The sequence below is a fragment of the Pinus tabuliformis genome, chromosome 8 (assembly GCF_031772625.1).
Source record: "Pinus tabuliformis cultivar Carrire ecotype Pingquan chromosome 8, CPIR1, whole genome shotgun sequence".
Taxonomy (NCBI): Eukaryota; Viridiplantae; Streptophyta; class Pinopsida; order Pinales; family Pinaceae; genus Pinus; species Pinus tabuliformis.
In genome coordinates, this window is record NC_142294.1 from 1,114,303,750 (window position 1) to 1,114,447,928 (window position 144,179).

The 144,179-nt window shown below is 38.3% G+C and overlaps 1 protein-coding gene across 1 annotated transcript; it reads left to right on the forward strand.

Moving 5' to 3' along the window:
- Positions 1–8,773: 8,773 nt before the first annotated feature.
- Positions 8,774–71,840, forward strand: LOC149239247 (uncharacterized). Its single transcript, XM_089369807.1, has 7 exons — positions 8,774–9,056; positions 67,522–68,828; positions 68,970–69,431; positions 69,669–70,423; positions 70,598–71,022; positions 71,125–71,408; positions 71,529–71,840. The coding sequence occupies exons 1-7, from the start codon at positions 8,774–8,776 to the stop codon at positions 71,838–71,840; spliced, it is 3,828 nt and encodes a 1,275-aa protein (XP_089225933.1).
- Positions 71,841–144,179: the final 72,339 nt, after the last annotated feature.

Genomic DNA, 144,179 nt, shown 5'->3' on the forward strand with positions numbered 1-144,179 from the left:
AGAAAATAACAAATTTAAATTTAAAAAATATTTACATAATTATAAAATGTATTTTATTTTTTTCCCTGAAGAAAAATTGTAATTTTCATTAATAGAGCTGAAAATTACATTTTTTTTAGATGCATCGAGATGTGTTCATAAGTTGTTCAAAAATAACTACCCATTAAAAAAACATAAGGATCAAGCATGTATAGCCTATTCATAGCACTATCTAGTTATATCAATACTAGACAAAATACATAAGTCTAAAAGGCATACTTCCATCGAGAAAGTTCTTAGGAGATAACCATTATCAAAAAATTAGATACATTAGCAAGATAAGATCAAGAAACCAATTGCAGGCCTTCTATAAAAATCTTGTAGTGGTATTCATAAAGTTTGTCTCCCATTTGTTCCATAATCTTCCATGTGCCCACATTCTTCTCCGCTCCTTCCTTGGAAAGGCTATCATTAATGGAGTTCCTTTCCCTGTATATATGACAACATGAAATATGGTAAAATCCTTGCTTTATGTCCATAATCTCATCTAAAATTGGAATCAATGTGTGCATGTGACATTTGGTAACCCCGTTAAACCAATTAATAACAACCATAGGATCCCCAAATATCTGAAGCTGCCTACATCCCTTTTTGGTAGCAAAAAGAAGTGAAATATTAACACTGTATAATTCATCATAATTATTTCAACTTGCCTGTTGAAAATGCATCAAGAAATTCCTAATTTAACTTTCCCTTGTTTAAATTAGGAGAAATTCGAATTTCAATTTCAACAGGATACTTGGAGGTAGTTAACTGAGGTGACATGGCTCTTGTCACTCAGTTAAATCAATAAATTCAAGTTGGAGATACTTGAGTTAAATTCTACATGATTGGTTTCTAATTTGTAGCAATCTATTTCAATTATTTTGAGTTATTGTCAGTGTAACTAGTTCTCACTATTAGTATAACTAGTAGAGGTCCAGTTAAGGGTGTGTAACTTTTTTCACACTGAGTGATCATCTAGTTAACTGATCAATCAACCCAAAATAATTGATGCATGCATAGAATTCGAGTTACCCAGTTAAGATTTGAGTTCAAGGGCAGTGTATCATTAGTTGTAAACTATTCCAAGTTGTAAAGGTCATGCATGCAGTCGGAGAAGGAGCTAGAGGAATTGCACATTCCTTATTTAGGATTTTCCTAAATAATATGGGGCTAATTCCTTCAGGAACAACACAAGGAAATAGGAACTTGGAGGCTTGGAAATTGGCTAAGTATTGGCCAAGGTCAGCCAGTCAGGTAGAGGATAGAAGATACAAGTGTAGGTTGAGCTCAAGCTTGAGCATAGCATATTGTATTCATCCAGATTCTTTGATTAATGCGATACAAATAATAAGGGGTTTTGAGCATTTTCTTTCCCCTAGATTAATCTCTATGTATGTGTGTTAAATATTAGTTCATGTTAATGATTTGTGTTCTCGATTGTGAATTTACATCCGCAAATCACTAGAGTAGCTTCTAGTCTTGTGATTTAGAAAATTTAATGAGCAGTTTAGAATCTACACATTAATTTCTACATTGAAAAGCCCACATTGAATTTTTAAGAAGTGATTTTAATTGATATAAATAAACACATCCCTTGTTGTTGCCCTTATCTAGGGAAGCCCCATAAAAAATTTCCCAGGGGCAAGCATGATCCACTTCTTCATGCATGATATTCCTCGACCTGTGTATTGATATCACATCAGAATTAAATTATAAAGGACTAACACTTGTGCTGCTACCATTTTAGGGATTGAATATTCTAATTGGAATATGGAATTACTTCAAGCAATCCAAATGCCCCAGTTTATAATAGGAGGAAGGTTTCTAAATTTTTTTGGTCCCACTCAGTCCCACCACAATTGTAAATCTTCGTTACAAGAGACAATAATTTTCACTACACTCTAACCATGGATTAACCCCTATTTTGAATTTTTCACCCAAACTGATCTTGCAAGCCAACCCTTTTTCTATCACACTAAACGAGTATAATACAAATTTCCATATCACATAAACGTTTTTCTTGAAATTTTTAGGGAGCCTAATCCATTCCTCAATAGAAATCGAAGATAAATACTTCCTACAAATTACCTCTATCAACAGGCTTTCAGTTGAAAACAAACCCCATCCAACTTTTGCTTCCAGGGCCTTAAAAATGAAAATAGGATTTTTAGGTCCCATCCTCCCCACTTCTTAGGCAGAGTAATGTTGTCCCATTTTATCTAAGGAAAAACTAGACCATCTTTTGATCCCATCCATAGAAATATGCAGCAAATCTTATGGACAAAATTCAAGATCCCTTTCGAAATCTAAGACAACGCAATCCAAAAAACTAGGATGGCTTCCAAAATAGACTTGATAAGCACCAACCTTCCTGCTGTTGAAATCCATATGAAAATCCATACCTTAGTCTCATTTCTATCTTTGCAATTAATGACAACCAATCGACCTTTTTGTAATCATCAGGATTCAGGTGAAAACCCAAGTATTTTAGCCCTTCATCAAAATTATCTGAAAGAAAATGAAATAAATTTAGAGTGTTTGTAGACTCGTCTTTGGATAATCCCACTTCATATAAAGTTAATTTTGTAGGTTTATCATCACTCATGTTGCCTTTTCAAATAGAGATATAGTCATTTTAATTGATGTCAGATCTCGTATGGACCCATCACAGAACAAAAGGATATCATCTACAAACAATAGATGTGTAATTTCTAGATCATTAGCCAATGTAGCACCCTTTAGATCGCCCCTCCTTTTTTATTCATATAGAAACCAAATCAACCCTTTAACCACCAAAAGGAAAAATAAAGGTGAGAGTGGACAACTGTTGGGGCCTTCATTTTGATTTTGAAGGATTTTGTAAGATTTTGAAGATAAAAGGAAGAGGAAATGGGTGGCTGCAGCAATGGTCAGGTTGCAAAAAAGACAAATGGGATGGAAGATAGAAACATGCAGTTTCAGGAGGGTTGTGGCAAGGTGTCAATAGAAAGTAGGGGTAGTCGGGAGGTAGCCAAGGAAAGAAACAACAGAGTGAGAACTGGCAGTGCAAGCGAAAGAAGGAATACAAAAGGAGAAAGCCGCAAGGAGAAAGGGGTTCGTTGAGGCTTGATGGATTAGTTGTAGTTCTCTAGTAATATATGAACAAAGAGGAGGGTACGAGCTCTCAGAGCATATGAATTGAAGACTGGAGCAGTAGTTGAGAAGCGGGTTAACTCTGTTGCAGGCAGTCGGGTCATGTAATCGGGTATTTGTGGCTGAGGCCAATGTATCATGTACTTCTATCCTATTGAATTAAGATGAATGAAGAACTAGACTGGTTTCTTGGTATGATGAGTGGATTTACATATGTTATATGGACCTACAAAAATTTTGAATGCACTGCAAGTCTATGAACATGGTAGATTCATTGTAATGATTAATATAATGTTAACCTGAGTATATGCATAAATCCGCTTACAAACTAATGGTTGATATATCCTTGACCCTATACTAAACCCTTCTTACTTCCAGTCACGACACGTCTCGAGTGAGACTCCTTATCCATTGGGTAAGGTGAAAATGTCGAAGTTGTCCTAATCTGCAATGAACCATTGTTGGCCCTCTGCGCCTAAACCCAGGGTATTTCCCTGATGTCACTTTTGTGCCAACAAATGGTTCCATTTCTGGGACTTGAAGTTACAAGAACCGGTTCGGAATATGGTGTCGAGGATATTCAGGAAAGAGATTAGATATTGGTGGAATAAAAGGGTAGATCAATTTATATCAAAACAAGCTATTCAAAAGGGTCAACCGATTTCCAAAGTGAGTAGAGAGACTTTGTACGCTGGGGTTGTGAGTGACCAATATGAGGTCTTCTAATGGAAGTTTCTAGAAGACTTGTATAATTGGTTAAGAAGGCTAAAAGTGCAGAGTTTATTAGAAGGAACAATGTCAACTCATCGCGACTGGACTCCTTCAGACCTTATATCCATTCAACATTTGGATAGCGATCTGACAAGGGCATTTGACTTTTGGGTACAGACTACAGTGGAGGGGTACATAGTCAAGTTTTCCGTGGAGAATTATCAATCCTTTTCAAGGGCCGAAGTGGTGTTTGAGTCAGGATTAAGAGGAAGGTTGGTGAGGGAAGTGTCGTTGTGGATTTAGATGTTCATGGTAGAAGAAAGGTTGCTACCCTCACCTACAACAACGATGGTAGCATAAAACCCCAGTTTTAGGGGAAGGACCTAAGGGGAGGATGCTACAATTTGGGGAATAGAGATGTTGTTGAAGGAATGGATGTAGAAGAATTGCGGAAAGCTAGAGACGTTAGGGCACAGAGGAGAGCATTGTTAACTGACAAGTGGTAGGTGAGAGTGGTTTAGAATTTGAAGAAGAGGAGAATGGGACCCCACCAAGTAGGAGCGGTGTCGAGGAGCTTAGAAGAGGGAGAGAGAATAAAAGAAGATGTAGGACAAGATAAGGATGGCGATTAAAAAGACAAAATCTAGGATAATAAAGAGGGTTCTTCCTTACAGGTTGCGGGAAAGATAGTGGAGGGACATATGTCGAGAAGTCATGAATAGGAAAGAGAAGAGGAAATGGGTAACGTCATGAGAAGGTTATTTACCGAAGGTGAAACATCCACAAGATGTCAACAACAATATCCCTAAGGTACAGGTAGTATTCCTCCCGACATTCCCCTGGTGCCTTACAATAATCTAGAAAAAAATTGTTGCTAAATTAGCTAAAGCGATACGAGTACACAACATATGTGAGAAATATAAGGCCAGTTTCAATATGGTAAACAACAGGGAATTAGTGATATTAGTAATCTGGGACTGCAAGGATCTTAACATCCTGAAACCAAAGGATTTGTATTGTTGGTGCATACTCAAATAAACATGGCAGAATCATACCCAGAGTTTGTGGGCAGAGGAAATGAAGACGTAGAACAACACGGGTATCTCTGTGAAGCTATATGGAGAGCACGTCAAACACCAAACAATTATAAATCAATTGAATTATAGACCATGTATAGGGAGAGAGCTCTGCATTGGTTTATAAAATGGGCAGAACAGAACGAGAATCCCACAGTAGATGAAATCAAGAGAGGTTTCATGCAAGAATTCAAAGTACCCTAGACTGACTAGCAAGGGTTATCGGAGCTATGGGAAATCAATAAGAAGGAATTCAAAACTGCTTGGGAACTATTGCAAAGATTTAAAGATGTTATTGCAAAGCTGAGTTACACCCTAGATACTAATCACCAAAGAGACTGGTTCATCAAGGTGCTCTTACCCCTTACAAGAACGTCGTTGACGCAACAAAAGATCGGGACTCTCTAGGATGCTTTAGAATAAGCGTCACATATAGAGGCCATGGTTGGATACCCGCATGAATATTGGTGGGGGGGGGGGGGGGGGTGGGGCGGGATTGCAGGATCCATCAATTATGGGCTTCCCAAATCAGATTGCCAACTTAATGGAGATACTGAAGGATCTATAACTAGTTCGACCAACTAGACCTAATGTATGGTTCACACACTGCATGGTGGAGGGACATGTTGCCATAGAATGTCCAAGGTTGCGAGGAATTAACTATTCAGGGGGGATTGCAGGACCATCAAGAACCTTGCCAATAGCAGGAGTTGCGGTAGTAGGGGCACAAGGAAATTCCCTGAGACGGAATAATCAAGAATACTGTGAAATCTGTAGGATGTACAGACATATACCAGGGATGTGCCCAATATTAGAAAAGTACTCCAATGTCCCTAATAACATCTATTGTAAGTTTTGTGCATATACAACACATCAAACTAACTAGTGTAAGGCATTGGATGCTTTAGTAGAACGACTGGACAGATCGACATTTAGAATCAATGAGTCCAACAGGGGAGGACGAGGAGGAAATGGGAGAGGAGGAAGAGTGGGAGGAAGAGGTCCTGTAAGGTGCTATAACTGTGACCAAGAGGTGCATGTCTCCAGGGAATGTCTGCTCCCTAGGAGACCATGGTGTTCGTAATGCAGAATCAATATGCACACCATGGAGGATTGCCCATAGCTCATCGCAAAGTGGGAGGAAAGGACTACACAGAGAGGGGATAACCTGATTAATGTTGAACCTCCTACAAACAATGATCTTCCTGTAACTAACATAAATATAGTTACAAGAGGAGGAAAGAAGACTGGGGAAGATCGGGGTATGGTGGACCCACCCTCGATCGTTAAGGCAGTATCCTCAAAGAAATCGTACAAGCCCATGCAACAAAAATATTATTGTCAACAGGTAGCTAAATTGTTTAAAGGGATGATTGAGATAAAGGAGAAAGAAAAACAGAAACAGAATAACCATGCACTCAACAATAGTCACCCGATAGAGGAATGGTTTAAATTATTTCTATAGATCGTTGAGGATGAGCACATGTTGAAGGAATTGTGCAAAAGTTTAAAAGAAACATTGCTAGAAGATGAAGAGGAAGGAGAACTACCATCTGCCAACTTACCAGAAAGGCATACAAGAAGAGTGCAGTGGAATAAAAAGAGAAGTAGAAAGGAATTCTGAATCAATGCTTAGGTTGCAAGATTCCAGATCAAAGACACGATGCTGGACCTGGGGTTGGATGTAAACATTCTGCCCAGGAAAACATGGGAGGTGATGGGGAAGCTGCAACTGAAGTATTCACCGATACAATTGAGGATGGAAAATCAGTACTGTATCCTACCTATTGGAAGGTTGGAAAACGTAGAGGTGGATGTGGTGAGAGTAAGGACATACACTGAATTTGAAGTAATTGACATAATGGGTGATAAGGACCCATATCCAGCACTCCTTGGGATCGACTAGGCCTATGAAAACTATGTTGGCATCGAACTGAACAAAGAACTAATGATATTTGAAGTAGAAGGAATGTGGGTGATACAACCCTTGGACCCATATCAAGGACCTGGGTTCGTGAAACCTGTAGATGACAGGGACGAGTCGGGAATGCTAGACCAACTATACACACTAACAATAGGTAAGAGAGAGGATTATATAAATCCTACAGTAGGAGGATCTGTTAGATGGAGGAGTATTCAGAGCTCAGAAGCTAGTTCAGAAGCCGCGTGGGATGCATGGCAGCAAGGGGGATATGAAATTGATACCAGACACTGTGCAAAGTTAGGCAGGATAAAATTGATAGGGACAGAGGTAATCAACGATCCAAAATTCCATGGTATTGAACCAATAGACATTTTCTTAAACAAATTAGACAAAGAAGTGAGAGAAGGTCATAAGGTTCCATTGCTAGATATTGCGTTACTCGCACATCAGCAAGGTGGTGGAGGATGCACTACAACATGTTGCGTGAATGGGGAACTATAAAGCGAGCCATGAGAGAGAGGTTCAGTCAAGAAGAAGATCACCAACAAAATAGAGTGAAATATAGAGGTAATTCAGATCCTAAGAAGCATTTAGAAGATTGCATAGAAAATTGGGAAAGAGAAAGGATTCTGAAAGAACTTTGGGTGCATGTATTTATACATACCCTAGGTACCATCCAGCAAGCTTGGTACATACAAGAGAATCTCTGTAAACAAACAATGGATTGGAATGCCATGGCTACTCAGTTCATCAACAACTTCTCATTCAAGGATGATGATCAACACATGAATGAGACATTATATGCTATTAAAAGAATCATGTTCACCTCGGGACAGTTATGGGAAGGTTTCATTGGTGAAAAGTTCTTATAGTATCTTTATGACATAAGTTCTCTAGAATATATGGCTTGCGACAAGGTAGATGCAGAACCACATGAAGATGGGTTAGAAGGATTGAGACATCTGACGTTTGAGGAAATAGAAGGGGAAAGGGATATACAAGAAAGTTCTGTAGGAGAAGGCGCACACCTACTACCGATGAGATTGAGAAAGAAAAATATTGGAACAGAAGATAAACCCAAAATGGCATCTGTTGGGGATTATTGGGATGAACAGATAACAAAAGAGATTTTTGACCTGTTGCAAGAATATCAATATTTTTTCCCAGCATCGATAGCTAAGCTAAAAGGGATAAAATGGGACATAGGGGAGATAAAGATTGTTTTGAAACTAGATGCCCATCCAGTGAAGCACATGGAATATAGGTTAAACCCCAGAGTGAAAGAAAAGGTTTTGAGGGAGATGGAAAAAATGCTAGAAGATGGGATTATATTTCTAGTAGACGAAGTGGAATGGATCAATATGATAGTAATACAAAACAAGAAAGACGTGACAAAGATGAGAGTCTATGTTGATTATCAAAACCTGATAAATGCATGTGTGCATGATCCCTTTCCAACACCCTTTAGCGATGAAGTCCTGGACAATGTAGTGGGAAATGAGGCATATTCATTCATGGATGGATTCTTGGGCTACCATCGGGTCTGAATAGTAGAAGAGGACAAGAGGAAGACAACGTTCACCACCGAATGGGGGTCATATGCTTACCATGTAATGCCATTTGGTTTGAAGAACACACCTACTGTCTTCTCAAGGATTGATATAGCTGCATTCCGAGACTATATTCACAAGTTCTTGGAAGCGTACATGGATGACTGGACAATATATAGTCTGCTGAAGAAACACACAAGCTTACTAAGGGTCATGTTTGAAAGAAGTCAACAGTTGCAAATTTCCTTCAACCTAAAGAAGTGCATCTTTGCGTTCCATTTGGAATGTTACTGGGCCACATTGTTTGCAAAGACGGAGTGTGTGTAGACCTCACAAAGGTTGTGTTAATCACTAACATGGAACCACCACACAATGTAAAGCAACTTCGGTCCACTCTGGGCCATACAGGGTATTACTGGCGGTTCATTAGGAATTATGCATCAATTACAGCCCCGGTGGAGAGGTTATTGAAGAGGACGGAAGTATTCACTTGGACGGAGGACTGTCAAGCAACATTGAATAAGTTGAAAGAGAAACTGGTAAGTGCTCCAATCCTTGTGTACCCAGATTGGAACAAGACATTTCATGTACATATTGATGCATCAGGGATTGCGCTAGGAGCAGTATTAGTGCAACCAGGTGAGAGAAATATGGATCACCCAGTGTACTATGCCAGTAGGAAATTGTCAACTGCAGAAAGGAACTATACGACAACAGAGAGGGAGGCACTGACCATGGTTTACTCTCTACAAAAATTCAGGTATTACTTGTCGGGAGCTCCATTTAATTTTTTCACAGATCATTCAACACTAAAGTATTTAGTGAACAAACCAGTGTTAGAAGGCAGAATATGCTGTTGGTTATTACTCTTCCAAGAATTCACTTTCGAGGTAGTCATCAAACCCGAAAGACTGAATGTAGGGCCAGATCATCTATCACGACTGGAGACTGGAGAGAAAGAAGGGTCATTAGATGATCAACTAACTGATGCTGACTTATTCATAATATAAGAAGTTTTGGATTACCTAGAAGAAATTGTTGGGCTATTAACAACAGGGCACTACTCGGAGGGGTATACACCAACGCAGAAGTGACATCTAATAGTAAGGGCAATAGACTATCAACTAATCGCAAGACATCTCTATAAAATGGGCCTGGATCAAGTCCTGAGACGCTGCATACTTCGACACGAAAGAGAAGATTTGCTTTGGAAATGTCACGCTGGGATTGTGGGAGGCCATGTAGGAGGAAAATCCACCTAAATAAAGATACTACATGCAGGATTATGGTGGCTAGCCCTCCACAAGCATTCTAAGGAATATGCTAAGAATTGTGATGTCTGTCATAGGGTTGGGAAGCCTTCACGACAGGATGAACTCCCCTTAAGTCGAGTTCATAAAGTGCAAATCTTCGAGAAGTGGGCAAAAGATTTCATCGGACCCATAACACCACCAATGTGACACTCACATGCAAGATACATATTAACAGATACAGAATATGTCACCAGATGGGCAGAAGCAACACCAGTCAAAGGCTATACAACTGACATTGCTGCAAGGTTCATTTTTGAAAATATAATTTCAAGATTTGGATGCCTAAAAAGCCTGACAAGCGATCAAGGAACACATTTAGTTAATTAAATTATTGAGTCTCTTCTCAAGAACTTTATGATTCAACATCATAAAAGTAGTCCATACCATACATAGGCCAATGAGACTATTGAGGCATTCAATAAATAATGGAGAAAGGTCTCACAAAAATTGTATAAGTTAATAGGGACGAATGGGACGAGTGTGTACCCGCAACTCTATGGGCATATAGAACAACAGTGAAAATACTTCATAAACAAATACCATTTCAGCTAGTATATGGGAAGGAAGCAGTAGTCCCAGTAGAGTTCATAGTGCCCAACATGCTTATTTCTCAAGCAACAAAGGTGACAAATGATGTAGCATTAAGAGAAAGACTGAATCAACTGATGGAACTTGATGAATCCCGATTCTTGGCTGAATTTCACTATTCAGTAGAGAAAAGAAGGCAAAAATATCGCATGACAGACATATCAGAAAGAATACATTCCAAGTTGGAGATCAAACATTATTATACGACAGCAAGTTCCAAAAATTCCCGGATAAGTTGCAGATGCACTGGTTGTGCCCATTTATAGTTGCAGAAATCAAAGATTCTAGAGCAGTAAGGTTGGCGCAACTGGATGGAGAAATGCTACATGAATGGGTAAACGACGCACACCTGAAAACCTTCCACATGCCAAAAACCACACTATCAAGTTAAGGGAGTCTTAGAAACGAGTCCGCAAGTAGGTAGTAGTTAATAAAAGTTAGCAAAGTCATTCCAATAATCATTTGAATTTTATGTATTATATCATCTTTTAGCAATAATAAGCAAAAGCATCAATAAGGTTGTGGAAAAAATGTCATGATACTGCAACCCATTTGTGGTTGGGGGGGTTAGGTAGACTTAAAAGTCACACGTAGGCAGACTCTTTTTTAGTCTTAATAGTCACACGCTTTGTCCGTCCTTTCCGCCGTACGAGTAGTCATTTCCATAATAACTAACTAATAATGAAATTTTCAAGTGGAAGCCATAAAATATTTTCCTGTTAGGAACAAATTTGGCTAATAAATACCCTCCATTATGACAAAGTTATTAAGCCATGTGACCCACTTTGTCCTTCCCCAGTCCACGTCAGAAATGTTAGGTCCAGGTCAGACTTCAGTTGATGGCAGCAAAGCATAGTTAGGATACATGGGGAAAGTTGCCATAGTAATTAGTTGCCAAAGTCCAGTCAGGAAATGACGTGTCATGTTTGGCTACTTAATTTGCATGACAATGCAAGAAGCTACATAATTTCAAGTGCAGGTAGTAGAGAAAATCCAATTCTGCTCTAAAGAACAACAACATCAGAAGTGTAGAAGTTCGAAGTATCAAGTGACCATTGTCTATAAAAGGCGCAGAGCAATAGCAAAGGGAATTATTTCAGTCCCAAGGGATAAACTAGATGAGAGAATTACACTATTGGAAAACCTGTATGGAAATTATAAAAAATATACCTTGGTTGACAATGACCTTACTAATTATTTACAGTTTCCAATGCTAAAAGGGATGTCTATACAGAATAAATTTAGAAGATGGCACAAGAGAAACAATTTGAGAAGTTTGATGCTGATCAATTTGAGAAGTTTGCTGGTCTTCGACACTCAACTGACTGTAATGCAGTGTACAAAATGACTAGCCAACAGAATGCATGGGGGATCCCTGTGGCTCGACAAGGAGTACCCAATTCACGTAGATGATATCCATCGTCTCATAGTGCTATCAGCAAGAGGAAATGCGACGAACGCAACATTCGAGGCAAGAACGAAAATAACAAAGAAGCAGGGAGAAGATGATTATTATGCAAAATATGGAACGAAGCACGACGGAAGGGGAGCCAAAATTGACATGATCAACAAAATTGTGATAAGGTTCTCCTACTACATCATAGTAGGAAAAAAATGAGACGCTTTGCAAGAAATTAGTTCACTCTAGATGCAATTTTGGTTGCGGAGCACTGCTGCAATGGAAAAGTGCTCAACGAGTTTGCTTTCATACTAAATGAGCTCTTCAATGCATGTGAAGATATCTACAAGCAGAGTACCAATTTCTTGTCTGGATGCATACTGATTTCTCTGGTGATGTGGAAATGGAGGTCACCAAGGGGGAGGGATATGATGCAAATTACTGAAGGACAACCATTAGTGCTCTGGTATGAACCATGGAGAGCTTCGGGGGACCCAAGAAGTAAAGAAGTTAATGAGGTATCTTTCACTGAATGGTATGAGTTGATGCCGATTACAATTAGGTCAACATAGAGAATACCCAAACCACTTCTGAATGAGTTGTCCAAAGAAATATGGTTTGGAGCCTCACATGGGCACACTTACCTTCGATCTCGGTGTGTCCATCTTGACACCTTCAATATGAGGCCACAAAAATTTGTTTTGAGTGAAGCAACACTCCATAGCAAGATTGGATCGTGGCCGAGGGTTGCATGTGAGATTACAGAGGGAAAGTACCGATATCTATTTGGTGGATTAAAGCCACAGTCGCAAGCAGGAGAAAGCAATAGAAAGAGGTCAGCTAAAGAAGATATACACATAATGGTGCTGCAAATGGAACAACAAATGTTTGCGATAAGGCAAATGATCGCAAGCTTTGATGAACAATCAGGTGAGTCTAACCAACCCATTCAATTTCAAGGTTCTACTATGTTTTCACCAATAATTACAACTCCGCTGGCTATGGCAATTCCCACCGGTGACACTAGAACCCCATCTCAGCCAACAATCCCGAAACTCAAAAAGAAAAGAATAGTTAGGACCCTGGCAGTTAAGAAGCCAAGAAATACCCCAAAAATTCACATTTTACACCTTACTAATGAGGTCGGATAATCAGTATTTGCATCCCCTATTGTTGAAGAAATTCCCACAAATCCCTCTACCATTCCACCTCAGTTGCGGGAATCTTCTCCCCACACGACCTCTACCTCCGCAACCCTGTTGGAAACCATCTTCTCCGGCACAAGACTAGCGACTGCAGATATGGAGCTCGATTCAACATAGCAATTTAGAGGGGCCACCTCTAGCAGTGGCACCCAATAGACCTCGCTAGTCTCTTTACTTTTTGGGTCAGACCCACTATAGGAGAAAGGACCAACCATAACCCTTCCGTAAGAAAGGGGGGTGAATCGTACCATCCATTATTCCCTATAAGTTTCCCGGTGGTCCCTAACCCTAATATCGTTCCTCCCACTCCCTAGTTCACCCCACAATCATAACCAGTTCATTCTCCCACCTCCCATTTTGAGAAATCCATTACCAGTGGCCTACCAATTTAGTAAAATTTTCCAGAATCAAGCACAATGCAGACCGACACCCTGCAACACTGGTCCTCGGCACAACTGTTTTCATTTATTCAACAAGCAACACAAATAATTGAAAGAATACATGATGATCTAGCCAAGGAGCATGAGAAGCAAAAACAAGAGCTACAAGAAGTAACACAGGAAAGAGATCAACTGTGACAAGCCAATACAGATTTGCATGCGCAGGTTGATTAGGTAATAGAGAAGTTTTGGTCACTTTGGCCAATGATGAAAGATGCCAACATGGAAGCTCCAAAGGAAATTAAAACCTACAGACTGGTGATTTTTTGCGATCGCATTCAAGTAGCATGTTCAAATCTGGTGGCAACCAACATTGATATGAAGAAGAAGCTAGAAACAAGAAGATAAACGTTGCAAGACCTAGTCGTAATATATGCTAGAACAATAGATGGAAATATCAGTGAAGTGGCAGCCAAGAAGAAAGCTCTCACTAAGGCACTAGAAGAAGGGTATGCTCTGATGGATAGAGTTCACGACTGGCCGAGAAGCCTTGCGTTGAAGAATCAGTTAGTGTACCCTATGAGAGAGCAACTACAAATACTATTTTCCAGTAGGAGAGAATGCATGGATTCCAACCAACTCTAGAATATTGATGAGCAGATCGTCGCCATTCAAGCACAGGTTGGTTAGATTGAAGAAGAATCAGCGAAAACCAAAAAGCTGATAAGATACCTACATCCACTGGTTCGATTACAGGTACTGGCTCTGAAATAAGTCTGCAACAACAGTGAAGAAAAGTGGGACTGTCTGCAGAGTAAAAATCCAACCGAATTAATGTCCAACACAGCTGAAGACTTCACTCAATAGGTTGACATGATCATTGTTGGATGGGAATATTCCCTCCATAAATATAATGAATTCAAGCAACAAACGACCACTGTTGTTCTTGAGTTGGGGCCTTCATTTGGAAAAGAAGGACATCACTTGGAAGAAGGCACAATGGGAGAAGAAACCACCTAGCAAATGACAACCGAGACAACGAGAGCATTAGCTCATTAGCTGGCAGAACCAGAGCAATCACTGACAGAAGTACCTACTGAGACACCAACAGGACCCGCAGAGCTCAAAATGAATTGACTCGAGGAGGAGTCAAAGAATTGTGGCCGAGGCTTTTTGGTGCCTTCGTTTTGATTTTGAAGATATAAAGAAGAGGAAACGGGTGGTGTCAGTAATGGTAGGTTACGGAAAAGACAGTTGGGGTGGAAGACAGGAATAGGCAGTTGCGGGAGGGTTGCTGCGAGGTATCAACAGAAAGTAGGGGCAGCCGAGTGGACAAGGCGGACGAGAGGCAACCAAGGAAAGAAATAGCCGAGTGAGAACTGGCAGTGCAAGTGGTAGAAGGAATAAAAAAGGAGAAAGCCACAATGAGAAAGGTGTTGGTTGAGGCTTTATGGATTGGTTGTAGTGTTCTAGTCATGGACGAACAACGAGGAGGGTGCGAGCTCTCAGAGCATCCGAACTGAAGACTGGAGAAGTAGTTGAGAAATAGGTTAAGTTTGTTGCAGGCAGTCGGGTCATGTAATTGGGTATTTCATATAGTTATTTGTGGCTGAGGCCAATGTATCATGTATTGCTATCCTATTGAATTAAGATGAATGAAGAACTAGACTGGTTTCTTGGTATGATGTGTGTATTTTCTTATGTTATATGGACCTACTAAAATTTTGAATGCACTGCAAGTCTATGCACATGGTAGATTCATTGTAATGATTAATATAATGTTAGCCTGAGTATATGCATAAAGCCACTTACATACTAATGGTTGATATATCCCTGACCCTATGCTGAACCCTTCTTACTTCCGATCGCGGCACGCCTCGGGTGAGACTCCTTATCCATTGGGTAAGGTGAAAATGCCAGTGTTGTCCTAGACTACAACGAACCATTGTTGGCCCTCTGCGCCTGAACCTAGGGTCTTTCCCTGATGTCACTTTTGTGCCAACAACGACCCTAATGAAGTCCACGTTCAACATGAAATAAGGTAGAGGGAGACCCATTTATGATCACTACAAAATATACATAAGTAATACAACACATGACCCAGTTAATGAAGCTTACCTCAAATCCAAGGTGAGTCATGAGTATTTTAAGGTAGATCCAACTGACCTTGTAATATTCCTTTGATAGGCATATTTTAAGCACCATACCTTTTAATTTCTTAGTCTTTAGACTGTGTTGACCTTCCTGAGCTACCCCAATAGCCTTATGATTTGGCCTTCGCTCCAAAAAAACAAACTGCTCCTTTGAGATATTCCATGACAGAACCGACTTTAGTTTGGAAGCAAGGATTTTTGCAATGATTTTGTAAATATTGTTACACAAAGAAATAGGTCTATATTTGTCAAAAGTATGTAGAGAATCATTCTTTGGGATGAGGTAGAATTGAACACATCATATATTCGCCTTGATAGTTTGCACTTTTCAACCATCCTTAGTAGGTATACCCCTAAAAATTCAAAAAACTCAAAGAAAAATTCTACTGGCTACTCATCAAGCTTCAAGGCGCTCTTGTCCCATTGGAAACTATGTAGAATCTTCTGAAGATATTCCTCAGAGACCATCTCCATAGTAGAATGATTGAATTCATCATTTGTGAACCTGGGAAAGTTCTATGCCAACACTATAACCTCAACCAAATAAGCTTTCTAAGGGGCCCTAAAAATATTTTTGAAATGAATATTCCATAGCCTAGCCAAGTCTTCAAATGTCATGGATTTTCCCCCATTTGGATCATACAAAACCCAAATTGTATTGATAGCTTGTCACCACTTTGCGAATTGCTAGAATTTTTTGTATTTTTATCCCCACTTTTTAGCCAAGTCGCTCTACTCTTTAACCTCCAAGTTTCCTCCATTTCTTCTAGTAATCTTTTCTTGGTGTCCTCAAGCTTAATGATCCTTTATTTAGACTCCTTAGATATATAAACCCCTCCTTCAAGATATTCAAACCACTCCATTTATTATTCAACATTTTTAAGGACCTCCTCATCCATTTTTTTTTGGAGATAGACCAATCCACAATGGTATTTTTTACTATTTTGATATTTTCAACAAACTAGACTGAAGTAGAGACACCATTGTTAGGATTGAAAGGGATCTAGTGTTCCACTATGATATTCTAGAAATATTCATCTTTAAGCTAAACCAAGTTGAATTTGAACGGGGCATTTGGCTTGTTGAAACCACCCTTCAACTCTAAAAAGATGGGGTGATGATCATAATATCCCCCCACACCCATCCATTGACAAAAAAGAGGGAGCCTTTCCAACAAATTTTCAACTAACAAAAATTTATCTATCCTTTTGGAAATCATTACATCACCAATTCTCTGATTCCTCCAAGTAGTTTTATACTTAACAAGGTCCACATCACATAATTTGTGAGAATCCAAGAGATGAATGAAGATCTAAGAGAGGGGAATGGGATGAGCATGAGGACCCCATATTTTTGAAGCTCCCATCGAGAAGTTCAAATCTCCCCCCCACAAATAATATTTTTTCTTTCATAAAATATCACGCCATAAGCCTTTCCCAGAAGGCCATTCTATCCTGGCATGGGCCATAAATATTAACAATATTCAACTCCATACCCAACCCTACAACATAAAGTTCGACTCCCAAAACCTCATCTACTCCCCAAGACCCAATAGGCTTTACAATTTTTTGATTCAAACCAACCACTAAATCCCTACCTTCCTTTAGTGTTAGTAGCTAAAAAAAACCACCCCGGAGCCAATGAATCCAACAATATTTCAATCACATCATTATTACCCAAAGTTTCTTAGAGTAGGAGGACATTAATGGGATATCTTTTGGAGGGACTAACCAAGTCTCGATAGTTGAAGGAAAGGAAAAGCATAGAAGAATAATGACAGGGGCCTGCACCACTCCTGCCACATCTTGATTGGCTTTAATATTATCTTGTGAAATAAAGGATTATCTTCCCCTAAGGTTTCTAATTGCCTTAGAGGGTGAAGAGGGACCCAAGCCCCCCTAGAGCCCCCAAAGGATCCTTATTTCTGATCTTTGATCTAATATTGTATCGAGATCATGAGTTAGAAGATGTTGACAAGGTCCTAATGGGGGAAGGAATGGGATTCAAGCATATAGTAGGGGAAATGGGGAGGGAAAACGAAATTGAACCCATACTCAACCTAAAAATAAAATTGCTAGACACAGGGACATATAGAGCAGGGATAGAAGAAACCATATCAAGAGAACCAAAAGAGTGAATAAGATTCGAAATGGGAAAGGAAAGTGGAATAATACCCATCATAGGAGTGCCAAAATAAATTTGGGTTGTCTCCCTATGAACCAACCCAGTAGATTGTTGCATGACAGGTTGCAACCTCATATCTTCATCCATCAATGTTTCCATTGACACTTTCTGCTAGTCCTATGGAGGAGACTAGTTCTAGCTTGAGTCTCCTTGGAATTCCTCCTTATTTCTCCCCTCTTTGTCCACTTTTTTATTCTTCCTCCCTATCCTCCTGGTCAAGGGAAGAGGAAAATTCTTAAAAACATGGCCAACCTTATGGAATTTGTAGAACCTAAAGGGGATGCCCGTGTAATCAAGGATTTAGTTTTACAAATTAAACTTTTTCAAAATTTATTATAAGTATGTTATCAATATCTTATATATATATATATATATATATATATATATATATATATATATATATATATATATATATATATATATATATATATATATATAATGATGATGATGATAATTAATTCCTACTAATATTGATGTGGTTTATTAGACTTAAGAAGGTAAGAGATTAGTGAGAATTATTTAGCATTTTATTTATATGCTAAAAAGTAGTGAGAGAAGTGTTCCAAGGTCACCATAGTTTTGTTGACTTAAAAAGTAAAGAAGGTTGGTGGTGTGACAAATATTTTGAAAATTAGATTGAATGTGAGTATAAGATGGAAAATTTAAGAGAAAGTGTTTTTCAACTTCAACCCTCTTAGTGTCACTAAAGTGACAAACTATTTCATCCCATGGTGTTTTTGGAATTGACCAATGCCTAATTTCACTATGAAGCTCATGACATTTTCGAATTTTAGCAATGCTCATTTTCTTCCTAAAATTAGTCAATATAGAGATATATTTTTAATTTTCGAGATTGGGGTTGGTCACATATTTATGATATCTTAGTCTCCTTTTCCCTTCTAACTCTTTATCACCCAAAAAATTATGCTTAAATTTTTATGTAATACTTTTTTTAATATTATCCTTATTTTTCGAAATGATCTCCTCCTTTATCCCCCAATGGTCTAGCCAATTCTAGACATCCTTATGCCATACCTGCTTGAGTTGAAGGTGGGGGTTTTGGGTAGTGTTAGAAACAATTTTAGGAATATTGTTGGCTTCAGTATTGTTTAAATTACTTTTATACATATGATACATAGTTAGAGAGATGCTTTCAATGGGGTAAAAGCTTGCATCAATTAGGAGGACAAGACAAGGAGTATTTCTTCTCATCTCGAGATTGTAGTCTATAAATTGCTTTTGGATCTGTTATATCTTCCTCCACAGCTCTGTAGAGATACTATAACTCCAAACCCCACCTTCATATAAAATAATAAGAGTAACTAGAGTCTCAAAGAGGAGTTTTTTAAATCTCATATCTAAATATTTGTTGACTTACAATTTTTTTCAAGCCTAGAGTAAGGTTTCCATCCTCCATGTATCCTTTTCTTGATGCTATAATTCTAATTGAGTTTGTGATGGATATTAATTCCAATATATTTGTATGAATCAACTTTCTCCAAGTAGTTATGGGCATATATGAAAGTATCATATGCGATATGTTTGGATTTAATTATCATGACTTTATTTTTGTTTAATATTAATAGTTATACCCATATATGAGTAAAAAAATATGGAGGATTATTAGTTTTTTTCCAAAATTGTAATTGGATCATTACCAAAATAATAATATCATGAGCATACATGCGAAGAGTTGTGACTATACTAGTGAGTGTAGAGTCAACACAACTTGCATCTTTCAAACACTCTTCTCTCTTAACAATGTATATTCCAAAAAGGGTAAGAGATAAGGGACATCCTCGCATAACTCTAATATTGCATTTAATTTATTTTAATCAACCTTTAGTAGTCCTAAAATTGACAATTACATTCTTGTATAGCCTTGTCACAACAAGCCTAAACTCGAGAGGAACCATTATCTTTTCTTGCCTCTTACACAATTTTGTCCTAGGAATGGTGTCAAAAGTTTTTCTGAAGTCAGAAAAACAATAGAAGATATTAGTTTTATGATTATGGCATTCCTCTACAATGATCCCGAGAGTAACAAGGTGGTCCACAATTGAATGATATCTCCTAACTCTAGCTTGGCCTTTAACTCTTTTACCATGGGTTTCTAGCCACAAACCAATCTTCATTTCCAAAATAGTTTTGTAATGCTTGGCTAAATGTGGCTAATAATAATGGTCCTATAAAATGAGGGAATGATTTTATACCCACTTTCAATGATATGAAAAACGAGGCTTTACGTCCAAAACTTAGGGGAGCCTTATTTCACTTCCAAATTGAAGAGATTGTATATATGAGAGATGAGGTTAGGTCTTCCCTTTATTTTTTTTTAATTTTTAATTTTTAATTTTTATTTTGGTATCCTTCAATATCGTTATCTTTCCCGTTATCAAGTCACCTAACCCCAAACTCATTGTCTTCCAAAGAAAAATATCATCCTCTATAGGGCATTCAAAATGGTATCCATGGCATTAAGGGAATATATATTTTTTAAGGAAGGAATTTTAGTTCTTCGATGGAATTAGATTATTTTCTTTAATTTTAAAACTTAAAAATGTCCTCCAAAGATTTCTATGATCAAATTTAGATAGGTGCAACAATTGCTCTTGCTTTATATTATATAATATATTTCCTGCCTTTAATAATATCTTTGTACATATTTATCTTATCAAGCTTTAAAGATTCATTAGGAGCATCCCTAATTATTTTTTAACAATTTTACAATCATTATCATAGCAAGGTTTGGTAGTTTAGTTATTCTTTTTATATGACACCTCAATATAGGGTTTGCTAATAGAAGCAGAGAGGGTGGTAGTACAATTATGATAGAGGCCTTCAATGCTATATTTATAAGATAAGAGGTGTAAATCCATATTTCAATCCTTTGAGAAGAGACCCATTTTACTTTTCTCGAAAAGTAGGTGCTTTTGATTCTCACAATTCTCTTGCATGTGGCTCTTTCGCATGGAAAAATTTAGAGTTAAGGTTAAAGGTCTATAATCAAGCTCAGGCTCATGATTATTTAGAAGGTCAAAATTTACAATTTTGTTGGACACAATGATATTGGATATTGCAATGTCCACGACACTACTCCCAATCCCAAGAATACAAGTCATTTGGATGGAATTTGACCACTTAATTACACCATTGCAAATTATAAGGTCTTGAGAACTACAAAGCTCGACCAACTCGATATCAAATAAATTCTCGATCACGTCTTCAAAGCTTATTTTGTATCTACTAGCTAAAACGAGGTCCTTATCTAGCCATAGAGGATTAGGGTTGGAATCATCACTTAGAAGAATAGATTGGCTAGTTGCAGTTCTAACGTTAAAGTATCCTACCAAGAGGATATTACCTTCGGTCCTTAGACTATGAATATCTTGTTTCAGAGTATTATAAAGGCAATTTTTATTTATATTGCTTTTCTTGTAAAAAGCAGATTTGATAGGTGCGAAATAAGAAATTGCGATATAGATCTTCTTACCATTAATGTCAGATATTTCGATTCAAATATACTAATTAAGAGGGTCTGTCTTATGAAGTCGAATGTGAGGAGAAACAGTAATTTTTATAAAGAAGCTATTCCTCCAATCCCTCTACAAAAGGATTTCTTGTTCCACACTAACCATAAAAATGAATCCATCTATGTAAGGGACCTTAGACTCATCATGCTCCCAATTTTTGACTAAAAAATAATATCAATTTCAATCAGGATCTAACTTAACATAAAACCTTCATATAGTCGAAATCCACAATAATTCCAAAAAAAAAAATCCAAAGTGTTTTAAAGTTATATTTATTACCCTCATTTTCATTTGTATTCATAATAAGAACTTTCTTATTTCTAATGATTTCCCATTCACCTTTTTTACACTTTCTTATTTCTAATGATTTCCCATTCACCTTTTTTTACTTATTTTTTTAATGATAAATGCTCATTCTCCTCAAAAAAATAATACTACTATCTTAAAAAAACTATCCATTTTAAAAGCTTTATACATTTCAAATTAATGCATATGAAATTTAAATGAATATTAATGATATTTGTAATTACTAAAATGAAATTAAATTTATTTAAAAAAATCGTATTGGAAAAATAATAATATGAAAGAAAGTGTTTTATCTTAAAAAAATTATCCATTTTAAAAGCTTTATACATTTCAAATTAATGCATATGAAATTTAAATGAATATTAATGATATTTGTAATTACTAAAATGAAATAAAATTTATTTAAAAAAATCGTATTGGAAAAATAATAATATGAAAGAAAGTGTTTTATCTTAAAAAAATTATCCATTTTAAAAGCTTTATACATTTCAAATTAATGCATATGAAATTTAAATGAATATTAATGATATTTGTAATTACTAAAATGAAATTAAATTTATTTAAAAAAATCGTATTGGAAAAATAATAATATGAAAGAAAGTGTTTTTGTATTTGGAAAAATGTTAATGGGAAGAAAGTGTTTATACGTATACGTGTGCATATCATGTTTCAAGAAACACTTATATCTTGTAAGTTGCTAAAGATTAGTAAATTAAATAGCTTATTGTTATTTATTATTAATTTATTTTTAAAGTAATTTATTAATAATTTTTATTAAATTGTTTATGTTTTCAAAAGATGATTATAAGTTTAATTTTTGGTATGGAAATTAAGATTTAGGGACATCTAAGTTATTAAAATTGTCTAGAGATAACATTTCTCCTATGCCACACTAACATGGTTAAATTTTTGCCTATAAAATTTCAAATCAATAACCTTCACATCACGAAGTAACTTAATAGTACACCCACCACTATTTATTCTATACCTGGTAAACAATTTATTAATAATTATTACCTTAACAAATTTTATATAATTAATATATAAATTTTACTTCTAAATTTTTCAATATTTTTATATTTTAATTTTATTTTAATAAATTTTAAAATACTTTATATTTATATATTTTATTGATTTTTTTTAATTGTTTCTCTTTTAACCATTTTATAATCTTAATTATAAATTTAGTTAAAATAAAAATCTTAAGTTAAAATAAAAATCTAAGAATTGTATAGTTACATTGAAAAGTTTTTTTAAAAATTCAACAAACTTTTTCCTTATTTATATCTATACAAAAACCCTTAGTACAACTTAAATGATACTATTTAATATTCTTTGCACATGAAGACATTGTAAGTTTGTGCATCCATGTTTAAAGTATAACATGTATATTCTTTGCACATGAAGACATTGTAAGTTTGTGCATCCATGTTTAAAGTATAACATGTATATATTCTTAAACGAGTTTTATCGAGAAAAACTAATTTGTGAGGAGACTATGCAATGAAATCACATTTTCTTTTGAAATCTTGCATTTCAATTACCATTTTCTATTTGCACTACACTCCGGAGAGGTTTTGGATATTTTTTTTAAGTGAAAAAAACAACATGCTTTTTATCAAAAAGATGTTTACATATATAAAATGAGTCTTAATATATCTCATTTTTTCATATTTCACTATTTATATCTTATTTTCCTAATAGAATAAAAACATACAAAAAGATGTTTACATATATAAAATAGTCTTAATATATCTCATTTTTTCATATTTCACTATTTATATCTTATTTTCATGATAGAATAAAAACATATATTGATGTATCTAAAATCCAAAAAATATTTGACTTTACATACTAGTTTTGGTATTGTCTCAACCACTTGATTATAATTTTAACTTCTATAGTACCTACTTTCACATGCAAACAAATTTGATTTTTTTTACCAATTTCGGCAAGAATTCCTCTATACAAGCAATTTCGATACAAAATGAATGTTCCCCTCTCTATGGAGAGTTTCATTATGAAAAATAATGTAACAGATAACTCCATATCATTTTTTGCATCCTTGTTTTGATATTGCATCTGCCACATTATTATGCTCCTTGTAAATATGTTCGAAAGACAAAACCTGAAAAACATCAATCAGTCTATCAATATGATTCATCCAAAGACAATTATTTGATCAATAGACAACCATTGTGCACATAAAAGGGCCCCCTACAGTGAAATGATGTCCACCTTCGTATTTGTACCCCCCCCACCATTCTATACAAAATGGAAAAATGAACCAGGTTTGATGACAGTCAAAAGCCCCACAACCACGTGTAATTTTATTCTGCCCATCAAAGAATCCAACAAGATATCTATGCCAAGTATCCGCGTATTCAATTTGTTTTGAAAACTCCATATTGGGGCCTATTTCCCTAAAACAAGTCGCACTCTTCAAACAAGTCTTATTGATGTTTGGAGATGTACCCTAAAAATCCAGTACATTTTGACACCTACATATACCCCAAAAAATGTAAAAAGGGTGTGCGCGAAAGACTTTGTAGAGCATGAACCACTATCTGAGGCATACTTCCACATAAGTGACATTCCAATATGCATTAAAATGAATAAAGTTTAGAACACCATACCAGATAGAAACAACAAAAGGACCCTTGAGGAAGAGATGAATGACACCCTCTTGCTCCATATTACACAAAGCACATCTCCCTAGTCCATTAAATCCTCTTACATAAATTGTCCCATGTAAAACTTTGAGCTTGAGAGGGAGATTCCAATTCCATATTTTCTGGAACCAACTTTGATTTTCCTTTGAAAATTTTGCCGAAATATGTAACTATATGCCTCCTTAACCATGAACTCTTCATATTTATAAAAGTCATTCCACACAAATATGTCCTCATGTTTTGTCAGAGAGATGCCTGAATGTGATATATTTATAATAAATTCATCCCATATATATGTTAGAATGCCAAATAAATAAATATCTTTAGCATTTAGCCATGAAGGAGACCCAGAAATGTTTTCAAGAGGGATATAGATCTGATTCAAATTTTAGATGCCCATATTGTGTATATGTCTGATAAGGGGTGTCTGAAAAGTGTTATCCCCTTGAAAACCTTTCATCGAGTCAAAACAAATCTCTAGCTTTGTGCCATTACAAAGTTTCCATCGCATATTCCTGATTAGAAATCATTTAATTTTCATCAAATTGTTCCATATATATGAAACAACATTTGGAACATATGCCCCATCTTTAATCAACTCTAAGTATGAAATATTTCTAAGATATTTTTCTTTGATTATACTTTTCCATAAAATTTTACCAAATAAAGCCTACCCTAGACTCTTTGTTTATAACACTTAGCCAAAACGCTATGCGTTTTTTATTCCCCATTTCCCATCTTCCTTCCGTGTAGAGAAAACTTCCAACCTCACTAAATGGATCTTTTTAGAATCCCTTGTACCAACCTAGATACATATAGAGATAAATATGTTGATCTGGCAAATAATTATCATTGGCATCAAACATAGATGCATCTAGTAAACAATGATGCTTTGAAAAATAGTTTGGACCATGACCAATCGACCTCCCATAGTAAGCCATTTATGAGACCAAATAGAAAAATGTTTCTTAAACTTATTAACAACCACTCTGACTGTTGTATGACATAATTGTTTGGTTTCAAATTAAAACCAAGGTACTTAGAACCCTCGTCCATAGAAGATGTCATGATATCAAATAGCTTTATACTCTCCTTAACTGAATCCTCATTCTGTGTTGCAACAATTAGTGATGCTTTGGTCTTGTTCATATATACACCAAAAGCATCACCAAAAGATGTAATAACCTTGTTAATAATTTTCCATTCAATGAAAAGCAATTCTCCCAAAATAAGAATGTCATCAACGAAAATAAGATGAGAGATAGAAATGTTCTTAGTGATCTTGCAACCAGGTACGAAGCCACACACTTTCACCTTTGATAACCTATGACTCATACCATCTATAACCAACAAGAATAAAAGTGGTGAGTTAGAACAACATTTCCTTAAGCCTATCAAATACTTAAAGAATGGTGATGGAAACCCATTGATTAAAACTACATAATTGGTATATGTGACGCAAGCCATGATCCAATCCACCATATGCACAGAAAGGCCAATCTGATGCAAGATCATCCTAAAAAACTCCTAATCAACACAATCATAGGCTTTCACCAAATATAACTTCATAAGACAAACATGTTTCTTTTTTACCTTAATGGAATGTAAACATTTTGTTGTAGTGACTACAACCACCCTCCAAAATTTTTCCTTAACCTGTTTTGGAGCCTCCCACCAATCTTCACAACAGCTTGCCTTGCTTCATCAAGTCCTCAAGCTGTAGTGTCTTTCTTACTCAAAGGCAGCCTATCGATCATAGTTTGATCTTTTCCTTTCACAGGTTGCTCATCCGGACTTGGTCCAGCTACAGGCTGAGCAACTTCCTAGTGAAATTTGCACTTTTCTGGAGGGCAACCAACCATTCCCTCCAGGAATTGCGCAATTCCCTCTAACAACTTGCTGGGCTCTAGGATTGCGCAATCTTGCTAGCTAACCCTCCCAGCAGGAATTGCACAATTTTTCCCGTCAACAAGCAGTTCAACCCAGGATTTGTGCAAATCTGGGCAGCAGTCAGCTGCTGGGCCCATAAATTTCACAATCCCCTTGGGCAGTCAACCCAGATTACAATCAGAAATGCACATTTTTATCCGGCATTCGAGCAGTCGCTTGCATGTGCAACTGAGTCTTCGGGACCAGGAAAAATAGACTTGCATGCATAGGCTGCTTCTCCCAAGGAAGCATGCAAAGGAATCCCTTGTTTAAGGGATCTATGTTTAGCAGTTGGAGGTTACATGCAAGGAGTAATTCCGAAACCTCCCTCCAAGTGTCGCTTCCTCCTAGATTTGTGGCATGAGTGTCATAACCTCGATGTTATCAAAACTCATCAACCGGATGCTATAGAGCCCATTCCTCACATCAACCTTGTATCTCTGACATCCCACATCACATCTAGGAGTAGTTGGCACATTCAGCTCAGTTGTTTTGGGGTAAGCTCGCTTCCCATGCCTTGTGCTGCATTTCTGTCGCTTTTTGTGTATTTGCTTGTGTGAGTGTTGTTTGCTTGATTTATTTGAATGCTTGTTGTCGTTTACATATATTCTAGCTTGTCCTAGCTTTGTTTCAATTTTCGTTGCTATCTCACTGCTATCACATGCATGAAACTATTTTGCACAGATGTTCGCCCAACCAGTGAACGGCCTCACCCACATGCATGTTGATCTGTTTTCTCAATCCTCCATTCATGTTTTGCATGCACTGTTTATCACTTCTACTATCACTTAGTGTCGCCATGCATTTCATCGACTTACTTGCTTTCAGTTTCCCGTCAGTGAGTTAGGCCAACCTTGGCCAGGCCTATGCCTTCACCAAGGCTGCATTGTGCAATATAGAGAAGGAAGGTTCACCTTCCTCTCCAGATTTGCGCAATTTGGCCCAACACTGGCCTCCTAGACTGAATTGCGCATTTCTAGAGGTCATTGGTTGCTTGGCCCAAAAATTTTCGCAAATTTGTCGTTGGGCCAACAGTCATTCCCAGCTAGAATTGCGCATTCTGCATCCCCAGTAGCCAATTTCCCAACTGGATTGCACATTTTCCAGTTCTAGAAGTTAGTTAGTATCCTAGTAGCCCAGATTGTGCCTTGTGTAGTCTTGGAAGTTAGTCTCCCACCCTCCCAGCCAAAATTGCACAACCTTCACGATCATTCACCCAGGTATGTTGCAGGTCAGTTCACATGTTCATTTTGGTTTTCAACTGATAGATTGATTTCTATGAGTGTTTCCATGTCTCCAGGTATCACAAGTGTTCAACTACCTCTCAACAGTACAGGTACAATGGTTTCCAAGAGAGTAGAGACGCAGACATCGTTCAGAGCACACTTGGGGATGCAGTCAATCAAGTTTCCACGATCCTACCTACTCACGAAGACATCAAGTTGTTCATGGACAAGGACATCAAGCAACAACATCACAGTGAGCAACATCATGAACAACAGCTGAAGGCAGCATACTGAAAGTAGCAGATGCAAGAGGAAGGTTGTTGACAACATAGAGGCAGAGCAAAGTTGCAAGATCAAGCAGATCCATTGATAATGAAAGCAACTTTGGAGACTCAGACTATGAAGTGACGACGCAACATGAAGATCGCGTGAAGGTAGAAGATGGAACAAAGAAGGAGTTGCATGTGCCGAAGCAACAACTCAGGAAGAACATGAAGTTGCATAGATAGACCAATGAGTTGCAGTAGGAACATGAACAACAGTGGGCGCAACATGCATTCACGGATGAAACTGCGCTAGTACAAGTTAAGGATCCATCCCAGCAGTGGACACATAGCAAACATGGTGAGAAATGTTGTTGATTTCATGCAAAGGATCTGACAACATGCATGTCGTTGAATGCACACATGCAATCCAACCCATTCAACACACTCACCAAGGTGAAGATAAGAAACAAGTCCAACTGGGGTTGAACATGCACTTTGGCAAGTTGATGCGCATGACCACCAACACACACTTGAAGATTGGCATGGACACTATGCATTAGTGTGTTTCCAGTTCAACCATACCCAAGAATACCATGCACATGTTAGCGGACGAGTTGGATGAAGGGACCTAAGTAATGCACCGGTTGCAACGGAGGTAAGAGTTCGCTTCAACAAGATGTCACCATGAGGTGCATGCACACCATCACGGACGACCAAGCTTGGCATCAACTCACTAGCTTCACCATCACAAGCATGTCAAAGAGTTGGTCTCATCATAGTGGACCGAGTGTCAGTTATGCCTTGCAAGGCTTGCTCAAGCCATGTTGTCTCACATGAGTACAGGTGCATTGTAACGTTGAGTCATGTCAAGTGTAAGTCGAGTGTCAACAGTTGGATGTAACAGTCATAGAGTAGGTGAAGAGTCATGAGGTAGTGGAACTGTCACAAAGGGGAATGTCAAGGGTCACCCCACCCTTTGCTATAAATAGTCCCTCATAACTCATTGTATGGGCTTTTAGTCAACCAAGCTTCTACTAAGACTATCTTGAAGAAGACTTGGACAATACGCGCCTTCGCTTCTCCACTACACGAAGCTAGTACATCTCTTTGGAGGAGCAGGCGGATGTGGATGTAACGTTGTACTGATAGGGATAACAGGTTTACATGGTGTATGGTATGATTGTGACTTACACTTCTTTATATAATAAAAGCCAACACATTTTCATGCATATGTTTTTATTGTAGTTGGACTGCTTCGGTTGCCTTAATGATATATGTTGTTTAAATTACGTACTTGTGTATGAATTGATTCACATGAAATTATATGAATCTTGTTGTTAATGTGTTGCATATGTTGTTATTGTTGTCACTGTTCATGTCGACTGCTCTTCTAGACACCAGACAAACCTTTCTCTGAACCTTGTTATGTCAACTGACAACCATCACACTCGTCTCAGACTGATCTGTGAGTGCTATTAAGGTTATCTTACCTTCTATATTGGGACTGCCGCATCCATGTTGATTGCTTTCTCAGAAGCTATGCATGTCCTTTGTGTTGTGTGTTCCAAGCTGAGTTGGGATTGATCCCTTTCAACCTAGAACTCACCTTCACCTTCCTTTCCCTTTGAAGTGTTGGAACCTCTCATACCCATTCCTTGACTCACTGCATCAATCACACCCTTGCTACTAACAGAGTTATCTTACTTGCCTCTGTGTGACATCGTGGTCAAGGCATTACCTTACGACCCACTGTTGGGACTCCTACACCAAATGATCTGAGTTCTAATTGGGACTTCTTACTGGGGAGATCCCCTTGACATGTTGGCGGGTCCAACACCGTCAACATTTCTGGTGCTAGAAGGAGGGCCTGATGACAAGCAGTGTCCTCTCATCCAGTTTTGAACCTTTGCATATATTATATGGAGTCTTGCATTCTTCTTCCCCTGAGGTGTTTTTCGAATCGTGAAGATGTCTCCATCTCGAGGAAGCTTTTCAATCTTCTCTTTCTCTATTTTTCTTTGCATGTCCCCAATGAGATCGAAATATAAGGAGTTAGGGCTTGAACTGGTTGAAACTTTGCAAGAACAGCCTCAGAAATCCCAACAACCTCCCATGGGGGAAGAAAAGAAAGACTAGGGAGCAAGAGATCCTATCAACATATTGCTCGAGGAGGCCCTCGAGAAACAAAAGAATGCGATGATGGATAAATTTTCCCATATCCTTCAATGGATGCCCATCGGTGATGCATCCACATCCAACAGTCACTGTGGAGGCTCCACACCTTTTAAGGTACAAGTAAACTTTGACATTCCCATATTTGAGGGCCAAATAGATGTTGATGCAGTAGATAAATGGTTGAATCTACTAGAAGGATATTTTTTTGTTCATGATTTTTCTAGTCGAGAAAAGATTACTTTTGCTCTTCTCAAAGTTGCCCCCCATATCAAGGACTAGTGGGAAACCTACTATGAGTAGAAGAATGAAAGTAGTACCTCACTGTTTTCAGCCACTCCCACTTGGAATTCATTCGAGGACGCCATCAACGAGAAGTACTACCTTGTCGGGAGCTATGAGGACAAATACATAAAGTGGAACACACTGTGGCAAGGAAGTGACCAAGATGTGTTGGATTTTACCAATGTTTTTCATACCCTTCACGCGAAGTTGGGTATCAAGGATTCTGAGAAACATTTGGTACTCAAGTACCACGGCTGCCTGGATAGATACATCCAGGACAAGATGGAGTTCCTAGAAATGTCCTCGCTCGACACGACATACCAATACATTGTCAAGATCGAGTAGAAGTTTAAACAGAATAAGCGAGACTTTGGATCTATGAATCCGAAGCAAGCTAAAGGTGCCCCCAGACTACAAAGAAAAGGACAAAGCAAATGTGGGACGACCCAAAACAACCTGCTGAGGCCACAAGTAAAGGACAACACTATGAAGTCGAAGAAGGACACGGGAAAGTGGTGTGAGTTCCATAAGAGCTCCACCTACAACACAAGTGAGTGTTGGGCCAAGAAATTAATGGTGAATGAACTGAAGGCTTCAGAATCAAATGTATGTTCTGAATTTGACTCAGAAATCGACAAGGGGAATAACAATGGGAAGTAGATTATTGATGCAGAGCCTAACGCCACCGTCGCCAACACAAAGATCTAGAAGGAGGAACCCGAAGATCCAGAGGAGGAGGAGCGTCTCTTCCACTCCTAGTTGTGGGTAAAGGGTTCCTTGCTATAGTTCATTATCAACAATGGGAGCCGAAAGAACCTCATTGTAGCAGAGGTGGTCAAGTAGTTAGGCTTATCGACCACAGCACACCCACAGTCGTACACCATTGGGTGGCTTCACCAAGGACGGGATCTGCACATGAGCCAACAATGTCGCCTTCCATATAGCATCAAGACCTTCACAGATGAGGTATTATGTGACGTTTCTCCCCTTGATGTTTGTGAAGTATTATTAGAACAACCATACTTGTGGAAGCGACATGTTGTGCATGAGTCAAGCCCTCATGTTGTTATTGTTACATTGGGAAATAAGTTGTATAGGATACCATAGGTAGCACCGTCTGCCACCATCTCTCTAGTTACTGCAAAACAATGCAGTAAGATCATTTAAAAAACCAACAAATTTGTTTTCCTGATGATACACCCTCAAGGAAAGAAGAAGACGGTGGCCATGACCTCCAGACAGGGCTTCTTCTCATGACAACAATGGATGGAAAAGGTCATGGAGGAGGACGAGAACATCTTCACCTCCCCCACAGGAGTGCCTCTGCACTGTCAGGTCGAGCACTCCATCGATTTGACCCCAAGTGTGTTGTTACCCAATGGACCAATATATCAGTGCTCTATTCTGGAGAATGGTGAAATCAAGAGGAAAATTCAGGAGCTGTTGCAGAAAGTTCACATTTAGTCGAGTTCACCACCCTGTGGGAGCCCGATCTTGTTGGTGCAGAAGAAGGATGGGATTTGGAGACTTTGTATTAACTGTCGGGTGTTGAACAAGATCATTGTATGAAATAGGTACCCGATCCCATGGATTGATGACGTTCTGGGCCAACTCAAGAGGGAAAAATATTTCAGCAAGATCGACTTGAAGTCTAGATATCATCAGGTACTAATTGAACCCTCCGATGTGTGCAAGGTTGCCTTCAAAGTCAAGGAGGGCCTTTTTCAATGGTTGGATATTCCTTTCAGGTCCTGCAACCTTCATGAGGCTTATGGATGATGTCTTGTAGCGATTCACCAACCCATTTGTAGTGGTATACTTGGATGACATCCTGATCTTTAGCCAAAGTTGGGATGCCTAAAATTGGAAGGTGAGTGATTGCGTGGAATGGGGGGTGAATCAATATTATGAGATCAATTATTTTATTTCCCAAACATATTTATATACACTACTTCAATGAAGTGAACTAGCGTGTACAAGTGACTATGCTTAAAGAAACCAACATATATGCAGAGAACTTGTGATTTAGACAGTTTATCATGTGTTGAGATTAAACCAATATATCAGATATTTATTAGATAGTGCAGTAAAAGTAGAATAAAGCATCACACATAAGAAGCACACATGAACACCAAGATTTAAGGTGGAAACCCAATGTGGGTGAAAACCACCTGCTGCTGTCGTCTCTGTCTTCTTTTAATAATAAGAAAATATGTTTACAACATTGTACTGGTGCAGACTCATACTAGTACACAAGCTTCTACCTGCAAAAGGTTACAACCTTCTCTTGTTCTCCAGCTTCTACTAGATGTGAGCTACAACCCCCTAGCCCTTGTACTAGCCGTTATGTTTACTAGTACGTAGGCGCCAACCTACATAAGACTACGAACTTCTTTCTTCCTCCAGGGACCACGTTTCATAATTTTTTAGATTGGATGCTCCTAGTACACAACAATACACATGAAGGCCTCTTTTCATCCAATTTTCATACTAGGCCCATCAACAACATTGAAGCTTAGAATCAATCATCATTACAATACAACCATCAACTACATCTGCATCAACCAATCACTAAAACTCAATCATCACTCTCTGAATCAACCAAACTCAATAAACCACTGACAACCTTTGAACCTCTGACACAACTGAATCAACCATTCATTCATACATAATCAACTTCAACAAATCCACTAGAATAGATAGATCGATGTAACTAGTACACAGATCTGAGCCCAGAATATTGAATCATCATTTAGAACCAATTGTAACCCCAAAAAAATGCATCAGAGTGTATACGCAACTTGGAACAGCCGAACCAGTGTGTATATGCAACTTCATCAAAGTGAACCAACGTATAGATGTGCAAATACTTACTTATAACTTCACTGCACTTCTCGACTTCAGACATACCCAGATCATCAAATATAAAGGATAAAACATGTGTTAGCAATCAGATCTAGCCCATCAAATCCCATAATGAATAGTCATTATGATCTTGATCCATCATTAGATCTCATCCATCATCACTGAAGCAAATCACAACCAATCAATCTGAACACTATCACCAGAAGGCAATCACCAGAACATAAAGCAAAACCTAGAACTCTGCATCAACAACCAAAACCAACTATAACTTCAAACATCATAGTTCATAAGGTATACACTACTTCGATGTGTTGAACCAGCGTGTATACGCGCTTTTACCAAAGTGAAACAATGTACATATCTGCAAATGCTAACTTAAAACTTCACAGACATTCTAGACTTCAGTCATACCCAGATCATATCATTTACAAAATAAAACATGCGTCAGTATTCAGATCTAGAATCTCCATGATCAGACTAGATAATGATAATACATTTAAGGCTTTATGATCCTGATCCATCAACCATCATCAACCACAAGGGTGCATCCTTAGATCAGATCAAGAAATGCATCAAAGGCTCATAACCTGCATATATGATCTAACACTTCAGAAGATATTCAATACTTGCACATAACTTCGCTGCACTTCCCGACTTCAGAAATACCCAGATCAACAAATATGAAGGATAAAACATGTGTTAGTAATAAGATCTATCCCATCAAATCACATAATGATTAGTCATTATGATCTTGATCCATCATTAGATCTCATCCATCATCACTGAAGCAAATCACAATCAATCAATCTGAACACTATCACCAGAATGCAATCACCAGAACATAAAGCAAAACCCAGAACTCTGCATCAACAACCAGAACCAACTGTAACTTCAAACATCATAGTTCATAAGGTATATGCTACTTTGATGTGTTGAACCAGCGTGTATATGCGCTTTTACCAAAGCGAAACAACGTACATATCTACAAATGCTAACTTTAAACTTCACATACATTCTAGACCTCAATGATACCCAGATCATATCATTTACAGAATAAAACATGCGTCAGTATTTAGATCTAGAATCTCCATGATCAAACCACATAATGATAATACATTTAAGGCTTTATGATCCTGATCCATCAACCATCATCAACCACAAGGGTGCATCCTTAGATCAGATCAAGCAATGCATCAAAGGCTCATAACCTGCATATATGATCTAACACTTCAGAAGATATTCAATACTTGCACACCTTGGCCTAATGATCTTCTCCTCCTTATATACTCTTAGGCCTTTCTCAGTACCTTGGAGGATAGTAATGCTAGATAGCCTGAGGTCCTTGTAATAGTTCTTCTTATCTGTACACTGACCTCTTTTTCCCCTAAAAATTGAGTTTCTGGATGATTTTTCTGAACATACCTAGACAAAGTCTTTTCTTCTACCATTATCTCTTCTTCTGGTGCTTCATTGGTTTCTTATTCAATATGATTTTGATTTGATGTGGGAAAATAATCCCCATCTTCTTCATTGTCATAATCTTTTGTTGATTTTATCTATTTTGGATTTTTGTATGTTTCATCAACTACAACATCAATGCTTTCAACAATTTTTCCAAGTCTTTTATTATAACATTTATATCCTTTACTTCTGAAAGAATAACCAAGAAGAATACCTTCATCTGCTCTGGGTTCAAACTTACCAAGTTTTTCATCAGTCCTTTTGATATAAAATTTGCTTCCAAAAACTTTAAAGTATTTTACAGTAGGAGTTTTACCATACTAAAGTTCATGTGGAGTTTGAGTGTTGTTTACCCGAACATTTGCTTGGTTGAAAATAGTTACGGCAGTGAATGTAGCTTCACCCCAAAAGTTTGCAAGAGTTCTAGATTCATCTAGCATAGCTCGAGCCATTTGTTGAACTATTATGTTCATTATTTCAACCACACCCTTTTGTTGAGGAGTCCTTGTGGTGGAGAATTGCCTTTTTATTCCATGTTGTTCACAAAAGTCAAAGAATTCATCCAAGGTAAATTTCCCTCCTCGATCAGATCTGAGGCATTTGATTTTTCGATCTGATTCATTTTCAACCAAAGCTTTGAAGGCTTGGAACTTTTCAAAAGCTTCATATTTATGCTTGAGAAGACCTATCCAACACATTCTGGAAAAATCATCAATGAACAAAATAAATTATTCTTCTCCATGAGGTGACCTTTTCCTTGATGATCCACATAAATTAGTATGGACAAGTTCAAGAGGCTTACTAGCTGACCCTTCCTTTTCCATGAAGTGAACTCTAGTTTTCTTTTTGATTTGACATGGTTTGCATATTGTATTTTCTGGGATGCTGATATCTGGAAGATCACGAACAACCTTGAATCTCCATGTTTTTCTTATTTGAGAAAAGCTTAGATGTCCCAACCTTCTATGCCACAGCCAGTTTTCATCATTTTTTCTTAGATAGCACTGTCGTTGTCCTCCCTTGAGTATGTATAAGTTGTTTGGAGTTCTTGTACCTTTGATCACGGTCTCTCTTGTATCAAGCTCAAGAACAACACATCCATTTGATCAAAACACCACTTCATTTCCTTGATCACACATTTGACTGAAACTCAATAGGTTATGCTTTAAACTGTCTACATACATAACATTTATAGCTTTAACCTTTTCTTTCAAGAAAACAAAGCCTTTACCTTTTATGACAGCAGGAGTTTCATTTCCAAATGAGACATTCTTTTCCTTTTCTAAGGAATTATATGAGTGAAGTTTTTCTTTGTCACCTGTCATGTGTTTTAAGCATCCATTGTCGATGTAACACTAATTTTATTGTCCTTCTACAAACAAGGCTATACCACATCTTTCTGTTTGAGATTCTTTCCTTATCCATATCTTGGGATTTAATGGAGTTTGCTCCTTTTGAGATGTTTGCCAAAATTTTCTCCTGCATTCAAATTCTTCATGACCAAAGTTGTTACAGATTGAGCATTCTATTTCATTTTGAAGAAGAGAAAAGTTATTATAGGAACTTTTCTTGATCCCTGTTACATTCCTTTTATTTCGTTCTTCTCTAGTCATTATGGTTTTGTAAGCAACACATTGAGCATCTTTGTGTCCAAAATTATGACATGAAAAACATTGCCCATTAAAGAAGTTCCTGCGACTATCGAATCTATTGACCTGGTGATTGTACTTTCTATTGATATTCATCTTTGGAGAAAATTGAGTATGATTTACCTGAGGTTGGTTGTGGCTTCTATTCATCCTTGGAGTAAATTGAGTTTGATTTACCTGGTGATCTACTTTATGCCTTTGTTGATGATTGTCATACTGTTCACTGGTCTTTGCTGCATCAAGATAGCTTTTGGTGGAGGTTGACGGCTTCTGTGATTGAGATGCTTCTTCAGTATATCCAAGACCTATCTTTATCAGAGGAGAACACTGAAATTTGATAATTTCATTTCAAGTTTCTGATCCTTTAGCAAATCTAAGATTGAGAGATTTCGTTTTCTCAAGATCCTTTCTTAGACCCACAATTTCACATTCTAGTTTTTCATTGTGTTTTTCTTTTTCAGCAAGTTGGTATGTTAAGGTATCTATAATCATATTCTTTTATTATAAACAGATTTTGAGTTTAGATATATCTTCATGAAGGTCTTCCTCTTCTAAAGAATCCCAAAAATTATCATCAGCATAAGCCATGAGAAGTTTGTAATCTTGTCCAATTTCATCTTCATCACTATTAGATAAACCATCACTATCTTCATGAGTATAGTAACTCCTTTTATTCACAACTTGTTTTCTATACCCTTTTGCATATTCCTTTCCTTTTTCAAATTTATCTTTATGAGGACACCTGGCAACATAATGACCAACTTTGCCACATGAAAAGCATTTGAATGGTAACTTACCTCTAAACCTTCCAGAACCCCGTTGAAGCTTTTTGACAAAGTTTACCTCATCTTCTTCTTCTGAAATATGTACCGATTCATTATGTTCTTCCTTTCATTTTGATGAAGCTTTGAATGCAGCTTCTCTCATATCTAATGGTCCTTTTCTCATCTCAAAGGCAGTTAAGATTCCATGAAGCTGCGTCATAGTGATATTCTACAGATCCTGTTTTTCTTCTATGGTAGACACTTTGGATTCAAATTTAGCAGACAAGGATCTCAAAACTTTCTCAACTAAGGTAACTTCCTTAATTTCTTCACCCATATTATTCATACAATTTACAACCTCATCCATACATAGGAAGTAACTAGCTATGCTTTCATCACTATGCATCTTAAGAGTTTCATACTGCATTTTGAGAGTTTGAAGCTTAGCACGTTTTACCTGAGAGTCTCCTTCGTAGCTCAGAACGATTTTGTCCCATATTTCTTTGGTTGATTTGAGTTGCATGACTTTGAAAAACTCTAATTGTGATAGACTTCCTAATAAAGTATTGATAGCTTTGGCATTGGTTTCATATTGCGTTTTACCTACCGTATCTGTAGGAATTGTTGTTGGAAATGTATATCCTCCTTCCAAAATTTCCCAGGCATTCATTCCGAGCAATTGTAGATAGGTCGTGGTTCTTATTTTCCAATAAACAAAGTTTCTCCCATTGAATATTGGCGGTTTGATCGATCCCATGTTTTCTTGATTATTCATGTTGATGGATCTCCCTTCAAGTGATCAAGCATCTTCTGAAGGACCTGCTCTGATACCAATTGTTGGAATTAATACTGAGAGGGGGGTGAATTATTATTATCAGATCAATTATTTTATTTCCCAAACAGATTTATATATGCTACTTCAGTGAAGTGAACTAGCGTGTACACGTGATTGTGCTTAAAGAAACCAACATATATGCAGAGAACTTGTGATTTAGACAATTATCATGTGTTGAGATTAAACCAGTATATCAAAGATTTATTAGGTAGTGCAATAAAAGAAGAATAAAGCATCACACATAAGCAACACGCATGAACACCAAGATTTAAGGTGGAAACCCAATGTGGGTGAAAGCCACCTGTTGCTGTCGTTTCTGTCTTCTTTTAATAATAAAAAAATATGTTTACAACATTGTACTAGTGTAGACTCATACCAGTACACAGGCTTCTACCCGCAGAAGGTTACGACCTTCTCTCGTTCTCCAGCTTCTACTGGAAGGGAGCTACAACCCCCTAGCTCTTGTACTAGTCGATATGTTTACTAGTACGTAGGCACTGAACTACATAATGCTACGACCTTCTTTCTTCCTCCAGGGACCACTTTTCATAAATTTTTAGATTGGATGCTCCTGGTACACAACAATACACATGAAGGCCTCGTTTCATCCAATTTTCATACTGGGCCCATCAACAACATTGAAGCTTAGAATCAATCATCATTGCAATACAACCATCAACTACATCTGCATCAACCAATCACTGAAACTCAATCATCACTCTCTGAATCAACCAAACTCAATCAATCACTGACAACCTCTGAACCTCTAACACAACTGAATCAACCATTCATTCATACTTAATCAACTTCAACAAATCCACTGGAACAGATAGATCACTATAACCAGTACATAGATCTGAACCCAGAATACTGCATCATCATTCAGAACCAATTGTAACCTCAAAAACATGCATCAGAGTGTATACGCAACTTGGAACATCCAAACTAGCGTGTATACGCAACTTCATCAAAGCAAACCAGCGTATAGATCTGAAAATACTTACTTATAACTTCGCTGCACTTCCCGACTTTAGACATACCCAGATCATCAAATATAAAGGATAAAACATGTGTTAGCAATCAAATCTAGCCCATCAGATCACATAATGATTAGTCATTATGATCCTGATCCATCATTACATCTCATCCATCATCACTGAAGAAAATCACAATCAATCAATCTGAACACTATCACCGGAGTGCAGTCACCAGAACATAAAGAAAAACCCAGAACTCTGCATCAACAACCCGAACCAACTGTAACTTTAAACATCATAGTTCATAAGGTATAAACTACTTCGATGTGTCGAACTAGCGTGTATACGCGCTTTTACCAAAGCGAAACAACGTACATATATGCAAATGCTAACTTAAACCTTCACAAACATTCTAGACTTCAGTCATACCCAGATCATATCATTTACAGAATAAAACATGTGTGATTATTCAGATCTAGACTGTCCATGATCAAACCACATAATAATGATCCTGATCCATCAACCACAAGGGTGCATCCTTAGATAAGATCAAGCAATGCATCAGAGGCTTATAACCTGCATATATGATCTAACACTTCATAAGATATTCAATACTTGCACACCTTGGCCTACTGATATTCTCCTCCTTATATACTCTTAGGCCTTTCTCAATACCTTGGACCAAAACCACTTAGGACCAATACCTTGGACCCAATACCTAGGTCAATACCTTGGACCAAATGCCTTGGACCAATTACCTTGGACCAAAATACCTTGGACCAAAAACTTGGTTTTCCAACATGTACGCGCTTTTCCTCCTGTGAAAGTGCATGTATATGTTATATGCTACTTTTGTTCTGTTAAACCACGTGTATATGCACCTTGGAAAAAGTGAACTGGTGTATACCTCTCTTTCTTCATTATTTGGAATCTAATCTATAATCCTTTGCTATTGACCTGCTGCACTGTGAACTTTCATCTAAGTGAGTTGCTAAGAATGGGTCTCCCAAGGGACTGGCACACAAAGAAGGGGATGCCTAAAATTGGAAGGTGAGTGACTGCATGGAATTGGGGTGATTGGATTACCTTAGGGCCTGGGAAGCATAGAAGTTAAGGTTGGAAAATAAATTGGTTTTTTGTTATAAGCATGGTTGATTGGAATTGAAAGCACATTAGGGGTGTACCCAAAAATAACGAGTCAAGAACCATCGATGAAGGAATAAGGAGTGCATGAATAGAAAAGATGGGCATTGGAGGCAAACAACACTCCAACGAAAGGGAACACATCCAAGTTGGATTGAGCCCATCTAAAGCATCAAAAAATTACAAAGAGGGCCATTAGAAGATGGATGAATTTATAAATTAATGTTTACCAAGTGGTTGGGTAAGGAATTTTACATATAATATGGATTATAAGAGTTGAAGCAAGATTTACATATAAATCTCCATGTCAGCTATGTTTGGCCTTTTAAACAATTTAATGTTGTTGTATATAGTCATTAAATACCAAGGATGGTATTCCCCTAAGGGGGAGGGGTTTGTGACAACCCTTTAGGAAAAAAATCTCCTCTAGACATTTTAAAGTTGATATAAATAAAAATGTACAAGCTTTGAAAAATAGCTTGGGGTGACGGCTCCAAGTGACACGAGTTGTAGATCGTCTACCATTGGGTGGAAAATCAGAGTCCCCATTTAGTTTCTAGAGCCAAAATTAAAATATGAATATTTCTTTTGCCCTGTATGCCATTATTGCATTATTGTGATGCCTATTTATTAAATGAATGAATAATCCATTGATGATACAAGGCCTTGCTGAATGATGTGTTGTACAGTTCCAATTTGATGCAACCATCACTAGATTGATTTATTACAAAGTACACATTATATTATGTGTACAACAATATACTATTTTCTCTTAGTATAGTGGGTTTCTTACAAGAGGTGTTATGCATGAAAAAGGGAAAATCTTGTGCTTTCTTTTGGTTATAATTTTGTTATTTAGAAAGTACATCTAGAAAATGAGTCCTTCCCTGCATTATCTTCAAGTATGGCTTGGAGAAGAATAATGCCTTCAAGTAGGGTCCTTTGAAGATGTGTTATGAAAGATAAAGGACAAATATTGTTTGCTTAGCTAATAAGCTTATCAAAAAATTCCATGATATCACTATAATGTATTTACATAAGTTTTGTAAAAAAATATTGCCCTGATTATGCATCTTGTGAGGAAGGTTGAAGTGGTGATGATGTAAGGTGTGATTTGTATGCCTTTTTGTTCAAGCATGTTGCCTTGCTCAACAACTCAACTTGTGTATTGGTTCTTTAATGAAGACGTCATAATTGTAGTAAGACTTAGTCTTTATGTGTTTGTACTCAATTCATGAGATTCTGTCTCCATAGATGATGCTAGAATTACTTTTGTGATTGTCTAGAATGGTAATATCAATAATCGTTACTCTCCTTATGCATTTGGAAAGTTATATTCTATTGGATTTTTATATCATTATCAATTCATTTTGTAATGGAAGTCTGTCGATGGAATATGTTTGTTTTTTGGCATTTCATTGAGAGGAATTACCTTTGGTTTTACATTCTTTACATTCAGTTATGTATTTCTATTTTCCTCTTGCAACACAGGTTTGAAGTTAGGACATATAAAATTAAGTTACATTCATAGGTACACTTCCAAGGGAATCCTAATCACAGTAGATAGTCTTGCATAATCTTTGATATAGTAAGCTGAGTTTACCTTGAAATTTTCTCTATTGCCATGAATATTGAGCAGATCCAATACAATGAATATGCCATGTACAAAGAATGTCTCCATGTTGGTCTCAAGAGAATTCAAAGCTCTCAATATTTCTCTCTCCTTTGAGACCTCTATGAAACTCTATAGTCTCCTTGGTCTTGTAAATCTCTATAGTTTGACATGGGAACATTCTATCTTGGGTTTTCTTTATTTGGCCTTAAGTGTTAAGAGAGATAGCTTGAGTGGAGCATGGCTTAGTCCCTGACTCCTTTCAGTAGCTATTGCACTTGGAGTGGAATGTTTTTCATGTTTTAGCATATATACATTATGTGTTCTTTATGTAGGAGATTGTTTGGTAAACTGTTTGTATCGACATCATTGTACATTGTAGTCCTATTTACCAGATGTTAAAAGGTAAAATCAAGAATATTAAGCTTCCTTTCCAGAAGGTTTCAGAATAAATGAAGGGATGCCTTGGTTTATCATGCAATTGGTAGGAACTATCCTCACATAATATGTTCATTATATTGTTTTTCGTCCATGGTCATTTATTGATGCAAGGCATCGTTATTCAATCTGCATTAAGGAGTTGTCCACTATTTTTCAAGTTATCTAACCATGGTGTCATTTGGTAAGGGGGATTTTATACTTGATATTAAGCTTTTGCAATTTTTTCATACTTAGATTAATCTTGAAAACAATCGATATATGAAATTGGTGACATGCATTCAATAATCTCTTCTAGTCATTAAGAATAAAAAAGGCCTTAAGAAAAAGTTTCATATTAACTTATTTAATCCCAACTTTGATGTTGTCTGGAGTACTGAACTATTGAGGACACCACTTTGTGCTTTGATCAATAACATGGTATTTCTAGTTGGGCAACTTTGTGTTCCCTTGGGAAGTGTTATCACCATTTTGTCAAGGGTAATTCTGAAAAAAGTTTCTCCATAATTACCTCACTTAGCAACGAAATATAGCTTGATCTTGTAGGTTTGAATTCAACGCATCAGGTAAAAAAAAAAAAAAAAATAATGAGGTAGAGGCAATCACAAAAAAATCCCATTTTTATATATGCAGCATCCACCTCACGTTGCGAGATATATTGCATATCAAGAGCGGATCAAATGTGATTCCCTTATGACCATAGAGAACACAATAATACCAATTATCATGCCTAGAGTGAAATTTCCCTCATAACATCGTAGTAGAAATGAAAATTGCACACACAACAAATTTTTAAAGGTGTTTTGTTGCCTTGTGGACTTGAGGAAGGCTTTTGAATTGGTTCCAAGGGTGATGGTTTTACAAAAGGTTGCATGGCATTGGTATGTGTTTCACCAATATAGTTTCTATCATGAGAAGTTATGATTTGATCATTGTTTGACTTTGTACGTCTCATGGTCTATCTGAGTAATTGGAGCAATCATCAGGGACACATATTGTTGACCCTATTCAACTCTTACGTTGATGAGCTTGATATCTTTTCCAAAGAATATATCTAGGAGAGACATGGATGTATGCTAGTTTGTGACTTGATTTCCATTTTGTTTTTCCTAATGAGTTGATCCTCCTAGCCACCTCTATTGAGGAACTCCAGAGACAAATTGATGCATTAGTTAAATTTTGTGACCTTAGACACTTGAGAATAAACCTTATTAAAAAATAGGGTCATGATTTCAATTTCTTGATTTCTTAGAGTACTGGACCCTTTTTCCTTTTTTATAGGGAGGAAGATTAAGGTTACCTTCAATAATACATACTCGGGAGTATAATTCATGGGCCTGCAATTTAGTTTACATGTGATTTCCTACTCATACTTAGTTAAGACTATAAATTTTGTTGAGTGTTAGAGAAATAGTGATTTCAGGATACTCGGGCCATAGAACACCTTTTTGATATCAAGCCTATGGTATTAAATGGTTCCAAGGTATTAATATTGAGACTAGTTTCATTTTTTGGGTCAAAATTGATAGACCAATTTATTATGCTATAGCAGATGATTTGTTGTACGCGAGAGTTCACAAGACATATTTATAGAGAATTTGTTGTATAATCTATGTGTGTTGACACTATTTTTAGGCCCATGTCCTTTCTCCACAGATATCATCAAGACAAGGATGGAAGACCACCCGGATAATAGGGAAAGACAAGAGTAGGGTTTCCATTTAGATTTAGGCCTAAATGAGAAAACCTTAGTTAAGGAGAGGAAGTATCTAAAGAGAGAGATACACACTATGTTAATTAGGGTTTTGGATCATGATTATGTCAACAACAATACTAAGTATAGTTACTTAAGTTCCCTTATAAGAGATGATACCTCCCTTGCTCTAATTATGATGGAAGCTCCCTCATGGTCACATGATTAAATTATCAGAGGCATGATTAAGCAACCTTACAACATGAAGATGGAAACCCTAGGACGACATAAATTTTGAGCCTGAAATATCAATAGAGAAGGAAGAAAAAAAATTAGATCCCATTCCCATAACCACAAAATGGGAGTCAGGTCAACCTAGTATCCACTTCCTTGGGTTAGGTTTTCGGGGTGACAGTCAGGTTTTCCTAAGGGGGTGTGTGTTACAGGGAGAGAGAGAGAGAGAGAGAGAGAGAGAGAGAGAGAGAGAGAGTAAGGGTGTCAAAAAAAGAGGTGTGCAGGATTGGAACTAAGGGGGATAGAAGGGTAGAGGTGAGAGAGGGCAGAGAAAGGGACTAAATGGGAGAGAGTAGGAGATAGGTGGAGAGTGATAATGGGAGAGAAAGGTGGAGGGTGACAAGGAAAGGTAAGAAAAGAGATAAATGGGGTAGACAGAGGTAAATGGGGGGGGGGGGGGGTAGGGGAGGGGGGAGAGAGAGAGAGAGGGAGATGGGGAGATAAGAGTGGATGGTTGTCATCAGAGTATATAATGTGAGTTTTGATGGCTGGAACGTCTAATGTGTGGCTTGAGTAGTCATGACTTAGTTGCATCTAAGCTGTCAAAATCACCCGGGGATTGTACCCAACCTAGGCCACACCAACCCTTAGCATGGATGGATTTTTTCCCATGGGGCTTATAACCGACGACCTTTTCGCCATGAAGTGCCTTAATAGAACACCATGTCATCTTCTATTCTTTGAGCCATGGATTGGTTGTGCTAGTTTTTAATTCAAAAACATAAATTTAAATGTACTTTAAATGTCATTTGTATTTTTTAAAAGTAAATCTTTGTTATTATTGTTAGTTCCATATGGCCACCATATGGAAGAAGTAAAAATAATTTTTAGTTCTATTTTCAATTTAAAACATAAATTTATTTTTTATTTGTTTTTTTTTTTAATCTATTTTTTTAATGTAAGTTTTAAAAATATAATATTATTTAATGCTATGTGACAGCATCTCCTGCACACTAGCTATAGAGAACGCTATACTTAATATGTTCTTAAAACCATAAAAATTGAAAAAGAAAACAAATTACACTCCATATGAAATGGATTAGATAACGATCATCAATTAAGTCACTGTTTAATGATGTTAGAGACCTTCCTTAGATAGTCATAACAAACAAGACTATTGTAAAGACCTAACAAGTATAATGGAGTGTTATTTTAAAATACATGTGCACTTAGTATCTCTTTAGTGGATGATGATTACCTACAGAATTATACGAAGTTTGATTTATAATGCATATTGGCCTATAAACAGTAAATGGAGGGGGGTGACCAATTGATAGTCCTTGTTTTTCAGCTTTTTGTTTGCAAGCGTGTGAAGCATTTCTTACTTTCTTTCATGAAAATACTATTATTATTTACATTTTGCATTGGCAACTCTTATATCATGTCCTAGGAAAAGGGAAGAGTTTGGTTTCATAATCTCCACAATAGAGTGATGATCTGGTTTGGATAGAACTAAGTAAATCCTAGGATGCTCAAGGAAAAATCAAATGCCTCACAAAGATATCCATTATAAAACAAAAGACATGGTCCAATACCAAAGGAGTGATTTCATATTTATGATATCTTTAGTTAGCAACAGATACAAGCTTCCTTACCAAGAAGGACCAATACTTATAATCCATTGTGTGTGCGGGTGTGTCTATTTTTCCACTAAGGCAAGAAGGAAAGGGAGAAAAGAAAGGATGAGATGTAAATGCTTCATTAAAATTCTAGTGGGGAGAATGAAAGGGAGAGGGGTGAAGTGGGAGTTCACCACAATAATTCAAAATTTACAAAAAATACTTCAATTTCAATGCATGGCTTCTTATAGCCTTTTACCCCTTAAACATGGAGAATTCATATAAGTTTTCATGTTCATGTGTCCTTATGTCCACATATGCAATACTTGTGTAATTGACAGTCTCTTATTACTACCCTATATTTATAATATTGGTTAGTAGAAAAATGTTTATTGCTAATTGATTAGTGTGATCAAAGTTGAATTCTCTTGCTTGTAACAAATTAATGAGTGTTTTCATGAATGAAATAAGGATCAAAGAAGTATGATTGGTTAGCTCTAGTAGCTGAATGCTTTAAGCTTCATGCAAAAGATCTTAGGGTTGATTCTCTGTGGTCACTATATTTGTTGTGTGCCTCACTTAATGTCCCTACCGAGTAAAGTGTTGTGATTAATGATAATGGGTTTGTGATAAGTACCATTCACGAATATGAAAAAGTGTGTGAGATCTTCTCCGTGAGGTTTTCCTTGGGGAAAAAAAATAAAAATAAAATAAAGATCATGGGAAATTAAAAGAAAGTTAGTGTATAACACTACATGTAAGGTAGTGGAAAGTTAGTGGGAGGTGTCCCTTTTATTTATAAAAGGGACACATAGAGGTTATTAAATGGTTGTCCAGTATAAGGGTAAAGGGTTTCCCTTGTGGCTTTTGGAGTTTATAGTGTTGCTGTTGTTTGTTATTATGCTGTTACAATGATGGTTAAGATGAGAGATTATGGGAAAAACCACAACTCTATGATCATTGCAATAGATTTGAGATAGTAAAGATATGGAGATCATGTTTAAGAGTGGGTTTTCTCCCAGCATTTGAGTTCCCATTAACTCGTATTATGTGCTGTTCGTTATTTTATTTTTGTAATAGATTTAAGAGAGTAAAGAGATATAGATTGTGTTGAAGAGTAATTTTTCTCCTAGCACTTGAGTTCCTACTAAACAGTTGTATTTATGTGATGCTCATGCTTATTTTTTATGGTTTGGGTTAAGATCATGTTGAATTTAAGATAAAGTTAGTTGACATGTTATAAGTCCAACACCTCTACATAACATGGAATATACATCATGGATTTTTTTTTAGTATTATCTATTTGTATTTGAGAGTGTCCATTTATAAGTGAGTTAGGGTATTATAGCCATTTCCCATGGTCACCTCCCCTCTTGTCCTCCAACACTGTAAATTGTATCCCCACCCATATTCCTTGCAAAAATTTATATCCTTCAAAACAATCTTGTCACCTTAAACCCACAATAGGATTGCATTATCAAGGCCATAATCCATGGATAAAATAGAAGCTTGTTGCCAATATTCATTAGATCTCAGTGTAGATTATCCTTCAAATATTCAACCCTTTTCTCTAATTCTCTAGTATCATAATTTTTTACCTTACTTGAGATTCCCAATTTGTGTTCAATGTTTTAGACGAATACGAAAGCTTGGTCCCAGGTTTTCATCTCCCTCTCCAATTAATTGATGCTATATTCCATTACCTTCTCCATTGTTGATAGATACAACACAAAATTTTTCCATGACGTTTTTTTTCACCATATAGATATTATAAACAATAAATAATGTATTTGCATTCTAGGGAGGGACTACCATTTGTAGTTATCCTTGACCTTGTGCCTCTACCCTTGATTGGCATGGAATGAAGAATGGGAGATCAACAATGTGATTAAGCTCAATGCGGGAGGTGGGATGATGACATTGTATTTAGGAAACCATCTCCTTAAAGTTTGAATCATTCCTCTCCCATTACGATGGACTAAATAAAACTCCCAAATATTCTAAAAATTGTTACATCATCATTTCTAGTTCAATCATAGTTACTCCAAGACTAGGAAGCTAATGATTTGAACTAAACTAAGTTGTTGAACTTTAAGTTCTTTGAATTGGATCTCTACCTCAAAGAAAATTGATTCCTTCACATGGCCATCACTTGCCCTTGCGATGGATTAAATCATAATTCTTTAAGATTGTAAACATTTTACAACATCATTTCCATGTTTAATTATAACTACTCCAAGGCTGGGAAGTTAATGATTTGACCTAAATTCACCCATTGAACTCTAGTTTCTTTTAATTGGGTCTCTATCCTATAGGAAATCACTTCCTTCTCATGATCATTTATAGTTATCCAACTAGTGGACAATCTTTTAGAATGACTAAAGCTGATGGCTTAACTTGTTGGGTATGTGTTATATTATTTTCACAACGAGCTCCATACATTGTTACATTGTGTTTGGTCCAACATATTTTTTTTAGGTGGACCTAAGGATGGTCGGGTGGACATAAGGATTGGGGATAGACCCAAGGATGGTGGGTGGACCCACCCATTGTTTTGCGCATGGTTTTAGGCATGATGTTTTTTCCCATGCTAAGTTGTAGATATAGTCAAGAGAACTACAATTATTTTCTAATCCAGGGTTAATGGACTGCGGGTTTAAGAATGATTCAACATGTATATAATTTATTTAAAATTGAAAGGAATAATGAAAAACCAATCTGGTTTTCTTGGTTTTGGGTTCCAAGAGGAAAATATTTGTGTATATTTTTCTATTCTCACCATTGGATATTTTATATTTTTTAAGAATTCGTTTTCAGGTATTTCTATACAGGGATAAAACCTTCATTTGGTATCAAAGAAACTTTGGCTTCAAAGGGACACCTTCATGGCTGAGGGGTTTTTCTTGAGCCTCTGGTAGAACCTGTTATAGTGGGAAATCCATGGTATCAATTCTCACGATGAAAGGAAATGATGAAAAGTGGAAAGATAGAGATCAAGAAATTGAATGGCTGGAGTTTTGAGTTGTGGAAGCTAAAGATGGCGGATTTATTGTTGGATAAAGGTCAGTGGATCACAGTGGAACTAAGTACTAAACCAAAAACAATGTCGATAGAGGACTAAAGTAAGTTGGATAAGAAGGGAATGAGCACAATATAATTGTGTGTCTCAGATTCATTATTACTGAATGTTTAAGGATAAGTTACAACAAAATATTTCTAGGATAAGTTAGGGACTTTTTATCAGTCTAAATCCCCAGTAAATAAATTGGTCCTACGGAAGAAGCTATATAACCTGAGGATGAGGGATGGAGACTCGGTGACAAAGCATCTGAATGCCTTCAATACTATGGCAAGTCAGTTATTATATGTTGATATTAAATTTGAAATGAATATAAGTGCATCAATTTGTTGTGTTTTCTATTAAACTTGTGGGATAGTTTGGTTGTTGTCATAGGTAGCAATAAAACTACCTTGAAATGTGATGAAATAGTCTCATCCTTGTTATTGGAGGAGATGATATGGAAAACAATGGAGAGCTAGGATGAAGATGCCTTGTCTGTAAGATGAAAAATCCATAACAGAAATAGAAATAAGTCCTCAAGTGGTAGATCTAAATCTCCAGGAAATATTATAGATCTAAAACTCCTAAGAAAGAAAAGGGATCTGATGATGCTCCTCCCACAGAGGTGAAAACCACCTCAGATGAAGGTGGGGATGTGTACTTGGATTCTTTGAGTACACACGTAGATCATGAGGCATGGTTCATTGAATCATGCACATCCTTTCATATGGCTCCCCATAGGGAGTGGTTCTGCAAATATGAGAAATATGATGGTGGTGATGACTTCCTAGGTGATGACAGGAAGACTGGAATCATAAGATGAGGAAAAATCAAGCTAAAGCTGACAGGTGGAAGGATTAGAACACTTCCTGTTTTTCTGCACATTTCTCGATTGACCATAAATATAATATTTGTAAGTAAGAGGGATGATGTTGGTGTAAAGAAAATTTTCAAGAAATATACTTGCAAGATGGTTTGAAGAGCATTGGTATTGATGAGGGGAGTTAGCATGGGAACTATGTATAAGCTATTGGGAAATATTGTTATTGATGGGTGCAATAGTTTTGTCATTCCTAAAAGTGGAGCAGAAAATATTGTAGTCTCTGGTGAAAATACCATGTTGTGGCATCAAAGACTGGGGCATACTGAAGAGAAGGGCCTTTGGATACTACATGGAAATGGTATGTCTAATTTCTCTCTAGATTTTGATTTATGTGAACATTGTGTATATGGGAAGCATAATTGGGTGAGATTTTCTTTCGGCTCTAAGAGAGTAGAAGAAATATCAGATCTTGTGCATAGTGATGTGTTTAGACCTGTGTCAGTTCCATCAATGGGTAAATTTGTGCACTATGTCTCTTTTATAGATGACTTCTCGAGGAATACATGGATATATTTCCTTAGGAAGAAATATTATGTATTTGACATGGTTAAAGAAATTAAGGATCTGGTGGAAAATCAGACCGAAGAAGATCAAGTTGTTGAGGATAGATAATGGTGGAGAATTCTGCAAGAACGAGTCCTATGGGTAAATTTGTGCACTATGTCTCTTATATAGATGACTTCTCGAGGAATACATGGATATATTTCCTTAGGAAGAAATATTATGTATTTGACATGGTTAAAGAAATTAAGGATCTGGTGGAAAATCAGACAGAAGAAGATCAAGTTGTTGAGGATAGATAATGGTGGAGAATTCAAAGAGTCCTATAAGAGGCGTGGCACAACATGAAAAGAGACTACTCCATACACACCTCAACAAAATGTTGTTGTAGAAAGAATGAACATGACACCAATGGAAAAGGCAAGGAACATGCTTACTGATATTGGGTTATGACAAGAATTTTGGGCAGGAGTAGTAGATACTTAATGTTACCTATTTAATATATCACCTTCATTAGTGTTGGAGGGTAGGCCTCCATATGAGGTATGGACTGATCAGAAACCCTCTCTTTAACATCTCGAGGTATTCTACTACGATACATATGTACATGTTCAAAAGGAGAAAAGAACCAAGTTGGATAGTAAATCTAAAAGGTGCATATTTATTGGGTATAAAGATGGTTTAAAAGGTTATAAGCTTTGGAACCCATAAAAAAATAAGGTAGTGTACAATCAAGATGTGGTAATTAGAGAAGTGAAGGATGTCACGAAATAGGAAATCCTACCAAGGGAAAAAAAACTAGAGAAGATGGAGTTTGAACTAAAGGATGAAGAATCACACTCCATAAAAGAACAAGAATCAAAAGAATAAGAACCACCCACTCTAGTTTTTAGGAGATCAATTTGGGAAAGAAGGAATCCATAGAGGTATAATACATATGATTTCCATTCAAAATTTTCTTTATCTATTACTGATGATGATCTTAGAACTATTAGGGGGTTGTGGATTCAGAGGATGGAAAACTCTAGAAGAAGGCCATGGTTGAAGAAATGACAACTTTCGAAAAAAATGAGGCTTGGGATCTGATTGAGTTTCTAGCTGAAAGAAAACCATTGGTAGAAAATGTGTGTTTAAGAAGAAGATGAATGTAGAGGGGAAAGTGGAGAAATACAAATCTTGGTAGTAGCAAAAGGTTATTCCCAAGTGTTGGGAATTGATTTTGGCGATATTTTTTTATCCAGTTGCCAAGTTAGTTTTTATTATAATACTTTTATTTGTTGTTGTTGTTTTTTTATTTTGAGATAGAATAGATGGATGTGAAGACAACATTCCTACATGGGGATCTAGAAGAAGAGATCTACATGAAGCAGTCGAAAGGATTTCTAGTGAAGGGGAATAAAGAATTGGTATGCAACCTAAAAATGTCTTTGTATCAATTAAAGCAATCACCAAGGATGTGGTATCAAAATTTGGATATATATGCATGTGTGTGTGTGTGGACTTGGATTACAAGGAGAAAAGTAGATCATTGTGTGTACTTTAAATTAATTGGTAATTGTGTTATTTATTTGGTCTTATATGTGGATGATATTTTTTTGATTGAAAATGACAGGAAAATTATCTAGGATGTGAAGACCTAGTTTCCCTTTAAATTCGACGTGAAGGATCTTGGTGTTGAAAAAAGTAACTAGGTTTGATCTTCATAATGTCAAATTTAATCATGATTTTATGTATTTGATGAAAAGATAAAAATAAATCTTATTATTATTATTTTGAGGCATGGGTTTCATTCTTAGGGTCATTTTATTTATATGTCAAGCACCCATTGAGTGCTTCTAGGGCTTTGTCATAAAGTCTAAGATTCAATTGACTCATTATAATATGTAAGACCTTTTTGGGCATCTTGTATTATGTAAAATAAATTTAATTGAGTCATAAAAGACCCTCCAAGAAAAGTCAACCTAGCTATAACAAGTCGACCTACATGAAAGATCAAGTCAGCCTCATGGAGGCAATTTGTACACCTAGAAAGCCTATATATAAGAGGCATTCGACCACATTTGAAGTACAAATCCAAGACATAAAAATAATCAAGAGAGGAAGTCTGATATTAAAAATAAGAAGTCCTAAGGCAAACGAATTTCAAGAAGGAAGTTAAAGTCAAAGTTTTTGGGTCTCTCTCTCTCTCTCCAATGTGCAATGAAATTATGAAACTGCTAGGTCAAAGTTGCTGAAGAATTTTCTAGGGTCAAAGTTGTTGGCGTCAAAGTTTCTGGAGAAGTTGTTGGGGTTGAAGTTTCTGGGGTCGAAGTTACTAGAGATATTCCTCGGATCAAATTTGTTAGAGAATTTATTGGAGGGATGTAGTTTGTTTTTGTAAGTTATGTAAGGAAATATCATCAAGAAGAAAGGTTGACATGATCTTGGAGGGGTATTTGTCAAGGGTCCTAGGTCTTGGAATTTTTCATTTGAATGTTCAATAAGAAGAGAATAATTCTTGTGGGTTTTCGTCTCAAGAGGAGAGGTTTTGGCCCTAGCTTACGACCTACATTTTGTGTCCTCTTGCCTCATTGATATTCATTATTTGGTATTTGTTTGATGATAAAGAACACAATAATAATCAAGTGAAAGAAGAGTCTAATCAAGTTAAAATAGAGGAACATCACAAGTAATTATCAATCTAAGAGAAATTACCTAATCTAGCTTCCCCTAGATTAATAAACATGGTATCAAAGCTAAGGTGACAAAACAAGAAGAGGCAGCTTGAACATAATTCAAATAAGGATACATAAGGACCGAGCTCAAGGATCATATCATTTAGAAGGATAAACACTTCATAGAAATAAAAGACCTAAAGAACTCACCTCCACTTAAAATACCCTCTACACTTGAAGCATTATTGGGAAGCTCACACATTCTACACTTCTACTTACAAAGGAAGAAAAAATGAGCTCTTTCATCATCATCAAATCAAGGTTATCTTGTAACATTAAAGAAAGGATCACATCTCAAGCATACTTAAAGAAAGACGTCATCAAGGAAGTAATCCTCATCAAGAAGTCAGCTTCAATAGTCAACATCACCAAGAAGGCATCAAGTTGAAGATAAAATCATCAAGAAGCCTCTTCACTAGACAAGTAAGTATTTTTATGTTTATGTCTGAATCTACTACCAATACGAATTCATTAGACAAGGAGAGCAATACACTTATTGGGTCATCAAATTACCTTGCATGGAAAAAGAGGATAGATTTGATCCTCATAGATAATGAAGTTATTGAATATGTCAAGGGTTCTATCTCCAAGCCTTCTCAAGAGAAATCTCAAGCACTATCGAAGTATATGAAAGGGGAAGTAAGGGATCAACAAATCCTCATAGAATCAATAAATTATTCCCTTATCCCTTATGTAGCAAAGCTGGAGACATCAAAAGATATCTATGAAAAGTTGGTAGAATTTTTTTTTGTAAGAACTACAGGAGAGGTTATATCATTGAGAATCGAACTATACAAGATAAAGGTATCAAAGGAAGAAGGGGTAGACTCATACCTTATGAGGGTATCTCAAATAAGAGATCAACTACAAGGACTAGGAGGAATAATGTTTGATAAATAAATGACCACCGTTGTTCTCAATGCATTACCTCATGAATGGAGCAACTTTGTATCAAGTATCTATGGAAAGAAGGAATCCATTCCATTAAGTGAACTTTGATCATTATAAGATTTAAGAAACTAGGATAAAGGCAAAGCGCGATGTTGGATCAAGTGAACAAACTCAAGCATATGCTACCATGGCTAGAAAGAAAGGGAAGTTTGGAAAGTTTAATCCTCAGAAAAAGAAGAAGCTTGACATGTCAGAGATCCAATGCTATGAATGTAATGAATATGGGAACTTTAAGAGAAATTTTCAAAAACTCAAGAAGGAAAACAAGAAAATAAAAGATAGAAATGATGCCCATGTCACTGAAGAAGTAGAAGAACCTCAAATATAGAAGAAAAGGAAGGAAGAAGTGAAAGACCTCTACTATGATTGAGATAACATCCTACACTTAGTTCTTTTCAACTTTATAAAATATAGCTATCATGATGGAAGTAATCACAAGTATGATATGATGCATTATAGAAAATATTGAGATGACATCATCATAGAGGCATGAGAGGATAACCAAAGTAGAATTTCATAAGATTGAAATTATCATCATAATAGAAAGGAAGTAGCTCATGAAATCATCATTAGAATCATAGAAGGACAAATTGTAACACCCTCCTCCCACATCTACCCAAGTAATAGACCAACCATGGTAAACATGTGACGAAGAGTTACTATAATATGATTCAACTCTCTATATATTAGTTAAGGAAGTGGAATTGACAAAACACAAATAACCTAACCTTCTACACCTGCAACAGAACTCCCAGGAGCCATCCATCCCATCTAGGTGACTAGCCGTTGATAAAAACTGACATTTTATTGCATTAAAGCTTCAGTCCTTCCCTTGACATGGGTATGCATGCGATTGGGACCCTCCAATCTCTCCCATAACAAGGCATGAGTGTGATTGGGGGCTTTTCCAGGTAATTTTGTGCCAACGAATCTAGATTATGTGCCACCTTTTAAGGGGTAGGACTCAGGCCACTGCCCATAACTCCATGAAACTTCAAGAAATGAAGAATAACATCGAAACTATGATACATATGAAAATAATTGAATAAGGACTTGACTAGACCCCTACTATCAACGACATGCATTTCATCAAACATGTCACAAATATGCATTCTACAGGTTTAAACAACAAATATGAGCATAGGGGTATCATACTTATCTAAAAACCACTGCTGCATTACCATCTATTAAGCCATATATTCATTGTACATTTAGTGATTAACCAAAACATGACGAGAGCCATGCATTTTCACTTTCATAAAACTCGTTCATAACCAACATATAACCAACAAAATATCAAGGATATAACAACCATATAAGGCACATATAAACAAGTATATTTACCCATAAAATACCAGGGAGAAAGAGAGATCTTATTGATTAATTAAAAAGCCAACCAGGATCGGGACTTCCACGTTCCACCCGACCATAGATTAGCCGAACCAAACATATCTTTAGCAAATCACCCTCGTTCCATATTCCAAGCATGAATGTGGGTTCTCATAGAAAAAATCCATCAAAATCAAACCAGGGCTTGCAGAGGCCAAATGAACTCAACCCTTAACCATTTATTCCAACTCACAGTCAGATGTCACTAGCCATCACTAGATTGGTCTCTACCCAAGATGTCTAGGGCTCTAGAGTGTTATTTCAACCAAGGTTCCAAGAATAATAACTCAAACCACAGTTGCTATCAGGCTCAGATCATTTGTCCAACCAAGGCTCTAGGACTAGCAACTCAACCCACCAAGGGCTCCAGAGCGTTTTTCCAACCAAGGATCACGGACTAATAACTCAAACCAAGCTATTACAAGGCTCCAAAGCATTTGTCCAACCAAGGCTCCAAGAACTAATAACTCAACCCACAACCAAAGGAACATGAGAACCAACCAGAAAATAAAAGGGAAAGACTCCCACAACACCATGGTTATCCAAGCAATTTCAAGGCTAGGAAAAACCACTATCAATCTAGGAAATCCTCCATACCAATGACAGATCATGACCAAGAACTCACATGCATATGCCATGCATGCCAAAACTAGTAAGGAAAACATACATGCAACTTGGTACCTGCAAGAAAAACCCATTGTAGTTGTTGATCCCAATGTCCTCTTGCACTTTCCTACTTTTCCTTTTCGTCTTGCTCCAAATCCCAAGTATGCCACACTCCTCCAAGAGTGCTCCAAGAAAACTCAAAGTGACCAAGAGTATGAGAGAAAGAGAATATAAGAGAGCTCCACAAAATCATGTCAAAAGATTTCTAATTGATACTCAGAAGCATTTTTATCAATGGGCCCCTATTTTCTTCAATTTTCCATTATTTTCCTTCATTTTCCTCCTCGCATGCAACCTGTGACCTTTCACCTTCCTTTTCTCCTAATTTCCATTATTTTTCATAAATAAAATGCTAATTAATGTCTCATGCCTTTCCAAAGCCTTTGCCATTTTCCTTAGTCATAATAAACCAAAATGAACACCCATTAGGATGTTTTTCCCATCATTCATCTTGGAATACATTTCCCATGACCATGGTCTTATATATTTTTTACATGGATTTTTAGGCAGGGTTGTTATAGAACCCTCCCCGTTGGGGGAACACCATCCTCAGTGTTTAATGACACCTACAACCAACAAGACCGTTGAAAAGCAAAACATACTATCTATGGAGCTTTGTAACATAACTTGTTGCAATATTTACAATGACCACTGCAGAAACATGACAAATATACCATTTAATGGAGCTTTATAACACAACTCATTACGTTATTTACAATAATAACCACATGAATTCAAGAACATTTTCTTCAACCAACAAATAACCATACTATCTATGGAGCTTTATAAACCAACTCATTAAAATATTTACAATAATATACATATACACACATGCACATTTTCTTAACCATCAAATAAAAGGATACGATGTCTACATCAATCAACAAGGGAATCAAGAGGTTCACACCTCCACCCTAAAAGTAGTACCAGGATTCACCTCCTTACCAGGGAATCTAGAATCCAATGCCAAAGTCAAATCTGCATCCAATGTCCAGTGCTATAATCCTGCGCCATTTGTCCTTTTAGTGAGCATTTACCAACTCATTGTTCTAGGTCACACTCCCAATGTGCATCTAACTCCATTTGACAATGCTAATGACCAAAAAAAATCCATCCCCAACCTTTCCTTGTCTACTACACAGTCACTTGGGCAATCCGGTCACCCCGTTCGGTGTAGTCACACACCTTCCAAGTTCTGTGGGCATCCCCTTCTCTGCTACATAGTCCCTTAGGTGACCCCTCCCTTGGCAAGGTTTCCTCGCATCAGAATTCCAAAAACAAAGGCATATACCTACCTCAATACCATCATACCAGTCATAACATGCTCATGGAAACCAATGGACACTAATGGGTACCAGTGTTCCACATTGACCCTGCTCCTAAAGTGCTCTACCAACATACTGTTGCATGTTCCAATTCCTTTTGTCGTTGTTGCTAATGCTTGCATTCAATTTTAACCACCCAACTGATAATTTTCATGCTTTCCTGTACCAAGCACATAGCTTCCATTAGATTTAAAATAAATTGAAATAAATTCAAATCATACCTCATTTATGGCTTGTCAACAAAGTACACTTGCCATTCTATGTACTTCCTATCACAATAAGTCAAACTAGCATCTTTGATGAAATTATCATGTATAAACATATCACATCAAGTTAGCTCAAAACACAACCATCATAGATCAAAATCATAAATCACATGCAATCATCATAAACCATAATCATAGATCATGTGTAACCATCATAAATCATAATCATAGATCACATGCATAATAAAAGTGAAATAAAATACCGATACTTATCCTTCATAGGTCCTTACCTTTGCCTTTGTTCTTTCTGTACACACACCAGATTGGTTGCCACACCAGGAAATCACCTAGTCCCTTTTATTCTCTTCAATCATGTATACATACACACAAGATACATCACAATATGTACATCCACACATGACATACAACACCACACAATACATACACTCACAACCGACACACAACACAAAACATACACCTACGTCTGGTGTACAAAACAACACATACACCTACATTCGGTGTACAACACAATATCTCTCTCTCTCTCTCTCTATATATATATATATATATATATATATATATACACACACACAGAGTATAACACAACGAATACACATGTCATGATACCACGAATACACAATGCACAAACATAGTACCGCATGCTCACAACACACATGTACGACATGCACACAATACCACATGTACACTTGTACCATATGTACAAAATGTACACAATACCACATGTACACAACACCATCTACACAATGATTTCACAACATTACCTGTACACGACACCACCTACACAATGTGTACACAACGCCACATGTACACCGCACCACCTATACAACATGTACTACCACATGTACACAACACCACATTCATGACATGTACACAACACCACATGTACATAGTGCCACGTGCACAACATGTACACAACACCACGTGCACACAACACCACATGTACAACATGTACACATCACCACCTACACACAACACCACATGTACAACATGTACACATCACCAAATGCACGACATGTACATGACACCACATGTACACAATGCCAAATGCACGACATGTACACAACACCACCTGCACACATCACCACTTGTGCAACATGTACACAACACCACATGTACAATCATGCACACAACACCATATGTACATAACACCACATGTGTAGAAAATCTGTGATAGGTTAACCTGATAATGCAATATAAATCAAAGCAGAATACTATAACCTACTTCTACTATCAATTTATGGAAGCTTAAAGATCAAGTTGAACAATATAACCAAAAGAAGAAGAATCAATGGCACAATACACATGAAAATAATTTGGGGAAAGCCTCAGTTAAAAACCCCACACTGTTGTATTATCATACATGGCGGAAATACATAGGAATTATACAAAGCCTTAGCTGTCACAGCTAGCCAGCTCTCAGTACAATCCTCACAGATGCTCATGGGCAATCTTGGCTTCTCTCCAACCTTCCTCTCTGCCCTCCAAGCTCCTATTTCCTTGTGTTGTTCCTTGTGGATGATTAGCCTATTACCAAGTGGAAAACCAGCCTTCAAAACTACGCAATCCTCAAATATGAATCCTTGACTACATGCATGAGTTTTCTCCATGAGAAAACACATGAAATTGATAGTACACTGTCATTGAACATTAATCTCAACTGGGTATTTCTCATAATAGACATGCATGAGTTTCTGATGAGGGAATCTTCAGTTAACTGGAGTAGCACTAGTTGAGTGCATTAATGCATCAACTAACTGTTAACTCACTATTAGTTCCTCAAATAGTTTGGAACTAATTAAACTGGACTTAACTTAGTAAATTGAGTTAACTAATTAAAACTCAAATATAACTCAATATTATCTCCTTAATTTAAGGGATAACTCTTGCATGACTTCAGAAAGACTTCTAACTTGAATTTATCCAACTAATTAATTTAAAATAAATTAATTAATTATTTCCATGTAGTTGTTAAGACTAAATTTGATTTTAATTCACAATTTAGTTCAAGGACAATTAAATTGGAATATTCTTGTTTCCATATTTCAACAACATGCACACAACACCATATGTACATAGCACTACATATACAACATGTACATAGCACAATATGTACACAACACTACATATCCAACATGCACACAACATCGCATATCCAACATGCGCAGAGTGCGATATGTACACAACACCACATATCCAACATGTACATAGTACCACTATATCCAGTACTGCATATGCAATATACATACAACACCATATATACAATAGACACACAACACCATAGGTACATTCATTGAATATACAACATGCACAACATATACACAACAATAGCACTGCACATCCAAAACCACACTGTCTCTATGAAGCAACCTTGCTTCCAGTGTCTCTCTACCATCCATGCCTATCCTATCATGTCACAGATCATGCTTCTTTTGTTCTGTTATTGTATCCCTCAACATTACCTGCCATAACATAGACATAATATAATCACATAATATCAATTCATATCCACATGAAATTGACCTCATATATTTGTCGAGGCTACTCTTTCCACTTGATTCCTCATGAAACCAGGAACCTCTTCATGCCATTCACATGCATAAGAAATCATTCCTCCACAAGAATGATTCCTAACAATCCTGTCATACAACAACATGCATACATACATATATATATACATATAAACATTAGCATAAACAATCGTGATCCCTGATGACCCTACCGGATAACAACATACATATACATGTATACACATAAACATCGGCATAATCATTATCAAAACATAATTACTAGATATCATAAGGTTAAGAGAACTCCCATTATCTCTGCACAACATGCACAACATTGAGAACAACAATTCCCAACTTAGCCAAGGCATCTGATGCCTCAAGTCCATTTACTTTATCTTTCCTACTACCTTTCTCATGATTGTTTTGCCATCATCCATTTATCTCAATGGACCCATCCAATCCAATCCACTGTCATACTCTTGCCTTCAACTGCCCTTATACATGCACCAACTTCATCTAAGTCTTACCTTGCCTGCTAGATTTCATTCAGCTCTCCCTGAGATCCACTAACTTTCCTATTTCCCCAACCAATTCCCAAGACAATCAAAACATAAAAGGAAAGAATACAACCATGAAAACCAATAGCAATATGACATCACAAACAAAGTGGCAAGACCTTGCACCAGACATAAACAGAACTGCCAAATCAAGCGCAACCAAATCATAAAAGACCGAAAGCACAAAACTAGCAATAAACAAGATGACTTAATCCCCATGGGTTCCCAATTCTTCCAAAGGAAAGCTCAACCTGAGCCTTCTCAAAGGTTTCATGGCAATCTCTTTGCCATGCAATTCCCTATATCATATTACTATAAACACATAAATGTCAGTGTATAAATAAATATAACAATATATCGGTTACTTTACATTGATGTGCCAAGCACATTGCCTTATAACTAAACACATCCATACCATCTCTCGAGGGATTCCAATTCCCTCGACGAATCCATCCATAACTAGAAACTAGTCATTATACCTGTCAAATACATGTTCAAGAATATAAAACATAACCACATTATGTCATACAAAATCAAGGTTAAGAAGACTTCTTGTATGTAAAAAACTCATTCATTTTGAATTTTTGTTCCCAAACATAGCCAAAGGAGTTCTTAGCCAATTCCTTTCTTTTACCTTTACCTTGATGCAACTGGGTCTTAATATGTACTATCACATGAACCAACTATTAGTTATATAAACACATCAACTATTACCTTGTCATGCTAATACCAAGCATGTTTCCCTACAACTGTTCACACATGTTAGTCACATGTTCCAAAAATCAAGGCATCATGTCTATGAATTTCAAATCAACCTTTACCAAGTCTAACAAACATGTCATACTCAACAATAAACTCACATTCATCAATCATAATACATAATTCTACAAATATCACCTATTTACACTCAAGTACATATCAATTGTCTCAACACATATATATTTGTGCAACCATCTTAAAACAAGAGCATTCCTTCATGCAATCTTATAGACACATATTCATATCATGCGATTAATCAAACATTCAAACAAAATATAGACGACATAATATACACCAAACACTCAAACACTAGATATATGACGTAATTAAACATTCGAGCACCAAGTAGATGACATAAGCAAACTAGTAACTTAATGTATCTCAGGGCATGCTATCTTGTCTGCACAATCAATCTAGATTAACACGATATAACTTCACAATATATCAACTCAAACATAAATAAGGTCATGATATCCATAATACTAATTAGCTAACATGCTCACATCATAAACTCATAAACAATTGTCATTCGTGCATAACAATCACATATGCACAAAGTCTAGATTAGTTAAACACACTATCTTAATTATAATGACTCATACCTAAGTAACATAACCACAACCATCTACATAGGCCAATCCTAATTAGCATGATACATATAACATCAATATATTAAGGAAATAATCCTAATCATCAAGTTAAATAGCATATAACAATCAACAAGTTAATCATATAACATACTCATCAACAACATATAACATAATCATCAAGTTAACTAACATAAAACAATAACAACAATGCATATAACAACAAGTTATTATCATTCATGACTATTCGACACATGTGCATATGACCACACTGACCAACTAGCATCTATCATGCATGTAACCACAACAACAATAAAATGAAAATCATGTACATAACCCTAATGCTTATAATAGTCGTTAACCAACATACCTTCACACCTACCATACCAACCTATACGCTGATCTTCTCTTACCCAGAATTTTAGTGCGCCACCTCACTCTGATGATCTGCATCTCCTGCTCTATCTCAGCCAATAGCATCATGATGACCTAATTGCATATAATGACCTCACAATTCATGTTTTACCTACTATACACGCATAACTATAACAATGACAATGCATGCATAACAACATATAAACATTGACACGCATAAAAAATGCATATACAACTAACATGCATTCATTACAAATGCATCCCAACAACAACATCATCAACTTCTACATGAAAACACAAATGCAACAATGACTACCACCATGCATACATAACAAGCACATCTACAACCTATAAGTATGCATGACAAACACATTCCTCCCATCCATTCCAATTGTTGAACCATGCTCTAATACCACTCTGTAACACCCTCCTCCCACATCTACCCAAGTAACCGACCAACTGGGGTAAACATGTGATGAATAGTTACTATGATAATATTCAACTCCCTATGTATTAATTAAGAACAATGTAAACTTTGAAACGGTAACTGATACTGTTACCCATTTCATAGAGATAGAAAAAAATTAACCTGATTTTGAAAAGGGGCGATGTAGAACACACATATTTTTTTTAGAATATAGTTTTTGGCACTTTAAATAACCTTAAATAACCGATACGATTACCCGTTTCATAGAGGTAGTAAAAACATGACCCAATTTTGAAAAGTGGTGATGTAGAATACAATACTTATTTTTTGGAGCATATTTTTGACAATTTAAATATTCTTATGTATCAAATATAAATATTTGTTTTTAAATGTTAGTGATTTTTATGCTCATTTTGAAACGTGTTGATGCAACGCGTTATACAACATACCTTTTTTTTTTAGAGGACTTATTTTTCACACTTTAAAATTTATTATGTCCATTTTTTTTTTAAATTATGATTACTTAAAGAATTTTTAAGTTGTTTTATTTTTATTTTTTAAATGTTGATTATTTCAAGAAAGTCATATAAAAATATATATAAAAAAAGACCAAAAAAAAATGTTAATAAAAAAAAATTATCTCATAAACTGTAAAAGAATTTGGAAAAAAAACATAATTTAAAAAGAATATATATATTGTAAGTCAAAATAGAAAAATTAAAAAAAATTAACAAAAAAATAAATAAATAAATGAAAACAAACTAGATTAAAAAAATAAATAGAAAATTAGCAAAAATAAAAATAAAAAACTAGTAAAATTAACATTAAAAACATTTAAAAAAAACTAAAAAACAAAAATACACTGAAATTTAAAAAAAAAAAACCAAAAAAATATAAAAAATTTAAAAATATATGTCTTTAAAAAAAAAATTTAAAAAAATAAAAAATTAATTTTTTCAAGAATTATGTATTTTTCTATTTAAAAAATAAAAAACAAAATTGATTTAAAAAAAAAATAATTTTTTTAAACTTACCTTTTTTATTTAAAACACCAAAAAAAATTTTAAAATTTAAATTTTTTTATACAAATTGTTTTTTATTTTATTTACAAAAGTATATATTAAAAATTTTTTAATTAATTGCTGAACAATTTTATTTTTTAAATGAAAAAACTTTAAAAATTTTTGTTTTAAATTAAAAAAGACCTTGTTTAAAAAAAAATAACACTTTTGAATAATTTTTTTTAAATAATTAAAAAAAATTGTTAAGCAATTATTTTAAAATTTTTTAATATATATATTTTCTAAATAAAAAAAACAATATGTATAAAAAAATTTAAAAATTTATTTATTTATTTATTTTGTGTTTTAAATAAAAAATGTAATTTTAATCAATTTTGTTCTTTATTTTTTAAATAGAAAAATAAATGTTTCTTTAAAAATTTAATTTAATTTTTTTTAATTTTTTGAGGTTTTTTTTTGTTTTAATTTCAGTTTATTTTTATTTTTTTTAGTTTTTTTAAATGTTTTTTATGTTAATTTTACTAGTTTTTTATTTTTATTTTTGTTGATTTTCTATTATTATTATTATTATTATTATCTAGTTTGTTTTTAATTTTTTTTTCCTAGGTTTTTTTAATGTTTTTTTTTCTATTTTTATTTACTTAATTATATATATATTTTAATTTTGTTTTTTTTTTCTTAATTCTTTTATGATTTATGAGATAATTTTTTTTTAACATTTATTTATTTATTTTTGTCTTTTTAATATATATATTTTTAAGTAATTAACATTTTAATCTTAATTTCAGTAGTTTTTAATTTTTTTTGGTTAATTTTCTATGTTTTTATTAAATTTAATTTGTTTTTAATTTTAATTTTTTTTTTTAGTTTTTTAATAATGTTTTTTAAATTTTTCTATTTTTACCTAAATTTTATAATTTGTTTCAATTTTTTTTCTTTTCCATATATATATATATTTTTCTTTTCTTTTGACAATTTTTTTTTATTGTTTACAAGAAAGTTATATATTATTATTATTATTATTATTATTATTTAACTATTTATTTGTTTATAATTTTTAAGTGTTTTTTAGTTTTTTAATTTAGTTTTTTTTGACATTTTCATGATTGATTGATATATATATTTTTTTATATACGTAAGTATATTGTAACGCCCCAGTTAATTGCTAGTGTTTAAATTAAAAATAGTAAATTTAACTATTGTTTATGGTTATGTTTGGTAAAACTGGATAATTATATTGTTGTTACTGTTTCAATTAAATATAGTTATAATTGCTTGGTGCCAACGAGTATGGCTTGGAAATAAACCAACTGCTAATGATTATAGAGTTTCCCCTTCAGAGGGGTATTAGAACCAAAAATATGACATCTGTCAGAAAGGGTAGAAACCCTAACTACTTTCAGATGGCGATTGAGCCTCATAGAGGAAGGATACTTAATGGTAAAAGAAACAGGAAAAGAGGTTGCTACGTCTGGTAAGGACCAGATAGCAGAGCTCTGGAAAAGTTGCAATTTGGCAGCGAACGCTACGTCTGGTAAGGACCAGATAGCGCATGTTGGGAGCAGAGAACTCCCTGAATAAACTGCTATGTCTGGTAAGGACCAGATAACGTAACTTTGACAGTACCAAAGAGTTGCAGATAGCAAGAATCTTGCTGGGTGCTTGGGGGTGGAAGGTCGAGAAGGACCCTCCTAAGGTCGGGAGGTAGACAAGCGCACTCAGAGGTTTGCCTCTGAACAGGTATGTACAACAGAGAGCTTGGTAGTCTGTGTATATGCTGACAATTGAATTAAAAAGTTTATGACAGGACAGAGAACTGTAAACTGTACAAAGAAAATATCTTTTGGTAGATGCAAGTAGAATAAAGACTTGAATTATGTTAAAACATTAATCTTAGAAAGGAGTGAAATTCCTTTATGACTGCCATAAAGAAAGAATAGTGCAACAGGAAGAAAAGAGAAAACCAGATAAGAGTAGGGTCAACAACCCTTTCTCTGGAAATGATTTCCGAGTATACTGCGTAAATGATATAAAGAAAGAATTCCGTATACAATCGTTACAGGAACGAGAATCTAATCAAACGATAATCCATTAAATGATAAAAAGAAAACTAAATATATATATGTATGATTCCACAGAGCAGTTCCTTCGAATCCAAGGAAACAAAAGCAGGTCGACAAAATAAACAGACCATGTGTTAATAGAAATATTCTCTGAAAATAGTGGCTGTAGGTCTCTTCTGTTGAATACAGAAGTTAGAACAAGAATTAAATGTCATGCATTAACGAGATAGGGAGGGTAACTTGTACCCACACCCGAATCCTGGCTACCCTGTGCCAATGTTCCAATTTAACTGCGGAACCCCACGGTGAAATGGGCGGCCGTGGCCGGTATGGACAGGGTAGAGAAACCGACAAATACTCGCCCATATGAAACAATAAGCCATTATTAAACAAATGAACATAGCATGTAAGTAATGGAGATAATATTGCTAATCGAGAAATAGGAATTAATAGAAGTCCTACAGTACCAGCATATGCAAAGAAAATCTCCTGTGAACAACAATATACTTATGTTAAAGGAAAGTTCGGTATTAACCGACAGAAGTCCAAAATCCATTATAAAACTGTAGCACCTTGATATGCATGTACAAATAAACACATTAACCAGACGAGAAATTACAAATAGTTGTAACCGTCCAATGGAAACATAAATGTCCAGGACAAAACCCTCGGCCCTGTATTAGATACATGGCAAAATACAATACAGCAAGCGCAGTCCAGTAAGCGCAGTCCGGAACGGACAATACCGATACCCAGTAATGGGCAAATCCCAAGTTTGCCACGGTGAAAACCAGAGCGGGGACTCTGTTACAGTCACATTCCAGGAGTGACTCAGAACAAGATAAAAGAAAAAGGAAAAACACCAAAGCTCGATCAAGTCAGCCGAAAACAATTTCAGAAGTTACCCACAAACTTTCTGTACATAAGTCGTCGGCATTCTCTTACCAGGAAACAGAAGAGAACAGACGGAGTTGTGTCCACCATGCGCAGGTCTCGATACCCATATCTCGCACCTGCAAGGAAAGGGAAAAACGAATGTCAGAACCACGGTAAAACCAGCGAAGGCCAAACCATAAAACAAAGGAGCATTACTATGGAATAAGAAAGGCATGTTACCGCGGCTATGGCTAACAGTTGAGTCCCTAACTCCTTCTCGACTGGTTATGCAAATGGTCTGCGCCGGATGGAATTCCAATCGCCAGAGGCCTGTCAAGACCGGGAGTCAAGTGGAAATGGTTTGAAATTGCCAAATGCGATATGGAAAAACCCTTTAGACCTATTACCCTTACCTGGAAGAATAACAACCGTCGATCTGGAAAACATAATCTTCTCCGTTGAAATGGGCACGGGATTTCTCCGATGAATGCTGTCACATGGCTCATTCGTGCCAAGTACTAGGCACAATAAAGTCTCGTCTGAAGCGTTGGTAGTCGGAGCAGTCCTGGCCGGTTGCAGCCCAAGCCAGCTGGCTGGATGCACGCCAGGTGGACACCATAGGAAAGCCCTGGTTCCCGAATGCCAAGTTGGTGACCGGGAAAAGTTATCGGAGGTAATCTCTTCAGTGAAATCGGAAAACCAGATCCGGCTGATGAAGTGTTGGCACGGGTACCCTCGTATACGGGTGGAACACAATAATGACAATTGCAGAACCGCAGACCGAGGACTCAAATAACGCAATAAATCATTCAACCATAATAGAAAGTGTAACCAAGATTTCCCTGTATATTTCTCGAGACTGCGGAAAGGTTCCACATATTACTATCGACCAAGCATTATAATATTCCATGGGAATCGAAACATGCATATCGCCTAACCCTTAGTGCACACGATAAATGATTGCTGCGGATATAATTATCAAGTGCTAGATTTAACTATTTAAATGCTGTGAGTATAGTAATGGCGAAACATTGATAATAACATTGTTACGAACATAGTTACCAGGGGTAATTCACCTTAGGTAAAGTAAAAATGTATATATATATGTGAAATTGTCATAGGAAAAAAAAAAAAAAAAAAAAAAATTGTAGAGGTCTTACAAGTGGTATCAGAGCGAGGTTGCAACTCTGTGACCTCGGGCTAACCATAACTGAGAAACTGATATGATTAATTGAATTAATGAGCAAGTAGGGATTATTCCATGATATATTGCATGTAACATCTGTGGAAAAGAAAACTAATCTTTTGAACAGGTGACAGCAAAATGAGGAGAACGAGCAGTGCTCCTCATGGAAATGTGGACAGACCAGACAGCGTCAACCACCCTCAGGGAAATCCTGAGATTTGGGTGCAGCTAGGGGAGGAGACACGCAGCACCAACTTGACCATATTGGAGACAGTTCAAGAATTGAAGAACGAGATGGCTCGTTTACGAGAGGACAATACCAGATTGACCATGGAACAGGAAAGGATTCTGAAAAGTTTATCAGATAAACAAAACCAGCACCAGCCTAACCCTAGTCCGGAGCAAAAGCATGTATCAGAAGAACCAGATTACCATACTGATCAGGATGAAACAGAGGGCAGGGCGGAGGCTCGAGGTGAGAAATCTGACAATGCTTCTGAGCATCAAACCTCAAAAAGACAGCGGATAGAACTACAAGGAGAGTTTCGGAAGATTAAGCCGCCGCATTTTGATGGGGAGTCCGAGGAGGCTGCGGAAGCCTGGCTAATAAACATGAACAAATATTTCCAAGTTTACGAATATGACCACCATCTTAAGGCACGGCTGGCTATTTTCCAGCTACAGGCCAAAGCTACATTATGGTGGGAGGAAGTTAAGATGGTGCGGGGAGTGAGCGAACAGGATATAACTTGGGAAATTTTTCAGAAGTACTTCAAGGAGAAATACTTGACTGAATGCTTTTACGATGAAAAAGCACGGGAATTCCATGATCTGCGGCTTGGGCAGCAGACCATGGATGAATTCATTACCAAATTTACATCCCTGCTCCGCTATGTACCGTATATTCGGGAGGAAAAGGCAAAAGTGCAGCGGTTTGTTAGCAGTCTACCCCAAACAATGCGGGAAAGGATTGAATTTGATAACCCGAAGACCATGGATGAAGCGATTCGGAAAGCTAGAATATGCTATCAGCAGAATAAACAAAGGGGAGATAGCTCTGGAAAGCGTTGGGTGGATAGAAAGGGCAGCAGAACCACTATGGGAATTAAGGGAACTCGTGGCAGTTTCAGCAAAGGAGGTTCAAAAGGGCCCAGCAGTAGGAGTCAGTCTAGAAATCAGCTCAGAATGAAACCACCTAATGAGCCCAAATATAGCGAGCAGCCGGGCAGAAGTGATAATGAGGGGGCAGTTAGACCGCCAGTACAGTGCTGGGGTTGTGGTGGGCCACATTATATCAAGAACTGTCCTCACCGAAAGGGTAGTGATCAGGTGTCCCAGGTTTATGAAGCTTCTACAGTGGGTGATGTGGCTCGGTCCATACCAAGAATAAATGCTGCTCTCGAGGACCGTCAAGCTGATTACCAGCCAACGATGGTAGAGTTCGAAGGTAAGATTTTTGATCGAACTGTTTCTGTTTTAGTAGACCCAGGAGCTACATTAAGTTATGTTAGCCCCAAAATAGTGGAAAGCTGTAATTTACAATCTGTTAAGTTTAAGAGTCCATGGTTGGTCCAGCTAGCTACCGGGGCCAAAAGGCGGGTGCTGGCCAAGGTCAGCAACTGTCCATTAAAGATAGCTGGACAGACAGTGACAGCGGAATTAAATGTACTTCCTCTCGGCTCTTATGATGTGTTAATTGGAATGGACTGGCTGGAAAGGCGGTGGTCCATAATAAACTGCAAAACCAAGACAATCTCCTATCGGGATGAAATGGGAAATGAACAGGAAATTCAAGGTATTCTGAAGCCAGTTCAGATTCGACCAATTACTGCCTCACAACTGGCTAAATGCATCCGGAAAAAGTGTCAAGTATATGCAGTTCAAGTGGGTCATGCAAAATCTGAAGATAAAGATAATGCACTGGAAAACATACCGGTGGTGCAGGAATTCGCAGATGTGTTTCCTGAGGAAATACCAGGATTGCCCCCTAAAAGAGATTTGGATTTTACCATAGAGCTGGTGCCTGGTGCAGCCCCAGTGTCTCGAGCACCGTACCGGATGAGTGTGCCGGAATTAACCGAATTAAAGATGCAGCTGCAGGAGCTGTTGGACAAGAAATACATCCGTCCCAGTGTATCTCCCTGGGGAGCCCCAGTACTGTTTGTTAGGAAGAAGGATGGAACACTCCGTATGTGCATAGATTATCGCCAGCTGAATAAATTGACAGTGAAAAACAAATATCCACTACCCCGTATCGATGAACTGTTCGATCAGGTGAAAGGGGCGACGATATTTTCAAAGATCGATTTGAGATCTGGTTATCATCAAATCAGAATTAAGGAAGAGGATGTAGCCAAAACTGCTTTTCGAACCCGTTATGGACACTATGAGTTCGTGGTACTACCTTTCGGGTTGACCAACGCACCTGCAACGTTTATGTGCCTGATGAATAGTGTTTTCCATCAGTATTTGGATAAATTCGTTTTAGTTTTTATTGATGATATACTGATATACTCTCGGAATATTAAAGAACATGAAGAGCATCTCAGACTTGTGCTACAGACTCTACGGGAACATCAGTTATATGGAAAATTTAGCAAATGCGACTTTTATAAAAAGCAGATCCAGTATTTGGGGCACATCATCACCAAGGAAGGCATTGCTGTAGACCCTGAAAAGATTAAAACCATAATGGAATGGCCAACACCAAAAGACGTGGCTGATATCAGGTCTTTCATGGGGCTGGCTGGATATTATAGGCGGTTCGTGGAAAAATTTTCCAGGATTGCATACCCCATCACCTCCTTGCAAAAGAAAGGGAAAATCTTTAAGTGGACAGCGGAGTGTCAGCAGAGCTTTGAGCGACTTAAACACTTGCTCACTACTGCACCTGTGCTGAGCATTGCAGACCCGGAAAAAGATTACGTAGTCTGCACAGATGCCAGTAAAGAAGGTGTAGGGGGGGTGCTGATGCAAGAGGGGAGGGTGATCGCGTATGAATCCAGAAAATTGAAGGAACATGAACAGAAGTATTCAGCCTATGATCTGGAACTCACTGCTGTTGTACATGCGCTAAAAATGTGGCGCCATTATTTGGTGGGAAGAAAATTTTTATTGATGACAGATCATCACAGCTTAACTAGCTACTTAAGTCAACCAACTTTGAATGCTAGACAAGCTAGGTGGGTGGACTTTTTGGGCAGTTTTGATTTTGAAATCAAACACTTAAAAGGGAAAGAGAACCGGGTGGCAGATGCGTTAAGCCGAAAAGCGCATTGTCTTTATGAAATTGGTCTTAGTGAAGGACGGTCTACCCTTAGCAAAGAAATTATAGAGGCAGCTGAGGAAGATCAAATCTACCAGCAAAAGAAACAGCTTGTGCAGAATTCAAACACCCATATCATGCAACAAGGTTATGAGTTGGACGCGGCAGGCCTTTTACGTTACAAGAAAAGAATATGTGTACCCGACCAGGGTGATATTAAGAGGAAAATTCTGGATGAGAATCATAAAAGTCCTTATGCGGGACACCCGGGATATCAAAAGTTAATCACTTCGCTTCGAAAGGAATATCATTGGCCAGGCATGAAAAGGGACGTAACGGAATATCTGGCGCGATGCATAGAATGTCAGCTAATTAAAGCTGAACATCAACACCCCGCGGGTTTGTTACAACCATTACCCATACCAGAATGGAAATGGGAAGTTATTACCATGGATTTTATTACAGGGTTACCGAAGTCTAAGAAGAGCAATGACTCTATTATGGTTGTAGTGGACAAACTCAGCAAGACAGCCCACTTCATACCGGTACAATCTACGTATCGTGCAGCCCAAATCGCAAATGTTTTTATGCAGAACATATTTAAGCTCCACGGGCTGCCAAAGACTATAATATCCGATCGCGATGTCAAATTTACATCAGCGTTTTGGAGGACCCTGTTTGAAGGTCTGGGAACTCAATTAAATTTTAGCACCGCATACCATCCGCAGACTGACGGACAGACTGAGCGGGTGAATCAAGTGTTGGAGGACATGTTGAGATCTTATGTGATGCAACAACCCACTCGGTGGGAAGAGTATTTGCATCTAGTGGAGTTTGCTTATAATAATGGATATCATGCATCCTTACAGATGAGCCCCTTTGAGGTACTTTACGGCAGGAAATGCCGCACGCCATCCAGTTGGAGTGGACCGGAAGACAGACTCGTGTTGGGTCCCGAAATGTTAAAAGAGATGGAGGCAATGGTTAAGAGAGTGTGGGTTAACTTAAAAGTGGCTCAAGACAGACAAAAGAGTTTTGCAGATCGTAAAAGGACCTTTAAGGAATACCAAGTGGGGGAACATGTATATGTTAGAATTCGAGCGAGGAGAAGTGCTTTACAATGGAATGGGTGTGCCAAATTGGCACCCTGTTTCTGTGGGCCTTTTCAGATTTTAGCTTGAGTAGGGCCGGTAGCTTATCAGCTAGCCCTACCCAGCCATATCCGGGTCCATAATGTCTTCCACGTGTCAGTTTTAAAAAGATATGTCTACGACCCTAAACACATAATTAGCTGGCAGGACATACAGGTATGTGGATGCTGTGAGAAGCTTAAATTGCAAGTATTTGCCAGGAAAACACTGACCAGGTTGTTGTGTGTTTCAGGTGGAACCGGAAGGAGAATTCCTAGTCGAGCCGGTGAGCATACTAGATCGGAGAAGGGTCATGCTGCGGAAACGAGTCATCACCCAGGTTAAAGTGCAGTGGCAGCACTTTGGGCCAGAAGAGGCCACCTGGGAGGATGAACAGAGCATGAAAGTAAATTACCCCGAACTGTTTATGGGTGAACAACATCGGGACGATGTTGAGCTTCAGGAGGGGGAGATGTAACGCCCCAGTTAATTGCTAGTGTTTAAATTAAAAACAGTAAATTTAACTATTGTTTATGGTTATGTTTGGTAAAACTGGATAATTATTATTGTTGTTACTGTTTCAATTAAATATAGTTATAATTGCTTGGTGCCAACGAGTATGGCTTGGAAATAAACCAACTGCTAATGATTATAGAGTTTCCCCTTCAGAGGGGTATTAGAACCAAAAATATGACATCTGTCAGAAAGGGTAGAAACCCTAACTACTTTCAGATGGCGGTTGAGCCTCATAGAGGAAGGATACTTAATGGTAAAAGAAACAGGAAAAGAGGTTGCTACGTCTGGTAAGGACCAGATAGCAGAGCTCTGGAAAAGTTGCAATTTGGCAGCGAACGCTACGTCTGGTAAGGACCAGATAGCGCATGTTGGGAGCAGAGAACTCCCTGAATAAACCGCTATGTCTGGTAAGGACCAGATAGCGTAACTTTGGCAGTGCCAAAGAGTTGCAGATAGCAAGAATCTTGCTGGGTGCTTGGGGGTGGAAGGTCGAGAAGGACCCTCCTAAGGTCGGGAGGTAGACAAGCGCACTAAGAGGTTTGCCTCTGAACAGGTATGTACAACAGAGAGCTTGGTAGTCTGTGTATATGCTGACAATTGAATTACAAAGTTTATGACAGAACAGAGAACTGTAAACAGTATAAAAGAAAATATCTTTTGGTAGATGCAAGTAGAATAAAGACTTGAATTATGTTAAACATTCATCTTAGAAAAGAGGGAAATTCCTTTAAGACTGCCATAAAGAAAGAATAGTGCAACAGGAAGAAACGAAAAATCTAGAGAAGAGTAGGGTCGACAACCCTTTCTCTGGAAATGATTTCCGAGTATACTGCGTAAATGATATAAAGAAAGAATTTCCGTTACAGGAACGAGAATCTATTCAAAACTATAATCCACTTAATGACAAAACGAAACTAAATATATTTATGTGCGAATCTATAGAGCAGTTCTTTCGAATACAAGGAAAACAAAAACAGATCGACAAAATAAACAGACCCTGCGTTAACATAATCATTCTCTGAAAATAGTGACTGTAGGTTCTGTTGAATACAGAAGTTAGAACAAGAATTAAATGTCATGCATTAACGAGATAAGGAGGGTAACTTGTACCCACACCCGAATCTTGACTACCTTGTGCCAATGTTCCAATTTAACTGCGGAACCCCATGGTGAAATGGGCGGCCGTGGCCGGTATGGACAGGGTAGAGAAACCGACAAATACTCGCCCATAAGAAACCATAAGCCATTATTAAACAAAAGTACATAGCATGTAAGTAATGGAGATAACAATGCTAACCGAGAAATAGGAATTAACAGAAGTCCTACAGTACCAGCATATGCAATGAAAGTCTCCTGTGAACAACAATATTCTTATGTTAAAGGAAAAGTTCGGTATTAACCGACAGAAGTCCAAAATCCATTATAAAACTGTAGCACCTTGTTATGCATGTACAAATAAACACATTAACCAGTCAAGAAATTACAAATAGTTGTAACCGCCCAATGGAAACATAAATGTTCAGGATAAAACCCTCGGCCCTATATCAGATACATGGTAAAAATACAATACAGCAAGCGCAGTCCAGTAAGCGCAGTCCGGAACGGACAATACCGATACCCAGTAATGGGCAAATCCCAAGTTTGCCACGGTGAAAACCAGAGCGGGGACTCTGTTACAGTCACATTCCAGGAGTGACTCAGAACAAGATAAAAGAAAAAGGAAAAACACCAAAGCTCGATCAAGTCGGCCGAAAACAATTTCAGAAGTTACCCACAAACTTTCTGCTCATAAGTCGTCGGCATTCTCTTACCAGGAAACGGAAGAGAACAGACGAAGTGGCATCCACCATGCACAGGACTCGATACCCACATTTCGCACCTGCAAGGAAAGGAAAACGAATGTCAGAACCGCGGCAAAACCAGCAAAAGCCAAACCATAAAACAAAGGAGCATTACTGTGGAATAAGAAAGGCATGTTACCGCGGCCATGGATAACGGTTGAATCCCTAACTCCTTCTCGGCTGGTTATGCAAATGGTCTGCGCCGGATGGAATTCCAATCGCCAGAGACCTGTCAAGACCGGGAGTCAAGTGGAAATGGTTTGCAATTGCCAAATGCGATATGGAAAAACCCTTTAGACCTATTACCCTTACCTGGAAGGATAACAACCGTCGATCTGGAAAACATCATCTTCTCCGTTGAAATGGGCGCGGGATTTCTCCGATGAATGCTGTCACATGGGTCATTCGTGCCAAGTACCAGGCACAATAAAGTCCCGTCTTTAGCGTTGGTAATCGGAGCAGTCCTGGCCGGTTGCAGCTTAGGCCAGCTGGCTGGTTGCACGCCAGGTGGACACCCTAGGAAAGCCCAGGTTCCAGAACGCCAAGTTGGTGACCGGAAAACGTTATCGGAAGTGAGCTCTCCAGCGAACCCGGAAAACCAGACCTGGCTGACGGAGTGTTGGCACGGGTAATCCTCGTATGCGGGTGGAATATAATAATGACAATCGCAGAACCGCAGGCCGAGGATTTAAATAACGCATCAAATCATTCAACCATAATAGAAAGTGTAACCAAGATTTCCCTGGATACTTCTCGAGACTGCGGGAAGGTTTCATAAATTAATAATCAACCAAGCATTATATTATACCATGGTAAACGATACATGCATACGCCTAACCAATAGTGCACACGATAAATGATTGCCGTGGATAATAATTATAAAGTGCTAGGTTTAACTGTTTAAATGCCGTGAGTATAGTGATGGTGAAACATTGGTATTAACATTGTTATGAACATAGTTACCAAGAGTAATTCACCTTAAGCAAAGTAAATATGTATATGTAGATGTGAAATTGTCATAGGAAAAAAAAAAAAAAAAAAATTTGTAGAGGTCTTACATATATGCTTTAATTTATGTTTTGTTAATTTTTAAATTTTTTTTGTTTTGTGTTTTTTCATTGTTTTAATTTTTTTATTTTTAATTTTATTTTATGTCTTCATTATTTGTTTGAAATTTTAATTTTTTTCAAGGTCATGATAAAATATTTTACGCTATTATTTCGAAATGTTGAAATATTACCCTTGAAAAAAAAAGGGAAAAAAAAGTGTTATCCCAACATTAACACTTTTTGTTTTGAGGGCGTTTTTTGGACAATTTTTGCATAAAAAATTGGTTTTCACCGCCATTTTTAAAACATGTTCAAAATTTACCCTAGAAAAAAAAGGTGTTATTCCAGCATCAACACTTTTTGTTTTTAGCACTGTTTTTGATGTTTTTAAGGGGTTTTTTGGCTAGAGTTCCCGTTTTGAGTTTACAGTTCCCGTTTCAAAGTTTACATTGTTTAAGGAAGTGGAACCGATGAAACACAAGAAACCTAACCTTCTACACTTGCAACAGAACCCCTAGGAGCCATCCATACCATCTAGGTGACCAACCCTTAAGATAAACTAACATTTTTATGCATTAAATCCTCATTCGCTCCCTTGACATGGCATGCATGCGACTGGGACCCTCCAATTTCTGCCACAACAAGGAATCCATGCAATTGGGGACTTTTCTAGGTAGTTTTGTGCCAGGGACTCCAAATTCCGTGCCACCTTTTTAGGGCCAGGACTCACACCACTGCCTAGAACTCCATGAAACTTCCAAAAATAAAAAATAACATTGAAACAATGATACATATGCAAATACTTGAACAAGGAATTCATTGGACACCTACTATCAATGATAGGAATTTCGTCAAACATGTCAAAAGTATGCATTCTATAGGTTTAAACAACAACTCTAAGCATAGGGGTCTCATAGTTACCTGACAATCACTAAGAAGCATTGATGCCTCATCAAAATAACTGAATTACCATCTATTAAGATATATATTATTTGTATATTCAATGATCAACGAAATTATGATGAGAGCCATACATTTTCATTGTCATTAAACTCATTCATAATGAACATATAACCAATAGAAATATTAAGGATATAACAAGAATATAAACCACATACAAACAAGTATATTTACCCATAAAGTACTAGGGAGAAAGAGTGCTCTTATTTATGAATGTAAAGACCAACCAGGTTTGAGACTTCCACATTCCACCCGACCATTGCTAAACCAAATATCTCTTCAACTAATAACCATCATACCATATTCCAAGAATGAATGTGAGATCTCATAGAACAAATCCATCAAAATCAAACCAGGGCTTCTAAAGGCCAAACCACCTAAACCTTCAACCAATGATTCCACTTCATGGTCAGACATCACTAACCATCACTAGGTTGGTCTCTACCCAAGCTATCCAAGGCTCCAAAGCGCTTGTTCCAACCAAGGCTCCAAAGCGCTTGTTCCAACCAAGGCTCCAGGACTAGTAACTCAACCCGTCAAGGGCTACAGAGCGTTTTTCCAATTAAGGCTCCAAGACTAATAACTCAACCCAAGTTGTTATAGGGCTCCAAAGTGTTTTTCCAACCAAGGCTCCAGGAATTAATAACTCAACCCACAACCAAAGGAACATGAGAACCAACTTGAAAACAAAAGGGAAAGACTCCCACAACACCATGGCTATCTAGGAAATGGCAAGGCTAGGCAAAACCACTGTCAATCCAAGAAATCCTCCATGCCAATGAAAGATCATGACAAAGAACCCACATTCATATGCCATCTATACCAAACCTAGTAAGGAAATCATACATGCAACTTGGTACCTGCAAGCGAACCCATTGTAGTTTTTGATCCCGATGTCCTCTTATGCTTTTCTGCTTTTCCTTTTCCTTCTTACTTCAAATCCAAAGTATTCCACACTCCTCCAAGAGTGCTCCAAGAAAAATATAATTTTCCAAGAGTATGAGAGAGAGAGAGAATAGAAGAGAGCTCCACCAAAACCTATCAAAATATTTCCAACTGATACTCATAAGCCTTTTTATCAATGAGGCCTCTATTTTCTTCAAATTTCCATTATTTGCCTTCATTTTCCTCCTCACATGCAACTTGTGACATTTCACCTTCCTTTCCCTAATTTCCATTATTTTCATAAATAAAATGCTGATTTATGTCTCATGCCTTTCCAAATCCTTTTCCATTCCCTTTGCCATAATAAATAGAAATGAACATCCACTAGGATGTTTTTCCCACCATTCATCTTCGAATACGTGTCCCATGACCATGGTATTATATATTTTTTACATGGATTTTTAACCAGGGATGTTACATGAATGGTCTAGCAAGATATAAGATAAAGAGATCATCGTACATCATCATCATTAGAAAGGAGCATTTGCAGAATGAGGATCATTAAGATCCTCCATTAGAATATTTTTTAGAAGATTCACCTTTACTTAAATAGAAGAAAGCGTCTTGCAGATGGTCTACATTCCACCTTATGTGTGATTTATAGGTTAAAAGGATGATGCTAAGATGAAAAAGATGTGCAACATGTCAAGCTGGTTGAAGTGTTCCCATCTTCAAGCAAGGAAATGGTTGCTAGAAGAAATTCTAGATGACCACATGAAGGAAGAGATATGTATATATTTGGTAATAGATAAATAAGGTCATGTTTTGATATGGTTGTAGATAGAACAATTGAATGCTCTATCTCATGAGAATGACTGAAGAAGAAGGGACTCTTCCTTATGAATGATACATGAAGGTATGGTGTAGCTTGAATTCTTCTACATATTGACAAGATGAAATAAACATAATATAAACTCATGAAGAATATGAAGTGGTTGGTAAATATGGTTCCTATGAAGCAGGAACTATGTATAGACGATCATGTGGAAGAAATATGTGAAGAAAAGTGAAAGAAGAGTTTGTGAAAGATGTATCTATAATCACATAATATAAAATAAGTAATCAAAATCTGATGACAGATAGAAGGATTAGCTATGACATCTCCGTGGAGAAGGTACGCGGACCCTGATAAGGATCTTTAAAAAATAGAACCTTCATAATGTATGTCTTGGATATGGATTCATATGGTATGTTAAAGGATGTTGATGTTGCAAAAAGCAGATGTCATGATGAAATGCCATCATAAAGAGGTAACTTTGATTTAATGTTCATTTTTTATTTTTGAAAATATTTTGTCAGGTTGAAACAGGGCTACTAAAAGAGGCTTGTAGAAGTCACCTACAACTAGATTGGATGCAAGTTCCTGAAAAGAACATGACTTGGAAGAGGTATTTGTATGAAGGATAGCCAGATGTGGACTTGGAGGCCACTTCCCGATGAAGAGAAGGATGACATGACTATCGTTTCAACACTATGTTTCGTTGAAGGGAAGTGATGGAAAAGATGGCTGATGCCCAATGAATAATTTCTATAAGAGGAAGGCTCCATGATAAGGAAGTTGAAGTTCATGACATGATGCCAAGGGATCCCTACAAGCAACTAATAGTACCATGGTCTCCATGAAAGAACATATCACTGTTTTTGGTGACAAGTCTGAATTTAAGAGGGAGCTTGGGTATATTCCTTTTATAGGAATGAGTATATCCTCCCTAGTTGAGTGGGTGAGATAGACACATCATTCTTGTCTTCATGTTATGAAGAAAGAATGGAGGATTGGGTGAGCATATGAATTTCGATACTCTTTGAGGATGTGGTAAGGCATCCAATAGGTAAGAGTAGTCGAGGAGGAAATTCCTTAAGAATGTGTTAATCCAAGACAAGAATGGTCTTACAAGGACATACCTTGTGAACATTCATATGGGATATGTGCCTTGAGATAATCATAGGGCTGTTAGTCAAGGCCTTGCTATGTAACAATTTTGGTTGATATGATGAGATGCAATGAGATAAGCTGAAATAATAGCTTATGAGATGACTTACCAATCCAACTCTTCTAATGAGAATGATTCAGTATGAGAATTTCCAATTACCTTGTATGGATTATGAATAGTTCCCTAGTTAACAGGGAGTGTTGAAATGTGTAACTAGGTTTGGTCTTCATTATGTCTAATGTAATCATGATTTTATGTATTTGATGGAAAGGGAAAAAAATAAATTATTATATTATTTTGAAGCATAAGTTTCATGCTCAAGTTCATTTTAGTTATAGGTCAAGCACCCAGTGAGTGCTTCTAAGGCTTTGTCATAAAGTTTAGGAGTCAATTGAGTCACTATAATATGTAATACCCATTTGGGCATATTGTATTATGTAAAAGAAATTTATTTGAGTCATAAAAGACCCTTTAGGACAAGTCAACCTAGCTACAACAAGTCGAGCTACATGAAATATCAAGTCAGACTCATGGAGGCAATTCATACCCCTGGAAAGCCTATATATAAGAGGAATTCAACCTCATTTGAAGGACACATCCAAGACATATGAAGAAGCAAGAGAATAAGTTCAATATTAAAAAAAAATATAAGGCAAGCAAAGTTCAAGAAAGAAGCTAAAGTAAAAAATTGCTCGCTCTCTCTCTCTCTCTCTCTCTCATGTGCAACTAAATTTTGAAATTGCTAGGACAAAGTTGCTGAAGAAATTGCTAGGGTCAAAGTGTTTGTAGAAGTTGTTATGGTCGAAGTTGCTGGAGACATTCCTCAAGAAGTTTTTGGGGTCGAATTTGCTAAAGAAGTTGTTGGGTTCATTGTTGTCGGAGAAGTTGTTGGGGTCGAAGTTGCTAGAGAAGTTGTTGGAAGGTCAAAGTTTGTTGCTATAAGATGAGTAAGGAAAACTAATCAAGAAGAAAGGTTGACTCGGTCTTGGAGGGGTCTTTGTCAAGGGTCTTAGGTCTTGGAATTTTCCATTTGAACGTCCTATAAGAAGAGAAGAATTGTTGTGGGCTTTCTTCTCAAGAGGAGACGTTTTGGACCTAGATTACAACCTACATTTTGTGTCCTCTTTTCTCATTGATATTCATTGTTTGGAAGTTGTTTGATGATAAACTACATAATAGTAATCAAGTGAAAGAAGAAGTTAATCAAGTTAAAATAAAGGAACATCACAAGTAGTTATCAAAGTTAGAGAAATTATCTAATATAGTTTCCCCTAGATTAATCAATACTTGGTGTTGCAAACTTTATTTTGGGCATGGAAATTAAACAATATTAAGAAAGAGGAAGCTTTGGTTAAGCCAAAGGAAGTACGTCAAGACAATATTGTACAGGTTTAATATGAAAGATATCAAATTGGTGAAGGTTCTTATTCCAACAGGTGTAAAGTTATTTGCATAATAGTGTCCCTAGACACAAGAAGAGGAAGAGGGCATGTATCATATTCCTTATGCCGATGCAGTTGGTAGTTTGATGTATGTAATGATTTGTACCAGACCAAAATTTCACATGTAGTGAGAGTATTGAGTAGGTTTATGTCAAAACCAAAGAAGGAGCATTGGACAATAGTAAAGCAGTTTTTTAGGTATATGCGTGGCACTAGTGATTATGGTTTGTGCTACTAAGGAAGACCACGTCTGGAAAATATTATACATATGTCACTTTAATGATGTATATTGGGATGGAAATTTGGATCAGAGAATATCTATAAGTGGGCATGTGTTTAACCTATTTAAAGGAGAAGTAAGTTCAATGATCAAGAGAAAGTTTGTAGTGACACTTTCAACTACAAAGGCTGAATACATGGAAGCCAATCATGCAAGCAAAGAAGTAGTTTGGTTGCAGATATTGTGTTCAACTATGGGGTTTGTACAATGATCTATAAGGATAGATTGTGACATCCAAAGTGAAATTTTCTTGGAAAAGAACCCTGCTTATCACACGAAGACAAATCATATTGATGTTCAGTATCACTTTGTGATGGATATATTTGAAGACAAAAAGGTGTTGGTGGTATAGGTGGACACCTTGAAGAATGTTGCAAATGCATTAACAAATTATGTGAGCACTGAGAAGTTTTATTGGTGTAGTGAAACAATGGTTGTTGTGGCCCTGTATCAAAGACTATGTAATCTTGCATCCCCCTGAGTGTAAAGAAAACAACAAGCAGGAGAATGTTGGGTACGTGTTATGTGCTTTGCACAACAAGCCCCAGGTGTTGCTACATTTTATTGGGGGGACTACTATGGTAGCTCCCTTGCAAGGGGTTCATGGAAACACCCCAATTTGTTTTTTAGGAAGACTTAGGGATGGTGGGTGGACCCACCCATGGTTTTGGGCATGATGGTTTTTTCCCATGGTATTTTATAGATACGATCAAGGGAGGGAACTATGGTTATGTTCTAATCTAGGGTTAATAGATTGGAGGTTTATGAATGCTTCGACATGTATATAATATATTGTAACATTGAAAGGAAATGAAAAATCAATTTGGTTTTCTTGATTTTGGGTTCCAGGAGAAAAATCTTTGTGTATATTTTTTTGTTCTCGCCATTGTATATTTTATGTTATTAATAATTTGTTTACAAGTATTTTTTTACATGGTTAAAACCTTCATAAATTTCAATGACTTTCTTGACATATGCAATATTGCCCTTAATGAAACATTGTAGGATTGTTTCCTTCCTATTGTTAGTTTTCTCTAAGCCCAACAAAATGATTAATGTGTTAGTGATTTTCTATACTTCATATTTTATTTTTACTGAAAACCCAAAAAAATAAAATATGAGATCTACGCACAATTAAAACAATCGAGATTCTAGCAATGTATGCACATCAAGAACAAGAAATCCAAGCACATAAAATTTTATACAACTTTTACCATTAAAACCCTAGTGTGGGGAAAACCAACGAATAGGACATTTATTAGGCTTCAGAGAATAAATCAGGAAATTAATATAACAATAATTCCATATAATTTATAGCCAAGAACAACCCTAGAAAATGACCCCTCTCCTTTACACAATACATCCCAGCAAATAACCTCTCCCTCTATAGCCTACAACCCCTTTCTCTTAAATGAACTTAGCCCAAGACACATTATCTCCTCTATTAGAGAACTTGGCCCTAAAGACTCGACCTCTTTCTCATGTGAACTTAGCCTAGGCATCGCCACTCTCTCAAGGAGATGAAAACTTGAACATGACTCCTCTCTCTTTGTGAATTTGGTCCCTTCTCCTCAACTGTTCAACCTTCCTTCTTCTCACCCAAATCAACCCTCTTCTCTCTCACTTGATGTGAGGTCTAATGTAACCTTCACCCACTAATTCTAATAATTTATAACTTCTCTTATAAACCTATTTCCTCCTTGAGAACTTCAAAGAAGAGATCAAAGGCCAAAATTTGATCCTATCAATTTCTTTGATTTTTTCAAACGGAAATATCAATTTCCAAAGTTGAAAAATTTAGAAATTTAAGTTATAAAACCAATTATAACTAATTAAATTAATTATCATGCTTTTCCTAAGTTTTGACTTAGGAGGAATTAAAAAATGTCGAAAGAAGTAAAATTCCAAGATATAATTTGCATGCCTAGACAAAAGGACTATGCGAAGAAACCTATCCAAGCTACAATTTTAACACTCCCTGTTAATGAGGAAGGTGTTCCACACCATCCCAACTTGTCCTTGAAGAATAGAAACTTTTCTTTCATAAAGGCGTTAGTGAGGATGTCTGCAACCTACTCATATTGAAACTTCACTATGCCTTTTGTTGGGTGTGGAGCCTGATTATCTTCTATATTCAAAGGTATCGCCACATAGGACCCTAGTTCGAAATGGGGGCGGCAACGCCGCCCGTAAAATATTCGCTGCAGGGGGGTCCAGGGGGGGCGGCTGCGACCTTTGGGAGCCCCCCCCTAGCGGGGGGTTTCGGGGGCAGCGCCCCCGAAGCTAAAAACAGCTGTAAAATTGCCTTGTAAAAGTATAGTAATTTCTAGTCAATCTGGGCCGTTCATTAGGCGGATGATCTGATGGTAGAACTTATGTTTAGTTTAGGGTTTTTTGCCCTAGAAGGCAACCCCTCTCTTTGTATGAGGGTATTGTATTTGAGGCTGTGTGATAGATGTGTATTGTGTGAGCGAGAAACAGAGAGGTGAGACTGTGAGAGAAAATAGAGGATATTACAGCGGATTTGCTGTAGGTTGTGTCTCTTCATTTTGCTGGATAATAGAAAGGAAGGACTGGCTGTTCGGGGTGGACGTAGCCCAAACTGGGTGAACCACATATATCTGTGTCTCTCTTGTTTTGTGCGTTTTCTGTGTTTATATTTCTGCAATATTTTATGTGTTCCATTGCTCCGTAATATATAATTTTCTAACACCTTTATGCACACAGTCCCTGATGAAGTGGTACCTTATCTCTATGTTTATTGACTTGTCATGAAACACTAGATTTTTTGAGAGCTTGATGCAGGTCTAAATGTCACAATGTATTGTGGTTAGCTCCAAATCCTGATAAAATGACCCCATGAGTAACATTTGAAATCAAATGGCCTCACATGATGCCAAACTTGTTGCCATGTAGCCAACCTCAGCATAACTCAGTGTAAATGATTTGTTTCATGTTGAACCAAGAAACAACTCCAAACCCGAAGCTGAAACAACAACTTAAAATATTTTTTTTTTCAAGTCCATGCCTACCCAGTCAACATCTGAATAACCCACTAGCTTCACTCCATCTCCCTGGACATAACTCAACCCATACTCCATTATCTGTTGAGAAATGTAACTAGTTTCAATCTTCATAATTGTTGTACTCATTTCAATATGTATCCTATGTAAAAAACAAGAAAAGAAGAAATAAAATTTATAATGATTAAAGCATGGGTTTCATGCTCATTATTGATGGTCTTCTAGGTAAAATCATGTTTTTCATGCTCATAGGGTTTGTTAGGTCTTAGGATTTATTTTTGTGAGTTATTGGAGTCAACATCATGTTTATAAAACCCTTCTAGGCAATTCGTAATTGTAAAAAATAATTATTTTGAGTCCAAAAAGTCCTAGAATATCCAAGAATACAAATCGGTCCTGAGAACATCAAGTCAGTCTAAAGGAGGGAATTTGACCCCTTGAGAGGGCTATAGAAAGAGCAGTTCGACTTCATTTGGAAACACACACGCACACACTCACAGGTTTGATCTACCAGAAAGAGTTTTATATATAGCTGGGTAGCTACAAAAAGGAGAGAAAAGGTTAAGAAGAAGAAATGAGGATTAATTTCTTGGTTTTTGGGCTATATCTCTCTCACACATGTGAAATTTTAGGGTTTTTGGGTTGTAAGAAGAGGACTAAGCTGCAGGATTGAGTTGCAGTTGGACGAAATGCAAAAGCTTGTAGCTGGGAAGAGGGAAACTTTGTCTAGACCTCATTGACCTTAGGAAGAATTGTTTTACTCTTTGAAAGTCCCAGGAGAAGGATAAATTAGGGTTTCCTTAGGAGTTTCAAGGTCAAAATTATGAGGCCGAAGTTGTAGGCCGAGTAGCAGTGTTGTAGTTGGTAGCTCAAAGTTGTCGGGTATATGAATTTGGTGTGGAATCAAGAAATACTTGAGGAAGGGGTGACTTGGTACTGGGATAACGACTTGGTATATGGATTGAGTATTTATATCTCATTTGAAGCAGATTCTAATAAGAGAAGAATTTCCAGGTTTCCCCTTAGAGGGGTTTTTCCCTAGTTGAGAGCCTATATATGTGTCCTCTTTTGTTGTTGTTGTTTGTCAATATTGTTTGATGAAAAATATCTAACTAAAAGAACATAAATAAGATAAAGATTCACAATCAAGTATGAAGGTTAAAGAAAAAAAGTTTAATAAGCTACCATTTTATCATTTTCTAACATGGTATTAAAGCTCAGGTGAGCAAGGAAGGCTACTGGAAGGAGACTAGAAGGAATTTCTTATCAAGGAAGGAAAGAGGAAACTCTTAAGTAAGAATCTCAAGAATAATAAGACTCAAGGAATAATACCTATTAATCAAGAAATAAGGGTTTCTAAATTTAAATAAGATCAATACTACATCTCACAATAAGGTCATTGATCTCGTAAGAAGAAGTCTACCTGAAAGGCATCAATCTTGGAAGTTTTTTTCAAGAAGCTCTCCTCAAAGGATCTTGAAGACACCAAGAATGTTGGAAACATCATCAAGAAGAATTCGATTAAGTATCATAATGGATGAATCTTCATGTCATGAAAGTTATTTACACAAGGAGAGTAATAATCTCATCAAAGCATCAAACTATCTGGCATGGAAGAAGAGGATTGACTTTACACTAATAGAACAAGAAGTGATGGAATATATCATCGCGAAAATTACTGAATCTAGCAAAGAAAGGAAACAAGAAATAGAAAAGTACAAGAAAGGGGAAGTGAGGGCACAAAGGATCATAATTGAATCAATTAAGGATTCTCTTGTTCTATTTGTGGAAAATTTGAAGACTTCCAAGGCAATGTATGACAAGCTAGTGAATTTTTACTCTCTAAGTACAACAAGTCAGAAGATGTATTTGCGAAACAAGATATACAAAACGAAGAAATTGAAGGATAAAGATGTGGAATCCTTCCTTATGAGAGTTCCTCAGCTAAGAGACCATTTTCAAGGACTTTGGGAACCAATCACTAATTTATAGGTGACCATGTGTGTTCTAAATGCATTGCCACCATAATGGAGCAACTTTGCAACAAGGATCTAGTCCAAGAAGGATTCAACCCCTTTTAATGTGTTGTGGGAACAATTCATACTAGAAGAATCAATGATTAAGGTCAAGGATGACATTGGAATAGATGAGCAATCTCAAGCCTTTCTAGCCCAAGTCAAGAAGATGAAGAAGGTAAAGTTTGGCAAGTCCAAGAAGAAAGATATGTCCCAAGTTCAATGTTTCAAGTGCAATGAGTTTGGACATTACAAAAGGGACTGTCCAAATCAACAAAGAAATAAGAGAAAGGATAGGAGTGAATCTCATGTAGCCAAAGTAGTGGGAGAACCTAAGAAGAAGGAAAAGAAGGAATAAGTGAAGGACATTTACTACTAAAAGAACATTAACTGACTTTTAGGTTCTTTATGAATGTTGGTTTGTCTTTTAGAAGATATGTTTTGCATAAGCATAATAGGATAGAAGCATATGATGGGAGCATGTATGGAATTTACATGATTAAGTTACTTAGTAAAGATCATATAGGATAAAATGTTAGACCATTTTGTAGATTTTTCATCCATATATTATCTAACATTATGTTAGAAGTTGTCATCTTGCTTAAATGGACCATAGTGATCTAGAAAGGACCATAATTTTGGATAGTCCTTGGAAAAATCAGCATGACAAGAATAATATGTTTTCTATGTAATGTGGAAACATACTGGAAAAAAGGGATGAAGGGTTGCAATGGGTAAAGATGCAAATTTTTTTGTGAGTTTAGATGATTAGATGAAATCATAGGAATGTATGTTGAAAAGTAAACTTTGGATAACATTCATATGTGTAGGAATCTTGTGAAATAAAGTTGGTTATAAAGATGTGCTTAAGTATTTGTGATGTTGAGAAATAATAGAATTTGACTTACAATTAAGAATGTATGAGAGATTAGGACTTTCTCTAGAAAATGCAAGATAATATTTAACATCTAGTATGATATCCAGAAGAAAAGTTGTAAGTTGGTAATAAAGTTCGATCCTTGGGAACTCTGATGCAAGAAGGAAATTTCAAGTAGATATGATCGATGAGGATGTTGATGTAACAAGAAGGTCACAATTATGATGTAATTCTATTTCATTTTTTTGATTTGTTTATCTTGTTAAAATATTATCTTGGCTAACTGGAAAAGGATGTTTTTTTTTCCAAGGAAAAAAACGGTAACCTTTTATTTAAAAAATGAAAAGTTACACTAGTAGATGCATTGAAGAATTTCCATAAGCTGCCCATATGGGCTCGAGTGCATTCACACCCCACGCAACGTTAGAAGGCTAACGTGCATAAAAAAGAATAAAAAAAGAGAAGAGAGAAGAGAGAAGAGAGAAGAAAGAGGCAAAAAACTGAATTCCGGCAGTGAGTAAAAACTCACACTTCAAGTTTTTCTCCCCTTTTTCTTTTCGACCTTGCGCCACTCTCCTTGAGTGGGCTCGATCAAAGCTATGACTAACTGTGTTTCTGCTTTCTGTGGGGCTGTTTCCTTGTTTGAGTCTGAAGTATCTGAGTGGTGATGTCGTTTGATCTCTCCCATGCTTTGATCCGCGCTTGTCTTCTCTGCCTGATTTTGGTGGAGCTTTGTGATCTTGTTTTCTGATGTAGTTTCCTTCTAAGTCTCCATTTCTTGGGATACCTCTGCATTCTCTGCGGGGGTGTCATCCTCTTCTGCTTCTGATTCTTCATCATCTGAGTCAGGGGGGGGAAATTTCCATCCTTTCCTCTGCTTCCCTTTCTGCTTCTTTTTACTGTTTGCTTTTTTGGCTTCTGGGCATGTACTTTGCAGGTGTCCTGTCTGCCTGCAGAGCCTACATCTGAAAGCAGTATTTTCATAGTCTAGTGCTTGCAGCCAGTTTTGTTGTTTGTAGATCAGCCTTATGTTGTCTGGTAGCCTTTTGCTTAGATCTACTTCCACACAGATGCGTGCAAAAGTGTATACCCTTTCATCAATCCTCTCCAGATCTGTTTTTATATATTTCCCTATGCTGTTCCCAATTCCTTCCAAGACTCGTTCACTCCAAAAGTGAAGGGGAAGGTTGTATAGGCGGACCCAAACCGGCACTTTGGATACAGTCATGTTGTTTGGATCGAAATCTGGGAACCATGGGGTCATGAACAGCCTCGATGTTCCCCAGAACCAAGGCCCATCTCTGATGATTTTTTCTCTGACTTCCGAGGATGCGAATCTAACTATAAAAAATCCCTTGGAGCATAAATGTATATCACATTCCATGGTCCAAGTGGTGAAAATCCAATGGAATAGATCCATTGGTTTTGGCCAGAAACTGTTAAAACGGCAGATTAGGGCCTGCGTTTCATAGGACTTAACGAAAACATCAAGCCCTGTAGAGTCAAAGTTTAGGGCTGGGGTTTGCCCTAACTGGTCTACTATGTATGGCCTAGGAGTGTACCTGCCTTGATCTGGAGAGGACCCTGTATCTTTGTTACCCTGAAGAATGTTTTTATAGGAGGAACCTCCTTTGGGTTGCTGCTGAGATGCTGTCTTTTTCCCCTTGTCCCCTCCTGAGGAGTTTTTGTCTCCCCCTGAGCTGCTTGTCTGACCCTGAGGAGGGGCTCCTCCTCTCAGTCTGAGATTCAAGAGAATGGTTTCTCCTGGGCTGATCCCATAGCTTCCCATAGTTCTGTTGTCTTGGAGAGACCATCTGCCATTGACTAAGTGTTGGATCTGGCTAGGGTATCCAGTCAATGCACAGATTTGCTGCTTCAGCTGCAACACAGTACTTTCTGCATGTACCCATACTAAAGAAGATTTCGTCTCTGGGGTTTTAATGAAAATCTGAAAATGAGTTTTTGTTACCTGATGTATGCCATTTAGCTGAGTTCCTGCTCTGCCTGAAACGGTGACGTTGCTGGTTGCCTTGTGATATGGCTGTCGGCGGTTTTCCAGATCTGAGCTTCTATTGAGGCATCCTTCCTTTTGCCTGTCGCGATCTGCCAACCCTCTGTTGGATCGATGCATATAACCATCGATCAGCTGCCTGAGCTTCTGGAGGACTTACATCTTGCTCATATTTGAGAGATCCGGCCTGGATCTACAGGGATCGGGCCATGAAAATGTGTACATAAGCGGGTATGCCCCATGCAACCCTTCGTCTTTGCATGCATGAAGTGACTGTAGAGGGGTGAGCCAGAATATCACTAGGCTGGAAGATCCTGTATATATCAGGCCGATTTCTGACAAAATTCTGCCCCCAACTTGTGTTCTGAGCCCAAACTCTGCTTCAGCTGTGAATGTAGGGCTGAATGTGCTCGTTTGAACCCAGAAATCGTGTTCATTCAGGGCCTCGTCTCCGTCTAAAATCCTTTCGCTCCTTGTCGCCCTTAGCTCTGAATCCGTTATGGGTTCTAAGCCTAGCAGATCCGTATTTCTCTTCAGACTCCCCAGAAATTCCAAGACCCGCCTGAGATCTGCCACACGACGGAAGCCGTTGTAGAGCTCCACCATGGATTCGTGCTCTCTCTGTTTCACTGCCGTTTTTTCGTTCCAGTTCTGCCTGGAAGATTTGGCCACGTTTTCTTCCGCTGCGGAAAAAGAAAGGGAGGGGGCCGAGATCGAAGCCGTCACACTGTCTAGAAAAACCTTCTTCATGATGCTCACCTTGCAGATCGTGATGCGCTTGATAAGGTCGTTGAAATCAGGGTGAGTGGAGGCGTATACCCAGTTCTCAGCATCGCTGGCCCACACGCAGGCCTCGCCACTGCTCAGCATGCTGAGATTGAGACTGTGCCGCGGCGTTTTATCTCTCCCATCGCTCTGCAGCCGCCCCTTCAGATCTATTGTTTGCTGCCTGTAGTCTTCGATCGACCATGTGTACACGGGCATCAGGCTTCCATCCAATTCTATGGCGGCTCGGAGCAGGCCATTCTTGCCCAGGAAGCGAAAGCCGAAGGCGTCCATTCGAAACCCTAGATCCGTCGTTTGCTTCAGAGAAATCGAGAGGTGAGGAGTTCAACAATGTTAGTAGGTTCCTCTTTGATAATTTTCCCACCTATTAACCTACTGGAAAAGGATGTTGCAGGAAATCATGACGATAATTGAGTCTAGGTCAACTATAATGATGAAAAGTATTGAGGGAAGCTCAATATCTGGTACTTGGAAACTATGAAGTCGAGATGAGTTCATCTTGGAATTGAAAAGGTAGTTGTATGAAAAGATAACACGAACGTCAAAGAAGATCACTTTCACAAAAAGTTATGATCAACTTGAAGTTTAAGAAGGCTCAATGCAATTCCTTCACGTTGAAGAGGAAAATCATGAGCAAGAAAGATGACCTTGATCATGTCACAAGAACAAAGAGTGGATATGGTTTCATGATACCTCGAAAAGAAGTAGGCTTAATGCAAGAGGTGTGAAGGAAAGAGGAAGCCATGTAGCTATGGAGAAATAGTAGATGACACTTTGATGAAGACAACCTATAAAGGCTTGTGGTGTTGGCTTCCATTATTTGAAGAAAGGAATCTCCTCTGGTTTTGAGAAGGAGAAAAGGAGTCTCCTTGGATAAGGATAAAGGTTCTATTATTAGGATTAAAGGAGAATAGGGATTTACTCTCTAGTTGAGAGGGAGTGATGTTGGACATTACATGTGCATTCTCCTCTTCAGGTGATGAAGAGAGAATAATGAAGGATTGGATAAGCATTTGTGGTTTCCTTGAGGATTTAACATCCAAGAAAGGAAAGGGACTGACACTCTTTGAGTATGTGACAGGTATCCAAGAGAAGAGTTGTCGAAGAGGACCGATATTATTAGAGGACTCAAGTATGGAGATCCAAGTTAAGAATAGTCCTAAAAGGGAATACCTTGTGGACATCTGGATTGGGTATGTACCTTAGAGAGGTAGTGAGGTGTCACACATAAAACCTCTCAACATAATTCTCTTGAATAAAGAAGAGCTTGTCTAGTTAGGCCTCAGGGATAGTGTTGGTCATAATGATGGTGTTTAAATATGGCTTATCAATCAAACTCTTCTTGAGAACTCTTTAGTTTGAGATATGATGTTGTACTAGTTGTATAATTATGAATAGCTCCCTAGTTAAGAGGGAGTGTTGAGAAATGTAACTAGTTTCGGTCTTCATAATGGTTGTACTCATTTTAATATGTATCTTATACAATAACAAATAAGAAAAAAAGAAATAAAATATATTATTATTAAAGAATGGGTTTCATGCTCATTATTGATTATCTTCTAGGTAAAAGCATGTTCTTCATGCTTCTAGGGTTTTTTAGGTCTTAGTATTTAATTTCATGAGTCAATGGAGTAAACATCATGTTTATAAGACCCTTTCGAGCAATTCGTAATTGTAAAAAAAAATATTTTTGAGTCTAGAAAGTACTGGAATCTCTAAGAGTATAAGTCAGCCCTAGGAACATCAATTTGGCCTAAAGGAGGGAATTGGAACCCTTGAGAAGCCTATATAAAGAGAAGTTCAACTTCATTTGGAGAAGAGCACGCTCACAAGTTGGATATACAAGAAAAATTTCGATTTATAGCTGGATAGATGCAAGAAGGAGAGCAAAGGTCATGAAGAATGAAGGAGGATGGATTTTATTATTTTTTGGCTCTATCTCTCTAACACGTGCAAAATTATAGGGTTTTTTGGTTTTAAGAAGAGGCCGAAGCTACAAGACCAAGTTGTAGTAGGACAAAGTGCATAAAATGTAGCTGGGAAAAAGGAAAATCTGTTTAAACCTTGCTGACCTTAGGAAGAGTTTTTTTTCTCTTGGAAGGTCCCAAGAGGAGGCTAAATCAGGGTTTCCTTAGGAGTTGCAAGGCCAAAATTACAGGGTCGAAGTTGTAGGGTGAGTAGTAGTGTTGTAGATGGAAAGTAGAAGTTGTAGGGTATAGCAGTTTGGTGCATAATAAATACAGAATTGAGGAAGGAATGACTTGGTATTGGTAGAAGGAATTGGTCTAGGGATTGAGTCTTTGTATCTCATTTGAAGTAGATTCTAAGAAGATAAGAGTTTATGGGTTTTCCCCTTGAAGGGGTTTTGTCCTGGCTAAGATCCTATATACATGTCCTATTTTATTGTCGTTATTTATTGATATTGTTTAATGAAAAAGATATGACTAAAAGAATGCAAGAAGATAAATATTCACAAGCAAGTATCAAGGTTAAAGAAAATAAGTTTAATAAGCTACAACTTTATCATTTTCTAACATTGTCCCACGTAGATACCTGAGTATGTGTTTTGTTTCTACCTAGTGAACTCGCTTTGGCTCAACCATAATTGATTGGGTATATTGACAACATAACATATATCTTGTTTGGTGTTGAACAGATACATAAGAGAGCTAATCAATTACTCGTATAAATTGGGGTCCACTACCTATGACTTGGAAGCATCAATTTTATCCAATTGGTCACCATTGGCGTAGCCATAGGTCTACAGTCCTACATATTAAATCACTTTAGGATCTCCACATCATACTTTCCCTATCCAAGGAATATTTTTCCATTTCTCTTCCACACCTCTAGCCCCAAAAAGTAGTGCATCAAGCCCATATCCTTCATCTCGAACTCTAAAGCTAGATCCATCTTGAAATCTACAATGAGCTTCTATGAACTTGTAAGAAAGAAGTCATCTACATATAACACAAAAATGAGTATCTTTGCCATAACTAATATGTAGTATAAGTTTGAATCAACACCACTCTTGGTGAAGATCATACCCAAAAAATAATTGCATATACTAGAATTCCATGCACGAGGTGATTGATTAAGTTCGTAAAATACTCTCTTCAACTTACAAACATGGGAATACAACCCATGCACATTAAATCCCTCAATATGCTCTGTATATACTTCCTCCTCATTCACACCATTAAGAAATGTCATCTTTCCATCCATTTGACAGATCTTCCAACCCATCTCTGCAACAATGGAAATCACAACCCTCATGGAGGAACACCTGGGTACAAGGGCAAAGGTCTCATCATAACCAACTCCTTGTCTCTGAGAGAACCCCTTTGCCACAACTCAAGCTTTGAATTTTTCAACACTACCATTGACAATGTGTTTGATCTTATAGATCAACCTAGATCCGACTATTGTTTTCCATTCAAGAATTTTCACAACCTCCCACACATAATTCTTCATGGTGGAAAATACTCGCCCATCATGGTATCCCTCCATACCTACTACTGAGATGCATCCTAAAAACTAGAATGATCAGCCTCAATCAACCCGCCCATAAGAGCCATGTAACTGGAAAATCATTGCAGTGGTTCACTCTCCTTGATTGAAGTCTTGGGAGCATCCACCTACTCCGGAGCTTCAATTAAGGAATGCTCTTCCCATTTTTTCCTCTTCATCCTGGAAGTCTCGTTGCGGGTAAATGGAACCTTTTGTTCCTTCTTGTACTTATGTTTCTCATCCTACACACAAGTATAGGGTCCTATAATCTATACAAATTTTCTTGCTTCTTCCTTTGGCGCATCCTACTCATGAACCTCTACTATAGCTAGTGTTAAACCATAAGACTTTCTAAAAGCCTTGTCCTCTTCAAATTTCACATTCCTTTGTGCCAATGTATTCTTGAGTGTAGGAATGATGAATCTATAAGCCAGTTAGGTCTCATTGTATCTAATGAAGATACCTTCACTGTAGAAGGCTTGAGCTTCATCCTCTTCTCTAACGGAACATGGCAATAAACCAAGCACCCAAAAATTTGAAGATGCCCAACATTTGGTTTCTTCCTTGTGAATTCCTCTTTATGGGTCATCCTCCCCAACACGTTGTTTGGAATGTTGGTTTGCAAATAAATTGTCATGTTACATTATTCTATGCATATGAACATAACTTATAAGTAGATCCTGATCATGTAGCATTACTTTCACTGCCCCAACAATGGATCTATTATTCCTCTCTAATACTCCATTATGCTATGGGTTATATGGAACTATCATGTCCCTCTTAATTATAGAATATAAACAAAACTATTCAAATGAATTTAAGTTATACTCACCTCTATTATCTAATCTAATCACCTTGATATTTCTCCCCTTATGGTTCTCCACAAGAGCTTTAAACTCTTACAACTGATTGAAGACATCATCCTTGATCTTCATAAAATAGAAGGTTTTTGTGGAATGGTCATCTATGAAGGAAATGTAGTAGTTGAACCCTCTAATAGACACAATTTACATGGACACACATATATTTGAATGGATCAAGTCCAAGATCTGCTTGAACCCACTTTCATTATTGGTGTACCTTCCCATGGCACATCCCTTACATAGATCATGTTGATCTAAAATGAAATTAGGGAGCTCGGTCATGACCTCACCAAGAACTTGGGTGATAAATGGTGTAAGTGTGCCATTCTCCTATGCCACAACTCTGCTAATTCATGACTGGAACTGCTGCTACTCACCAATGCTTTGGTTGGCTTGAACTGAAGTTTATACAACTTGTTGCTTCTTATTCCAAACACCATTGTTGTGTTGAAGCTAGAACCCTTGGGATAAATATACACCTCCCATCTAGGAAAATCATTGCGTAACTCTTTTCATTTAAGGATGAGATAGAAATCAAATTCTTCATCAAGATTGGAAATTACAACTCATCCTTCACTAGTAGAGGCTTCTTGAGATCCCTCTGAAACTTAATGTTTCCACTGCTTGTTTCCCTGTACTTGAAATTGTCACCATTATGGAAGTCCAAAATATTATCCTTCATATTATTAAATTAGTCTCCCACTCTAGTCATGTGACATGAAGTGCTACTATCAATGTACCACACATTGGTGGCCACTGAACTAGAGAAGCACATGATGATCGAGAATTCATCCCCAAATCTGGTTGAAAACTCATTTGTCTCAACTGTAGCAGTGACCTGATTCTTTTGCTTTCACTTTTCTTGCTAGGGAACTGAATGGAAAAATTCCATAGTTGGTGGCAAGCAAAACATTTCACTTTGCTAGCATTTAAGCTCTATATATTTCCCTTTGAGGTAGACCCTTCAGTGGAGCCTTTCTTGGCCTTTCCCTTGCCCTTAGAGGTTAGGACCAGGTTCTCTTCCTCCTCGTCCTTCTTATTTTGGTCTCCACAATGAGACCTTTCTCAGATCTCCTCCTGTGTGAAATCATCCCATATCCTTTCCTAGGTGTGAAGATGCTCTCATCCCACAATGCATTTTATAAATACATCCCATTGCTTTGTAAATCCATTCAAGGTTATACATAGATGTTCATATTTAGGTATTTCTTCCCTACCATTGCCATCTCATCTCACACTTACATGTGCTTGGTAAGGTAGGTATCCATCTTCTCTCCCTTAAACATCCTTGTGTCGTAGAGCTAACTTTTTAGCACCATCTTCCAGTTCTAGTTGTCACTTTGGTACAATTTGGTGAGTGCATCTCGAATCTCTTCAGTAGTCTTCTTCTCAAACAAATGGAGAATTGGGTGATATTTCACCCCATCCAATATGATCCTTTATGACCTTTCTTCTTTCACCTCATGGAGATCTAGGTTTACATGATCTAACATTGACACAACCACTATGGAGTTAGAAAAGCTCCACAACTTATTCTCCTTGAGAATAACTATGATGTGGACTTTCCATTAAGGATAGTTTAAGGATCCTTCTAACCTGTCTTCATACATGACATTGGTAGTAATGGTAAATCAAACACTTGAACATCTATTTTCTAAAAACCCTAGAAATACCATGAACCCCTTTGAGCTTGAAACTATTCAATGCTTTAATTTATTTCATATGCTTTTCTCTCATACCATGTTCGTTTTCTCTAAGCCCAGAAAAATGACTAACATGTTAGTAAATTTTTATACCTGGAAATTTATTTTTACTGAAAACCTAGAAAACTCATATTTGAAATCTACGCTCAATTAACACAGTTGAGCTTATAACAAAAATTATGCGTAAAAGAAACAATAATTCCAAGAACACAAAATTTTACACATAATTTACCCTTGAAAACCCTAGTGTGGGGAAAAAATAGAAAAAATGGATTTTATTAGGCTTTAAATAATCAATTAGGAATATATTACAGTTATAACTCCAGAGAATTTACACCCAAGAACAGCCCTAGAAATTGATCCCTCTCCTCTGCACAGTATGACCCAACAATTGACCTCTCCCTCTACATCGTATGACCACTTTCCTTTTAGTGAACTCAACCCAGGACATAACCTCTCCTACAATAGATAACTCACGCTAAAGATTCAACCTCTCTATCCTAGAAACTTGGCTTAGGCATGGCCCTTCTATTCAACAAATGATGGATTAAACACTACCCCTCTCTCTCCTCTAACTCAATCCCTTCTCATTAGCTACTCCACCTTCCTTCTTCTCACCAAAATCAATCATCTTCTCTCTCACTTGATGTGATCTCTAATGTTCCCTTAACCCACTCATTCCAAAAATTTATAATTTCTCCCATAACCCCATTTCTTTGTTGAACTTTTCAAAGAAAATATTAAAGGCCAAAAGTTGACCTAATCCCTTTCATTGATTTTATCAAATGGAAATATTAATTCCCAAAGTTATAAACTTTAAAACCATGAGTTACAAAGCCAATGATGACTAATTAATTAATTATCACGATTTTCATAAATTTGGACTTAGGAAGAATTAAAAAATTCCAAAAGAAGTAAATTTTCGAGATATTTTCTGCATGCCTGGACACATGGCCTATGTAGAGAAACCTATTAGAGCTACAACTTTAACACCTGTCAAGGATATGGAATAGTTGTTTTAAACCCCCTTCAATTTCAATGAATTAGAGTTCCTACTTACATATTGAAATAGATGTAACCAAAATGATTTATTTTTGAATTCATGATCACTTTCTATTTTTTTGCCTTATTAGCAATTTTGGTAGTAAAATTACATTTATTTTTTTGATGACAAAGTTAGAATTGGATAAGTGTTGACATTAGTGACACTATTAACATCTAGGACATCACTATTTTGACTAGAGAAACTTTTCAATCTACAACCTCAGTCACAACCATAGTTATGACAATAAAATGTAGAACTAAATGCTTGAATTAATGTCAATGATAAATAAATGAATCATTGCTTTTATGTCTAGATTTATGTTCTTGACAATGTTGATTGAAAAAATTAACGCAATTCAATAAAATATGTAGTAACATTCCCAAACAGGGGTGAGTAATAGAGGGGGGGCCGTGCCACCACCCCACCTAACCAATAGCCATGGTGACATGAAAAAATGCCCCCTGCACATGTCATAACTCGAGAAATATTGAACACACCAACTCTTTGACATGAAGGTTGTTTGTTTGAGGATGGGGACGTCAAGCATGAGAGAAGGAGGATTTTAAAGTAACACATTGAAGGATTAATGAAGATTGGCATCAATGGCTAATAAAGGCTTGGCTGAGGGAAAATTCAAGAATGTATGGAGAATTGAGATAAGAAACAATGGAAATTGTTATAGAGAGCATAGGATTGCATTTATCTCAACCTCAGGTAAATGGAAGCATGTAATCTGATGCAGGTGGAGGGATGATAGGTAGATAGCTCAACCTCTTAGTGACTGTGTGAATTAGGAATGTCACCTTAGGGATCATATAAATTGTGAATTGCAAGAGTGGGAAAAGCATCAGGATAGATGGCACAGGGCGCTGAGGAAAACTCATATCTCACCAAGTTCTAAATATTGTCTAGGAGCAAGGGGTAATTCATGGCAGTGGGCGACCTAGGGTGCTAATTACAACATCGACCTTTTCATAGGTGTGTGGGTTGTGCTAAAGCTGTGGGGGAAGGGTGGTGCTTCTGTTACACTATTTTGGGTCGAGTTCTAAAGGAAAATGGGCACGGTAGCTGACTAAATACAACAAGAAAAAATGGATCTAGGAATTTTGAGGAGTTTAGAGTGTTCAATAAAAACTAGTTGGAGATTGGCCATGTCTAAAGGGTGCCCTGTCAAACAACATAGGTACTAAGCGTAACGTAGTTTTGGGATTGTCAAAAGCATGTTGGATTAGGGGGAATGAGGATCCTCTATTCTAGAAAAAAATTTGTTGTCCATCTATGGTGGTCGATATTGTCTTCATCATGCCGAGGGAGAGAGGCAGGCCGAGGAGAGGTTCTCCATATTATGAGGAGAGAGATTGAAGAGGGAGCTAGAGGTTACATAATAGAGTGGCAATATTTGCAACAAGGTTTGGGAGAGGATCCCTAAACATGTACAGTGGGAGTTAGCCAAATCAGAAGGGGAAGTGTCCTCACAAAGAACATCATTGTTAGATTTTTAGCACAAGTAGAATGGAAATATTGGTTTCTAGAAATAGTGAACACATGTTGTCGAGTCAACTAGTATTTTCAGATAGTTTATATTTATTGGAAGATTAAATTCTTGTTGGGGTGCACATTGATGGATATTTAGGAAGTTAAAAGGGACCTTCTATAAACCCTGGACCACACAAATGGAAATATGAAGCATTGTGAATGTAGATTGGAAAATATATGTAGTAGCCCCGGGTTAAAAGTTCATGTAATAAAATTTAATAAAGGTAAAAGAAGGCCATGGGCAAGGGACACTTATTCCAAGCTGAATGTTGGGAAAAATATCCTAGTGGGCATCACTTGTTGTGCTTTATGGCTAAGCGGAAATTGGTAAAGGCAATGGTTAAGGATTTGGAAAGGAAAAAAGGTATTTTGGCACATTATTTATGAAAATAATCGAAATTAGGAGAAAAGGAATGTGAAAGGTCGCAGGTTGCATGTGAGAAGGAAAATGAAGGAAAATAATGGAAAATTGAAGAAATTAGAGGCCTCATCAATAAAATACCTCAGAGCATCAGTTGGTATCATTTTGTCAGTTTAGTGTTATAATTTGTCTCAGAGAGGATAAAGCACCAAGAGGAGAAATAAAGTATGCAAGCAAGGAAAGGAAAGGAAAAGAAAGGAAAGGAAATAAAAAGGAAGGAAAGGAAAGGAAAAGAAAAGAAGCAAAAGAAGAGAAAAGGAAGGCAAGGATCAAGAAACTTCAATGGGAATACTTGTAGCTAACAAATTGCATGCGTGATTTCATAGTTGGTTTTGACATGCATGGTATGTGAATTTTGGTATGTGGTTCTTTTCTTGTCATTGGCATGGATTTTGTCGGGATTTGATAGTGGATTCTAGCATAACCTTGTCATTTCCAGATAGCCATGGTGTGATGGGATTGTTCTCGGTTTGAGATTTGGATTACTGGATGGTTTCATAATATGGGGTGAGGTAGTCTCAGGAAAATTACCAAAGGCCTAGCAATCCCTTTACTAGTAATAGATGGATACATAGTAAATCCTGAGGGCAGAGACAAGAAAATTCCTCGGGGACTGTGAAACAATTATGAGGCATCCAAGATCGGTTTGGTTTTTTAATCTCAATATCAGTTTAGGTGTGATCATGGTATGATGAGGGTGGAGGGGGTTTAACCTATAGATTCCTGTAGAGTTCCATAACTGTTTTGTTTTGACACCCTTTTTCCACCATTTTCCTCTTTTTCATCATCACTATCAACTCAATAAAGGCAGTAGATCATATATTTTGGTAAGGTAATAAATCTTACATGTATTATTTCTCATATGCGCTAATGTTCCTTATTGTTATATTAAAGAGTTCATTAACTACAAAATTAACATGATTTTGCAGTCATTTTGTAAATCTGCAACTACCTCCATGGTTTGTAGGGTTTTGGTGCGCTAATGAAACAACTAATCATATGGGTAGTTGAGGATTGATCTCCTCATGGATCTCCTCCTATTCGCTCGAGCCAGTTCATCAAAGAGATCGCACAACAACACAGTAAAAGATACAGGTCAACATGTAGTATAAGGAGTCTAGGCACAACACATTTTCTCAATTTTTTTTCCAAATAGAAAATCGATAAATAACGCTTTTCCTGTTTAAGTTTCATATTTGAATTAGGATTAAACATCAGATCTATAGGCATGAAAATATAAAAAAAATTGAGCACACCTTTTATATAAACATGTATTATTTGTAAATGATAACAGGGAGGGAGTATTAAGTTAATTGTTGAAGAAATTGTGAACCAGACCTTCACTTTTGCATTAATTTGAAGTTACTTTTCTGATTCAATGTGTATGTGATTGTCAATCCTACCTACTGGATGCGAAGAGACCCTACAAATAGTCAAAGGTTTTTAATTTATTTTCATTTCGTTGCTTTATGTTTGTTTTCATTCATCACTGCATTCTAGTTTAATTACTTCACTCTTTTCATTATTTCGTATATCTTAGTTATCTCATTTATCATTTCACATTTCGTTTATATCTACAGTCTTTCAAATAGTCTAGTTCTTCAATGATTTTTTCGCTTCATTACATTCAATCTCTTCATTCTTTTTAGAGTTAGAATTTATATCGCTCTGCAATTTGTAGTTAGAAATTTCCTTCATGCTCTTTAAGCTCAAAATTGTATATATTTCATAGACAAGATTTTGGATTTCAATACTCTATTTACATAGCAGCAAAGTGTTTATATAGATTCATAATTTTGAGGATGAATACCATAAGACATTTCAGAATGATACTCAATTATACATGATTTGATAGATTGATCTAACAATAGCTTAGCTCTCATTCATTCTAACAGTAGCTTAACTTTCAAGTATTAATTTGTAGAAATCTAAATCTAATGGAAATCTAGATAAACAATGAAAATCTCAAAACGAACATAACCATCATCTTACTAAACAAAAGAATAGGTTTCTAGCATATGTAGTGCACCCGCACTTCATAAGTTTACCAAATCCGGTTGATAATTTATGCTTTCAATTTAAGAACATTAAATTGACCAAACATTTTGGCGTCGTTTCTGGGGAAGTGTAAATAGAAGCCTTAAAAAAAAACAAAAAAAAAAACATGACATGCATAGGGAAAGAGACTCTAGAGGTAGGTTTGTAGGTCGAGGAAGAAGTTTAATTCCTACATCATCACTCACTCCACCATAACCTCGTAGTGCCACACCACCCATACAAACTTGAATTCCATCCATAGCAGGCCAATATAGACTTCTTGAAGTCTTAAGATCTGAAATCCAATCTAAAGGTTCACCAACTTCATCAATAGAGGCTATGATAGAAGAAGATCCTACATCTCCAACAACTGGAATAATTTTTCTATCTTCAACTAGAGAAAAAATTCTAGCTCAAGAGTTAGAAGTTCATTCTAAAGAAGAAGAAGAAGAAATTTACTTCAAACCATTGATAGAGGAACCAAAAGAACCAGAGGAACTAGAAGAGAAACTAGATAATCCTGTTGAAGAACCAAATATCTCTTCTAAGGAATCCATCATGGATGAAGAAGGAGAAGGAGAATTACACAATGTCAATGGTGAACAACATAGGATTGGAGGAGGAGGAGGAAATAGAGGAGGTGGAAGAGGGGGTGGTAGAGGTAAAGGAAACAGAGGAGATCCAGAACCTTTTGGATTCCCTATCCTTGATGAGGATACAACATTAACAATGAAGAACATTTCACTCTCTCTTATTCCCAATTTTCATGGAATAAGAAGTGAAGACCGAGAGACATTTCTCTTTGAATTTGAGGTATTATGTAGATCATATGACTATCTGTATGATACTCAAAAACTAAAATTGTTCCATACTACCTTAAAGGATGCGGCATTAAAATGGTTTATGACTCTAGAAACAAATTCTATAAGGACATGGGCACAAATGAAAGATGCATTCTTAGAGAAATATAAGGATTATTGTATGCCTCATAGCATCAAAGATGTAGTATTCAAAATGGTACAAAAAGAAGATGAGAATCTTGAAGACTTTGTAGAGAGATTTGTTTATAATATCAAAAAGGAAAAAATGAACAATCTGGATGAGGAAACTTTGAAATCTCTCTTACTCAAATCTATTAAAGATGAGTGGATATATATTCTTAATATAATAGGAAAAGAAGATATTTCTCAGTTACACTTTTCAGATATCTATGATCTATGTGTACATATTTCAAGAGGTAAAGCAAGAATAGGAAAATGTTCAAGGGATCCTCTTCTATCAAGAGTAAATAAATCTACATCAGGGATAGTAAGTAGGGCAGAATTAGGTAGTTTTCTTGATAAATTTAAAATGGATATTTTAGGGAGTCTCAGTGAGAAAATTGACACCCTTAAAATACAAAACAAGCAGAAATCCCAAAATACTGCATTATCCATATTTTGTCCTAGGTATAGAAAGAAACATGCTCTAAGAGAATGTTCTTTCGATTTAAAAAGAACAGAAACCTGTGTTATATGTGTAAAAAATCACGATACAAAAGAATGCCCCTCTATACCAGGTCTTAAGGCTGTGTTTAGTGAAGAAGGAATGCCAAATCAGGTAGACCCAATTTACTTTATTGCCAAAATACCATGGAAAAATCCTTATGGAAGATATTCTCAATATCAACAATATCTGCCATGCTATCCAAATTTTCCACCACAATGCTTCCCTCAAACCAACTAGATACCTCAAGCTCAAGCTCAAAATGAAAATCCACAACTTTCTTTTCCATTTACACCAAGACCAAATCAATTCCCCGTTCCACCACTTCCAAATCCAAACAATAAAACTTCACAACCTGTTTACAACTTAGAAGGACAAAATCCTCAAACTTATATAATAACTCCATTAGATCTGAATAATGTTCAATTAAGGTCTGGTAGAGTATTAGAAAGGAAGAAACCATTTGTTGTTATTCAGGAAACATAAAAGAATTCTCAAAAAGATAATAATAACTCTGAAGAAGAAATTTCTCTTCCTCAGAAAGAAAATATTGAAACAAAAAATAGTCCCACACATTCTAATAATACTCCTATTATAAAACAACCTTCAATATCTATCTCAAGACCACCTTTTCCTGAAAGGTTGAAAATTTATAAAGGAGTAGAAAAGAAAATCATATTGCCTAATTATGATATGCTAGATGAATTGAAAAATGTCTGTATAAAAATTCCTTTATTACAATAAATAAAAGAAATATCGATTTTTGAAAAAACAATTAAGGAATTGATACTAAAGGATCAGGAAGAAAAAGAAAAGAAATAAAAAGAATTCAATTGGTCGGGAAAATTGTAGATATTATGATGGGGAAGACAACAATTCAGAAATATTTAGATTGAGGAAGCCCGATTGTAAAAACATACATCAGTGGAACTGAAATACGAAATACTCTGATTGATCTAGGTGTAGCCATAAACATAATGAGCAAACAAACTGTGGATAACTTAAAGCTTCCTAATCTTCAATACACAACAACATTGTTACAATTAGAAGACATGTCTTTAATTAAACCTGATGGTGTGTTATAACATATATAGGTATCCTTAGATTCTTGAGAATATCCTATTGGTTTAATGGTTCCAACCACCAAGAATAATTTAGGAGGACATCCATTAATTTTTGGAAGGCCATGGTTAGCTACAGCAGATTATTTTATCAGTTGTAGATCAGGAGACATTTTTATCTCAGATGGAAGCTCGACAAAGAAATTTACATTGTACCCACCCGCAAAAACAATGATATAAGTAGAAAATGAAGAATGGATAGATGAAGATAACGATATACAACCAATTTTCACTATTGCACAAATAAATGAGGAGGATCAAATTTCAAATTCAATAGAAAATCATGAACCCTATTTATATTGTGATGATAGTCAAAATTTTCAAGAACAATATAATATCAAATATCTATCATCTAGAAAAATGTCTTTACATTCTATCAAAAGTTTGGAAATTCTTCAATAGAATTTTTTCGAGGAAAAACCTTGAACATCAATGAAAAACTGCAAGAATTACAAAAAGAGAAACTGGTATAAATATTAGAAAAACACTCTTCTACATATGCATGGGAATATATTGATATGAAAGGAATTGATCCTAAAACTTGCATGCATCATATCTATATTGAAGAGAATTCTAGACCAGTTCAACAACCACAAAGAAGAATGAATCCAAACTTAAAATAAATTGTTAAAGAAGAATTGCAGAAACTGTTAAATGTAAATTTCATCTATCCAATATCAAATAGTCAATGGGTTTCACCCCTAGTAATCATTCCTAAGAAAAATGGAAAATGGAGAGTATGCATTGATTAGAGGGAATTGAATAAATCAACTTTGAAAGATCACTTTCCACTTCCTATCATAGATCAAGTTTTAGATACGTTAGCAGGGAAGAAATATTTCTCATTTTTGGATGGTTTTAATGGGTATAATTGTGAAAGTGCCTGAGTATCTCATTGGCATACTTGCATTGAGACACAAATACTTCCCCATCTTTCTGCCACATCTCCATGCCTAGAAAGTAGTGCATAAGGCCCATGTCATTCATCTCAAACTCTCTTGCAAGGTCCTCCTTGCAAGACTGTATCAGTTGATCATCACTTGTCAAAATCAAATCATCAACATAAAGAACAATGATCAATGGTTTACCTTCTACCATGATGTGGTAAAGGTTCGCATCTGCTTCACTCTTGGTGAAGCCCATACTGGTGAAACAGCTGTTGATCCTGGTGTGCCAAGCACGAGGTTCTTGCTTCAGCCCATATAGATCCCTATTGAGTCTGCACACATGCGACTCACGATTGAAGGTTTCGAAACCTTCTGACTGCTCAATGTACACCTCCTCCTCAATCTTCCCATTGAGGAATGCTGCCTTCACATCCATCTAGTGGATCTTCCACCCCATCTGAGTTGATATTGCCAACATCGATCTAATCAATGAGTACCTTGCTACGGGAGAAAAAGTCTCATTGTAGTCGATCCCCTTGACCTCTGAGAAACCCTGGGTAATAAACCTTGCCTTATGTTTCTTAACACTACCATTAGCTGCCTGCTTTACCTTGTAAAGCCATCTGGAACTCACCACTGACTTGCCTTGAGGCCTTGGGACAACATCCCACACATTGTTTCTAATGATAGAGTCATACTCCTCTACCATCGCATCGACCCAAACTGGTTGCTGCACTGCCTCCTTGAATGAAGAAGGTTTGATATCTACACACTCTCCAACCAGGGCCATGTACCCAGTGTACCGCTCGGGTGACCTCCTCTATCTGCACTGAGAAGATGGCTGTCCCACATTCCCTCGCGCATCCAACATCAACCTATCAACTTCTCTTGAGCGTTTCCACTCATCTCTGGAAGTCTCAGCATGAGTGGATGTGTCCACTCCCGGATCCTCTACATGCAGCTGCTCCACATCAATCTGAGGCTCCTCTTCCTTAGGAACTAGAGGTTCCTCATCTGCATGTAACTCAAGCTCCCTCTCAAGTGATAAGCACATGGATTTCTGCTCGTCAAACTTCAGATCCCTACATACCATTGCCCTCTGAGTGGAAGGCAGGTACACCTGATAGTTGTGGGGTGTATCCATGTACCCCACAAGTATTCCCAACTCAGCTGTTGGGTCTAGCTTCTTCCTGGCATCTTTGGTCACATGACAGTAAACTGATGATCCAAAGATTCACAAGTGACTTACATCAGGTCGCTTCCCAGAATAGGTCTCCATAAGTGTCTTCATCCCCAGTATATGGTGTGGGCTTCTGTTATGCAAGTATACTTCTATATTGCATGCCTCAGCCCACAAATGCAGTGGTAGGCTTTGGTCATGCAACATCACTCGAGCTACTCCCACAATCGATCTATTCTTCCTTTCGGCCACCCCATTCTACTATGGGTTATGGGGTGCCGTCAATTCCCATTTAATACCTTCTGTAGCACATAAGTCTTTAAACTATTGGGAGACATACTCTCCACCATTGTTGCTATGCAAGGATTTTATCTTCTTTCCAGATTCTTTCTATGCCAAGGCTTTAAACTCACAAAACCTCAAGAAGGTCTGATCCTTCTTTTGCATAAAGTAGATCCAACATCTATGAGAAAAACCATCAATAAAAATAACATAGTACCTTTGTTTAGTGGTGGAGGCTATAGAGAAAGGTCCACAAACACCTGATTGAACTCACTCCAGGATTGCTCTAGCTCTACTGTCTCGATCCGAAAAGGAATATTTCACATACTTACCCAAGGTACAACCTTTTCATGTAGTCATCTGCTCAAGTTTTCCCTTGGATAATTCGGTAGAAATATGTTGCATGATCTTCAAGGCTCCATGGTGCAAGTGGCCCAGTCTTCTATGCCATAGCTCACCAATATCTTGGCTCTGCACCATCTCAGCTTTGGAACTCAAAGCAGCACAGTCATCTACCTCCAGCTTGTAGAGATTCTTGACTCGAATCCCTATTCACTTTATCTGTCCAGTACCGATATGCCTTAGGAATACCTTTCCTTTACTAAAGACTACATCATAGCCTTTATCTTCTAGCATAGCGATAGACACAAGATTCTTCTTCAGAATTGGTATATAATTTACATTAGTCAGGGTGAGGGGAGCTCCATGCTCCCTCTGAAACACAATTGTACCTTCACTTGAAACACGGTACTTTCCATCATCTCCCATCTCGATACGCATCTGGAGATCCTTCTCCTCCAAGGTACTGAAAAGATTCTTGTCACCTGACATGTGGAATGAAGCTCCACTGTCCAGGTACCACACACATCCCACCATGGATGAAACCATGCATGAAATAAGCAAGAAATCCAGCTCAAACTGTGAGGCCAGTGCCTCACCATCAGATCCCTTTGAGGAACCCTTCTTGGATTTCTTCTGTTGACAATTCATAGCATAATGGCCCACTTCATGACAATGAATGCATCGCACTTTCGATTTGTCAATTCAACATAGCATAATGGCCCACTTCATGACAATGAAAGCATCACACTTTCGATTTGTCAATCTTCTTCCCACCACGGGAAGAACTAGATTTGGAATGGGACGCCTTCCCTTTTCCTTTCCTCACCTTGCTCGCTAAGGCTAGATTTTCCTCATCATCTTGCTTCGATGAGGATCCATCTCTAGTGCTTCTTCTTATTTCCTCCTACATTAGATCCGACCAAAGTCGTTCCCAATCTGGCAGTTTTTCTCTTCCATTAACGGAGTCTTGGTAGCTATGCCAGCTCTTAGGAAGACCGAGGAGTGCAAGACTCATCATGTCATCATCAGTGGTCGTGATCCCTACACTTCCAAGCTCATCCTTGCAGGTGGTGAGCATGTTCAAATATGTAGAGATCGTGACACCCTTTTCACACTTGATCTTACGAAGCTTGTCCTTCAGCGCTAGCTTCCTCTAATCGCTGCTGTTTTGATATAGATCTTTCAATGTTTTCCACATCGAAAACAGTGTCTCCTTCCCATGGAGGCTCGAGACAATGTGGTCTCCAACTCCCTCCAATAGGATTCTCCTTGCTCTAGCCACACATTTCTTCCATTCCACCAGTTGAGTAGCATCAGTCAGCTTGGGGACTTCTTGAACAATGAAATCTTTTAGACCGTTATCCTCTAACACTGCCTCCATGCGATCCTTCCAATCTATATACTTCGAGTTGCCATCAAGGGCATACTCAAGTCTTAAACCACTGAATGCCATCAGTGAAATTGAGATGTGATAAGAACTCGATTTCTATATTCAGGAACCACAAAATTTGAACTTCTCCTTCTTTTATACTATTCTTCGCGTTGAACACCTTTGCTTCGATGCCATGTAGAAATTCCCATTGTAGATTAATAGATTATGCAATATACTAAAACACAATACAAGATCTACTTCTACAACACTTTGCAAAAGCTTAATCGAATTGAACAAGATCAAGAGAACACATATAACTGAGAATGAGAAATCAATCATACATAACACAGAAGAAATAACCCAGGGAAAGCCTCAGCCTAAAACCCCAATCTTTGTATTATCATACAAGTGGAAATCTTGTTCAAATTACAAAAAGAATTAGCGCTCAAGCTATCCTGCTCTCTCTGCAATCAAACAATACAGCTCACAGACTGAATAGACATAGTATATGTCCTTCTCAAGCCCTCCAAGCCTCCTATTTCCTTGCGCAGTTTTCCTTAGGGTCTAGTGAAGCCACATGTGTGAATTGGCCTCATCACACTCACTAAACCTGAAGAAGTAACTATGCAATCTTCAAGGAAAGAATTCCTTCTGCATGTAAGGAATATTCACAATGGAATATTATAGCAACTGATAGTACACTACCCCTCCATCTTATCTCAACTAGGTCTCTGTCTAAACTGACATGCATGAGTTATTTATGAGAAAATACTCAGTTATCTGAAGTGTAGTAGTTACATGCATGCAAGCATTAACTAACTGAACTTACATTAATTCAACAAAATATTTGAATTAATCTAACTGGACTTGACTCAGTTAACTGAGCCAACTAATTACAAATCAATAGTACAACTCATCCTTATCTCTTTAACTGATGGATAAATTCCTCAATTATTGGAGAAACTATTGCATGTCCCCACATAAACTTCATGTTTGATTTTCCTTAATTAATTAACTCAAGATGAATTAATTAATTATTTTACAAACAACTGCTAAAATCAAATTCGAATTTTACTTTACTATTTTAGTTTAGGGACTGACTAAAATAGGAAGGTATCCTGAAATGCTATTTATAGAATGCTATTTTTAGCACTTCCATTTTTCCATCCATATTATTGCTAAGATTAACATTGGATGAACTTCTATTTATAGCAGTGATATTTTTAGCAATTCTATTTTTAGCATTTCCTGTTGCTATTTTCAACACCAAGGGCTTACGAATCCCTTGAATGGTAATGTCAGGATACACGGTAAAGCCTGAGGGTGGAGACAAGAAAATTACTCAAGGATTGTGAAGAAATTCCGAGGCATCTAATCTTGGTTGGGTTTTGTGATCTCGGCACCGGTTTAGGTGTGATCACAATATGATGAGGGTAGAGGTGGTTTAAACTATAGATTCCCTTGGTTGTTTATGTATTGGTTTATCCCATGAAATCCCACATTCATGCTTGGAATATGTATTGTGAAGACAATCCCTTCTAAATAATAAACGATCTCTCTAGTCCTATGAGAAGATCTAGCAACAAACTAGACAAACAAGTGCAGGATTTCCTAGCTTATGTTGGAAAATGAAAAGTAACAGATAACCTACCTCACTCTGATGATAAGCTCTCGTGAATGTCATCCTTGATCTTCTCGCTTCTAGGTTCAATCCTCTTTACACCGTTGTGGATGGGTACCTGTAAGGAAGACCAAACAAAAGAGACAAGAACATACATAACATAATTCATTCTAACATAAATTACATGAAAAATCAAGGAATATCATGTTAAATGAATAATAATTTATACACTTATGGAAAGTAAACATCTGATGTATTTATTAATAGAAATAAGGGAAGCATACAACCATATTTGTTGTGATGTTGGAAACCTCATTTGTGGTGGATTTCCAAGTCCAAGCGAATACCTTCAAGCACTCCTTTTCCTTAGTAAGATGGGCAACATTTAGGCATAGTTTCAGAATGAGAATGCAACCAAGTAACAACCAAGCAATGGCAAACCAATTGGGGATAGAAGGGATTTCATTTATAGGGAAGGAGAGGGAGCTAGGGATCCAAAAAAGGGGGAAGAAGGTCCACATATTAAAGGGAAGATTTCTAAAGGTAGGATCAAGGACTAAAAATGGGAGAACTCAACCATATCCTTATTCAACAACATCCAACTCATCGTTCTCGAGGCTTCTAGTAAGAGAAGCTTCTCCTCGACTTTAGGAAAAACTGCTAGAAGATGTTCAACACAGGTTTTCCTATAAAAATCCGCATTGGCAATGCTAGGTCAATATGTTGCAACAAGCCATCAACATGGACCAACATTAGTGCAAAATGCTTTGATCTTGAAAACTAGGTTTTAAGAAAACCTCTCCAGAATTCTCTCAGGGAAACTTTTCTTCTCTTCTTCAGGGATGTTTTTGTATATGTTTCATGGGGAATACACTCACAACTTTCGTCATTTTGACGCTTCGGCATATGGGACAGGAAGTGTGACAAAATATTGTGTAACAAATGCCTCCTAAAGCATGAATGTAGAACAGGTAGTGATGGGTGAAATGCTTTACAAGTCAAGGAAATGACCCAGAAAAACACTATCAGGAGACTTGCAAATCAAGCATGATACAATATATTTGACATCTCTGATGTAAATATGCCTAGTAATACATATTTGAATAGGCATCTAAAATTACATGAATCAATGACATGGATGCATCCATCTCAATAGAAGGGATCATGTATATGGATCCACGACATGGACACAACCATCCGAGTAGAAGGGATCATATGTAAAGACCCACGACATGGATGCAACAATCCGTATCATGTGTATAATCATGAATAGCTAATAACTCCATGTAACCTGGATTTATCAGATGAAACCTAGGGTCTTCATCTCTATCTTGATCCAACCAAAGTACAAATCCTACCATGTGAATAGATGTGTCGAATTTCAACATGATAGAAAACCACCTGATTAAAGGTCAATGATGTGAACCATTAACATGCACGAGAGAAACGACCAATAATGACAATGGCTCTCAACGTACAACAACACATTCCACAAGTGTGAATAAGGAATATGAAGTCAAACACTGGTAGAATCATCTGATTGAAGGCCAATGATGTGAACTTATCGTTAAATGTGAAGAACTTTCCATTGAGGCATGCAAGCTCCAAGGAATTGAAAGGGAGTTTCTAGATCATATTCGTGGATAATGAGTTGGAGTTGATAGGAAGTGATCTTTCGAAGGAAGGCCATAATGTTTCCCACATCATTGACATGAAACAAAGGATGTATTAGAGTAGGTAAGAGTGATTCAGGATTGTTGTAGAAAGGTTAGACAAGGTATAAGTGATAAAATGAAAATGGGACTTCTCTTAAACATATCGGCGACATGACTCCAGAGTTTGGAAACATTTGAATCAATCATAGGATCAAAGGGCATGATGACAACATGATATAATTAGATGAAAGGCAAGTGGATTCCCAAAACTCAAGAAGGCAAGTGAGGAAGTGAGGATAAACCAAAACCAACATGAGCAACAGATAAGTGTCATGTTCAAGAGTGACATGATGTGTTTATACAAAATATAGGACATGTTCACTTTCATTTTTTCCCACTATTTCTAGTGAGTACGTCCTTATTTTTTATCGCAATCTTGAAGAGGATATCATATGCTTGTCATATAAGTTCATCCATCGGATGAATCCATCCTAGTAAGTTTAAAGAGCCCTAGGAAGGAGTAACTCAATCTCATCATGGTGACAAGTCTTACGTCATTTAAGTTTTACGAGTTCGATATAGGGTTAACTTGACATATTTTTAATGTTTAGAGATTTCAAAAAAGAGGTAAAAAAGAAAACTCCAAAGGTTCGTTTTCGTGGATAGTCTCTCGAACGTGAAAAGATAGAAAAAAATATTCAAGAGAACCTCTTAGCCACATGTGACCAAGGTATCCATTTTTCGTACAATAGTCTACCTCAGTCTCGAAAAGGGTTAAAATTATATTGAGTAGACATCATTTCATTGACTTTAACGAGTTTGAAATGACAAGTACTCGATAATGTTTTCATATTTCAAGAATCAAAAAGAGTTGAAAGATGACTCCAAGGGGTTCCTTTTTCTTTTATTTTTGACGAGTTTGAAAAAGTGATAAAATTAAACTCGTTAATTCAATCAAAATTAATCACTTCCACCATTAATCCATGACCTGTCGTTGCACAAGTGAACGTACATTACCCGCTTTGAGAAAAATATTAAGATATAAGAAAAATGTGCCCTAAATGGTAAAAAATATCTCATAAACTTATAAAAACTCAAAAGGTAAAAACATTTTTACCATTTGACATTTGGTAATTTGGAGAGCACTTTTTACTTGATTTTTCCCCGATCTTCAGGCGAGGAATGCGACCGATCCAGGACACTATTTGACGATCTGTTTGCTGCAGGTAATATATTTTTCCTTCCTCTACATTTTGGTTATGATTTTAAATGTTTTCATCCATAGAATAAATGGTAAGGAGGTCTGGAAAAAAATTTATGTTGAGGGTGATCAATGTAGGTTTAACCCATTGGACCCGTGCTGCTCACAATGAGCTCAACTATGCCATCAAGGTGGAAACGCGGAAAAAATAGGAAACATTCGCACTAGCAATGAGTTATAATTTTTTTCAAAATCCTCCAAGATTAATGATTGTTCCTAAAATTTTCTTCCATAGAAGCTAATAAAATCTTTGTTTATGGATGTTCCACAGGTTATTCACTGAAAAATGGTGATTGAATGGAAGGAAAGAGGGAATCAAGAATAAGATCATCATACAATCCAAGATCCAAATTTCCTAAGGGCTCTTTAGGATTGTGGACTACTGAAATTATTTTGTATTCCTGGGATTAGGACCCAAATTGAATTACTACAGCATTTGGTTGGGTGGTGGGATGTAGATCGCCAACTATTTATTATTGGAGACCAAAGACTTGAGATAGATATTGCATACATCTATTTCATTATGGGTTTGTCTAGAAGGGAACAACAGATTTAGCTTTTCACTTCTCATACTGGAGGAAAGAGTACATAGATGCTGATAGCGAGACATTTCCTAGGCTCTCAGAAAACTAAGAGTGGGAAGATAGACATAAAAAATATCACCAATCTCTCACTTAGAACAATTGTCCATACCATAACTTGAATAGCTAGATCTTAGGCCCTACATGAAGCAAGTAAGTCTCATAGTCCCATAATTTTTAACTAGTGTGAAGGGTTGTTGGTCAACATGAAAGACCAACTCACAAAATGCAAGATAGGGAAGTTGAAACAATTCGACTATGGATCTATCTTGGTGAATTTCTTATTAGAACATGTACCATTATCCAGGTATCAATTGTTGGGTTGTGTTATATTCTTTCCACGACTAGCCCACATAGTTAACCGAGGGGTTAGAGGGGGGGGCGGAGCCACCCCTTCGTTGCGCCGATTGCACAACGGGGGGGTCACAAGGGGTTTGAGGGGGGGGGGTGAGGGCTAGCCCCCCTCTACGAGGTCTAGGACAGCGCCCCAGGGAAATTTTTTTTTGGACCCTATATTAGGTTGGGCAGACTTACCTATGGTTTTGTGCATGGTTATCACACATGGTTTTGGGCGCGATGGTTTTTGGTCCATGGTATTGGATGCTTCGGCATGTATAAATATGTATTGTAACATTGAAAGGAACATAATGAAAAATCAAACTGGTAGTCCCAGTTTTGGTATCTAGGGGAAAATCTCTGTGTATATGTGTTTTATGTGTTATACTCTCGCATTGTTTATTTTCTGTGTTTCAGAATTCATATGTAGGTAATTTCTGTATGGGGTTAAAACCTACATCAATGGATAGAGGTGGAGGCTCCAGGGCCCAAGGATCCATGACTGCTGAGGTGGGGTGAGCTGATGCCTCGCCATGGAGGTGGTCAACATATGTATTTTCCCCCAATGTTCTTTGAATGGCTACGACAACAACTCATCCTGGTAGATGATTAGGCTTATGCTAGTACAGACTTCCAAGGACATCCAAACCTCCCACTTCCACCTGGAATACAGTGGACTGATGCAAGTAAAAAACTATGTTTGAGGTTTTTCCAAGTTTTTTTTATGTTTTTGTTTTATGTGTACTGAGATTTGAGACTTATGGTTTTTGCAGATGTTGGACCAGAGATACCTCTAGGGGTTTCTCCAATAGCTAGGAGGGTGGCTTGACAGATTGAGGAAGCACCCTATGAGGAGGGAGCTAATCCAATAGTAGAGGTGGAAGGCAACCCGGAAGCCTTGACAAGAGGCATTCCAGAGTATGCGTCTATTGATGAGGTGCCATTGTGGTATCAAAGGCATACCATAGGAGTGTCATCTAGACTGCATCAGTTGTTGAACCAAGTTATTAGAGTTGTTTCGTGCTACCATGAGCACCATGTTGGTAGATAGCCATCTCTAGTTTTCATTTTCTACACTTATGTAGGCTCAAGAAGCCATGTGTCTCAGAACACAAATTTTGATATTTTGATGTAACAAATTTTTTGCAAACTCTCTCTCTCCATATATATATATATATATATATATATATATATATATATATATATATATATATATATATATAGATATATATATATATATGCATGTTTTACCTATTATATCTATTGTTCCTACTATGTGATGGTTTTCTTTTTACATGCGTCACAAATGTCTATCCAATGCATGATTTTCCAATGTGTTTGTTAATGTATTTAGATGTCCCGAAATATGTTGATATGTAATGTAATAAAAATGTTTTTCCAAGAGACAAACACATAAGTACATCCTTGAAATATTAGGGTTTCTAACTGAATAATGCTCGTTTACTGTAATACAATGAGTTGTGAGTCAAGTTTAACAAATAATGCCCTAATACCAAGAGCAATAGCTTCCAAAAATAGTTCGATAGCTGCACTGTATGCAGAAATATTGTTTGTTGTACGACCTAGACATATGCCCTATAAACTCACTAACTCACCATTGGGAGCATAGAGTGCCCAAGCAGTGGAAGAGAGATTTTGTGTACTATGTCAAGCGCCATCAGCGAAACCGATATGAGGAAGAAGGTTCATCAACATCTTCAAACCAAGTGGAACACACAATAAGTATGGAAAACATGTTCGCAAGAATGAAAACATTCACACCAAAAGGCAACACACTAATGAAACACACACTAATGTACAAAGTATCTATGCAAAATCTAGGCATAATAGTTTCTAAATATAGCCCATTTCGGTACTTTGGTAATTGATCAAAGGAGAATAAAACCATAGTTTCACTGTGTTAAGTCCCTATAATACTAGTGATTCCCCCATTACTATTGTCATTGTAGCCCTTATTGTTATTGTTATGCCCCTATTTTCCCCATATTGTTATTATTGTTCCCCATAGAAGCCCAGTATTGTTATGGTTGTTCCCTTATATTATTATTGTTATGTCAGCTTTGATTATATTGTGACCCCTTAGACTCCTATATATAGAAAGGAGGTTTTGTCATTTGTACCATCCAATAATTATTCATTTGTATAATGTAAAGGAGGTTTCCCCTTAGAATAGGCTGATTTATAAGGCGTTGATCTTTCTTTTCTATATTTTTGTGAGCTGCTTTCATAACATTTGGTATTGAGCTTTGGATTCTAGGGTTTCACTGCTCCAAACAAGTCATCGTGGAATTTTCTCTATAACTTTTTTGTACGATGTTTTAAAAGCTAAAAAAAAATCCATTTGAGCTGAAATTGTTCTGAAGCTTGGGTCTGAATTTCAGATCTTGTCTCGTAGTATTTCCAGAGATATGATCTGAGGAAGTTAGGGTTTTTGCATACTCCTGAATTACATTCCAAACAAGTGATCTTGGGAAAATCGTCATAACTTTCTCTCTGAGTATCAGATTGGAATTTCATTAGAAGTTACATAAATATGATAGACTTTAGTTTTATGTGTAACTTTTTCAGATCTGAAGGTTGAAACAATGACAAGTGGAATGTCATACAAGTTCTCTCTACTGAAACATTATATAATCAGGCCATCTTAGGTGATTGGGCATAACTCTTTGTTGGAGAATCCAATTTTGATCTCATTGGTGGCATTGGAAAGAGGACCCAGAGGGATACCATGGGAAGCAATTTTAGACCCTAGAGATCTGCAATTATAGAGATACAATAGATTCAATATCGACCTTCTACAAAGTGAAAAAAAGTGTGTAGTTTTTTAAAAAAATTTCATAAGTTTGGGTTGAAAAATTAGGTTGAAGTTCAATGGGCATAGTGAAGCATAATTATCATTAATTTATGCCCCAAAGAAAGAAAATGGAAACACCTAGTAAGCAACCTAAAAGCTCCAGCATGACTCATGAAGAAGAGGAAGAAATGTAATATGATATATCAAAATTACGAAACCAAGTGCAACAATTTCACTCTGACAAAAGGTAACAGAAGCTATTGATGGTTTAAAGAAAGATGTGGAAGCTAATATGAATGGCATGCAAGTTAAGATGGATGGCATGGAAGCTATGATGAATGGCATGGACGATAATATGGAATATTTGAAGATAGATTTGACTAAGTTGCTACAAGAAACGCTTACTAATGGTAAAAAGGTAGTAAAGGAAACTCATGATGAGAACAAAGGAAATGTTAATCATGATTTCATAGACTCTAATGTTGGACTGAAGACACACCATGTTCCAAAGATCAATATGGGGAAGTTTGATGGCAAGGATCTCATAACATGGATACTATAGATGGAGCAATATTTCGATCTCCATAATGTGAAAAACACACAAAAGGTACGCATTGCAACTTTGTATTTGGAGCCAAATCAGTTTGTATGGTATCAATGGCTTTTCTCTCGTAAACAAATTGTCACTTGGGAAATTTTTATGGAAGAAATTATAGCACATTATGAGGATACAAAAAGCAACACTTTTTTTAGCCAATTGATAAACTTCAAACAAAAGGGTCCAATGATGGAGCACATTTGAGGGCTTCAAAAAATTGAATATAATGGTAAAAGATATTCTAGAGGAGCATAGGATTGATGTGTTCATAGGGACTTTAAAGGATAACATCTAACATGAGGTTCACCTTTGGAACCTGACTCATTGGAGAAGGCATTCAGGTTGGAAAGAAAAATGGAAATCAAAATTATGGAAACAAGGAAGCATACCACTCACGACTATAAGAATGGAAGTGTTGTTTCCCCTAGCCTTCCACAACCTACAAGGTTGATACCCCAACAATTGGAAGAAAAAAGAGCAAAAGGCCTTTGTTACATTTATGATAGAAAATACACTAAAGGTCATAAGTGTGCTGAGAAGAAATTATTTTACATAGATTGGGAAGAGGAGGAAGAAAAGGAACAAGAAATGTCAAAAGAAGAGCACATACACCAGTAACAAACCCTAGGGAAAGAAGAAATGAATCCAACCATATCTTGTAATGCATTGGCAAAAATTACCACTCCTAAAACTATTAAGCTAGAAGGACATATCAAGAAGAAAAAGGTAATAGTGTTGATTGATTCGAGCAATACCCATAATTTTATTCATTGTAAGAAGAAGTGTAGGAACTCATTCAAAAGTTGCAACAAGATCCCATTACATCAGATAAATTTAGCTGGAAAAATGATTCATTATGGTACAAAGATCGCTTATACCTATGTCAGAATTCCCAACTAAAACAAAACCTTCTTATGGAATTGCACGCCTCTCCCTTAGGAGGGCACTTGGGATTTTTAAAAACTTACCACAGGGTTAAGAAGGAGTTTTTTTGGGATGGCCTTAACTCTGATATTCTAAAGTTTGTGGCAAAATGTTTGGTTTTCCAACAAAATAAAGTTGAAACAATTAAGACCCAGGGTCTATTACAACCTTTATCCATTCCAAGTCAACGTTGGGAGAAGGTTTCAATGGATTTCATCACAGGTTTACCCAAGTCCGAAGGAAAGAGTGTCATCATGGTGGTAGTTGATAGAATTACCAAGTATGCACACTTTTGTGCATTATCTCATCCATTTAAAGCCAATATTATTTCTACTTCATTTATGGAAACAATTCAAAAGCTACATGGAAACCCAAAGATTATATGTAAGTGACAGAGATCCCATTTTCATTGGAAAATTTTGGACAAAATTATTTTCTTTTCTTGGTGCTCAGTTAGCTCATAGCTCATCTTATCATCCTCAATCTGATGGGCAAACTGAGATAGTAAACAAATGTTTGGAAGGATATCTTCTTTTCTTTGTATCTGATAAACAAACATAATGGGTCAAATGGTTTCCTTTGGCTGAATGGTGGTATAACACTTCCTTCCATACTGCAGCAAAAATGACCCCATTTATGGCACTTTATGGATATCACCCACTGTCCATCATATCATATTTAAGAGAAAATTCCAAGGTTCAAGCAATGGAAGATCACATCTAGCATCAACAACAAGTTCTCCAACTCTTAAAGGATAACTTGACTTTGGCACATAATAGAATGAAACAACAGGCATATCAACATCGCAACAAAAGAAGTTTTGATATAGGTGACTGGGTATTTCTACGGCTACAACCATATAAACAAATGCCCCTCAAGCAAGCTAAGAAAGATAATAAATTATCACCAAATTATTATGGTCCATACAAGGTGTTGCAAAATATTGGTACTATTGAATATAAATTGGAGCTTCCTGCAGCTTCCCAAGTGCACCAAGTTTTCCATGTTTCATGCTTAAATAAGGTTATTGGTGACAAGCTCCCAGTTCAAACAATATTTCCAGAACTTGATGAGGAAGGAAAAATCATATTGGAACCTGAATCAGTCACAAAAACAAGAACTCGATAGCTGTGAGATTGATCAATTTAAGAGTATCTTGTCAAGTGGAAGAACTTATCCACAGAAAATTCCACATGGGAGGATGAGAATTTTATACAGAAGCATCTAGAACTACTCAAGCATTGAGGATAACACTTTTTTGAAGGAGAGGGGCATGTTAGGTCCCTATAATACTAGTGATTCCCCCATTACTATTGTCATTGTATCCATTAATGTTATTGTTGTGCCCCTATTATCCCCATATTGTTATTATTGTGCCCCATAGAAGCCTAGTATTGTTATTGTTGTGCCCTTATATTATTATTGTTATTTCAACTTTGATTATATTGTGACCCCTTAGACTCCTATATGTAGAAAGGATGTTTTGTCATTTTTACCATCCAAGAATTGTTCAATTGTATAATGTAAAGGAGGTTCCCCCTCGAAGAGGCTGATTTCTAAGGTGTTGATCTTTCTTGTCTATCTTTTTGTGAGTTGGTTTCATAACACACTGTAGGAATGATATGTAAGCATCGACTCAGCTAATTAGTGGAATGATACACAAAAATGAAAATGACCCCATGCCCCCTGGGCGAGTGAGGGTTATGAGTCAAAAAATCAATGCCCCATTTTGGAAATGGTCGAATGGTAAGAACGCGGTTAAAAATTCTCATGAAGAAGGACACAAAAATCTTAATCTCATCCTGAGAAAAATATGCCCCCAAGTGAAATTTTTAGACAATCCTAGGTTTCACTGAGATGTTGTTGGGCATGGTTGCCAAATTGTTCCTCAAATCGCCTTCAAAAAACACTACAATAGGTGTCTGAAACAAAGTAGTTGTTTTAGGAGAAAGTAAAGTACCTAGACAAGTAAGAATTAACCCAGGGCTTGGAAGAAAAGAGGAACGACGATGAATATTGTTGTGGGAAAAAGTATCCGATGCGGATGACCCTATCCCTACTCTAAAGGTGACAGTCTTTAGCAACAACTGAAAGTAAAGCTTTGATGTTTTCCTTTATGAAAGTACAGAGAGGGGGAAGAAATGATCAACCAACCTGGTATCCTTCGCTTAGTCGATCTTGATCCTCTCTCTTTGTCTCTTGTTCCCAGTTCCTTGCTCTCTTTGCCGGTCCAGCTACACACAAGCCCTGCACAAAACGAGAGAGGAAACTACAAGATACAAGTACTCATAACTGATGCATGGATTAGAGTGAATCAAATATACATGTAAATACAATACATCAATGCAATACAAGTATATAGGAGAACATGCAAAACTTTATTGATAGAAGTAACAGGGTTCTGAGAAAGTTACAACCAATGATGGCTCCAATCCAGCAGCACCTCCCCAGCAGCAAGAACTCTCCTCTTCACCTCTAGTAAAACAATCACCCAATAGCTCTAACTGTAATCCAACAGCACCTCCTTGCTTTACACAAAATTCCAGCCTCCTTAGACCTCATAGAAGAGCTCTATATATAGGAGAGAAGAAGAGAGGATGAGTCAGCTTGAGGCTGGCATAGAGCTGACTAGTGTCCTCTCCCTCTTCAGTTAATCTTCAGTTCTTGAGTCCACTTGGAGATCCTTGCTTACACATGGTGATCAAGTACCTCTTACTCATCACAGGGCGAATCTCATGAACCAAGTGTCAGTTTGGAAGCTTCCTGGGCAGTTGACACCTTGCAGGATGACTGTGCCACTTGGCCAATCTCGCCCAGCGCAGGTAGCCTTCATTACTTTTGACTTCCAGCGCAGGTACAGAGTGGGACAGTTGCATTACAGTGCAGAAGCTCAGTTAAGCAGCTGACATGATCCAAAATAAGCCTGTTTTGAAGTGTTTTCAGGTGGAGAACTGATTGGAAGTGCTGTTGTTTGATGACCTTGTTCTTTTAGGGGTAAGAACAACATGTTTAGGGACTGAGGATCCCTGTAATTATTGACATTCCATGCTCCATGATGCGAGGCACAAAAATGTCTATAACAGTTGCCCCCTAAAGTATGAGGCCGTTTATCGGGTGAAATGCTTTATCTAGAGGATCCGAAGTTCGTTCCAGTGCTGAGGAGAGTGCCCTGTAATACAATACAATACAATACATTATTTTTCATTCATCATTATTCTCATGATCTAGCTGAGGCGGGCATTCCCATGCTCTGCTTTTTATAAATACATTTTGGTACATATGACAGACGATCGTCTGAAGATAGACTGATAATTTTCTGCTGAAATTATCATCCTTTGAGTAGGATGATCATCTACTGCAATGATGTACATGGCAAATGCTTTTATATTTCCTGAATATATATCGCAGCCCGGATGGATGAAACTAGATCCGGGGTCTTCAAACTCGTTCGATCTTCACTCTAAGTACAAGTCGATCCATGTGAGAATTTCGCTGAAGTCGAACATGGAAAGACATCGCTTGATTACCAGTCAATAATGTAAACTGTTAACAAGCGCGAGAGGAATCACCAATAATGACGATGACCCTCAAGGTACTGCAGTACAATTCACGTGGCGTGAATAAAGGACTTGGCGTCGAACGCCACGCAAAATCTTCTGGTCGAAGGTCATTGATGTATACCTGTCGCCGGAAGTGAGAAACTTGCCATTGAGGCATGCAAGTTTCAAAGTACTGATGGGGGTGTTCCTAGATCAACTTCTTGGATAATGAGCTGAAGTCGACAAGAAGCGATCCGTCAAAGGAGGGCCTTAATGAATCCCACCTCAATGACACGGAACGGAGCTAATGACTTTAGTGGAGGTGAAAACAAACTGTGACATATGATTCAGGGTGGCGATCATGAATGGATGAAGGATAATGTATGGCAGTGGATGGGACACGGTTGACACTTTCAGAATGACCCCTCTTGAACATATAACGACACTGATGCGATGGATCGGTAGCATTACCCCAAACATGGATGGTGTGGCGAGGACCATGGTGATAAGACCGGTGAATGAAACAACCCAACCCGATGTGATACGGAGAAAAAGTGTCATGTTCAAGAGTGACTTGCTACCATTAAACTTTGAATGTTCTCCCAATTTTTCCCCAGTCATTTCTGACCAGTACCTCTTTATTTTTGTCAAGCTTGAGGAGGATAACATATGCTTGTTCTATAACCTGCCCTTCGGGCAAGCCCATCGCTATGATTTAACGAGCCTAGCGATAGGGAAACTCGTTCTCGTCTAAAGACAAGTTTGTCGTTATTTAATCATTTTAACGAGTCTAACGACAAAGAAAACTCGGTCCTTTTCATTTTTAGAGAGTCTGAAAAGGTACAAAAAGTCAACTCCATAATTCCTTTTTCGTCAGCAAATCCCTTAAGTCCGAAAAAGTATAAAACAATACAGAAGGGATGGCTGTTCGGTGCTTTTAACGAGCCGAACAAGACAAGCGCTCGATCCTTTTGTGCAATAATCCCTCAGGTCCAAAAAGATTAAAATTTAGAGGAGGGATAGCGTTCCGGTCATTTAACGAGCTGGAAGGCCAAAACTCGGCAAACTTTTCATATTTTACGAGTCAGTGAAAAGAGCTGAAAGAAGACTCGTCTTTTGAGGAACGAGTGATAAACAAGGATAGCTACAGATTCCAGGTACAGGTTGGAATTTTCCAATCACGGCAGTGTCGCAAGGATGGCTAGGTGAAATCACTCTTCGCAGCTGTTTCTCAAAAGAGGTAAACACACAAATGGAAGTGAATGATCGGCCAAATGAACAGTGGAGGTGATGGATGAAAACACGATCAAGGTTCTTATGGCTGATGAATTTACGATCTCAAAAGGTTATTTACCGGTTCATTTTTTCCATGAGCTTGAACTCTGAGGGAAACTTTTGCTCACACTTTTCTATTTTTTAACGAGCATAAATTCAGTCCTAAAACTGCTCGGGTTTGCGTTTATTTTTTAACGAGCATGAACTATATGCTAAAACTGCTCGATATACCAGTCATATGAAGAACGCCTCTCGTAAGGACCAATTTTTATAGAGCTTATGCCTTACCACAGCTGTGCTCACTTTTGGCAAATTTTACTTTTGCCCCACAGGCTTTCTTTCATGCAAGTTTGGACACGGCTAATCTTAAAACCAGATAAATAACCGCCCCTAGCTTGCACTCCAGAAAGTTTGCATGCCCCCAGGTATAGGATAGAATTTCGAGGCTGCCCCTCCTCTCCCCTACTTCTGCTTTTCTTTGGGTGTTCACTTTTATTTGTCATCTTGCTAATCTAATGCTAACGATACTTGTCTTCTCGTTATTTTAAGGGGTCTTACGCAGTACTCAGGCTTCCTGTCGGCCCACTTTTAACAAACAGCTATTTATGACAATAGAAGAACACTACTCAAAGATAAAACATTGGTATTATTGAGGGAGGCTTGCCTCTTTCTTATTATTCCAAAGACGGTTCGATTTGCTGCCGCAGATCAATCTCTTTCTTCGGCGGTGCCTATCATTGGGTTGTCCTAAGATGGTTACCCTCTATCACAACAATACGGTCTCCTTCTTAGTAGACTGCCCCTGCTTATCCTTCAAAACATATGTTTCGATGGGCGAGGCTTGAATTTAAAGATGGTGACTACTTGTTGTAATAAGGGAATTCCTACTTGGGCATTGCCCACTTTTTTAGACAAAGGTGAATGATTCCCAAACACATAACTTTAACAAAAGATCATTATTCCAGAACAACCCCACTTCCTACGGACGGGGTACGGACTAGTCATGTTCTTCTGCGGAAATTCTGTCTTATACCCGGAGTTTCTTCTGCCCGAAGCAGACCAGGGTGCATGCCCCCTGGGTCCTAGTCTTTCTTTCTGAATCACTCGCGCTCATCGGGAAGGAGGACTGGGGGCGAAGGCGAATCTTGAGTGAACAGACCATTTAGGATTGGTATTTGACTATTTGCGATGCGAGATCCCGGAAATGAAAGTTGGTCTACGAGCTTGACCACCCTTCCTTCATGTGGAAAACACATTACTCTAAAGAGTGAGGAGACTATCGCTCCCATGCAATAAATATAGTCGCGTCCAAGGAGTAGGTTATAATCCAAGGGTCCTTGAACTACCAACACGTTCATCCTGACGGTCTTCCCCTTCAATGTAACAGGTACATCGGGGAGGATCCCTAATGGTCGACTGGTTCCTTTATCAAAACCTGAGAGATTTCTCAACTCAGGTAAAAGCGCCGGGGAACCCAGTGCTTTCCAAGCAACAGAGGAAAGGATACTCATAGACGCCCCTTCATCAATGATAGTACCCGCCATAATCATTCTATAGATCTGGACAATGATTCTGAATGGTACACTGGCTGGTAACCGGGGTCTGCCTAGTTGATTCCAATCAAAGGATACAACCAGGTTGCTTGGCGGTGGGACCGAATATACGGCCGGATATGACTCTGATGATGTTCCTTCCTGCGATAAAGGAATGGGCGCATTGCCCTGATGCTCATCAGAGTCGGTGCTGATGAAAAGAACCTGGATGGTGTCATCCTTGTTCTCATCAGTGAGGGTGTCGCATGAAGACGACTCTTCGGCGACGGTGTCATTTGAAGACGGGTCTTCAATGACGGGGTCATTGGACGATAGAACCTCTGAAGGGAGAACCGGGCCAACTGCCGTATCGACCTTTAGACTTTCGTCTAGTCTAGATTCAGTAGGTTCATTCTCAATGACTGACACTTCAGCTGACCACTTGAGTGGTTCAACCGGATTTTCAACTATCGAGGGATTAGGCGCGAGTTTTTGATATCCAGGTGGAAGTCGCACCGGTGACACCGGGCGATCTTCCAAAACTCTCTTGGCCTCATCTAAGAATGGACATTTGTGAATGGCATGATGACCTTCACACAATAGACAGGGTGATCTTGGTCCCCTTCTTCGTCCTTCACTCTCGCTAGTTGACGGAATGCAATCAACTTGACAACCAGAGGTTGATGCTACCGGATTGTGCAACCTTGGGGACCAGTCCCTTAGTATCCGGGGAATACAAGGACAATCACGATGGAAATGGATCCCTTTGCAAATGACACATGGCGATTTAGGCCCGGTCGGTGCGGTGTGTGGGTTTTTGTCAGCTTTCTTCTGCTTGCCCCCAGTCGCCTTCGCCAGAGGCTCCTTCTGCTTCTTTTCTTTCTTCTTCTTTTCCTTCTTCTCCTTGGGAGGCTAACTTTTGCCGGCTCTACCTCGCGAAGATGAAGGATCAGAGGAAGTATCATAAGAAGTGGAAGGCTGGTGGGTAGTTCTAGATTGTTCTGACTGTTGATTCGAATGCTCAGGATTAGTGGCGATCTGGACTACATTAGTTGAAAAGAGCCATACAGGAAGGCCGAGTGTCAATCCTGGAAGCGACAATGTAGCCATATGAGGCGCACCAACATCTCCCCAAGAGGAGAAGGGATTTGGACTTCCGCCAAGGTTACTTCCTTGGTTGGTGGGCTCCATACTTTTCAACTGAAAGATCAACGTGGGAATAATAGGTGATTATGTTCCGCTTAAAATAAATTTTATTAACGACGCTTTTAGACACAAACTTGCTTTTTCATGTTTTAAGAGTCGAGAAAAAGCTAAAGATGACTCTAGTCGCCTTCGATGTATTAACGAGCCCGAAGTGACAAATGCTCGGTTGGACTTTTTCAGTTATAGAGTTTGAAAAAGGCCAAAAGAAACTGCTCTGGAGATCTAGGCAGAGGGTGTGCCAAACCTTTCGCGAAACCACAGAATACGTTTTACGGTACGGGTGGTCGATCTTCGTGAATGTTGTGTTCACTGCATCGCGATCAGTAGGGCGGCCGACACGGTTTCCTAAGGATAAAGGATAAAAGCCTATAGGGGTCTCCCAATATACGCGACGGTACGCGGGAGCTCAAGTCCGTGTTAGTGCCACCGACTCTCAGGAGGAATCACCCACCTTCGTAGAGATCGACAGTCACTATGTTTAACGACGCCGGAACACGTCTCTACCTAGACCTCTAGATGTTTGCGTTAAATTCCAAAGCGTTGTTATGTAAATTGAGTTTATTTTAATGTTGATCTTTCTTAACAGTTTGCCTTTCAGGTTCGCCACGAGATGTATATATACAACTTCCTATATGCAATCTAAGAATGAGAAGCAAATCTTTTCAATCTTTCAACTTTGAAAACCTTAATCTACTTGAGGGAAAAGAAGGACACAACTTTTTCCACAGATCAAAGAACACACACTAAAATGCACATCTTCCTAAATCGTCAAGCATACAGTCAAATGCAAAATGCACAATGCATGTATTTCTTTTCGTTATCCTTAATGTTGATGCTAGACAAAAAGGAAACTGTTGTATGATTTTGAATCTAATTTCAAGTAGAAATAAACAAGCTTGTCCACAATCAAAAAGACACCTTATGATAGACTTGTTTAAAAACACAGGAAATGTATAGATTCAAACCATGAAATGCAAATTGAACAAACTCAAACAGTTATGAACAGTAATAAAACTAGCTCATAAGATCACAAAGACACTTTTACAGTTCAGGATCTAAGAGGTCACAGCTATACTGGTTCGCTTTTCACAATGGGAAACTGTAACTGAAATAAGAAATACTGAAAGAACATTCACAGTTTCATCACACAACTGAGGCGGAATAATGTCAAGGAGAAGTGGCTTACAACAAGTACAATAACCAGCAAGCAATCAGCCAAAAACAAGTGCAAACAGGGCCAAGACACAACAGGAAGACTGAGCAAGACAATGGCTAACTGGACCAGCGCAGGTTCTAGTCTGCCAATTTCACTCTCAGCGCAGTTCCCGAAGGGAGTACCTGCGCTGTAATGCAGACTGCCTGTGTATAGCCTGCACTGACTCACGAGAGTTTCGTCTACAAAGAATTCCGGGTCATAAAAAGCTCAAAAATGCACTGTTTTTGATGAAATAAAAAGCTATAGGTCAAGTACAGGCTAAGGGATGATCAAGAGGATGAAGATCTATCACAAAGAGTAAAGAGTCTTTTGTAGATAAGCTCTTCAAATCTTGAATCTGCTCAGCAAATGAGCAAGAGTAGCAGTCCCTCTACTTCGCTTTTGATATAGTCAAAAGCTTTTCGATTTGGTACTCTTTTCTTCAAGAAATGAATAGCAAAATACTACAAACACCAACAAGATACTAGGATCCCCAGCGGAGTCGCCAGTTTGTTGTGGGGAAAAGTATCCGATGCGGATGACCCTATCCCTACTCTAAAGGTGACAGTCTTTAGCAACAACTGAAAGTAAAGCTTTGATGTTTTCCTTTATGAAAGTACAGAGAGGGGGAAGAAATGATCAACCAACCTGGTATCCTTCGCTTAGTCGATCTTGATCCTCTCTCTTTGTCTCTTGTTCCCAGTTCCTTGCTCTCTTTGCCGGTCCAGCTACACACAAGCCCTGCACAAAACGAGAGAGGAAACTACAAGATACAAGTACTCATAACTGATGCATGGATTAGAGTGAATCAAATATACATGTAAATACAATACATCAATGCAATACAAGTATATAGGAGAACATGCAAAACTTTATTGATAGAAGTAACAGGGTTCTGAGAAAGTTACAACCAATGATGGCTCCAATCCAGCAGCACCTCCCCAGCAGCAAGAACTCTCCTCTTCACCTCTAGTAAAACAATCACCCAATAGCTCTAACTGTAATCCAACAGCACCTCCTTGCTTTACACAAAATTCCATCCTCCTTAGACCTCATAGAAGAGCTCTATATATAGGAGAGAAGAAGAGAGGATGAGTCAGCTTGAGGCTGGCATAGAGCTGACTAGTGTCCTCTCCCTCTTCAGTTAATCTTCAGTTCTTGAGTCCACTTGGAGATCCTTGCTTACACATGGTGATCAAGTACCTCTTACTCATCACAGGGCGAATCTCATGAACCAAGTGTCAGTTTGGAAGCTTCCTGGGCAGTTGACACCTTGCAGGATGACTGTGCCACTTGGCCAATCTCGCCCAGCGCAGGTAGCCTTCATTACTTTTGACTTCCAGCGCAGGTACAGAGTGGGACAGTTGCATTACAGTGCAGAAGCTCAGTTAAGCAGCTGACATGATCCAAAATAAGCCTGTTTTGAAGTGTTTTCAGGTGGAGAACTGATTGGAAGTGCTGTTGTTTGATGACCTTGTTCTTTTAGGGGTAAGAACAACATGTTTAGGGACTGAGGATCCCTGTAATTATTGACATTCCATGCTCCATGATGCGAGGCACAAAAATGTCTATAATAAATATCATTCCAAGGGAATTTCTAGAGACATGACTTCAACAAGGCTTTCGTCAGTCAGGAATGTCTCATTCAAAGGATCTTCAAAATTAGAAGAACCAAGCCAAGGATTTTGTAGGTACGAGTCTAGGGAAAATCCCAATCGATCATGAGTTGTAGATGCAGCTGCAGATGCCAAAAGGATAGTTTGATAAGCTTGCTCAACTGCGCTAAGCAGGATGGTGTCACGATAATCATCGATCTGGTCAGTACTAGGAATGATCCATGGGTCATAATTAGATGAGATCATGTTAATTGAGGCAACGTTGGAGGAAGGAGGAAAGGAAAAAGTTCCCATTAAGTCAGGGTCCTTGAAAAGGCCTTCTCCAAAAATTTCTTAAGGAATATTGGTTTTCCCAACATAAGGCCCATTACCAGTTGAAGAATCAAAGGAAAATAAATCCAATTGATCAATAGCGACAATTTTCCCTTGGCGAGGAAAACGAAATACACGAAAAAGAGATGACACCACACAAAACATTGCATGAGTCCAGCTCTGAGCAAGTAAAAGGTTGTAATTAAGATTAGCACCAACAACATCGACTTCTAAGTTGGCCTTCTTTCCCTCCAACTAAATGGGTAAGGAGTTGAGAATACCATATGGGCAGAAACCTCGACCATCAAAAGCTTATAAAGTGTTCAGAGACTGGTTGAGAGGAGGGGAACCAATGGCTTACAACATGAGATGGGCATGATGCATGTGGATGATCCTTCATCAATCAAAGTACGGTGGATAGTCTTTCCCATAACAACAAATTGAATAAGAAAATCAAGTTGAGGTGTCAAGTGAGGAACATGGTTTTCAAGATCAAAGTAATCAAACTGAAATCTGTGGGATCAATTCCTCCAATAGTGGATAACAAAGCCTTTCTTTGTGATGAGCACGTTTGAAGGACTTCCAAAGCCAACATCATTGAGGATGTTTGAGCCAAGTCTTCTACAATGTTGTAGTGTTGGGCAACTCACACATTTACATTATAGGATGATTTCAGAAGAACACCTTTAGGGGTTGGTCGGATGATGGAATCAGTGCTAGGTTTCTCAATATGGAGAGGACCAAAACTAGGTGAAGTTGGTGAGCTCAAGTATTGTAGCAATAATGCTACAACTCCTGGGGCTTCCTGTCTCTTAATTTTATCAACCCGGTAGTTCGTACAAACTTGGAAGCGACGGTGCTGTATGCACAAGTACTAGCCCTTGTCGCAGCTGTCACTTGGTCAGCTGGCACAAGTCCGCTAGGGCTTAAGCCAACTTCTATAGGCTCACAGAAGAAGCTTTATCAATGATGGACGAAAGCTAACTCAAAGGAAGGCTACTCTACTTGACAAACTGAATCAAAAGCAATTTAAAGCATGTAAATCTATGAAACCCTAATTTAACTAGTCTATCCTCTATAATGCAAAGAATGTGGATGCAACTCTTATGAATGCTGTCATTACCTCTAACAAGTGTAAATGCATGGGTCTAAGCTACTTGCATCATGAGAAATGTGTTTTTGCGTTTTTCCTTTAGGTGTGTGGAATGAGTGTGAACTTGGCCTAATTAGGGTTGATTGTGCAGGTGGGATGGAGAAGGAAGGAAAGTGTGGGACAGGTCGGGGAGGCTAGGAGAGGTTCCTAAGGATCCTTAGCACCCATCCACAGAGGTCCCTCACGTTCAGAAGCTCGGCAACGAAGTGAATGGCCTCCTACAGGAAGGCTGCAGGGGATCCTACAGGATACTCTGTTTTCTACAGGATGGCTGTGCACGTCTACAGGATGGTTGGCCGTGGAGGTTTTTAGGAGTTGATGGAGTGTTGGAGTGGTGTGGGAGGCTAAGGGAGATGGAGATGGACCTAATGATGTCTTAGGAGATGGAAAGTCAGACGAAGGAAGGGTGCATGCAATGGGTTGATGTTTTGGAAGGGTGGAATCAACGAGAGTGAAGGAGATGGAGCTGTACGTGAAATGAGAGAGTTGGAGGGCACGTGAGTGAGATAGAGGGTGAATAGAACTTGCAGGTGGATGGAGAAAACGACGAAGGAAGTGGCTTGAGAAAGAGCAGTGTAAATGAAACAAATGACCTGTGCATCAAAACAAGAAATTCATTAACCTATTATGCCATGAAACCTATAAATCTGAAATGGAAAACAAGAAATGAAACTAATGCGTGAGAGTGCAGTATGGATCAATGTCGAGAATGTATGAATGGATCTTCAATACAAACGTTCATGTGGCAGCTTGCGTGGAGATGAAATGACTGTTGTTCTTTTTGGTGGCTGATCATGGTCTACACCCCAATCCCAAACAGTGAGATGGCAGTGAACCTTTACAACCTGTTTTTGTTGGAGCTCCAAGAGATTTATTCTACCAACCTATCAAACTTGAATACTGAAAGCAAAGCATCATACCAGTCCTATCTATGATAATGAAAACACTTAAACTAACGAGCTGGAAATCCGAATTGCATAGGAAACTAAACAAACTCAAGTGCTGGACCTAATTGTAAATGCATTACAACACTGAGGAGGTCTATGGCTCTCAGGTTGGGCCCTAACCTGAGAGCTATAGCTCCTTGAGAAAACTCAGAACTAACTCAAAAGTGGCCTTCTTTATTCATGATCTGATAACATGCCAAATTGGCTTACAAAAGAGAACGAAACTTGAGCTGTGCTCCAAAATTACAATAGTAATACGAGAGTTTCAACAACCTAACCAAGGCTAAACCCTCTATACTTATACAAAACGATGCTCCAACAAGTATCCATGATTCTAGGAGCTCGGCTGTTCAATCTATAGTTTAACTGCTGATCCTGTAGGATGATCATAAATGCTGTTTCCTGTAGAGCAGTTTTGAACTGCTGTTCCTGTAGAACAGCTGGCCGTGTATTAAGCTCGGAGGGAGGATGGAGTGGGGCTCGGAGTTCTTGGTGAGGATCACGAGGAATGCCCCCCCAAGACCGTGGACAACCTCTCCTTACGTCAGTAATGCCAACTCATTATCTCCTTGCCACCTTTTCGTTGTCTTTTGCTCCCTTTTAATGCCAAAACCTGGAATCACAATGCATTAGCTACGTAGATAAAGTGCCTATCCTTTCTCCTACAAACAACATGAATAAACTAGGAAGTGTATGCATAAACAATAAAAATGAATGGTTTGAGCAAGCAAAATAGGCCAAAAATGAGCCCAAATTGTACCAAAATTGGGGCTCATCATCACCCCCCAGCTGAACCATTTGCTCATCCTTGAGCAACTTAGTCAAGATCCTCATCCTTCATGGCCTTTACTGCTCCCCTTACATCCCAAGCTTCTGTGGTGATGTCTTCATGGTTGATATGAAACCCTGCTGTATTTTCCACTTTTTCCCATTGTGCCCTTTCTTCCTTTCCTGTACCTCCTTCAGCTAATCCTAGCAACAATGGAGGGCTGAGTTTGAGGCCAATCCAGCTGGCCTGAAGTCTTTGCAGTGATTTCTTGTACAGGTCCACCCTTGCAAATGCTTCCCTCATTCTGGTCGGGGTATGGTATTCCCTGATTTTCAAGCTATGTGCCAAAGCATGCCACCTACGTGCACAAGCATGGCCAGCAGTTTCTCCCAAGAGTCTGTCCATGTCTTCAAAATGGGCTATTTCTTGGGCTTACTGGTCTATAAATCTCAAGGAAGCTGCAGGATCATTGGATAACTGTTGGCGGGCTGAGGTGAGGGCAGACGGATCTTCTAGTTCTGCCCGAATATACAGTGGTTCACTCACTTCCCGATTCATGACCGATTTCTCTTCAGTGGCTCTCTGATCCTCATGATTCAGCCATGATGCAAAAGCCATTAGTTGCATATCGCCCAAGGCGATATTGGGATCCCAAGAGACCTCATTGGGCAGAATTAGATTGTGGATATAAAATTCTGCTAGCTTAGCTTTATCCTCTGCTGAGCTAGTGTTGCATACTTTAGTAAACTGCTGTGGGTCATGAATTTGCTCAATACCTCTTTGTGCTAGGGTGTTGATCTGGAATTGTAGCCACTGATACTTTAAGTACAGCCCATAGGACTTTGCAGGATGTCTGCACTGCAAGGCTTCCATGGCCCAACTAGCCATGCAAGCCAATTGCGTCCCCTTTTGTTGCAGCTGCTCCTTTAAGGCTTGCACCTCAATTCTTAGCTGCTGTTCTTCTTCCTGTAGAACTGTTTTTGGTCCTTCAATATTGGTGGTCAGCTCCTTCTTGCCTTCTTGTTCAGATGTGATGCCCTTGGAGGATAGTCCTGCCTTTGCCTGGAGTTCTTGCAGCTGCAACCGTAGCTTTTGGTTTTCTTTTTGTAGAAGTGCCTGCTGGCAGCTAGCCACATGTTTAGCCATAGTGAACTCACTTCTGACCTCCCTGAGCTGATCTTGTAGAGGGCCTATGTCCCCCACCCCCTTTGATTTGGCAATTTGCATCCAGGTATGGAAGCGGACTCTTTCTTTCTCCAATTCGAAGAATAGAGGTACGGTGAATTTTTGTGGGATGATCTTGCCTGCCTCCAAGAAAGTGTAATATGAATTCAGATTGGGTGAAGGACTAGGTTCAGGTATATGCTCTCTTGCTGTTTCTTGAGGGGGTTCTGCCTCATCCACCCTGGGTGATGAAGGTCCTCCTTCTTCTTTCTGTTCGGTTTCCTGTAGTCGAGCTAAGGTATCATGTAAGACGTTCTCAGCTTCCTGTAGCCTGGTTTTCTCGTCCAACAGGTCCACTCGGTCTTGCCATGTGCTCTTCTTCGGGCTGCCCTTTTCATAGGTAACTGTGACCTTTGAGGGAGATTTGTCTTTGGGAGAAACAGGGGTGTCCTCAATGACAATTGGGCTACTGGACTGCTGCTGTGGTTTTCCTGTTTTTATCCGAACACTCCTCCGTGCTTTGAAGTAGAGAGGAGGGTCCCTCTTCCTTTTTCCCTTTGGCTTAGGTGGCGTACTAAGGCCAGCTAATACAGCCGCTGCCTCTCTGGCTAAAACATCCACCTTCTGCTTCTCAGATTTTGGTTGTGCATGGCTTCCTGTAGAAGCCTGTTCTTGCACCCTTGTGCTTCCTGTAGACGCTGGTGTCGGGCTTCCTGTAGAAGCCTTGGTCTTTGCTTTTGGGCTTCCTGTAGAAGCCTTGGTCTTTGCTTTTGGGCTTCCTGTAGAAGCCTGCTTTTCCTTTCCTGTAGCGGTAGGTGTCTTCCCTTTTTCTCTTTTTTCTACGGGGGTTTGATCCTTATGTTTGCTTGCGAGTGCTGGAGAGGTAATTGGGCTGACGTGGCTTTTCCCGACTCTGTCTCTTCTGCTTTTTGACCTTATTTCTCTTGCTGACAGGATGGGGGAGTCAGCTTTTTCTTTAGCCTCTTCTTCCTCAGCCACCTCTTCCTTGTCTTCAGTGCTGGAGGAGCCACTCTCTTCGATCAGCATTTTAATGTCTCCATCTCGTGTCAGATTCCTAAATGACTCCCAGGAGAGGGGAACTTTATATGAGTGCAAGGCATCTTCCACAAGCAATTTTATTAACCCATGATGGGCTATCTGATCAGGGATGCCCTGTCTTAGTTTGGTAGCACACTCCATGAGGGACTGTAGAAGATAATAAGGGATGCTTAGTTTTTGGTCTACAGGATCGTCAATTCCGTGCCTTAACTCAGTGAGGAGCCGGAAATGATATGCATATACTATACTGAACCGGCCTTCACACGTAATATACTTCATTATTTGCAAACTGACTTCATTCCACGGTGGTGTTAGGCTCGTCCTTCTTACCCCATTTTTATCCTCTGAGAATTCTTCCTCAGGTGGGAAGAAATCCTTCTTTGCTTGCTGGCTCATCTTCCGCTCTTCTTTGTCCCACGACAGACCCATGGGCAGCTCTGTAATCCGACTGATATGCTCTGGGGTGAGTTCGAGGCTGAGACCTCTGAAGGTTACCGTGGCCAATGTCTGTGATTTAGGCTGCAGAGCCCACAAAAATTCCTCGGCTACTTCATCATCGTAGCCCTGTAGTTTATCACAGAAAGGCATCCATTGTGCTCTAGTGAAGAGCTCAACCACTGCCGGGTTTCTCCTTAATGCATTTGAATTAGTGGGCTCTCGCCTGATAAACCCGCCAGGCATGATGAACACAGTGGTTTATACCAGAGGTGGTGGATACACAGGAAATTCGGTCTAAAGACAGAACATGCAATGAATTTTCAGACCACAGTTGATTATACAGCTATCCTGTAGGAGCGATAGTATAGGCACGGCAATCCAATTTTTTTATGACCACACTGTGACTAAAGGCCTTGCCACCTTTAAAAAACAATTGCGGAAGGAGTTGCAGGGTTACCTCTTTTCTGCCACCTTTTTTACGTGAAGACTTCACCTTCCTGTAGAGCCGCGTTCCTGTAGGAACTGCTTCCTGTAGGACGGCGTTCCTGTAGAAACTGTTCCTGTAGGAGCAGTGCGCAGGCTTCGGGAAGAGCTTTAGTTGGCTGACGGTCGAGAGGTGCTTTACCAGCGTTCAGGTAGCCGAGAGCTCGGCGTATCAACATACAGAGGCGATCAGAAGAGTTACTCAAGTTTTGAAGTGGAGTTGATGGATATACACGCTTAGTCGAGCCGATTAGATTTTGAATCGGCGCAGCTCGTGGCGCGGGGGTGAGCTGTCCCCGCCGGACCGTTGGGTGACGTCACCCATCATCCGCCTGCACATTCGTTTGTTGCCGCATTCATTCCCACAGATCTGCCGCCGCCCTTTTCGGTTAAACTTCACTTCTCGGTTGACGGGACTGATCTTCACGTGCTTGCTGCGTGTTTCTTTCGTCGTGGCTGCAACCTCGTCCTCTGACTATCCCTTTACTAACCGACGTGGCCAATCACTGGCCTTTAGGCCGCTCAACCATTCACCTTTATGCCATGCAAAACAAATCGAAGTAATAATCATGCAGTTTGATGGAGAGAAGGATTAGAACACTTACCTGTGCGCGGCTGCACATGATTTCCAGTTTTTTGAGCGATGGATCTACCTGCCGCATGTGGCTGCACATCCCTGTAGGCTCGTGGTTACAGGATGCTGGCGATGGAGCGAATGGTTCTGCGTTCATGTGCCTTTGTTTGATCTCAGATGGCGGTGCTGTGAACGGTCTTCACTTGAGCAAGTTGAACTGTTACAGGATCCCCGCGAGGGGTCTTGTCACCGTTCTTTCTCCTCGGGTGTATGCTGCACGCTGGCGGTTCTGGCTTCTCGATCACGATCCCAGCGCTTCTGATGTATCAACGTGGATGTGGTATGGTTCTCGGTGCCTAGTTTTCTTTGACAAATGCTTCCTCACGAGAACTGATTACTTTGTTGTGCTGCTGCAGGGATCTTGGTTGCATGGCGACGAGGATGGTGGAGGATGATAATGGCGAGTTTCAGGGGTGCCATCAGTGGCATGCATGCATTCAATCCACTCCTCAGTCGCTAGATCTTCATTTGAAACATATTTCGGCCGTCGCAACCTTCTACAGGAAGTTTCCTGTAGAACACAGGGCTTCCTGTAGAAATTTTGAACTTTCCTGTAGAAGATTTGCGTCTTCCTGTAGGAAGACTGTCTGTTCCTGTAGAAAAACTGTATCCTCCTGTAGAAGATACAAAGCATGATAATGATTGCACATACCTTAAAAAACATTGTTGTTCTTGGAGGAGGTGCTGATGACATCCTTTGCTAGCATGATGAAGGCCCCTGGCTTGGAGTGGAGAGGCTTCTTCTCCTCCATAGAACATCTGCATGCAAACCTTTTATGGTGCAGATTGCTTTTTCCTTTTTTCTTTTTTCCTCTTTTTTTTTTAAAAAAGACAATAGGAGCGCCTCAATGAGGTTTTCACCCCTACTGCCTGCCTTGGGCGCCTCAGAGAGGTTTTCACCCAAGGATCTTTATTTTTCTCTCTTTTCTTTTTCGAAAGACAATAGGAGCGCCTCAATGAGGTTTTCACCCCTACTGCCTGCCTTGGGCGCCTCAGAGAGGTTTTCACCCAAGGATCTTTATTTTTCTCTTTTTTTTTTTTTTTTTTTTTTTTTTTTTTTTTTGTGTTTTAGATCCTTCAGGGTATGCCCAAAGTGGAGGCAGAACCCTTCTCTATGACCAAAACAGATTTCTCCATAGTGCTGATAAACTCTTATCTTGAGAGAGGTCTTCTATAGATCTTCAATCGGTGCCCATTGACAAGCATGGGAGTGGATTCCTCATCAATGGTTCGAATGAGGACAGATCCATTGTCAAGGCATTGTTCCACCACATAAGGTCCTAGCCATCTGGTTCTCAACTTCCCCTTGAAATCTTTGAATCTGGAATCATACAACAAAGCCCAATCTCCCGGCTGAAATTGCTTGTCATGGAGATGTTGGTCATGCCACACCTTCCTCTGAAGTTGAACCACTTCTGAGTGAAGGAGGGCCTGCATGCGGTGCTCATCCAGTCCATTCAGCTGCAATAACCTTTCTTGCTGTGCATGGCTGAGATCTAGGTCCAGCTGAGCTGCCAACCTCAAAGTGTTATACTCAAACTCAATGGACAACAAAGTTTTCTTCCCATAGACCAGCTCATAAGGTGTGAAGCCGGTGGTGGTCTTCCAAGTGGTGTTGTAAGCCCATGTGGCCTCAACTAGGTGATCTGCCCAGTCTTTTCTGCTGCTGCTCACCACTTTGGTCAAGATCCCTTCTAATGCTCTATTGGTGACTTCCACCTGCCCATTTGATTGAGGATGATAGGGGGTGGAAGTCCTATGCTTGATCTTGTGATGAGCTAGTAGATCTTCAACCAAGTTGGATGTGAACTGGCTCCCTTGATCGGTCACCAGCTCTCTTGGGTAGCCAAACTTGTAGAAGATGTTCTCTCTTAAGAACTCGACCACCTTTTCTTCAGTTGCTGCTTTGATTGCTTTAGTCTCTGCCCACTTTGTCAAGTAGTCAGTACACACTATGATGTAGGATCTCTGCCTCGAAGAGGGATTGATTGGGCCCACAAAGTCCATGCCCCACTTCTCAAATGGCTCGAGAGTCACTTGAGGTTGGAGAGGCATCTCATCCCTTTGGGTCAGTTTCCCCATTCTTTGGCATTGGTCACACTGGCTAACATATCTCCTGACATCTTGATGAAGTGTGGGCCAATAGTAGCCTGCCTGCAGGATCTTGAAGGCAGTTCTCTTTGATGCAAAATGTCCTCCACAAGGCCCATCATGACAGGTGAGGAGAATTTCAAAGACTTCCTCCTCCCTTACACAACGCCTTAAGATCTGATCGGGGCCAAGCTTGAACAGGTTGCCCTCAATCCATGTAAATGAGGCACTCTTTCTGATGATTTTGCTCTTCTCTTTTGAAGAGAGGTGCGGAGGAAACTGAGCTGAAACAAGGTAGTTTTCTATATCAGCAAACCATGGAGAGAGTACTGAGATAGCAAACAGATGCTCATCAGGCATCTAGTCATCCACCGTCCCATCTTCATCTGCAGACAAATCCAATCTAGACAAGAAGTCAGCAACAACATTTTCTTTTCCTGGTTTATCAACAATGGTTAGATCAAACTGCTGCAATAAAAGTAACCATCTAATAATACGAGCATTCACATCTGGTTTATTCATCAAGTATCTAATAGCAGCATGGTCAGTATGTACAAAAGTCTGGTAACCAGTAATGTAATGTCGGAACTTGTTCAGTGCATGAACCACAGCTAAGAATTCCTTCTCGGTTACAGTGTAGTTCAGCTCGGCTTTGGACAAGTTTTTGCTAACGAAGTAAATGGCATATGGAAGTTTTTCCTCAACTTGTCCTAAAGCTGCCCCTATGGCTTTGTTTGAGGCATCAGTGTGGATGTGGAAAGGTAGGGCCCAGTTTAGACCTCTCAAGATTGGTGCTGACACCAACTTGTCCTTTAACTCATTCAAACTCTTCTGACAAGCGTCAGTCCACTTAAACTCCACATCTTTTGCCAACAAGCCAAACAATGGCGAGGCGAGCTTGCTGAAGTCCTTAATGAATCTCCTGTAGTACCCCGCTAATCCCAAAAAACTCCTAACATCCCTTACCTTTTGTGGAGGTGGAACCTTCTTGATTAGAGCAATTTTGTTAGGATCCACCTGTAATCCTTGGCTAGAGATGGTGTGGCCTAGCACAGTCCCTTCAGTCATCAGGAATTCACATTTTTCGGGACTGAGGGACAGGTTCATCTCAATGCATTTGGTGAGGACTTTTCCCAAATTGGACAATGCTTCCTGGAAGTTGGCCCCATAAGGAGTAAAGTCATCCATATAGATTTCCACTGTATCATGGACCAGCTCCGAGAAGATGCTCAGGACAGCTCTCTGGAAAGTAGCAGGAGCATTGCATAACCCAAAGGGAAGGACTCGGTAGGCAAAGGTACCCCAAGGGCAAGTGAAGGTGGTCTTATCTTGGTCTTCTGGGCTGATTTGGATTTGATTGTACCCGCTAAACCCATCCAGGAAAGAGAAGAACTTCTTTCCTGCCAGTCCATCCAACACTTGATCTATGAAAGGTAGAGGGAAATGGTCTTTCTTGGTAGCTTTGTTCAGCTCCCGGTAATCTACACAGATCCTCCACTTCCCATTCTTCTTGGGAACCAACACTAGAGGGGACACCCATTCACTATCTGAGATGGGGTAGATGAATCCGGCATCTAACAGTTTTTGCAATTCTTCCTTGACAATGTTTTTAAGGGCTGGATTCATTCTCCTCTGCGGTTGCCTAACCGGTTTACAGTCCTCTTTGATGTATATATGATGAGTACAGACCGAGGGATGGACTCCTTTCATCTCCTTATAGCTCCAAGCAAAAGCATCTAAGTGGCTGGCCAACAGGTTGCACAGCTCCTTTTCCTGAGAAGGAGATAGGGAGGAGCTGATTTTCAATGCTCTCTCAGGGCCGAATTCCACATTCTTAACTCTGGGAGTGACAGGGCTGGTTGTACAAAGGTCCACTAAGGTGCTAGCTTGGGCATCCTCCACCAACTTCTCTAAAGATAGTGCACTGGAAGGTAGATTCTGGATCAAGTTCTCGATCAAATCATCCTCGGTTGGGGGATTTCTTCTATTGGTTTCTATGGTACATAGAGGTGCTGAATACACCTCGTCCTCTTCTCCTTCTTCCAACCAGAGTGGTAAGTCATGCTCTAAAGAGGGTTGGGCAGGAGGGTATAGGACAAGTTGCTTGGACATAGGACCATTTTTGATGGTCATATTTCCGGCACGACAACTGATATAGGCATCTGCCGTGGCTAACCAAGGCCTTCCCAAAATGAGGGGATATCTAGTAAGCTTTGCCTTTGGTTGCAGAACCAGGAAGTCTGCAGGATACTCCCAAGAGTCAATAGAGACCAAGACATCCTCCACAATTCCTTCGGGAGTCACAGTGGAGCGATCTGCTAATTGCAGTACTGTCGAGGTCTTCCTCAAGGAACCTTGAAGATTGAGCTTGCACATGGTATCCCTGGTCATTACATTAATGGCAGCCCCCAGATCAATCAGGGTGTGGGGTATGATGGTGCCATTGATGTGGACATCTACTACAGGACTTCCAGGATCTAAGTACTTTGGGCAGATGACTTGTCCTAGCATAAGGTCAGACAGTTGTCCTATGACATTGATAGTTGAAGCATCTTTCTTCCGTCTGCCTGGATGTTTGAAACCCTTCTCCTTAACCAGCTTGTTATAGATTGGCACATCCTTGATGGCCTGGAGAAGGGGTATCTTCACACACAACTGCTTGAGCTCTCCCAGAAGCTCATCTTCCTCCGGGTTGGGTTGTGTGGTGGCTGTAAGTCTCTCACGAAAGGGTGGAATAGGTTTTGGTTCACTCTCCTGATGGTTTTCCTCTTCCTCTGGGGGAGGAGGTTGGCGATCTGGAAGAGTCTTTCCAGATCTAAGATTGATCTCTTGGATCTCCACAGCATAGGTAGGGCATGAGGTCTCCCCAGTATATACCTGCTGAGCCTGTCTATTGTTGGGGTTCGGGTTCGGTTGAGCAGGCATTTGAGGTTGCCTTGGAGGAGCAGGAGGTAATGGTTGTGGCTGAACTGGAGGTGGAGGCAGAATGGCGGGAGGATTGTTGTACTGGGGCCTCCACCCCGACTGAGGTGCACTCCACTGAGGCTGTGATTGGGCATGTGAGTGATATGAATGAGTAGTGGGTTGAGTAGGATACTGAGGTGGATAAGACCATGGCGGAGGCATGGACCAAGAAGGATGAGCAGGGGGACCCCAGGAAGGCAAGGGAATCGATTGGTTGGGGTTGTAATAGGCTTGTGGTGCCCCTTGCATTCCCTGCTGATAGGGTCTAGATCCTTGTGGCCTCATTTGGTTGATGAAGTAGAGAGGTTCAGAGGGGGCTTCAGTCCCTTGGTACATGGCTTTAAACCCAGGTAAGGTGGGACACTGATTTGTAGGATGGTCCTCCTCACAAACAAAACACACTTCAACCGAATGCAATGGGCATTCGTTCTTAGGATGTCTTCTTATGCACCTAGGGCAGAAGACAGCCAGGGCTCTCTCAGCTTCTTCTTTCTTTTGCTGGATCCTGAATGTGTCTAGCTGCATGGCGATGGTATGTCTCACCTCACTCTTAAGATCTTCTAATTGGTTTGTAAACTCATGTTTGGAGAAAGGGACACCAGTGGAGAGGAGGTTTCCTCTACCTCGTTTCCTAGCTGCCCTAGAATGATTTCTAAACACAGTTTTGATGTCCTCATAAGGCAGTTGGTAAATGTCCCCCCCAGCTAACATGTGAAGGGTATCTAAGAGATCTTCAGGTACTCCTTGGAGCAGAACCAACTTAAGGGATTCAGGGTCAAGTGTGCACCTGGCCCGCTTGTAACTAAGTTGGAACCTTTCCTCATAGTCCTTTAAAGATTCATCGTTTCCCATGGTCATCCGAAAGATTTCCCCCTTTGTTTCCTTGGACCTACAATAATCCCGGTACTTGGTGTTGAAGGCTTGCTGCATCTGAGCCCATGTGGTGATACTATTCCCAGGCAAACCCATGAACCAGCGTAGTGCTGCATCCTTGAGAGTAGAAGGGAAAAGTTTTAGCTTTTGTTCATCCTCAGTATAGTCATAGGTCCTACAGAGGACAGCAAACTCAAATAGGAAGGTATCAGGATCCTCAGTGGTCATTCCATGGAAGTGAGGCAAAGCAGAGGGGCTACTGTTTTTCATTTTCATCTCACCATTGGTCTCTCGGATGGGGAAAGCTCCTTCTATCCTCTCATCCTCTCTATTGTCAGCCATAGCTTTAGGTGGAGTGGTCTCTAACTCTTCTTCTTCTATAGGATTTCGGTATGTCTTGGGATGTTCACCTATAGTTTCCTCTGAATCACTGTCACCACCGAAGAGTGAAGGGTGACTAAGTGATGTGGTGGGGGTGTTTGGTAGGAATTTGCCTGATCTATCTCGGTTCCTACGAGGCATGAAAGGGAAAGGACTCTTCTCTGTTTTTAGTGCTTTTGTTTTTTTTTTTGTACCTGCAAAACTGAAACAAAGTGATCTACAACTAACTAGATTACTCAAATGAAATTTGCGGAATTGGAAATATTAATCTAGGAAAGCAGGAAATATTAATCTAGGAAAGCAGGAAAGATTAATCTAGGAAAGCAGGAAATATTAATCTAGGAAAGCAGGAAAGATTAATCTAGGAAAGCAGGAAATACTAATCTAAGAAAGCAGGAAAGATTAGTCTAGGAAAGCAGGAAAGTCTATGCTACTTTTGCAGAATGGAAATGAAGCAAACTACTTAGCAGAAGTAAGAGTACGAAAGTAGAAGAAAAGCAACAATTACTAATACTCTGACGCTTCCCCGGCAACGGCGCCAAAAAGATGGTGAGCTCCAGTATTGTAGCAATAATGCTACAACTCCTGGGGCTTCCTGTCTCTTAATTTTATCAACCCGGTAGTTCGTACAAACATGGAAGCGACGGTGTTGTATGCACAAGTACTAGCCCTTGTCGCAGCTGTCACTTGGTCAGCTGGCACAAGTCCGCTAGGGCTTAAGCCAACTTCTATAGGCTCACAGAAGAAGCTTTATCAATGATGGACGAAAGCTAACTCAAAGGAAGGCTACTCTACTTGACAAACTGAATCAAAAGCAATTTAAAGCATGTAAATCTATGAAACCCTAATTTAAATAGTCTATCCTCTATAATGCAAAGAATGTGGATGCAACTCTTATGAATGATGTCATTACCTCTAACAAGTGTAAATGCATGGGTCTAAGCTACTTGCATCATGAGAAATGTGTTTTTGCGTTTTTCCTTTAGGTGTGTGGAATGAGTGTGAACTTGGCCTAATTAGGGTTGATTGTGCAGGTGGGATGGAGAAGGAAGGAAAGTGTGGGACAGTTCGGGGAGGCTAGGAGAGGTTCCTAAGGATCCTTAGCACCCATCCACAAAGGTCCCTCATGTTCAGAAGCTTGGCAACGAAGTGAATGGCCTCCTACAGGAAGGCTGCAGGGGATCCTACAGGATACTCTGTTTTCTACAGGATGGCTGTGCACGTCTACAGGATGGTTGGCCGTGGAGGTTTTTAGGAGTTGATGGAGTGTTGGAGTGGTGTGGGAGGCTAAGGGAGATGGAGATGGACCTAATGATGTCTTAGGAGATGGCAAGTCAGACGAAGGAAGGGTGCATGCAATGGGTTGATGTTTTGGAAGGGTGGAATCAACGAGAGTGAAGGAGATGGAGCTGTACGTGAAATGAGAGAGTTGGAGGGCACGTGAGTGAGATAGAGGGTGAATAGAACTTGCAGGTGGATGGAGAAAACGACGAAGGAAGTGGCTTGAGAAAGAGCAGTGTAAATGAAACAAATGACCTGTGCATCAAAACAAGAAATTCATTAACCTATTATGCCATGAAACCTATAAATCCGAAATGGAAAACAAGAAATGAAACTAATGCGTGAGAGTGCAGTATGGATCAATGTCGAGAATGTATGAATGGATCTTCAATACAAATGTTCATGTGGCAGCTTGCGTGGAGATGAAATGACTGTTGTTCTTTTTGGTGGCTGATCATGGTCTACACCCCAATCCCAAACAGTGAGATGGCAGTGAACCTTTACAACCTGTTTTTGTTGGAGCTCCAAGAGATTTATTCTACCAACCTATCAAACTTGAATACTGAAAGCAAAGCATCATACCAGTCCTATCTATGATAATGAAAACAATTAAACTAACGAGCTGGAAATCCGAATTGCATAGGAAACTAAACAAACTCAAGTGCTGGACCTAATTGTAAATGCATTACAACACTGAGGAGGTCTATGGCTCTCAGGTTGGGCCCTAACCTGAGAGCTATAGCTCCTTGAGAAAACTCAGAACTAACTCAAAAGTGGCCTTCTTTATTCATGATCTGATAACATGCCAAATTGGCTTACAAAAGAGAACGAAACTTGAGCTGTGCTCCAAAATTACAATAGTAATACGAGAGTTTCAACAACCTAACCAAGGCTAAACCCTCTATACTTATACAAAACGATGCTCCAACAAGTATCCATGATTCTAGGAGCTCGGCTGTTCAATCTATAGTTTAACTGCTGATCCTGTAGGATGATCATAAATGCTGTTTCCTGTAGAGCAGTTTTGAACTGCTGTTCCTGTAGAACAGCTGGCCGTGTATTAAGCTCGGAGGGAGGATGGAGTGGGGCTCGGAGTTCTTGGTGAGGATCACGAGGAATGCCCCCCCAAGACCATGGACAACCTCTCCTTACGTCAGCAATTCCAACTCGTTGTCTCCTTGCCACCTTTTCGTTGTCTTTTGCTCCCTTTTAATGCCAAAACCTGGAATCACAATGCATTAGCTATGTAGATAAAGTGCCTGTCCTTTCTCCTACAAACAACATGAATAAACTAGGAAGTGTATGCATAAACAATAAAAATGAATGGTTTGAGCAAGCAAAATAGGCCAAAAATGAGCCCAAATTGTACCAAAATTGGGGCTCATCAGAAGTGGAGGAAGAGGGTACATTAGTGGTATATTCCTCTATCAAAGGTTTCTTAGGAGGTGGATAATCTTTTGATCTCGTGGCTACGAAAATTTGTTCCAAGCCACTCATAAACACTTGAGAGCTTCCAGAGGTTTGAGCATGGGGTTGGTCTACCAATTGTGTCTACTGAGATGAGAAAGGTTCCTTAAACATGAATGGAATCCCTATAGTTCCTTTTAGAAGATGACTTGCTTCGGCACAGAGGGGGAAATCCTTGGTGTAATGATATTCATCACAGATAAGGCAAGGATACTTAGGCTTTCATTTGGGTGTGTCATCAACTGAATGTTTTTGGGAATCCTGTTTAGGGGTATCTTGTTTAGTTTTTAATTTACCCTTATTCTTGCCTTTCGAGGATTTATCTGCTGTGGTAGATTGAACAACATTTACCTCTGAGGCTTTACCATGATTCTTAGGAGTATCAATAATTTTGGAAGTTACAACAAGCATAGTATATTTAGGTTTTTAATAGATAGCCGGAGTACTACTAGACCGTTGAGCCATAGATCCAATGATGCCATCGATAGGTGGTGAATCTGTGGGTTTAGAAGAGGTAGGGCCAATCAAAGGTAGCTGGGTAGCAGGTAAGAGTTCATATAATGTGCCATATTGTGAATAAACCAAATCCAAAAACTGGGCACGGGTGATATCTTGTTCTTCAATCACGCAACCACCCATGGCTATATCTTTAGCAATAGGAGGGATGAATGATTTAGTGAACCATTCAGTCAAGAGATGATCTGGGATATCTAACTTGGTAAGATGATTCTGACACCTCCATTCATGGATATGATTAGAG

Bases quoted from the DNA above. Each gene is read 5' to 3' on its own strand.
- LOC149239247 (XM_089369807.1), top strand. From the start codon at position 8,774: ATGGAACCACCACACAATGTAAAGCAACTTCGGTCCACTCTGGGCCAT. The intron at 9,057-67,521 runs GTGAGAGAAATA...TCTTTTGAACAG, and splicing joins AGCAGTATTAGTGCAACCAG to GTGACAGCAAAATGAGGAGA. The intron at 70,424-70,597 runs GTATTCAGCCTA...CTTTTTGGGCAG, and splicing joins TTGAAGGAACATGAACAGAA to TTTTGATTTTGAAATCAAAC.